The 116,315-nt window shown below is 40.7% G+C and overlaps 5 protein-coding genes across 11 annotated transcripts in view; all 5 read right to left on the bottom strand.

Moving 5' to 3' along the window:
• Nucleotides 1–20,916: 20,916 nt before the first annotated feature.
• ubash3bb (ubiquitin associated and SH3 domain containing Bb) lies at nucleotides 20,917–60,004 on the bottom strand. The gene is made up of 14 exons (XM_062385999.1): nucleotides 59,804–60,004; nucleotides 35,013–35,066; nucleotides 33,904–34,090; nucleotides 30,763–30,961; nucleotides 29,370–29,539; nucleotides 29,051–29,259; nucleotides 27,881–28,025; nucleotides 27,660–27,783; nucleotides 27,341–27,460; nucleotides 27,153–27,245; nucleotides 26,860–27,004; nucleotides 25,756–25,862; nucleotides 25,499–25,608; nucleotides 20,917–23,570 (listed from the first exon to the last, which is right to left on the bottom strand). Exons 1-14 carry the CDS (start codon nucleotides 59,929–59,931, stop codon nucleotides 23,433–23,435), a joined length of 1,929 nt encoding a protein of 642 aa, XP_062241983.1. The 5' UTR covers nucleotides 59,932–60,004; the 3' UTR covers nucleotides 20,917–23,432.
• Nucleotides 60,005–60,993: 989 nt separating this feature from the next.
• On the bottom strand, nucleotides 60,994–71,907 carry gkup (glucuronokinase with putative uridyl pyrophosphorylase). Its single transcript, XM_062386148.1, has 23 exons — nucleotides 71,764–71,907; nucleotides 70,403–70,509; nucleotides 70,264–70,308; nucleotides 70,000–70,153; nucleotides 69,842–69,913; nucleotides 69,441–69,529; nucleotides 69,189–69,345; nucleotides 68,698–68,775; nucleotides 67,334–67,425; nucleotides 67,087–67,192; nucleotides 66,909–66,988; nucleotides 66,762–66,830; nucleotides 65,357–65,417; nucleotides 65,227–65,243; nucleotides 64,678–64,735; nucleotides 63,908–64,000; nucleotides 63,766–63,826; nucleotides 63,564–63,677; nucleotides 62,786–62,843; nucleotides 62,287–62,355; nucleotides 62,150–62,213; nucleotides 61,968–62,039; nucleotides 60,994–61,556 (listed from the first exon to the last, which is right to left on the bottom strand). Exons 1-23 carry the CDS (start codon nucleotides 71,818–71,820, stop codon nucleotides 61,461–61,463), a joined length of 1,869 nt encoding a protein of 622 aa, XP_062242132.1. The 5' UTR covers nucleotides 71,821–71,907; the 3' UTR covers nucleotides 60,994–61,460.
• A 987-nt stretch (nucleotides 71,908–72,894) lies between these two features.
• usf1 (upstream transcription factor 1) lies at nucleotides 72,895–82,251 on the bottom strand. Of its 2 annotated transcripts, XM_062386257.1 has the most exons (11): nucleotides 82,205–82,251; nucleotides 80,945–81,006; nucleotides 80,780–80,829; nucleotides 78,964–79,076; nucleotides 77,932–78,045; nucleotides 76,845–76,998; nucleotides 76,109–76,196; nucleotides 75,912–75,970; nucleotides 75,726–75,820; nucleotides 74,494–74,622; nucleotides 72,895–73,902 (listed from the first exon to the last, which is right to left on the bottom strand). In XM_062386257.1, the coding sequence occupies exons 2-11, from the start codon at nucleotides 80,950–80,952 to the stop codon at nucleotides 73,813–73,815; spliced, it is 900 nt and encodes a 299-aa protein (XP_062242241.1). In that variant the 5' UTR covers nucleotides 80,953–81,006; nucleotides 82,205–82,251; the 3' UTR covers nucleotides 72,895–73,812. The 2 variants fall into 2 exon arrangements, with proteins under 2 accessions (XP_062242241.1, XP_062242240.1); XM_062386256.1 differs by lacking the exons at nucleotides 80,945–81,006; nucleotides 82,205–82,251 and having other exon boundaries at nucleotides 80,780–80,849.
• Nucleotides 82,252–94,078: 11,827 nt separating this feature from the next.
• Nucleotides 94,079–98,563, bottom strand: LOC133952208 (leukocyte elastase inhibitor-like). 2 transcript variants are annotated; one of them, XM_062386549.1, is made up of 8 exons: nucleotides 98,481–98,563; nucleotides 98,244–98,369; nucleotides 96,624–96,863; nucleotides 95,938–96,075; nucleotides 95,719–95,836; nucleotides 95,497–95,633; nucleotides 95,157–95,318; nucleotides 94,079–94,610 (listed from the first exon to the last, which is right to left on the bottom strand). In XM_062386549.1, the coding sequence occupies exons 2-8, from the start codon at nucleotides 98,286–98,288 to the stop codon at nucleotides 94,197–94,199; spliced, it is 1,254 nt and encodes a 417-aa protein (XP_062242533.1). In that variant the 5' UTR covers nucleotides 98,289–98,369; nucleotides 98,481–98,563; the 3' UTR covers nucleotides 94,079–94,196. The 2 variants fall into 2 exon arrangements, with proteins under 2 accessions (XP_062242533.1, XP_062242532.1); XM_062386548.1 differs by lacking the exons at nucleotides 98,244–98,369; nucleotides 98,481–98,563 and adding an exon at nucleotides 97,122–98,194.
• A 12,579-nt stretch (nucleotides 98,564–111,142) lies between these two features.
• The window catches only part of LOC133952137 (leukocyte elastase inhibitor-like), a 5,841-nt gene continuing 668 nt past the window's right edge, over nucleotides 111,143–116,315 (bottom strand). The window contains exons 1-8 of one of the 5 annotated variants that reach the window (XM_062386443.1): nucleotides 115,482–115,990; nucleotides 114,624–114,872; nucleotides 113,638–113,877; nucleotides 112,951–113,088; nucleotides 112,732–112,849; nucleotides 112,509–112,645; nucleotides 112,219–112,380; nucleotides 111,143–111,672 (exon numbers count right to left, since the gene is read on the bottom strand). In XM_062386443.1, coding sequence (XP_062242427.1) covers nucleotides 111,259–111,672; nucleotides 112,219–112,380; nucleotides 112,509–112,645; nucleotides 112,732–112,849; nucleotides 112,951–113,088; nucleotides 113,638–113,877; nucleotides 114,624–114,704 — 1,290 coding nt within the window. In that variant the 5' untranslated portion in view covers nucleotides 114,705–114,872; nucleotides 115,482–115,990 and the 3' untranslated portion in view covers nucleotides 111,143–111,258. Of the gene's footprint in view, nucleotides 111,673–112,218; nucleotides 112,381–112,508; nucleotides 112,646–112,731; nucleotides 112,850–112,950; nucleotides 113,089–113,637; nucleotides 113,878–114,135; nucleotides 114,873–115,481; nucleotides 115,991–116,315 lie in introns of those variants that run through there. The other 4 variants (XM_062386447.1, XM_062386448.1, XM_062386444.1 and 1 more) reach the window with 4 other exon arrangements.

The following is a 116,315-nucleotide window of genomic DNA, read 5'->3' as shown; positions in this document are numbered from 1 at the left end:
GACTGTTGCTGATCATCTAATTAGATGAGCTGTGATGACATGTCCAATCATCCTTGTTCACTTAAAAATCTCTTTCAAACTTTCACAAATATCTGAAACCACATTAAAAGATCAGCTTTGTCGACTGCTCATTTTCCTCCAGAGTTCTGCTGGCTGAGCAGGAGGCTCATCAGCACGCGCGGCCCTTTCTCTTTCCAGTCAACCTCAAAGCCGCACCCTGGTACAAGAGGATCATTAAGAAGCCAATGGACTTTTCCACTAGCCTGACGTTGTCAGACTCACAATTCTAGTCAGAATGTGAGTCTGAGACCGCTCCATTGGGCTGTGATTATGGGGCATGTTTCAACTGACCAGGAAATAAAATTCCTCTTCGCTCAATTGGATAGACCTACAACCAATCAGAGCAACGTAGTATGTGACGTATGTTAAGCAACGCATTGTGAGTTATTTACTAACGCCGTGTTCACACCGGACGCTGAAGCAATGCCAAAGCGACGCTTCAGCACAGCGCCAAGCCTTAAATAACAGCTGGCTCCCATCCACTCCCTTGTTAAAACTTTGTGCCGGTCTCACCGGAGGTTGAAACGGCGCGCTGCGCCAAGGCTGCCTCGCTCCGTGCAGCGATCGTTTCGGCGTCGAGTCTATTTTTTGCGCTTGAAGAGAGCGTATCGCACCAGGAAACACACTGAAAATGATCTTAAACTATATTGATGACATATTTTATATGATATAAATGATCAAATATGCATCCCATACTTTGAAGTCCCCTTCTGTTATCCTGGAGTTTTAATTTCACCAATGACATTAAATGTGCCCCTCTGCCCATCCACTACAGCCACACAAGCAGTGATACAGATAAAAAGAGAGAGAGAGCTGGGACTACGTGTTCTCCATGCATCTACACATCTCAGCTCTCCAGCGGCAGGCATGTTTGTTGAAAACGAATTCAACCCAAAGGCACTTTGATGACGTGGTTGATTACGCTAACGTTGATCATCTGTCCATCATCGTATAAAGCCCGTCCTGACAATCTGATTGGTCCGGATGATTTCGAACCGGGCATAATTTCTCCCCAACGGAGCGACTGCAGACCTATCTTCCCGACCTCAAATGTTTTTGGCGGGGCTAAGTTCGTCTGGCATCCAGGCTACTTTTCCACCATTGGAAAAAAACTCAGCAACAACCAGTACGTTTGTGTTATACATACGTTCACACATTCATTCATACAATGCTGCCTCTGAATTACAATTAATCCATTTCACTTCATGCGCAGAGGTGGACTGCGCAGGATCATTGAATTTTATTTTATTCAATTTTATTTATTTATATTTAATCAATCGATTTTATTACATTTGTTTAATTTCCTTTTTATTTTTATGTACATAATTTAAGATATTGTGCAATGAATAGGTGTTTGAGGTTCTGCCAAATTTGGGGTCAGGATCGTGTCAAGGACACTTGAAGATTGGGATTGAACCCTTATGTTAGAGAATGACCACTCTACCCCCCTAGGCCAAACGACCACGTTACTCCCTGGGCCATCTCGCCTTTATGTTCACATTAAGGATAGGATTACCTGCTCATTCCCATGAGAAACTAAGCACAGGAAGAAGATGGACACATTATTATGTGTGTGTGTGTGTGTCTGTCATTCTATGCTTTTTTTTATTCACATTTCAGAGAAAACCAGAGAATTTTCTACTTTACTACATATAACTCCCCTAGGAGTTATGATAAATCCTGCTCACACTTACTGAGGGGCTTCCTTAGATGGCTCTGTTGAGCCATTTTGCCGCGCCCATTTCAAATTACTCCAGAATACAATAACTTTTTTATTAAATTGTGTTTCCTGAAAGTGATAATCCTTTTCTGTCCATTATTTTCCCCTTTGTCTTTTTCCGGCCTTAGGGTCCAGAGAGAAAAGTTAATGGTTTACACTTTAGCGTTGAGGATATATTGTTCAAGAAACTAAAATTTCTTCAAAAATAAAGCAAAACTACAAAGTGCTATAAGTAAGTGCCATTTAAGTGCTACTATATTGTTAGTTTCAAAAAATTTTACATATATTTTTTAGTTTGCTGTGAATGGTGCATCAGAAATAAATCATTATTAGAGTCATATCTTTTCACAATTGTCAAAACATCTTCTTTGATTTAATGACGTTGTGTAGATAATTTCTTGCATCAATTTCCACTTTCCAAGTTGTGGTTGTTTTATAACTGTCTCTGAGGGGTTCCAGGAAATGAAACCATTATCAAACCAATATACATTAGTCCTAATGCACTAATGACTTACAAATTGGATTCCATTTCCAGTGTTGGAAAAAAACAAGTGCACGAGCAAAGGATGACAAGACGATTGCTGCGTAAACGTTGTTAAAACAGAACAAAGGCTCACTTGTCAAATTGAACCGGATAAGATTGTTGAATCTAGGAAACTAGTTACTAGACAGTCCCACAATCAACAGAGGGAATCTTATTGAGTAGCTCATAAGCAAATTCCAAACAATACATATATACGACTTTCACATATAAAAGGCTTATCAGCCTTATCATCTGTTTGTCTGATCAACAGAGGCTGTCAGGGTGTGCAAAATGGCAAACGTGAACCCAGAAGCACGACACTTGAGCAGTTTTGGGAGTAGCAGAGGTCAAAAACCAGGCAGTCAGTCAGAGATAGCAAACAAATCCGATAGGGAGCAGGCAAAAAGGGATCCAGGGTCCAAAAGGCACGTCAGAGCGGAGGATCAGGCAGAACATTGAAATAGGGAAAACACTGGAAAGCTAGAAAAAACACACTTGACGATCTGGTACAGAGCAGAGAAAAGGGGCTGGTATATATACTGGATGACTGATGACTGGCGGAAAGCAGGTGAGTCTGGGGGTGGGGCAGGTAATGACATCCGTGGGAAGAGGTGATGCAGAGCAGGGGGGAGTGGCTGAATTCTGAAACGACATGAGAATTAGTACATGAAAAACAAGATAACAGAAAATGAAAATGCTATAAGCTGACCGAAGTTGTGACAGAGGCCCAAACAGTGAATAAACATCACTCTGTCTCAAGTCTTTTCCTGAGTACTTAGAGTAACAGCTGGTAAGAGGAACTGAGAACACCAGAAGGGGTGTAAGAGGGGAGAATATCTGCTAAATACATTGGTGCAAGACCATTCAGTGATTTGACAAACAAATCATAACATTTCATTGGGGAAACCAGTGCAATAACGGGGGGGATTGGGTGTGGTGCGATCCTATTTTCAACTTCTTGTGAGAACCCCAGCTGCTATTTTTTGCACAAGTTAGGCAGTTGATAGATATGTGAGGGAACCATCAAGGCGTTCCTATGATATCGCGTTCATAAGTGTGGAGCGCATGGACAGGCAACCCAAAAACCTAGGCATTACTTTGAGCAGCACGGTTGCAAAAAAATATCGCAATGATAGTGCAATCAAAAAAACATGGAGCAAAAAATGTATAGTCACTGGAAAATATGAAAAATAATGACACTGACAGCTCTCATACATAACACATATTTAAATATTCAATACTCTCTATCACAGAAATACACTGAACTCCAGTTAACCACTGAAATTGGCCGGAGGAGCGGTTTCCAGACATAACAATTGGGTCCGGAGTTTTTCCAGAGTTTGTTTTTCAGACACCAACAAAACACTCAGAAAATTTCTCAACAACACAGAGCCCTCTGGAGGATTCAGATGAGGGGTGGTGCAGCAGGCAGAGACAGGAGGACATAACATATTAATTCCACTGTGGAGATTTGTTCACACCACATAAAGACCGGCATCGGCCTCTATACCAAAAGCTCTCCTGATATCCTCATCGACGTCTCGTGTTTGTCACATCAACATATTTGTTTCCTTGAGTTTTGCTTCTGTCGTGTGTACGAAACATCATCAACACACCCACTAGCTTGCGGTGAATCGTCTGAAGGATCTCCTGCTCTGCCCTCACATCCGTTCATCAACGTGTTGCAGCTGAATACCCCTCACCTCCCCCTCCCCTTTCAAACATGCAAGAAAACCTGTGGTAACCTTCAATTGTCATAAAAACTCAAAGGGTGTTTAGTTTGTCCAGTCTGGGCTACTACAAGAAACAAGGCGGCCTCCATAGAGAAGACCCCCTCTGATCTAAATATAAAGTATTTCAATATAAAAGGCTCATTCTAGGGTAAATAAAACAACAACTTGTATGATTTAGATGAAACACACTTGTGAAAACATTACTAGGATTATTTTATATTCTGTCAATCGATCGCTTTCACCTAAATCTTACACACTGGAACTTTAATGCATGCCACACACACACCACTGCAACTGAACAATGTTTGAGTGTTATTTGTTATCTAAAATCAAGTAAAAAGAAAGTTGTGCGCCAAATAAGCACCAGTACAGTACAGTGGCACTTTAAGGCTGCCTGCCACCCGACCCTCCCACCCAGCTGCCTCCCTCATAATGCCCTGCCCAAGCCCCATCACACTGATTCGATGATTCTGTCCTTAGGAGAAAACAGAAAAAGCAGATCTACGGTAAGGCACTGAAATCAATTAATTTTCACTTTCATTTGAACAAACACCACGTTAAGTTAAAGCAATAGAGGAGACGTTCCTTGACACAACAAGTGTAAGTTCCACTTTAAATTTAGCATGATGGTTAGAGAATGAGTTACTTGGCACATAAAAGTGAAATAAAGAGTGTTTTTTAGTGTGTAAATCTAAAACTGTTATTTTTGCTGTTAGACAGAGAAGGCTGAACTGTCTGGATGGTGGATTTATTGTTAAAGATTGACCACTGACCTTGTGCATTTTATTCTTTATAGACTTTCCCTTCCACAGCGTCCAGAGTGGATATGTGCATAAATGGTCGCCTCTGTCATGATGACAAATCTTTTGGATCAGCGGGCATTTGAAATTGTAACATTTCTTCTCTGAATAGATGACATCATCATGATGTTTTTCTCTGTGAATGTACCTTGTTCTGTTTTCGGTCAATTGTCTCAGAAGGATCCAGACAATGTACATCTCACTGACGCTGTTCGTCTTCTCCTTTATGGGTAAGCACGCTTCAAATAATATGATATCACAATTGTGAATTTCTATGATTTATTTTAACATATCATCATGCATAACGTGTGATGTAACAGTGGATATGAGCAGCAGAGGGCGGTTGAGTTTCTAGCTTTCTGATTTAGGAGGATACTACCAGCGTTTTATTGGTCCATGCTGCTTCTGTAACGATCTTATAAATCAGCAGAACCTGCCTTAATCAGATTCCAGAGATTGGATTATATCACAGCAGGTCCATGGCCTTCTCTGACTCTCCTGTTGTTGCTTTGTGAATGACTGAAGCGAGCATGGTCGTCATTGTGATTTGATTTTCCCGAAACGTGACACCGTCCTCTGAAGTTACACAGATGAATTGATAAAGAATGGTAAAAATGGATAAATGACCAAAAGAGTCAAAACGATCCCCTCATAAAAATAACAATGATTTAAGTGTCTTTTAAATGTAATTGAGTTGAAATATACAGTGATCTGTCATTTGAACTAGATTAACATTCTATTCCCAACAGTGGAGCTCTGATATGAACATCACACTGAGAGCCAAAACTGGATCAGTGAGTGTGGGCGGGGTTTTTGATTGGCGACAAATATCAGTTGTGTGTTGTGAGTGGTGTGGTTTCACACACAGTTCATTAACAGAGCTACACCACTTTCCTCAGATGATGAGTGTAAGACATAGCCTGACATTGTCAGACTCACAATTCTAGTCAGAATGTGAGTCTGAGACCCCTCCATTGGGCTGTGATTATGGGGCGTGTTTCAACTGACCAGGAAATAAAATTCCTCTTCGCTTAATTGGATAGACCTACAACCTATCAGAGCAACGTAGTATGTGACGTATGTTAAGCAACGCATTGTGAGCTCTGCTCTTTGTTTCAGGCAGCTTAATTGGCTGCACCTGGTACTAACTACTCTTGTTCACAGCTTTGGGTAAGTGTTGTTTATCTCGTGCTGTTTGTGTCCATACAGAGTTTGCTCTCTTACAGGACTTAGTAGAAAAGTTGGGAAGCTTAATCAATAAATAATCCATCCCTAAAAACAGATTTAGATCGGGGGGTGCCCCCCCCCCCTCCTCACCCCGTAACTCGCTGTCCGCAGTGAGTGGGGTTTCTCCAACTCCCCCTCGTGCGTTCGCGCTGAGTGAGTGGAGGTGAGTTTTAAACCAACCTGTTCACGTTTATTTGCCTTTTAAAAATGAATAAATAAACCGTGTTTGAGGCCAGGTAGTTTCCCCTTTTCACCTCTGTGCGCAGCAGGTGAGATTGTTTACCTGTGTTCCCTGTATAAAATACAGTTGGTTCTTAGTTATCACCCTTTGTAGGTGCTATTTTTTGTTTCCCTTAAAGCCCTGTTCGCAGTGGCTGGGATTTTGTTCTCTCTCCACCCCCCCACCCCCCTTGTTTTCTGGTGGCAGCAGTGGAACTGCCTGTGGAGGAGCGTGTTAAAAGAGCCAGATGGGTGGAGCAGTCTGTTCGTGCTGGGGCCGTGCAGCCTCTACCAGCCAAACTAAATGAAAGGGGACACACCTCAAGGAAAGCCCCCTGAAAACGTACGCATGAACACACCCCTGTTCGCAGGCGGGACTCAGGAAAGACACAGGCTCCAAAACCTTCACAGAACCCAGCTGGTCAGCATGATGACACTCAGCTGCAAATCCTAGCGGCCATACGTGGTCTGTCAGAGAGGTTGGGTAGAGTTGAGGCCCAGTACCCGGCCACAACAGCTAGGGCATCGAGGCATGGGCAGTCCTCCCCGGACAGGTTGTCCTCCTATCAGGAGGAGAATGTGGTTCACCCTGACATTCTCTCTCTCTATGCTCAAAGTTCCCTTTTTGAAAGTGATGGGCAGTCTGAGGGTGCTGCTGGGCTAAAACAGCCTAAATCCACACAATGTGAGGGGGCGTCCAACCTCAGCAACATGGGTGACAGTGAGCCTTCACCCATGGACGTCATCTCAAAGGTATCAAGTGCGTCAAAAATTGTGGGGCTCAATGTCCCAACTGAGGCCCCTGCTCCAGTGGATGGGATTTGGGCCGGCATCACTCAGACCCAGCAATCAGTTACTGTACCTGTGGCTGGTGACTATTTGCACATGCTCAGGAAAGCATGGAACATTCCAAGTGGGGCACCTCAGTTCAATGTAGGTTGCCGGAGACTGACTAAGAATCAGTATGCTCCTGAAACAGGTATGGGGGATATGCCTCCAGTTGAGCGGGAGATGGCAGCCTTAACATCTTTGGGTCCAGAGCGGGTAACCACCAATCCACGCTGTCCCCTGAAAGAGTGTGATAAGTCAGACCGACTGGTGTCTCGGACTTATAATGCAGCCACACAAGCAGCCTGCTCGGGCAATGCACTCGCCATTTTAACAGCCAACCCAGAGGACCAGGACACCATGAACCTGATAGACTCTGCCCTTGTCACTCATTCCCGGCTAACAAGGGACATTGGTGCAGCTATGTCATCTGCCATGATATCTCGGAGGCAGATCTGGTTGGCACAGACAACTCTTCCCGAGAATATCAGGAAAGAACTGACCAATATTCCAGTCGTGCCAGCACATGTTTTTCATCCTGACTCCCAGGGTGTGTTAGATAAGGCTGAACAGTCTCGGCGTACCAGAGAGTCAGTACAGCGCACGTTCAGAGGGGCTGCGACTACTAGGTATAAACTTAGGGGCTCCCAGCCTCCCCGCCAATCATCATCCTGGGCCCGTAAGGAGCCATGGGTGAATGACAGGCGACAGGCTACAGGATTCACAGCCTCTGGTGACTCCAAACAGCCTTCACAAAGTCGACGTGGGTCCAATCCCCGTTTTTCGACTAGAGATGCTCCCCAGAGGAGGCGCCCCCCCAGAGGTTCAGGACCTCGGGGCGGTACAGCCTAGGGGTGGGGGGACACCCGCCGAATTTCATTCTCATCTATGCCTGGACAGCTGGGAAGAAACTGTGTCAGACCCATGGGTGCTTGCTACAGTATCAAAGGGGTACAGAATTCAGTTTCGGCGGCGGCCCCCCCCCTTACTCCAGGATCCGCATGACGATTGTCACGGGCCCAGTCTAGGCTCAAATCCTGACAAAGGAAATTTTAACCCTTCTGCAGAAGGATGCAATTATGAAAGTAGATCCAGACGAACAGCTCACTGGCTTCTACTCCACGTAATTCCTCGTGCCGAAAAAAAGATGGCGGAATATGTCCCATCTTGGACCTAAGGCGATTAAACGCCTTCATAAAGGTACTTCCTTTCAAGATGCTGACCACGGGTCAGATCTTAGAATCTATCGAAAGAGGAGAGTGGTTCACCTCGATAGACCTGGAAGACGCGTACTTCCATGTGCCCATCTGTCCAAACCACAGACCTTTTCTTCGGTTTGCATTCCAGGGGCAAGCCTATCAGTTCAAGGTCCTGCCATTTGGCCTTTCCCTCTCACCAAGGGTGTTCACCAGAGTGGTTGGGGCTGCCTTGTCTCCTCTCCAGTTGTCAGGAATAAAAATCCTTCCCTACCTGGACGACTGGCTGATTTGTGCTCCATCTCTTGGCCAAGTTGTAGAGGATACCCAGAGGGTGTTGTCGCATGTACGGTCCTTGGGTTTCAAGGTAAATGTGACGAAAAGCCACCTCGAGCCAAGGCAGCAGGTGATTTTTCTGGGACTTTGCTTGAATTCCCTTACAATGTCTGCATCCCTCACATCTCAGAGGGTGAGGAAGATTCTAGCCTTCCGGGAACTATTCTGTCTTGGCAGGCAGCTACAATTTATCAACTTTCAGAGGATGCTGGGGATGATTTCAGCCGCAGCAGCTGTTGTTCCTCTGGGCCTCCTCAGGGCCAGGCCAATTCAGAGGTGGCTGAATGCCTTCAAGCTCGACCCGAAGCTGGACAGACACGTGAAACTTCGTGTGACACGCACATGTCTCCAAGCCTTACGCCCATGGGCAGACCGGGTGCTCCTGCTCCAAGGAGTCCCCCTCGGGAACATTCCATCGAGGAGGACAGTGGTGACGACAGATGCTTCCCTCACAGGTTGGGGAGCAGTCTGGGAAGGCAGAATGGTGCGTGGCCCGTGGATACCCCCTTGGGGTGGCGAACACATCAATGTTCTGGAGTTGAGAGCGGTTCACCTTACTCTGAAGGCTCTCCTTTCCTCCATCCATGGCAGGCATGTCTTGATAAGAACAGACAGCACTTCAACTGTGTATCATATAAATCAACAAGGAGGCACAAGGTCCCTGCGTTGCCTCCAGGTGGCACGGAAACTCCTGTTTTGGGCCTTTCACCATCTGGCTTCACTCAAAGCAATCTTTATCCCAGGGATTGTAAATCGAGCAGCAGACCTCCTGCCCAGGACTGGTCCTCTCCCAGGAGAATGGAGGCTTCATCCAGAGGTTGTATCCCTCCTATGGAGTCGGTTTGGCACGGCTCAGGCCGATCTATTCGCATCAGCAGAGACAACCCACTGCAGGATGTGGTTCTCTCTGAAAAGCCAGGGAGGTCCCCTAGGCCTACAGTTGCAATCAGAAATATTCAACCCCCCAAAGATTTTAAGGATTTATCAATTAAAGTAGACAGAATCTTGTTCTTTGATCAAGATTCTGCTTCGGATGCCTTCTTTATGAGTTGAGTGATAAAGAAAATCAACACGGAAAATGCATGATGTAGTATTTGTGTGTAGCAGTACATTTTGTTAAGATAGCCATGTCACAATTATTCAACCCCTATATGGTATTGTTGTTTTTAAAGCTGTCTGAGAGTTTTTTTTGTCCTAAAGTTGAGTTGAAACATTATTAAGCCTATACTGATCCTTCATTTGCTTCAGCTGTGATGCATATATAAACCCCACCCATGAAGGTATTCAAGGTGAGTTGCAATCATGGGAAAGACAAAGGAGCTTACACAAAAGCTGAGAGAGGAGATTATTTCATCACACCTGAAAGGCCTTGGGTAGAAGAAGAATTCCCCAAAAAATGATATTCCAATAGACACAATTGGTAACATTATAAGGAAGTTTACAACTGATGGAGCAGCTTCAAACCTGCCTGGCTGTGAAAGACAGCCCAGCATTTCATCAAGGACCCTCAGCAACTTAGTCAGAACAACTCAGATAAATCCCTGTGTGACTACAAGACACCTACAGGATGACCTGATGAAGGCTGGTACAAGTGCTGCAGTGGCAACTATAAGACATGCACTGAATAATAAAGGACTTGATGGACGGCTTCAAGACGCACTCAGCTCTTGAGCACAAGCAACATCAAAAGTCAACTAGAATATGCCAGGAGGAATTTGGATAACCCTACAGAGTTTTGGGTGACTGTTCTATGGACTGATGAAACCAAACTGGAAATGTTTGGACGTATGGACCAGCGGTATGTCTGGCATGTGAAAGGACAGGCTTATGACCAGAAGAATACCATCCCCATAGTCCAGCATGGAGGTTGGTCAAAGATGATGTTGGGCTGTTTTTCTGCGGTAGGAACTAGCAATCTTTATTGTGTACATGGCATCATGGATTCACAGAAATACCAGGCCATTTGAAAGAGGAATGTGATTCCTTCTGTTGACAAATTGAACCTTGGTGATCATTGGACTTTCCAGCAAGACAATGATCCAAAGCAAAATCTCCAAGTCCACCAAAGCTTGGTTGAGAAAAAGATCCTGGAACGTCCTGAGTTGCATTCACAGTCACCAGATTCAAATTTGATTGAAAATCTTTGGTGGGATTTAAAGAAGGCAGTTGCAGCATGGAAGCCATCAAACATCACTGATCTAGAGGCTTTTGCACTTGAAAAATGGGCAAAGATTCCAATCGAGAGGTGTAAGAAGCTTGTCCGCACTTACCGAAAACATTTTTTAGAAGTTATAAAAGCTAGAGGATGCGCCACAAAGTACTGAAGCTGGGGGGTTAAATAATACTGCACATGCACATGTGTTGAAAGAGTTACATTTTTCATTTGAACTTCAAAGTTAAGTCAACTTCTGTTGTCAAAATAACTAAAATACGCATCAATAAATATCTTTTGTTGTTTGATGAGTTTTTTTTGTCATTTATTGTCATTATCTGTCATACACATCACTATAATGTCTATTGAGGTGAGGGGGTTGAATATTTCTGATTGCAACCGTAGATGCACTATCTCAAGAATGGCCGTAAGGGTTGTTGTACGCTTTTCCTCCATTCCCTCTGATTCCCCAGGTACTCAACCGGGTTGCCTCGGGCCACTACGAGGTGCTGTTAATAGCCCCCAGGTGGCCAGGGAAGCATTGGTTCCCAACGCTCCTTCGCCTGGTTCACGGTCAACCATGGGCCCTGCCAGTCAGGGCAGACCTCCTCTCACAAGCAGAAGGTCAGATGTGGCACCCCAGAGCAGACATCCTGCAGCTTTGGGCTTGGCCCCTTCTCAGCACCTCTCTCAAAGGTTTGATGAGGCTGTCCTGAGGACCATAAACAATGCCCGGGCTCCCTCCACTCGGGCTAACTATGGCCATAAATGGAGTGTGTTTTTTACATGGTGTCGCAACAGACCGGAAAATCCAGCCACTTGTCCTATTGAGCTGAATCTCCGTTTCCTTCAGTCACTTTTGGACTCTAACAGGGCGCCTAGCACCATTAAGGTATACACTGCAGCAATCTCTTTCTTCCACGAGACAGTGGGAGATGTTACAGTTGGTAGACATCCTCTAGTGTCTCAGTTCATTAGAGGAGCACACCGCCTGCGACCAAGCAGGGCTCCCAGGGCTCCATCATGGCAACTCCCCTTGGTATTACGGTCCCTGATGCAGTCTCCCTTTTAACCCATAGGGCAATCCAGCCTTAAGTCTCTATCTTACAAAACAGCTTTCCTCCTGGCTATATGCTCTGCCAAAAGGGTGGGTGAATTGCATGCTCTGTCTATAAGTGACGATTGTCTAAGATGGAGGGCAGGTGAATCAGGTGTTTCCCTCTGGCCAAACCCCTCGTTTTTGCCTAAGGTCATATGCATTATATTGCACGCACGAAGTCTCTGAGGGGCTCATACTCTCAGTTATTTGTCTGTTTTTGGGGTAAAAAAGTCGGCCACCCTGGGTCTAAACAGTGTTTGTCCCATTGGATCGTTAATACTATCGCTGAGGCCTATTCTGGAGAGAACATACCAGTCCCAGATTCCTTGGTAGCTCATTCCACCAGGAGTATGGCCACTTCCTGGGCTGCTTAAAGGGGGTCCCTCTTTCAGGAATATGTGCAGCAGCAACATGGAGTGCTCACTGCACATTCTCTAGATGTGCAGGCAGCGCAGCACCAAGCCTTAAATAACAGCTGGCTCCCATCCACTCCCATGTTAAAACTTTGTGCCGGTCTCACCTGAGGCTGAAACGCCGCCCTGCGCCAAGGCTGCCCCGCGCCGTGCAGCGATCGTTTCGGTGTTGAGTCTATTTTTTGAGCTTGACCCGAGTGTATCGCACCAGGAAACGCACTGAAAAACGATTTTCAACTATATTGATGACATATTTTATATGATATAAATGACCAAATATGCATCCCATACTTTGAAGTCCCCTTCTGTTGTCCTGGAGTTTTAATTTGACCAATGACATTATTAAATGTGCCCCTCTGCCCATCCACTACAGCCACACAAGCAGTGATACGGATAAAAAGAGAGAGAGAGGTGGGACTACGTGTTCCCCACATAGGCTTGAGTGGAGAATACGTAATTTACCCTTGACACCCGACATGTAACGGAGCAAACAGCGAAGTTCTTCAACATGGATGACATTAAATTAATATTTGAAGTGGAGAAGTGCAGTGAGTTGTATGATCCTCGGAACATGTTGTATAAAGACAACACCAAGAAAGACAAATGTTGGGACGCTGTTGCTTAATGTTCGAGCAACAAGTATGCTTTTAATCTACTGGATCAACGGGTGATATTATTAGCGCTGCCCGGCGGTTCAGCGTCGCTTCAGTGTCCGGTGGCCGTCGAGATAGGGATTAGCGCGGTGCGGTGCTTTGGCGTCGCCTCCACGTTCTCTGTTTCTCTTTCAAAATGAATGAGCTGTCGATGTCTTCTAAAACAGACTCAATGGCAGCATCTACACATCTCAGCTCTCCAGCGGCAGGCATGTTTGTTGAAAACGAATTCAACCCAAGGGCACTTTGATGACGTGGTTGATTACGTTACCGTTGATCATCTGTGCATCATCGTATAAAGCCCGCCCTGACAATCTGATTGGCCCGGTCTGGCATAATTTCTCCTCAACGGAGCGACTCCAGACCGAACTTTCCGACCTAAAATGTTGTGGGCGGGGCTAAATTCGTCTGGCATCCAGGCTATGTAAGACAGGGAATACGATGAAACACGTCTGTTTTCAACACGTCACAGCTGTGTTTATTTTATTGTCTTTAATCTCATCAAATCACATGATCACACTGCTCCATCTTTCAAGCAGGATTGCCCAAGAAAGTATGGGACCGATTTCCATCAAACTGAGTATAGAGTGAAATTTTGTGCGAATCCTTGAATGTTTTGTTTTTCACTTTCTTTAATATTGTGAGTGAATTTTGCAACATTTTCATTTATATCTCAGGGAATAATTCACGGATCTTGATGACAAAAAAAAAGCAGGTTATGAGAAAGGATAAAACTCCACATAAAACTCTGGTTACAGTGAATTTATTTCATAAGGGGGCTGTTGGGCCTTGGTGGAGTTACGCAAATAAAACTGTTTTATGAATTAGACTTTCAACAGAGCAAAGTGGTTGTTATTGAAGGAAGAGAAATTAAAAACGCATGTTGTTGAACTTTGAACAGTGTCAGTTAATTTGTTATGAGTAATTGTTAGTGTGATTTTTAGGAGAAAGGAACCTGATTCTAATTGACAGATTACTGAAGCACTTAAATTATATGAATAACAATTACATCGATTTTTTAGGGCAATCGGTTTTCAAGTGAATCAATTTAGAAGTTAGCTAAGAAATTCCAAGTTCCAAGCAATGTTGCATTAGCCCATTTCAGATAAATGATATGTTGTTTGTCAAGAGTACAGCTAAAGTCAATTCACTTTCTGCCAATAGATCCCTTTCACCTAAATCTTACACACTGAACCTTTAAGTAAAGTCGGTTTAACATTCCTTTTGTGCTTCGGGTTGAGGGCAATCTTCAATCTTCTGGATACATTAGGTTGTGGTTTATAGAAACAGTGTGCCATCTGATTTTAGGTTCATCTGCCTTAAAAGACGGGAATTTCGGGAATTTCGGCCGTTTCACCGCTTGCATCACCGTGAATGGAACACTAAGGTCCATACAGATGCCTCAACATCATCACATTTCAAATGTATTTACTCTACATTTAAATGAAGTGAACCTTCCAAATTAAATAACCATACGTTTTTGATCCATTGAAGGTTGAACTGCTATTATCCAAACTGTGAAGGCTCTCCATCCTTCGACTGTCAGTACAAGACATCGAGCGGTCATGTGATAGCCACGGGTCAATCTACCAACAAATGCGCGTTCTATCCCCCCAACCAGGGTCCGCTGTACACAAACAAAACCACGACCTACAGCTGCACCCTGACAAGAAATACCAGGGATGAAGAGAAGAAGATCGTCATAAACTACAGCATTACTAAAGGGAAAAGTCAGTATTTTCTTTTATTAAAGTTCATAGAGTAAATGTCTTACTGAGCGTTCACACTGTATTTATGTCCAGCAGCTTAATTTTAACCCTGGGTTCCCTAGCAGGTTAATACAGACCTGTTTATCAGTAATCTATGATTTGTGAATCAATACACCAGAGAAGAAGAGTGAGCATGGGCTAAGTTTACCAACAGAAGCTTATTTGAGTTCCACATTGAGTTTTATAAATCTGTGAGTTGGGATTAAAGATAAAAATCTATCTGTATCATCAGATGGGATGTTTATACTGAGATTCCTCATTTGCATGTGTCGTGTCTCTTCTCATTTGTGCCACAGTGCACCGTAGAAAGGGATCCACTAAACAGCTGCTGCGTTGAAACCTCAATCCCATCAGCTTCTTTCCCTCCCTTTAAAAAAAACAGCAAGCAACTTTCTAATGGGCTTCAGAATATATTTGTACTTTAAAAGCAGAAATGTACAGTAAAGTCACTTTGATATTCAGGATACGATGCAGCTTCTTTACTAATGTAATTATGCACGCAAGGTTATTTTAACAAAAAGCGTTAAGAGCACAACACTACAACATGATGACGTTACATTTTGTGGTGGTTTGCCAATGTTTTTATTCATGAAATAAATGTAATGTTTATATTTAATTATACAAACTGTGCCTTGTCATGGTAACATGCTCACAATAATGACACATTTAAAAGGATAGTTCAAAAAATTAGGGTTATGGTTAGCGTTAGGGTTAGGGTAATAGTTGTGAGTATTTATAATAGTTGTGAGTAGTTTTAATTTCTTTGAATAACTTCTTCCTCACCGGTCCTCGAGTGGAGCTCTGGGTTTATGTATGAATTTAAAAGACTCACACATGAACTACTCACCACTATGCCGATGGAGGGTTGTGTGAAGATTTTGAGTTCACCAAACACTTTTAGAGTCTCATAGTGTGAGAGTGACAGTGTTGCAGCCAAATCCAATACAATTGAAGCACATGGCGACCACCAAATTGCCTCCATACTTCTCCATTTCGAAAACAGCGTAATTTACCCCGTATTTTATGCATAAATATACTGATGTCCCAAAGCATCGAGTGAATTTGAATTTTTGAATTTTTCTGTCGAATATACTTTTAAGAAGCAACAGTCTGGTGTTTCAAATTCATACACAAACACAGAGCTCCACTAGGTGAATTGGTGAAGAAGAAGTTATTAAGAAGAAGAAATCACGACTAATCAACTAAAACTTCAAGTGTTTTTCTTTTGGAGTGGATCAAAGAAAGCAACATGTTGGTAAGAGTCAAACTAATCATTTATCAGTGTTTCAGAACTCGAAGAGACTGAACTTTTTCACTTTAATGTCCATTTCTCTTATGACACAAATTTGGTTCAACTTAAAACTCTAAAGCCTGAAACATGCTTCTGCGTTTTCACGGGCCCATACGTGCTTATGTATCCCTCCTTACGTGCTGACGGGTGTCGACCCCCTTTTCTAAAATTTACGGCAAAGCTCCGCAAGCTCACTCAGCCCGCAAGGCTGTGATTGGTCTGCTCTACATCCCTTCTGGAGCTGCATTTCCGGTTTCATGCCCCATAATACCGGCAGAAATCACGGAAGATTTAGAAGAACGAATATGGACCAAATATAAGAGCACTTGGCAGAAGATATCCGATAGTATGATCACTTGTATAACCTGTCACTGACTGGCGGATTTGTCCGCCAGAAAAAGGCTACGAGGAGCCGCAGTGGCTATGTAAATAAACAATCGACGAAGAAGAAAGAAGGCGTCTCTAAGGTCGTCTCGACAAAAAGCATTACTCCGCCTAGTGTTCTGGCGCGGAATTGCTTTGTAAGACGCGCAACGGTTGGGGAAGCATGAATGAAAACGAGTCTTGCGCCACAGCGGCGTGAAAAGACGCAGACGCAGTCGCAGAAGCATGTTTCAGGCTTGAGTCTCCCTCCAAGTCACATTAAAGATATGACTAAAATTAAATAAAATTAAATCTATTGATCTCGAAAGTTTTAAATAGCCTAAGAGTATTTAGTTGAATCATCAACTGCTAAGTAAAAGAGTTCTTTCCTTTTACATTTTCCTCATCTGACTTGAAGAACTGAGCTGTGGCTGTTGGACAGATGTCCTTTTATCAGCTGTAATTTAATCCATTCATTCATTCATTCCTTCATCCATCCATCCATCCTTCCATACTGCTTATTGTTTGCGGGTTGCAAGGGGCCAGTCTCAGCAGACCTTGGATGAGAAGGGGGGGCACCCTGGACAGGTGGCAGTTTATCACAGGGCCACCATACAGAGACAAACAACCTTTCACTCTCCCATTCACACCTATAGTCAATTTAGCGTCTCAATTCAACCTAGCCCCAATCAGCATGTCTTTGCCCTGTGGGAGGAACAGAGTACACAGAGAAAACCCACACAGAGCATGATAAAAAGGTGAGGTGTTTTTCAGTGCAGGCATCTGGGACTGGTTTTGTGTTGGAGTCGTAACTGTATGGCTTCATGTGTTGTATAAAGTGATGCAGCAGTGGATTGATACTGAACTAATGTCCCTCTGTCTCTCTCCTCAGAAGCCATTAAGCCATGTCCTAGCACCACAGGCTTAATACTGCATCAAGCTCCGGCCGTGCTGTGGCCTGTGCTCACTGTGTCCCTGTGGCGGCTCCTGGTTCCAGACAGACAAACAACATGAAAAGTTATATTTTAACTTTTTAGTTTTTTTTTCTCTTGTAAGGACCTACAACGCAGCATGTGATTTACAATTTTACTTTTGAGTACATTCAGAATCAGAATCAGGTTTATTGGCCGAGTAAGTTTGCACAAACAGGGAATTTCAGTGTGCTTACACAGAATACACATCACAAAACAAAACAAAACAATACAACAGTCCGAACAGTGCAACGGTCTAAGAAGAGAAGTGCAGGTGTGCGTATTACAATTATACAGTGAGGGTGAAATAATTAAACATAATTAGATATAATTATAATATATATTATATATAATATAATATAATTTCGAATATTGACAATACAATTGTCACTGGTCCCTGCTGATTCTCAAATGTAGGAACAGTGGGCCACATAAAACACCATCGTCATCACAATCTAAACTCACAGAAACACAAAGAACCACATCACGTACAGGACCATCACTGTACCAGGGCAGGGTGATCAAACTGTTAACTGGAGACCAGCAGAGGGAGACAAACGAGAGAAATAAACTGGGGTCGTAAAAAATCTAAGAAGTGACAGTAAGATGATCACTTGTCTACACTGGAGAGATATGTTTTCAGCTGCTAGAGACATGTGATTGTTATTAAACATGTAAAATTCTAAACACAGGACAAAAAACATTTACCTACATCTAACTGACCTTACATTAAATACATTAAATTTGAAATAATTATTTCTACAATTAAAATATAGTATTTAATTCACATTTTTCTGCTTAACTGCTGAACTGTTAAAATAGAAAACAGCATGGACAATTAAATAATTTACGAAAAAAATTAATGTTGCTGATTAAATGAGTTATATATAAACTATTCTATGTATTTCTATATTTCAGCTTTTAATAATGTCCATGTTGTGTAAGACAGGTCCCAGACTGCACTGCAGAACATATAGTCAGAATAACTGGAAATGTATCTAAAGTCCTGTATAAAAGCAGTTTTCTGGTGTGATCAGTGCTTTTCTTCGACCAATAATTCATCGCAGGATTCACTGATCTCCTTGCTCCTCCGGACCGAAGCGCGTATTTAACTTCTCCTGAGAAAACAAAGTACCTGTACTTTAGGTATATAATGATTTAAACCTTCTATAGTTTTCGCACTGGTTTAGCTCAGTGGTTACTTCTTCAGATTGCTTGGTTTGCCGAACAGCAACACTCCCCTCGGGGGTTCGCAGCCACGGTCGCTGTCCAGTGTTTTCCTTTTTTTCTCTCTCTTCTCTTCTCTCCTCGGTCAACACGTTGTTCTCTCACTTTTCGCTCTTCTTTCGTCTTTTCGCTTTTTAACCAGTAAATCACATTTAGTCCAGCGTTTTATATCTGTCTTTCACTTCAATCCTCTCATCAACTCCACACTGTGTTCATACACTTATATCAGCAGTGAAACCAGTCAAACTAGCGTCTATATATATATATATATATATATTTATATGAACATACCCACTGCTATATGTATTCATACGTTAAAAATCTGCTGTATATATATTTATTCATATGCTACAATATTTAATCATCTGATGCTACCGACCATTTGAATATTTATTTTTCACTTTAACTCTATATAGTCTTTGTCTGTGTTACTTACGTCAACGCACTCCAATGCAAGGCTTTCACAGCCATCATCCAGTGCTGCGTCCTTTTACAGTCATATACACTTCTCTTATTACATAATGTTAGTATACTGCACAGATCTTAACTGTCCTTGGACTTTGAACTGATGTCATTGTTGTTTTCTTTCTTGTTTTTACTTGTTGTCTTGACATGCTCTATCGTCCTTACAAAATTTTTTGTTTTTTTCTGGAGTTCTCTGACATCTCTATCAAACTATAATGTAGTGTGTTGACAGGTTTCGCTATTATTTTAATTTAATAAGTGCTTACAGTTTATATCTATTTAATTTGAATGCACATACTTCGCATTAACCTTATCTTGAATAAGTCCTCCGTAAGATCAATGTCTTTGCATTAATTTCTGTCTCATTCCACAGCACATCTGTCTTTAAGATGTCCATTTAAGATGATAGCATTATTTTGGAACACAGTCACACAGCAAATCAAGGATGTAGGATTTTATTGAGTTTCTTTTTCTTTATTGTATTGGCGGCATTGATGGATAAATAGTGACTTTGCACACCTGTTGTTTGACCATGTTATTGCCATGGAGAGACATTTATGCTTTTATTTCCATCTCCATCAGAACAAAACAAAACTGCACATCAACTCTTTCACCAGAAATCACAGAATGATGTGTTGCTCTCTTTCTGTCAGAAGAGTAGTGAACATGTGAAAATATTACAGCTGTTTAAAAAGCACAGCCTCTTTCTTCATTACTCTGCGCTTCACAAACACACAGAAGAACAATTTAAATCAAACTTTACTTGAAGCCTCTGGATGCTCCTCATTTAAAACTAACAACAAATGTATTTTGGATTTCAAAAGAAAGTAACTTTAAATGAATTCCTGTACATGTTTGGTGATATGTCTTGACAATAAATAAAGAATACAGGAACCACCGTTCTTCCTCACGGCTTTGTTCACTCTCCACTCTGTGTTCCTCTTTAATACAACATTTTTCTCAGGCTTCTGAAAAGCTATCATTTCAATTTTCAAAGCCAAGCTCCTGAGGGGGAATGGTTTCATAAACGGCTCAAGGTGACAGATCGGATGCTTGGAGTTTTCAGGACAAAATTATTCGACTGTAGCTGTGTTCGATCTCCGAAGATAAACTTCCTTCAGAGGATTGGGCCCACAAAGAAAGTTGACTTTCTCGAAGACTATGCATAAAACCAATACTTCACTTGACTTGTAAAGAGCATTTTCGGATAGAAACACCTGAATACAGCTTTGTAGGATTCATTGCAGTGTCACCGAGTTTTTACCCTTTGCCTTACAACCGGTAAATCCCACGCCCTCCAATTCGTGCTCTGGTCAAAGCTACGCCACCAAAACACATGTGCACTGACAACTTCTAGAAGCATTGTGTGTCTCCCCTGCTGAAGACTCCGGTCATGTGCAGTGGCAGCAGGCTGCAAGCAGGCAGGCAGGTCACTCAGTGGCAGACATGTACGCCATCTTGTTTATTACTGTCCTGGTAGGGCCCACCGACAAACGGCTTTATATATTGATGGCTGGGACGTGAAGATGAGATTTCCCCAAATAAGATAGTGTTTCAGAAACCAGTTACCAACCATACCTTCGAGGTCATGACATTTCGTGAATTCCAAAGAGGAGCGGTTCGGAGCTTAAATATCTTTGATTTGTTGTTGCTGCCGATTTAAACTATGGAGTTAATTTTTTTGTGGAAGAACAGAGATGATACAACCACGGGTGAATATCTTGCTGACCAGGAATTCTACCAAACCACCTGGTGTCAGAGAGTGAACACATTACTCAAATATTTAAGAAAGAAAAACTGAATTTAATCTCTAAATCTTTCCAAAAAGGTGACCCATAATAGAGAGAGATTAATAAAGAACTATCTTGTAATAAATTCAAAACAGCCAACTTTAATGATCTGTTGATAAGCTACATGTATCACGCGGGGTCAAAAATCATCAAAGGCAACACTTTCTGTTTGCCGCAGACTGAGATCACAAATTCCTCAGTAGCTATGTGTGGGCAGTCCGTACATCAGGAGACATCACTTTAATTTAAAGAGTTTACTCACAACAACACAGTCACTCCATTTATGCAACAGTTTTCAGAGCTGCATATATACACTTTGTCTTAAATGCAGTCAACACCTGAGATAATATCTTGCATGCTGTTAAAAGCGATGACCCCCCCCCCCCCAACAAAATTTAGTTTCACATTTATTCCTCTAACATCTGGAAAAAATGTTTATAAATAAATAGAAATAAAATCTGAAGACTTCTTTTCTTTTCCCAAAAAATATTATTTACAGCTACTCTGAACCCCTGAACTACAGACAAACAAACACAGACTCGAAATGTTGCTGGACCAGAATCAATAAGCTACTGTATGATTGTCAATAGTGCAGGCTGTGCTGATATATTTGAGTTTTAAATACACTACATGACTGGTAGAGGACACAGAACTGTATGTGCTACATGTGGCACCATCATAGAGACAACATGAGGGGCCACATTAAGCCAGAGCTATTATGTTATTATCTACTTTCATTCTGGTCAGGAGCCCTGTGGTTCAACCCATGTGCACGTGTTCTCATGTACATTGTGTTGAAACTGCGATCCGTGCAGGGAAGCAGAACTTTTATAATTTTTTTTAAATATTTAAAACTCAATAGTCTGATTAAATTTGCACGGATGTCCACAATAATGTCACAATATGACATTTTGAATGTTGTTTTTTATTATCATGAACAATATCCAGTTATATTATATAGTGTAACGATTGGCTATATTAAAGTTATTCATGTAAGCTATTTCATTTAGTTGCCTTATTGTGAAAGGCTGGTCAGTGAACTTGTGTTGCCGGTTATCATTAGCAGTTTATCTGTGTGGGACTTATATTGTGAAGGGTCACCGACGAAAGTTGTTTTAGCTAGTTGTGAAAAAGCAAACAGGCATATTGTCCTGGTTCAAGTCACATTCTTCATGTTCTTACATTTATAATGGTGAATAGAGAGAGAGAGAGAGAGGGCGCCAGAAAGAGAGGGTGTGTCGGCCCCTCCTTCCGAGTTGTTCAGTAACCGTAAGTAAACAAGGATTTCTCCTCCTCACTGTGATCTCCTCCGATTGAGTTTTTGTCCAGCGTTGTTGGAAATAAGGCTGTTAAGTCAGTTCCTTCTTCTAAACTAACGTTTCAGTGGCTCGCGCATGTCGCGAGAGGCAGGACACAATACTTAGATATCGTAGTTTTTACAATTCTAACTGATGAAACCGTGGATATCGCAAAAACGTGTAATCGCGACATCCCTACAACCTTCAACTGCCTAAAGCTCTGTGGCCACTCTAGCACCCCCTGAGGATGTAGTGCTTATAACTAACTAGTCAAACAAGGTTGTTTTTAAATGGTTGACATAAGTGGAGCTATGCTGTTAAGCTGTGAAAAAAAGTTTAAGTTGCTCTCAGGTAAAAGCTGAGCTGTGCTAATATTAACAAGTTAACAAGCAACATTTTCATGTTCACATTATGACATGAGACTGGGGCTTTCAGTTTTTCCAAAATGAAGTTCGAACGAATTTGGCATTCCAATATGCTAGCTTCAACAAGATTAAATGTTAATAAGCTAAAGTGACCCCTAATGTACAACTGGACACTATTGTACTAACAAGCACTGCTTGTTGCTTATACCTCTAAAATGCAAAATTGCAGTTGTGTAACACATGCACCTGTCTACGTCCCACTTAAGTGAATGAGTAAACCAGAGAGACGACAGACACAGCAAATGTTAAACAAATGGTTTTTCGAAAAGTAAACCAAGCCAGAGTAAACTGATTTCAGAGCTTCTTATCTTCAAGGTTGTTTACATTTAGGGAACTAAACTAATTTGGCTCAGTGGAATATGAAAACATTTCTGCAAAAATAAACTTAACAAAATAGAAATCCTGAGTCTTCAGAGAGCTAAGAAAAAATACCCAAACTGTCATATTGAGCACTGGCTTTGAATGGGATTACATCAATTGTTCTTATCATGTTAATTCCATTTCTTTTTGTGGAGCTAATCATGCACAGAGGCAGAGTTTATCCTAATTTCACAACATTTCCTGAGACTGATGATTTAACTGAATTGCCATGAGTGCTCTTCCACACAATGCATATAACTTCCTGCACTGGCATTTTTTTGTATAATTTGGGGGCATTTACATGTGTTAAATCCCTGTGGAACCAGTCAGTTCACCATGGGCTCATCTTCAGGCAGGAAGCTCCTTCAGCTGTCACAGCTACGACACCAGCAGCTGCATGACCGAGGCAAAAAAGAGAAATGTTCCAATGGTTCGAACTTGTTACCGCATCCTGTGGGAGTACAGTATGAGCGGGTTGGGTGGGGTATGTTGGGGGGAACTTGTCAGGAAGACATCAATCTTGCAGAAGTGTCTCCCTCCAGTCAAAAGTATGGTTTGGTCCATGTGTGAGCGGCAGGATGGGAGGGTCCACTAACTGCCACACCCCTGTGTCCCCCTGCTCCTCACTGGAGCAGAAGCCCAGGTAGGGGATCTGAAGACCAAGCAGAGGAATCAATGGTTAGCTTTTGGTCGGACAGATGCTTTTTGGATGAGTGAGTAGTTAAACCTCCTACGAGGAAAACTATGTGGCCCATGACGTTTTATGCTTATCTAACCCTTTCCATCTCTATGCAGCCCATCTATTGGCATCACCGATAAAATAATTAAACTAGCCAGAACTGATTGTTTTAATTTGGTGCACATGTTAAACTTACAAAAAACTGAATTTTCCAAATCATTATTACAAAGTTTTAGTGTCTCCTCTTCTGGTTCAAGATCAAAATTGTTTGATAAGACACTTCTGTTATTCTAGAAAACTCTTTCATTCTTTGCAACATGTCTGATTATCTAGGTAAACCCCAATCTCATCTTCCCACCTATGTTTAATATTCATTCTTTCATAACTCAACTCATTTATGGAAGTTTTATGGCAGCTGCTGAAAGGAGAACTCAGGCAGCAGCTGAGGCTGATGTCTTAGATTTGAATGTAGACTTGATGGATCAAGGTGACCAGAAGGTGCAACAAGGTACAAACGCTAACAGAGTAACATGAGAAATTGTCCCCCCCCAAGTCTGAAGATGTCTCCAACAGAATCCCATTATATCTCCTCTACTTATGTCACCAATTCCAGCAGCACATCCATGAATGGCTAGAATTGCTGTCACTCTCTATGTTACATGTCGCATCCTATTGGATAGTTGAGTCTAAATATACATTGCTAAATCCCATTGTGTCCTTACTTCTTGCCACTGGTGAAATACACAAAAGAGTTGAAGTTTGGTACCTCTTTGTTTGAGGCATCTGAATGAGATCTTAAAGTCCATGAGAGTAGACACTACAATGTACTGCTAGTTGGCCCTCTATCTATAACCAGACCTTGGGTACTGCTGGGAGAGACGAGAGGATGTGTGGAATTAGACAGGCCCTATTCTCATAATGCAGTACAGATGTAATGTGTGAGGATGGTCAAAAATTCCTCAACAGCCTCTAAATCATCTCTCCTAATAAATTGCAAGGAAAATAAGTGGAGTTTCTGATAGAATAGTGTATCAAGTTAATAGTATCTAGTCCTGTTTTGTGTGTGCACCATTCCACATTTGGGTTCTTTGTTTGGTTCATTATTTTTGCGTATTTCACATCATCACATGTTCTGTCTAGTTCTGACATGTTCTGTCTTGCATTCTGTTTTTTGTTGAACAGCATGCAGACAAACACTTAAGCCTTATGATCTGAGTTATGAAAGTTTGCAACCCCATTATCTCAATAATGAGCAGCTCAACAAAGAACCACTATCCAAAGAGGAAGTTTAGTCTGGTAAGAATCCACAAGCATAATAAACATTACATCACTAATTGTGAGCATTTGAGCACGTCCCCAGCCACCTCGGTGTTCACTGAGCCCCATTCAGACCTGATATTAACAACCGTCCTGAGACTAACACTAAGAAGTGGACAGCATTAAGTACGTCTGTTCACATCTGACATTAAAATGTGTCCTGTATGTCTCTCCTATGAACACTTGTTATCAGGTGTGATAACTTCAATTGCTCTATATGTAAATAATCATGTCCGTCACTCTAGTTGACAAAGTCCAAATTGTATTTTTTTTGCCCAGTTTGCGTTAACAGGGTCGTTCGTGTCGACACAAGCGAGCGAGATAGAGAGGACTGAGGAGGGATTAAATAAAACTCGAAAAATATCACTTTTTTTTTTTTTCTCTTCTTTGTTTTATAAACGTGGATACTTTACATCTCAGGAATTTTAAGTGTCCACACCCATGTTTTTGTACAACCAGCCATAGTGAGAATTGGGGGAAATAATTGAGACAACCATACAGAAGGAATGATGGTGGATATAGAAGTGAGATGTACAAAAGGAAAAAAAGTTGACTGCATTGAAAAAGATATGCGTTGAACAGACCTTTCGAACGACTTGGATGAAGTCCTTGGCGCTCTGTGGGCTGCGGCCCTGCAGCTGGCGGGTGCAGGCCTCTAAGGAAGATGCGTGGGCTACAATCAGCACGTTGTTTCCTACATAGAGTGGAAACCCAGGCAGGATACAACATCAACAGAGGACAAACACATGAGAGTTTAAAACAATAAAGTAAAAGAAGTTCACCTACACAGACTCATCAACCTCCTCCAAAAGCTCAAGTGGCTCTGCTGTGTTTCTCTTACCAGTGTTTTTACAATCCGACAGGATATCTTTGGTCACTTGGTAGCTTCGACTCATGTAGTTCTCATACGACTCAGACACAGTTAGCTTGCTGACTGGGATCAAGGGTCTGTATGGAGACAAACATTTTAACTAGGGCACCTGTAAAATTGGTTGTTGGTTGACTGATTTAAGGCAATTGCCAGAGGTGCCTCGTGGTTTGACATTGATCTTTTCAGAGAAAATAAGAAAAATGTTCATCCATTACACAAGTAAAAGTAGCAGCAGATGCTTATGTACTACAGAGCAATAAAGGAGGACATTCCTGCAGGCAGAGTAGATAAACAACACAGATACAGCTGCAGGTAGTGTGTGTATAACTGTATATTGTATATACAGCACATATACAAATAGGGTCCTGTGTCCTTACGCAAGAAACGGAACTAAAACGACTCATCATTGCGGTGTCACTGTGAGAATGTGTGTGATTGTGTAACTGAGACATACATATTACGACCGACTATAAAACGGCAATACAGCTATAGTTCATTTACTATTTCAAATATTTTTAAATGCTGCGAATGAAGCACACACAACACAAAAGAGGAAGAATGGATAATAATATTCAATACTGCATAATAGGACTAACTAGATACCCACAGTCAAAGATCAGGGGCTCTTATCATGGGGCAGCATTGCTGAGTAATCCATGACTTTGATAAACATACTTGATTTTACAGTAAAATTTAATAGAGAGCAGACAAGATATTTTTTAACTGGTTGCTAGAATCATTTTGTTTTCTACAATAATTATGTCAGGAATAGGGGAAAAGCATTTTGGAAACTTTGCTCCATATAAACAGAGCACACTATACTTTAATTATTTTCTTTGGCAGCTACTGTGTTTTTAGACTGTAATAATGTGATGTTGGTTCAACTTCTGTTATTACACACCATTTTCAAAACTGACACATTTTACTCACAATGTAAGAAATTGGTAATTTTCTTGACAAAAATATGTAAAAGTGATTAGAAGTTATCCAAATGACACGTTTACATGACTAATTATACACATACAGTATAATTACTTAAACAATGTGTGTTTTACCCTGAGCTGTTTGTTTCACCTGTACAATGTGTCCACACTGAAGTTGGCAGCAGCCAGGTCAGCCGGGGGTACCCATGCAGGCAGGGAGTTCCCAGAAACCCACTTGGTCCATTCAAAAAGCCCTGGTTCCACTCTCACCTTCACTTTACCGTCCTGCTGCAGACCTGTTCACACAAACACAAAGCATCAGAGACAACCAAATATTTATGATGAGCTTTCTTAATGTCCCTGATAACCAATCCTGTTGGTGTGACTGCTCAGGGAATACTGAGTGAATGTCTTATCATACTTGCTCAGGAAGACTCTTCTTACCTTTCAGGATGTTCTGTGCAGTCTGAACACATCGCAGAGAGGGAGAACAGTACACAAAGTCTATCACTGTGTTGCTCTCTAGTAGGGCCTCACCTGGAAAAGCAAATATTCAGCGCACACACATTTCATAAAGAAATTGGCAGAGTTCCTGGTGGTGTACATCATTGAGATCCATATAGATTACATACCCACTAGTTGAGCCTGTGTGGATCCAAACACAGTGAGAGGAGTGTCCATGTCATAGTCTCTCTGCCCCCCCCACAGAGGCAAACTGGGAGGCATGTTCAGATTGGAACGTACATATCTACCTGCCAGACATAAAAAAAACATGCGAGTAAATGTAAGGATTCTATTTTTTTACTTATTCCTAAAATCGAATTTTTGTCCAATGGAAGGATTGAGGAGGTTAAATACAACAACACTTGAGAAAATTATTTTCTGTCTTCTGAGCCAAGATTTAACTTACTGGATCACATGAGCGGTGGGGTTCAGAGTTGTTGTGCTCACCTTTACTGTCTGAGCAGAGGGAGAGCCAGTGTTTGCCAAAGACCACATCCATCCTCTCACCGTGCCGGCAGACAAAAAGTGTGCGCTTGGACTGCCGAGAATGACCACTGCTGATCCGCAGGACCTGTAAGGAATGAAAGACTCCAGTTTGATTTCAATGTACAAAACAACCTGATTAGTATTAATATAATATAATTCAAATTTTTTAAACCACTAACTACCTGCATTGGATGGCAAATGAGACTAAGGGTGGGCGTGTCTCCAGGACTCGTGTTATCAGGGCGTCGGCTGTCCAGCAGTCCATCAAACATCCCTCTCTCCTTACTGCTCTTGTCACTGGGCCCACAACTGAAGAAGGAATGGGAGCTGTGGTGGACAAGGAGAACTGATTGTCAAATCTTACCTAATAATTATATTAATTAATAGGTAAGAATGTCTTTCTGCCTCTCTGTTTGTGTGTGGAAAGCATTTCTCACAAACCGATCATCTTATTGCTGTCAGACTCTGCGATTTGGATACACAATAGGTTCAATATTAATATATATATATTGAATCTTCTCCTACGTCTTCCGATAAACTACAGCAGTGGTTGGAAACTGGGTCAAACCATGGGTCAAAATCATGCCACATCATTTTGATAATTAGATAATTTTTATCTCGCCATGTCAGACTGACATTCAGGGGTGTGGCGGGTGCTGTTCTTTGTCAAGGCAACAACATTCATATAATTACTTCCCCATTCCAAGTTGTCTGAAAAGTAAAAGCACAATGTTAATCTAATGCTTTAAATCAGGCAAAATGAATGTCAATACATTATAATGTAGGTTCAGTAAATCATTCAAACCTATATATAAACCACACAGTTGAACAATAATAATAAGTATTGTATTGCAATAATAAGTCAATTTTACATTGACTGTAAAATTTTAATTGCAGATAAACCAGGTAGGATGACCACAAAGTTTTCTCAGCACCACAGACCGTTTATGAAAAGTTCTTCATAAACCCTCCAGCACACACAAACAAGCTGTTAATTTGAAAACAAGAACTTTATGTTTGATGTTAAACAAATGTGATATATGTCATAGTCAAGAGGGGGCAACTTCGAGGGTTAGGGTTAGGGTTAGACAATCTGGTTACATTAGTGGTTACACTTTAAAAGATAAGGTGTCAAAAATATTATTAGGAATCACTCTCTGAAGAATATTCACACAAAACTTCATGGTAGTTTGGCCAACATGAGTCCAACTAAAGACCCTTAGCTGGGGAAATATAGGCAATTTAATTTTAAGTATTGGTAATGAGCTAATCATTCTTTATAGTCTTTCAGTATGAAATCTATTGTATGGATCTTTTGGTTCATTTATACAAGTATAAGATGCTCTGCTCACCCATGAAAGACCCAAGTGTCGGATTCATCAGCCAAGCTGATGTAGTTTTCTGGCAGCAGGCCAGAAAGCCCGGTGGCAAGTGAGGTCCCGTACACCCAGCCCTCACTGGTGCTAATCTGGTCCACTGGAGACATGAAGACAAAATCCCCGGGAACCAGCTCCAGCTCATCCTCATTCTGAGGCATGTAGGGGTACATAACCCGCAGCGTCTGCATATGTGACATGTAGGTTGTCTCAATGGCGAGCATTTATTTACTTTAATGCAGTAGGTTGATAGATATCTGAGTTCCAAAACAATTGTCGTCAGTATAAATAATACCTCATGGTTAGCAAAACGAATGTCCCGGGAGAACAAGACAGCCAGCCAATCACAGCCAAGCTTGACTTCGATGCCTTTAGCCAGTTTCTCCAGTGAGGCGAGGTGGTCAGTGGGGAAGTTGTAGGCCAGAGTCACATGGAGCTGCTTCTTGTGAGGCTCCACATGAACTTCTGGATATGGAAGGAGAAAACCCATTTTCCATCAGTGATAAACCAACATATTATTGATGGGAAGAGACAGCTGAAAATTGCCCATACTTGTGAAAAATTGGTTCTCTCATTTTATATTCTTAAAATAATAAAAATAAAATCTAAAAACTTCCCCGGTACCACTGATAATGGTCTGCATTGTAAAAACCTATGACCCTTCTGTATGTTCTCTTTGCTGATTATGAATGTTGTCTCTTATAAATATGCTGTCTCCCTAGTTTCTATTTCAGAAAGTTAAGTCCCATTAATTCTTCCCATTTACAATGACTACGTTTACATGGATGCCAATATTCTGATACAGTCTGAATAAGACACTCCCATGTAAATAGCATTTTCTGATGACCATAAACCAAATGAGGTCATACTCTCAATAATCAAACAATCACATTAATATTCTATAGGCAACTCATGTAAACAGCGAAACGAAAATAATATAATATTCTGAATAAGGTAATAAATATAAACTTTCTCTCTTAAATCATCAATGAAATACGCGTATAACTGCTAAATCTCTTGTTCAATTTCAGAATTCAGCATCTATGGCATTATCATGATCTCAACTGTAATGAGAAGTGGAAAAAACAGCCACTCGCACTTTACACTTTTGTCCACAGATTCAAAATCTAGTCAAAAGACTCATGGATATCATCCAACATGGTACAAATGACATTACAACTCAATATCTGATTTGTTTGTTTTGGATGGTACAGAACCACACCAACAATAGATTGTGATAAACCATAGACTTTTGCACTTTATACATTCATTGCACAACCTTTTATTATTAATGAAATCACTTGAGTAAAACCAACAAACAATCAACATTTCCATATCTGATTTTGTTGACACATTCTAATCTCTCTCTTTACCATGAGGTAGAAATAGGACATGCAACGCCGCTGTCTCTAATCTGATTTGGCATCTACCAGAGTGGAATACCAAATGGCGGTCAGACTTATTTAATAACCCATCACGACAACCATCCACAATAGGAAAGCTGCTCACCACTCGTAGCAAATAGGATAAACTGAATCTAAACAGTCAACATAAAGCAACGAAGAAAGATGGCAGAGATAAGACAGAAAAAAGAAATACACAAAGCAAAGATTTTAAATGTGTTTCAAACCCAGGGCATTGTGGGTGCAGATTGTGTGCCCTTTATGCCTGTTGCGTCTGGTTCCTACCTGTTTTCCTTGTAGCCTCTGTGGCAAAGTCAGCCGCAAACTGCTTGAGGATGTCGGCCACCTGCTCCTCCACAAAGAGACCAATGAAGTTGGAGGATGTGTACAGTTCTAGAGGAAGCGGGCTCGGAAAACGACCTCGCCACTGCTGTACGGTGGCCTGGAGGGCCTCACATAGAGCTTCTGCTTTGTGGTCTGCACACTGTGTAGGAATAAAAAAAGACCCTAAGACGTGGAATATGCAACATGTGTCTTCATCTATGTGTTCAAAAGAACAACAACAGTTAATAGTAAGGATGAGATATAAATGAAGAAGAGTGCCATAAGTCTCTTAAAGAGGCTACATCAGAGTTTCATTAAAAAAAGTTCTTTGGCAATGAAAACTTTAGCTTATGAGCAATGTAAGGATGGTCATTGTTCGCCGGCTTCTTCAATGAATCCCCTAAAACCATGTCTCTTCATATCGTAAAGGTTCATCCGTAGTAGCTACTACTCTATGACATCAGTAAGACTGAACAACCAACTCTGCTCCCATATGCACATACTATGGACTGCACTTTAACTCTGGTTTAACACTCTTAACTGTGCAATATTCACAGTCTTTGCAATTCAATGGCTTATCAGCAATCCATTCCACTGTATATATTCTGCTTTTACACTGTGTATATTAGTTTTCATTCCAATTGTATTTTTGTGTTATTTAAATTTCTGAATTTTAACACAACTTTGTTTGCAGGACACTGAACTGTTTTCCCAGGGAGTAGTTATTCCATGAAACTGGTGAGAATGAAACTTTATAATATAAGGAAGAATAATAATATATATAATATAATAATAATAATAGTACTTCTTTAGTAGTTTATAGTAGTTAATAGTTTTTCTTTTTTGATGAGATATATGATGAGATATATTTTCTTTGCATAAGTGAGGGAGTGGTCTTTATGTTATTAAGATCTTATTTCAATATTGAGCCACAGTTACAGAGCTGTTGCCACCTAAGCTACATCACTACATTCTCGTTTGAAAACGCATGACCTCTGCTATAAGCCTGGTGTTCACACTACTGAAAAGTTTAGAGCCACTAAAAGAATTTTGGAAACGCCGCTTGACCCATTTTAGTTTGAAAACCCTAGTAACTGAAACAGAGATGTTTGTAAAAGATGATGTCACAAATCTGACAACAGCTTTCTCATTGGGTCCTTTCAGACATGACGTAGCCTTCGTTGATTGTCAGGCTCCCATAACATGACCCTCGTACACAAGAAAACAACCGGCATTGGCCTCAGCTACCAGTGAGAACACAAACGATTGTTTTTGATTGAAAACGCCATTTCACAAGAAATATGTATGTGTTTATATACACTACTGTTCAAAAGTTTGGGCTCACTTAGAAATTTCCGTATTTTTCAAAGAAAAGCACCTCTTTTTTTTCAATGAAAATAACATTAAATTAATCAGAAATACACTTTTACAATGTTAATGTGGTAAATTACTATTTTAGGTGGAAAAGTCAAAGGAAAATTGTTTTTTAATTTAATATCTACATAGGTGTATAGAGGCCCATTTCCAGCAACTATCACTCCAGCGTTCTAATGGTAAATTATGTTTCCTAATCGCTTTAGAAGACTAATGGATGATTAAAAAACCCTTGAAAACCCTTGTGCAGTTATGTTAGCTCAAATGAAAACTGTTTAGCTCGAGAGAGGAGCTATAAAACTGGGCTATCTTTGAGCTAGTTGAGTAACTGGAGCATCATATTTGTGGGTTCGATTTTACTCTCAAAATGGCCAGAAAAAGAGAACTTTCATGTGAAATTCGCCAGTCTATTCTTGTTCTTAGAAATAAAGGCTATTCCATGCGAGAAATTGCGAAGAAACTAAACATTTTCTCCAACGGTGTGAACTACTCCCTTCAGAGAACAGCACAAACGGGCTCTAACCAGAGTAGAAAGAGAAGTGGGAGGCCCCGGTGCAAAACTCAGCAAGAACAGAAGTATATTAGAGTCTCTAGCTTGAGAAATAGACGCCTCACAGGTCCTCAACTGGCAGCTTCTTTAAATGGTACCTGCAAAACGCCAGTGTCAACGTCTACAGTGAAGAGGCGACTCCAGGATGCTGGCCTTCTAGGCAGAGTGGCAAAGAAAAAGCCATATCTGAGACTGGCCAATAAAAACAAAGATTGATATGGGCAAAAGAACACAGACATTGGACAGAGGAAGATTGGAAAAAGTGTTATGGACAGACGAATCAAAGTTTGAGGTGTTTGGATCACATAGAAGAACATTTGTGAGACGCAGAACAGGTGAAAAGATTCTGGAAGAGTCCTGACACCATCTGTCCAGCATGGTGGAGGTAACGTGATGGTCTGTGGCTGCTTTGGTACTGGTAAAGAAGGAGATTTGTACAAGGTAAAGTTGATTTTAAATAAGGAAGTATATCACTCCATTTTGCAACACCATGCCATACCCTGTGGACAGCGCTTGATTGGAGCCAATTTCCTCCAACAAAAGGACAATGACCCAAAGCACACCTCCAAATTATGTAAGAACAATTTAGGGAAGAAGCAGGCAGCTGGTAAGCTGTCTGTAATGGAGTGGCCCGTGCACTCAACCCAATTGAGCTGTTGTGGGAGCAGCTTGACCGTTTGGTACGCAAGAAGTGCCCATCAAGCCAATCCAACTTGTGGGAGGTGCTTCAGGAAGCATGGGGTGACATTTCTACAGATTACCTCACCAAATTAACAGCTAGAATGCAAAAGGTTTGCAATGCTGTAATTGCTGCAACTTATCCTTTGACGAGAGCAAAGTTTGAAGAACAAAATTCATATTTCAAATAAAAATCCTTATTTCTAACCTTGTTAATGTCTTGACTATATTTTCTATTAATTTTGCAACTCATTTGAAAAATAAAAGTGTGTTTTCATGGAAAACCCAAAATTGTCTTGGTGACCCCAAACTTTTGAACGGTAGTGTATATGTATGGATGTAAAAGTGATAATGTAAAAAGGACTGACAAGGAAAAGATGATAAATTTGCAAACAGAATCTGACTCACATTTACTCCATCTGATGTCTGACCTCAGAAGCATTCATGACCTTGAACCATCAGCCTTCATGAAAGTTCACTGAATGTTTCTTTCAACTCACCATGAAGAACTGGCAGAGAGTGATATGAGGGAAAATGTTGTGGGCTTTGTTTTTGCCACAAGTGACTCGACTCTGCTGCCAGAAGTGGGAGAGCTGGTTCTGTAGTGGTCCACTGGGCCGCAGGTAGAGGACGAACTCCCTGGGCAGTGGGTCATCCAGGAACGGGTCGTCCACATGGGAAAACAGCCTATGGAATAGACGTAGGTAAATTAAATATAGGAGAAGTGTCAGGTCTGTGTATTGTGTTGCGAGGACAGGGCAGGACATGATGCCTGTATTTTTGTGTAATCTGCAACCACAAGTAAAAGTGATCTTAACTTGAGCTGGCACAAACAACCCCTGAAACGACAAACTAGGCAAGCACAAAGTTCCAAGTGCAAATCTGTAACACAATTAACACACTAACCTAACCCTAACCCTAACCCTAAGCTGGCACATTTGAGGAATCAAACTCTTTTATAATCAAAACATTGGTATTGCACCTTGCTTTCTTGGTTACTGGTTACGTTTTTCTTCCCTGTAGCAATGACAGCAGGGACTCTGGATAAATTAACTCCTTGGCTGCTATTAAAGATTTCAGCTCTTATTTGCTCTACTGCATTTTGGGGTACTTAGTGTTCTCAAATAACACCACAGATAAGCTTTAATGCGCAAAGGAAGTTAATACGTTTTTGTTTTCGCCAGTGCTATGATGGATATTCTGTGCTAATACTTGCACCTACTTTCTCATTTGGTCAAATGTAGTGCAGTCTTGCTTACTATTCTTAGAGTCCCTCAAGGTTGTGTTTTTGACCATTGTTATTTTGTCGTTACATTAAATAATTTTGGTGTTAATGACCACTCTCACCTTAGTAAAATCAAACTTGTGGTGAATGTAGACAAACCTAAATTGATAATTTTTTTAATAGTAACAACAATTATTACTGAAGCATAATTATTATTAAAGGTTTTGCTTTTAAGTTTGAGTTTGCAGCTACACAAGCTGCAAGTTGTATGGACATACTTGACACCCTTCTACAGCAGAGGGCAGTATAAAACATTTTTCCTTGGTTTTTGTTTTGTAAAGTATATGTGGATATACTGTGCACACATTTTTTGTTTAAACTTACCAGTCACATGCTGCTTGCACACTCCGGCCTCCTGTTGATACCAGAGCTTTCAGTCTGTAAAAGAACATAACAGAGAGGGAAAAAATGAATCAAAGTGAAGACATAAACAACACAGAGAATATTCACCTACAAATTACTAATCTGAAATGTGTAGAGTAAGCGACTGTCTGGTCACTGTTGAGGGCAATGTGGCAATAAGAAACCAAGGGAGGTTACTTATTTGCATTTTTCTGTCTAAATTAGTCAAACCGCAGAGGAACACGTTGATCTCGTCCTCAATGCACTAGTTTGTTTCCTTCGACTTTTGTGGCAGCAAATGGCAAATAAAAGGGGAACTGTTCTGGTTCCACACCTATGTGGAAACTCTGACTGTATAAACAGAAATGCAAGAGAGGAGAGTAAATATGGAAAATGTTTGACTGGATAGAGAAAAACATCTGAATAGAAATTCAGCAACTGTCGACTCAGAAAAACGTTCTACAGTAAGATGGAATTGCAATTTTTTAGTCCTCCAATATCATTACAACTACAAAAAACATTTATGTACACTTGAATATTTAAACATTAGTTGCAATCAGTAATGCTTTATTTTCAAGTTGAGACAGATCTAAATTTTTACTTCATTGTAAATTATTCATAGGTGGCATAGCAGGCAGAGGCAGAACAGAGCACATTAATTCCACTGCAGGCATTTCATATTTGTGTTTACAGCACACTGACACCACTGTCAGCTCTTATCACCAAAACTCACTTGACATCTTCGCTGGTGTTTCCTATGTGTGTGATTCAGGAGATTCTCTAGAGTAGGGGAGAGTGGGGTAATTTTACATTTGCTACCCTCTAGGCGAGCCAAAATGATATATCAGTAAAATGTACACATTTCCCATTAATTCAGGATGTTTTCTAGCGATGGAAATGATCAGAACGTCTTCAGGACAAAGGGCAGTGAAAATATGATTGTTTAAAAAAAAGTGGTCTTGTGTCAACTAACTTTTTCCACTTTAAAACTACCATAACTACACATGTTCTAATAGTTAAAATCCTAAAGGCTAGATTGACAACCACACATTCCAAAACTAATATCGGACTAGTAACAGATCATGGGGATTGGTCAATTAAGCACATTTATGATTATTATGATTCATGTGATCTCTTGCACACCCTAGCTTACATGCACATTGTTTCTCTGTCCAATTGGCAGGGACAGGAATATTGTTTTTCTCTGCGTATTCAAATGCCAGTTCAAGGCACTGAACTGGAGCAAGGCCATGGAACTGGTCAGCTAGTTGTTTCAAGTGTTTGGCTCCTCCTCCATCTCATCTGTGAATATTCTCTTTACCTCAGCTCCTGCACCCCAGGCTACTGATTTTACTTTCCCTTTCTCTTTTTTCTTTATGAATCTTTTTAGGGTTGTCTTATCAATATTTCTATCCCTTCCAGCTTTTCTTAAGGACTTCTTTCCTTGCATGACCTCAGCGGCTGCACTCTCGATCTCTGCGAGGGGTGTTTGGCCCCAGGTTGTCTTCCTGTTGTATAGTTTCTTGGCATGATGGCTTTTCTACAATGTTTAGGACATTAAAAATAAAACAAATATATATAATGTAATATAACACATGTTCATTCATGCCACCATTTTAGAAAACCAATGTCTCTTAGCATTCAGGTAATCTTCAGCTAGCATCAATCACATGGTTTTATATGTTGGAAGTTCACCAACATGTATGATATAAGTTTTTCTACCTGAAGCAATTTGTCTTGACACAAAAGTTGATTAAGTTCAAAGCAAGAAAATTTACTTTTACATGCAAAATTTACTTTTCCGTTGCCTAGATACAGGGGGTGTCTCACATGACCTGATGTCCCACATTACCCCCCTCTCCCCTACAGTGCATGTCTGAAAGCAACTGTAGATTCCTCTGCAATTCAAGTCTCTACTAACTTGAAATAATACTATAGGATATTGGAATTGGACAATTTAAATACTATTACACAAAAAATAATGGATGTCAGAGTCAGCATTCTCTCATGGCTATGGTCATACATCTGGGCATATACTATACTAACAGATACACTCAGAGTGAAACTAATCAACTCACTTGAATGTCTGTAACATTTGGTACATGTTTACAATGTGGGAGCTCAAACAAATAAATCTTTGATTCATGCTACAGCCTTTCCCCTGGACAATTATTTTTGTCCCACTGAGGAAAAAATATTTTATTTTCCAGTAAATCTTACATATTTTAAGATAACAGTCTTTTTACAATTTGTACCACTCCCACCTTTTGAAATTTGTAATTGATATCACAGCCGGAACAGAGAGGAGAAAATGTGAGTAAAACAGAGATAACTAGTCAACAAAGAACAATACATGGACCACAAGTCAGAGGAGGTCCCACTCTCCTGCACAGCATGTGTGGGAAGACATTTAAATCATTACATTGGAAAAGTTATTACACTAATCGTGAACAAACCACAGAGGGTGACAGCTCTTAACCATAACTGGCACTCTCAGTTACTTGTGAAACTGTGACTCGTCTGTATAAAGTGGTGGGTTGTCAGGGAAGAAACCTCAGCTACTTCAATAAGCTTCCTGACTTTAATCAGAATACTTAAGTCTTGTTTTCAAGACTATTAAGACGGTTATCAGTTTTCATTTTTGCTATGGCAATTACGCAAGTTGTCATTCGCAAGGTCGTCCAAAGCATTATAACGGATATAGACCGATTTAAAAGAAAGAAGCACTTAGAGCAGATATTTATCCATTCACATCTTCTTCCTAACCACAGCAAAACCTGGAGGCTCAGCTGATAAAGGAGACGGACCAGCACATCAGATTAAAGCCATAGAATCAAATTAGCCGCCACTCAGAAGATAAGGAGTTATGCATGCTAATGTGGTTTCCTCTCCAGGGAGCTAGTAACTTCCTCAGCCTGGCATCAGAAATTCTTCCTGTAGGACTGGATGAGTAGAAATGCACCAAAGAAGTGGGTGTATGTGTTTGCAGGCATCCATACTGACTGTGTGTATTTGGCCGGATCATTACATTGCATGTCTTGGAGAGCTCCTGCTAATGTGCTTGGATTGAAAACATATTACTTTCTTATGTTGTGAATGTATTGTGGGAAAAAGACCCCAGCATGCAGTCCCTATCGTTTTGTCCAATGACTCTGCAGTATTGGGTATTCTTGGCATAAGCTACGATTGGCAATGATGTAAACATGACCAGCCCCTTTCCGCACGTCACGTCTTTTATAGCATTCAAACACTGTGAAAAACACCTGCCATCTACCCACTCAGTGTTGTTGAACCAGAAATGGGCTACACACATCACAACATGTCCATGCTATCAATGCTAGTCAGCTGCTAGGTAGAGAAATTCCTCCTATCACAATAAACTTGCCTGCTGTACTGTTTCACGCGGTTGTAATTAAAACACATGCCTAACGGAATAAGGGTAAAGTAAATGGTACGTCCTTGAAATACAGTTTTGCCATTCACCTATTCACAAACACATCCATACCAGGATATATGCGCAGGACTTTCTCTATGACACATCAAATACAAACTCCCAGTACAGCTGGGAATTTGAGGTCCAGCTTCTTGCAGAAAAAAAAATTCGGCACACAAAATGAGGTAGACGGGGATCAAACTGCCGACCTTCAGGTTGGCCCATTCTATCTCCTGAACCCCAGCAACCCATAGAGGAGAAAGATAAATGCGCTAAAAGCTAAAAAAAACTGCGCTAAAAATAAAAGATGATAACACACATGAAAAAATATCTTTAAAATAGTATGTTCAGAATCCTTAGGCTAGAGATTCGCTGGCAGGAAATCTCATAATACACCCTGACTGAAAAAGGCCCGGCCCTTCTATGTTAGTTCAATCAAGACATTCGATAACCATATCTATCAAGTGAAAAAAAAACGACCCATACTTTTTTCTTGCAACCAAACCACGAGTATGCTCAGTGAGCAGCAGTTCTGGCCACAGCAGCAGCATCATACTGGTGTGCAAGCGGCTGCTTGGGTTTCTGAGGAAGCTGCTGTGTCCCACAGGTGTAGACCTACTTACCACTAAATATGTGTGAGAGAATTAGAGAGAAGGGAGAGAGCGAGATGAAGGAGGCTCTATTAGGACGGGCCTCACACCACTTCCACACACATCAGGCACACAACCACACAAACCACACAACCACACATTAAGTCCAGACTTGCTTAAAGGTTGCAGATTACGTATAATTTATGCTTGGTTGCTACATATCACAAGATTTATATAGAGATTTTTCAGTATTATCAAACACTTAAAGGGATAGTTCACCATGACTTTTTTTATTCACTCCTTATCTACTAACCACTGTTCTGATGGAGAGGTGGGTAAAGTGTTTCGGTCCACAAAAAACTTTTGGAGTTTCAGAGGTCAACAGCGTTGCAGCTGTCTGTAAACCAAGACATTTAAAATTAGACTCAATCTATTTCATTTACACCATGTTTTTAGCTTAAATGTCTGCTGGGATCCACATGCGAATGCATCTCGAGAGGAGGATAACAGGATAACAACTCCATTTCAAGTTGGCAGCAAAGCTGTTTACCCCTGGAATTCCAAAAGTGTTTTGTGGACTCAAACACTTCACCCAGCCCTCCATTGGCACAGTGGTGGGTAGATAATGAGTGCATTTTTATTTTTCAGGGTCACTTTTTCAGGGTCACTTTCATCTTTAAGGACAATAATTGACTGTACATCAGTGTGATAAGAGCTACCTAAAATGACAGAAATCTTTGGACAGAAAAATGCATTATGTCCCCTTTAAATTATTCTCAGGACTTTTGCACCAACACTCAATGAATTGTTGGTGAAGAGCAAACACTGTATTCCACTGTGAGACCCTTGTAGGTGGTGGCAGCACTGTCTAATTTTGCAGTGACTCTCTCATAACACTGTATGAGAGAATCCTGATGAGTCATATCTGGTCTTCGGTTTACTGGCTGAAGCTGAAGCAACACAGCGGTCATGAGACATGACAATCAATCCCAAACAAACCAGAAACACTGCATCAGTGTGGCTGAAGAACAGGAAATGTAGAGTTTCTTTTAAACCTTTCATTGCAAATGGGGTGTGTGGTTATAACTTGCCTCAGTAAAGAAATCATCAAAGAGTCTTTACTTCAGTTGATCTTGTTGCAGTTTTGGTACAAAGAATGTTAAAATACAGAATCAGATTAAAGTCTTGGATTTCATTTCTTTCAGATTTCAGATGTGATATTTTACAAGCTGATATGGTGAATAAATGATTTACCTTTTGTTAGGATTTTACTGTTTTTGCATTAACACAATTTAATTTCACACACGGTTCTTTGTGCTGTAACTTGCAACTTTACCCATCTCAGATATATTTTCCATTTAAGTTGCCCTAATACTCATGGTGGATAGCTTATACCTAAATCAAACTTGAAAGACACAGATGTGACCATTCTTGATTCATTACTTTGAAAAAAAACTGAAACGTATGTATTTAGATTCCTTACTGTCCTTTAGTTTCCAAAGCTTTGAATTATTGTTTCAAACCCTCAACTGAGTCAAACATGTCGATTAAAGGCTACTGGGGATTCAAAGAGAATCCTGTATAAACACTAAAAGGAGCTTTTTTGGGAGCAGGCAAATTTCAGTTGGAATCATGTTAGAAATCAAACCTAACGTGTTCAGACAGACGATGAAAGACCAGCCAGCCTGAGGTCTGTTGCTCAAAGTGGGAGTGATCAGAGGAATTAGAGAGATCCTCGCTAAAGCCCCACAGGCCAGCTGCTAAACACTCCCTCAGTGTTCATCATGACAGACCATTTTTTGCTCAGTTTCATACTGATGAACAGAAGTCAGTGGCTTCAAGAAGTCACTGCATAATCTCAAGCTGTCAACTGAATCATCCTCAGAAGCACAATTTCTTATCAGATTTAACCTGGTGTGCTGCACAGAAACAGAGACCCAGACGATTTTAATACTAGCATTTAGAAAAGCCACAAGTAGGAAAAGTATTGAGCATCTTCTTCTGCTAGTTTTCATTCCTACATTTAAAGTTGTTATGACTCCCAAATATAACACTAGTTATATGGCCACAAATTATTGGCTACAAAATGACAGACCGACTTTGACGAACATGAAGCATCAAAGCAGATGAAGTTAGCTTTGATGCTAACAGCAACTGCTCACTGGAAGAAAAGGAGAGTAGAGTCTTCTTGTGAATTAGAAAATATCAACAGGCTTACAACAAGCTGGAGTAATTCTGAAAGAGGTTTGAAACTGTTAGTAACCAATAATGAGGCTCACAGATGCTAAATGTTTTATTTACAGTTGATCCCAGGTATGTTTATAGTTGTATCTAAAGGTTTTTTGAGAATTACAATTTAATCAAATGGGATTTTACATTTATATATTCACTAAACTAGTGAATCTAACTTCGATGTTAACATGAAAAATGTCATAGTAGGGTTGATGCCAATGTGCCATCAGTAGGATAAGAGGACAGATATCAGTTCTCAGAATAGTGTAGACATGTTGAACCTAGCTTAGCTGACAAAATGCAAGCAACAATGAACAAGCCACACTTTCAATTTAAATGTCCAAAGAACACAATTCTAAAAGAGAAATAATTTCTTATTGTTTTCCGATCTAAAATGGAATGCTGGAATAAAATATTTACTTTAAAAAAACTTCCACAATTGTACAAGAAATTGTAAACTTGTTTGACTTGCAAACAAGCAATACCCCCTAAAAATGCACTATAACAAAGGTGAATCACATGAATTCTCTTAGATTAGACTGATATACTAATATCAGCACAGCCGAATCAATTAACGAGAACAGATAGTTATTGATAGTGAGCAATAGCAACCATTTGGGTGATTGATGAATCATTCAGAATATTTTCACTGTGATGGGATGACATTTTAGGATTAATCAATTAACCAACAAAATAATTAGTATATGAATCAACTACAACAGTAATGGTTTCATCCAGCCTTAAACATCAGAGTTGTATTAGAAGGTCAACATCAGCCTCTTGTTCCATTGTATGTTACACTGTTGGTTACCACTCCCTGAGTCCCTACGATAAACACAGCTGTTTCACAGCCTGACAGTCTCAACCTCTCCACCTGTGAGTATGCAGAACAGTGTGGGCTGAGAGAAGAACGGAATAAAAGGCCTTTGTTGGAAAATGCTAAATGCTGATTTTCCCCATCACTAATGAAAGAAAGATGAGAAAAAAATCTAAATACAAGCTGTGAGGGCTGGTTTGTTTCACATTTAAAATAATGACTAGTCCGGAAGTTGTTTGCCTAACAGCTGCTTTAGCCACTCCCTCATCAAACCCTAACTTTACATTACATGCAGTCATGCTCACATTTTAATCATTTTCAGGCTATATACACACTTCAGCTCAAGCACCAAGTTGTACAGATGTGTACTGTGACATGCAGTAGCTCTAAATATGTTTACAACTCAAATAACATACAGGGTCAATTTGTCATCTTTAAGACATTTATGAAAAAATTGTGAGAAACCCACACTCATTCTCGCCCACAGAGATGTGAAAGCAAGTTAACCGAGAGATAATCGACAGGCAGAGAGACAGGAAGAGAAAGAGACAAGGCAGTGAGCAACACGCCCACGCAAAACAGCACTGCGCATACTTATACATCATGAAGCACATAATGTTTAACAATTAAACTTTAACTAAATGATTACATGATGGCCTAGAGCACAACAGGTAATCATGATAAACATGTTATACAAGAGAGATTATTGTGAAGAATGGCTTGAACTTCATAGTCTAAGGAAGTGTTGACAGACTCTTCTCTGAATCAGAATATAATCTATTCTGATGGCAAAAACAGACTCCCAACGGTTTGCCGCAGCATATCATTTTATATGGTTCGGATTTGCTATGTTAAATTATGCATCTAAATTTCTTCTTTTCTAAAATGGAAAAAGCGTCTTCAAACTTATTATTAATTTATTTCTCTGTCCACACTGTAGGTTTGTACGTGTTTTTCAATATGTTTTTTGTAGCATTTTTATATTCAAATCCCTCTTTAACCTCTAACTTCAACCATCATATAAAACGTAGGTGAGGTCAATGTATTCCTTTCAGCCTCCTCATCCTCCTGCTGTCGCTCCATATCTCCCTACAGCTGGGATGGTAAGATTCACTGATTTGCACTGGTGCACTGACATAAACGTTCACAATGTAACTGCCCCAATTACAGAAGAATGGGTAAAACTAGAGATGCATTACTTTTTTATTTATTCATGTATGCTTTATATAGACTTTATTTAATCTTTTGTGAATGAGTTGAGTTTTTTATCTTTTTGTCTCTTTAGGAAAAATATGTCACAAATAAAAGCAGTAATTTAAAAAATGTTGGTGTGTTTGCACATGTTCTATAAAATGTTTCTATAGTTATAATAATACGATTATTTCATCATAAAAGATAATAAATGGTGGACAGATACTGATTTGATTTAGAATTGATGGGATAATTAATTAATCATTTCAATGTGGGATAATAACTCTGTGCTCAGGGCACCAACATTCTATATCTTAACATAGAAATTGTTTGGCTGCTATATTAAGGGTTGAAGTCTTGCATATCACCTTTAACATTTTAATATTTTGTCATGCCTAGACATCCTGTATCTATAATGCAGTGGGGCTTCATTGTTATCATGGAAGAGTATGACTTACTATTAAGAATGAGAATATAAACCCACTCCGACCCACATGAGAAAATATTTAGTCATTTATTTTTCACATTATGCCACCTACATATTATTCCATTATAACCTTAAGAAAAAACTGTGACTAAAATGTCCTTGAGTGAAACAAAGATGTGTCATAAAGGCATTAGGAATAAAATACAAAAATATAAATCATTGATTTTGCTATACTTTGCTCTTTCCTATTTCCTATTTAGAGCTGCTGGTAGTCTGACTAGCATCAGCTTCATACAGGCATCCATTAACAATATGTTACGGAGTATATGAAAGGGTTATCTACAAAATGACAACACAGACAAAGGTCATGGGGAATACCATTGTATAAGTTAGAAAAGTAGTAACACTTGTTGTGCAGAGGGAGCTGTGTGAAATCTGATAAACATCATTTAGTGATGTCACTTGAGTTAATGTCGGCTGTGTCTAAAGACTAAGTCTGAAAATGAAAAAAATCTGGGGGCGTGGAGTTCCATAGAAACGAACTTGTTAGATGTTAGTTGTTTATAGCCTGCTCCTCACCTACACTCGAGGCTAGCCAAACAAAGGGACATAGCCGCAAAAATAGCATAAGACACCTGATTTAATTTGCATTGAATAAGAGCTTGAATGCACAGGAATAAGAACTTGACGAGCATAACAAAAAAAACATAAAAACAAACTGTAGATCACTGTGACAAATCGACCGATTTGAGTGAGTGATTTATTCCCGGAGCAAAGCAGAGACTTCTGAAATCAGTAAGTTGTTAGTCATCCATCTACTGGTATAGCATTGAGAATACAATTTTGTGTTTGTTTTTTGTTGCAAGAGGTCAAAGGTTAACATCCATGTATAAGATACAAGATACAAAATACATTTATTTATCCCAAACACATGCAAAGACACACTCATGCAATTGAGGCAAATTTGTCCTCTGCTTTTAACCCATCTGGTGCAGGACACACAGAGCAGTATCTTGCTATACGCACATTTTCTAGCAACAGTACCAATACAGCACACATCGCCACTACTGCACTGTACAGGGAAAACTGTCAGGCAGTTGTGTCACCAGACAATACAGCAGGTGGATGGGGGGTGGGGGTTGGGGTCTTTGTGTAGCATGATCCAGCAACACTTGTGTGTCTGCGGCTGCTGCTGCACACAGCAAGTGTTACAGTTCACATGAACATATCAGGACTGTGACTAGCATTGTAAAGGCTGCACACATGTAGTGTGGCTTGAAGTTCAGACTGATTCTGTGAGTACGAGTTTTTAGAAGATGAGGAGGCGGACAAACAGGTAACTGCCACACACAACAAACCTGTAAGCAGCTGTCTCAATCAGTTCACTTGACAGTGATGATGGTAGCTAATATGGGTTGCTATGATCCCCTCCCTGCTTTGTCTGACACCTGCTCAACATGATTTGTTCTGCCTGCTCCCACAGATTAATGTGACATATGTGAAAACAGGTCCTGATGCCATGACACCAACTTTGCAGACACCAGCTGACTCTCTCATCTCTCACATTTGCCTTTTATTACAGTCGAGACTGGGACTGTAGAGACACTTTGATTCATTGGTGGAGATGAAGCATCTATAAGACCCTTTTAACCCAAATTTATGTTCTTAAAATCTGATCAAATTAAACACATGCATGTATTTAACTTTGATAATTAAACTCTTCTGGTCTCATGCTGTTTATCAGCTATCCAGGAACCATAAACTGGCCCACCCATGTTAAAGGAAAAAAAAAACACACACACACACACAAACACCACCCACTCACTTGAAGCCTCTTTCAGCTGAGAAGTTCTGTCACTGTAGGAAATCCCATGGCTCTTTGTCCTCTGACTGCATGCATCCTCAAACTTCCTGTTTACAAATCTGGCAACACACACATTTGCAAGACAGCACACAAGCCAATGACCACACACGCACACACACACAAACACATCGATATATAAACAGGCGTATATATATGTGAACCGAAAAGGATTTGTGAGGCAGATCACCACAGTAACCACAGAGGTAAAACAACAGGACTCTGTTCCTCTCTGGCTCATTGTTTCACTGCTTTAACACTGTCACAGTACAGGAAGACAGAAAATAGAGTGGTTCCTAAACTTTTAGCAAGACTGCGCAGGCTGACTGACACACATGGAGAGTACACACTCACATGACACAGAGAGCCTGGACACTCACAGAGCGCGACAAAGCCGGAGAGCTGATTTGAGCTGCTACCAGAAAAGGTTATGTCCGGGGTAATTGATATTATCATATGGAATTTATGTTTATTGTTTGATTTAGCTGTTAAAGAAGTTTAGTGTTTAGTGTCATCTGGCTGTGTTGGGAGACCCAGGGTGGCAAAACATTTGATAACACCAATATATTGGGTGATATGAACTGGCAATAATTATCATAATGATATCATTATCAAACTCTTATGACAAATAAAAGGAAAACACAAATACAAGCAATATAGTTGAATCTAAAGACATTTTAAAGCGTAAAATGTAAACATAAATAAACATAAAAAAAAAACTACAAACTACAAATTGTTCTAGACACTCTATTTCATGACACCATTTTGAACAGCAAGCGATTTTCTGCATTATCCTGTAAAGGAAATTTATATCGGCACATAATGGAAAACATATACATAGGAACCGATGTGAAATGCTCATATTGGTTGACTTTTTTGAGCCAAGTGATGAATCAGTGAGACTAATGTGCATCTGTATTTGAGTTATAAGTTACTGTGACCTAAATAATTTTGTCTAATTTCAACCCACAAATTGATCTTAACATGAAATAGAAAAATAACGTGGATGTTTTGAAAATAAAAATGGCCTACACTCTCTATACTACATATGCATCGGCAGATCCACTGCGTGTTTCTTCTCACACACTTTGCTTCTATAGTAAGCAAGCATTGTGCTATGTGCGACGGATGGGGATACAAACTTCCGTCCTCACAATAGTAGAACTGATAATCTTTTTCCTGTTTTACTGTACATTGTTCCAGGGAGTCTCCACTAGCTAGACATCCATACACTACACTTTAACCCCAACTGAGACGTTTTGGATTCAAGCTGCTGATATTGTGAGAATTTTAAATATGCAAGTCTTCTCTAGAACATCGCTCGTTGCCTCCTTGACAGCAATTCTTAGAGTTACATGGAAACACACTCTGAATGTTAGCAGGCACACCAGAACCATGAAGCATTATGAATAGATGAAATCATGGATGCATTCAGACTTCTGCATGGATGCTTGAGTTTAGCGTGCAGGGATGTAGATGCTCCACACTTTACATAATGGAACATTTTCTACATGATATATACAATCACTGCCACAGTTTAACTTCTACATTTTTTTTATCAATTAGCTTATACATATCTAAATTAAAGTGTCCCTAATACATCACTGTAAAGGAAATAGATAGTAATGGATATGAAATAATTATGCAATCAGCTTTCAGATCGGTTCCCTATAAGCCTGGGTTTCACTACGTAATTCTCTCTGAACCGAAAACAGACAATTTAAGACTCAACTTAAAGAACTATAAGGAACTCGTGGGCCACATTCCAACCAATGCATTCAGAGGATTGCGCTTCTGTTTTCGCTATCGGGAGCTTTTCCCTAGTAGTGGCAATGGCAGATGTAAATGTGAAAACACTACTTGTCCGAACTTGAAGAGCTGGAGTTGGAGTTGGAGGAGGCCAAGAAGGCGAAGATTGAATTCCACCCTTGACTTTGGCCTTCTCTGATTGGTTTGAGGGGCAAGGTTTGCTCAGACACTTTAGAGGTGAAATTCTCTGGATTACCGCAAGGAAGTTCAAATAAGTCTTGATGGCACTCAATATACAGTATTTCTAGCATATTTGCTGGTAAAAATCTTGCCCATGCAGTCTGGGTAAAGGGTTGGTGTTGATAGCAGCAGCTAGCTGGTCCTTGTCCACTCAGTTATCTTGGCAACTCAGACACAAGTCTGTGGTCAATCAAGCCAACAGGAAGCCAACAGACTCTGGCTCTTCAATTTGTCAAGTCAATTCACATTTATTAATTTATACATTATTCTTAACCCCTTTGTTTGTGTCTGTACAAATAACTGAACAACACATGGACAGATTTTCACCAAACTTGGTGGGAATATTAGTTTACACCAGTTGATTAACTTTCAAGGAGATTGGTCAAATGTCAAAGGTCATACATTTATTCCCAAGATGTCTGCAAATGAGACAAACCAAAGCTTATATATAAATCTTAAAATGATTCCCCATCATATGACGTCATGTGATTATATGATTATTATGAACCAACACTTCGTCATCCTTGGTAATAAATGAATTAATTACATAATTAAGAAATGGCAGTATAAAAAACTTCACCATTGCCTGATTTGGGTATATACAGGGCATGTGCAGGATCCCTCTCCGATACTTTTCATTCATCATACTGACCATTTTGGCTCCAAACAAACTGGTAAATGGAACAAGGAGACTGACACAGTCTGAACAAGAACACAACATGACAAGAGCATTTTAAGCTCTTGAACGAGTCACATAGGAGTTAAGCTTTGGCTCTACAGTGAAATGACTTGTGCTTCTCGGCCAGCTCTGCCTCAAGGAAATGTTTGTCGAGCTAAAACTCTTATCTCCTCAGTAATAAGAAGAGATTCAGCAGTTTGTTAAATGAACTTTGTGTTGGTGTCTATGAGGGAACAGTAAGCGCCTTTCTCCACAGCTCATTTCTGTGTTGTTTGTCCTCACAGCTCATTAAACCTAATTTGTCCTTGTTGGAGAAAGACTACAGACGCTCGAGCCACCCAGGCCCACCCCCTGTTCACTGTTCAGACAACGTGTTCACTCTCTGATTCAACTCCAACTCCAAATATTCACACACACACAAACACACACATACACACACACACATACTAATGGATAGCATGAGAATATCATTCATATTCCACTGTTAAAAGCTTGATATTGACATTTTCCTCCCTGGCCCTTATCAACAACCAGAACCACAGCTCCACTTGTATCATCACTGGGTGGTCTGCTGCTATACTGCAACTAAGATCCGAATACTCCATATGCCTTCATGAGGTTATTGCTTATTTGGATTATGATCATATTCTGGTCAAGGTAATCAGAAAATTTAGTTTAAAAACAGTCTCATTCAGATTGTTGTGTGAATCAGAATATTGGTGTTCATGTAAATGCAGTCACTGAGTCAATTAAGTTCTTTCACTGCAGCAAATGGCGTCAGTTTTGTTGCCATACAACCAAAAACAATAAGCTAAAATGATCTGAAAAGCTGTGTGACGTTTCAAAGCAGCGTGACTGTTCATCATTGTTGGTGAACCCCTTTCACATTAAAATGCAGCTCTATGCTACTATCTCAGTTGAAAAGCAGCAGTAGATTCACACACTGACGTTTAAAAAACTCAGTGAGCAGAAGCCAATCAGACAGGTTGAGGTTGTGTGAGAGAAACAAGACACAGTTTAATAATGCTGCTCCAGCACTCAACAGATCACGTACAGCTCTTAGAGAAAATGGAGAGAGATAAGGCTGGGGATGCGTCATGTAATTTATGAGAAGTGTGCACACGCCAAGACAAGCTCAAGATAATCACAGACAACAGTGGAGACCAAAGATTATTGTTCTCACAAATTAAACAAAATTAAAAGCTGGTCCTTCATCACACCTGACTACAGCATTCATACTAGGATGGCAGCCATATCCCGGTCTCTCACTAAATACCATGCCATGAAAATCCATGATTACCATACTATGTACATTTGTTTATCACTGATATTAACCTGGCTGGCCTCATAGCCCTTGTACCATCTCTAAACCCCTTCCTGAGCCATACATGCTCTTCCTCAACTGCTCTTCTGGGTGTTAAGAAAAGTGCAATAGAATAAAGTGTATTATTATCATTATTGGAAAAAAATGCAGTTAATCTTAATTACGCAACACATGCACATCTCTTCTTCTTGACTGCACACACACACACACACACACACACACAGACATGTACACAAAATGGCTCCATGCTATAGTTGAAAGAAAACTTTGGATCCCACTCAAACATGATCCTTCTACTTGAATAGCTTCCCTCTGTGCAGTTCACAACATAAGGTTTTTAATGTTAAAGCCCCGACAAAAACCTGTCAACATTGAAAAGTTGAATATAAAATGCGCTGTCAAATTTAAAGCGATAGATAGAAAAACAGACAGAGAGACGGACAGATGGATGGATGGGTTGTGGATGCAGAGTACATGCGCTAAACACACTTCTTCCCACGCAGCGTATGGAAGCATAAAAATTAACCAGAGGATCTAACATATGCTGGATGAGGGGCAGCAGTAGTGGAGCATACAAGTACATGTTTTTGTAGATTATTTATACATAGATTTCTAAAACATACAATGGAAATCATTACCACCTAACACCTCCCTTGAAGGATTACTGAGACACACGAACAACAACAGCAAACAACAACAGCAAAATACAGTATACTGATCTCACCAGTGTACTGACGACACACCAACTCAGTCAATCACACACTTTAAGCCTTCAGTTAATACATACATTTAGTTCTACTATTATATGCTTTTATCTGTCTTTATAAATTGAAATTGAAATTAACCTAACTCATATCTTTCCCAGATCCTCTAATCTTTCTCTACCCCGCAATGTCTTCTGGTATCAACATGCAGTTGCAATATGCTACAATCTGCACACTTACATAAAGAAGAAAACATGAGTACCTCTTCATGAAAGGCTAAACATTTTTTCCTGTCAAGATGTAGCACTTGCTTGTTCATGCAGCTAGAGATTAAATATCATGTAACAATAAAATTGAAGTGCAGTCGTGTAGGAGCTGCGTTTTATCTCCATATCAGTCTCAGGAAACAGAAGATACATGTTATATTTGAATGAATTTTAAACTAAACTAAAATGAATTGCAATATTCTGTCTGACTTAGGAAATATTCAATAACAGAAGCAGTAGCCACATCCAATCCGGCCTATAATTAATTGTGTCTCCAGATCCATTTTCCACCACAATCTTTTCAATCCAGTCATGCAGCAGGATTAGTGGAGCCCAGTGGGAGAGAGAATGGGGCAGGAAGCCGGTCCAAGATGAAGGCGTTTCCTGTCGTGTCTCAGCGAAGTGAGTGTGAGTGTGAAGGCAGACGGCAGGAGCTTGAGGAAGCTGGCTGCTGGAGCTGCTCCAGTCGCTGTATTGGCAAAGGTTCTACAGGCACAGATGGCTCAGTCATCACTGAATACACACACACAGACAGACACACACACACACACACACACACACACACACACACACACACACACACACACACACACTAACACACACACACACACACACATATGCAAACAGCAGCAAACATGTACCAAAAGTGAAATAGTGCCTATGAATAAACACACACACTCAACCATTAAATTAGGCATGAGATTAAATGAGATCAAATCTACATTAGTTCCTGATCCCTACAACACTGTAGTGGCCTGCTTACAAAAATAAATGCCAACTGTGTTCACAGAATAGTTGGGGGTGTACTTGCTTTTAGGATCTCTGTGGGACCTAATCCAGTATAAACACTGACCTTGTCTGGACCAGTAGAAACCTCATGGGGACCAAGGCTAAGTCCTGATGGGGCAAAACAAACTTTTTCTGAGGGCCTGGCTAGCTAAGTGGTAAGATGTGAATTGTGGTTAGGTTAACATCAATGCAAGGTCTATTTGTGTGTGTGTGTGTGTGTGTGTCTGTGTCTGTGTGTCTGTGTGTTTGTGTGTGCTTTAACAGAGCAGAAGCACAATCTGCTCTCTTTCCACCAGACAGTTGCAAGGTTTAAAAGTTTCAGCTTTGCACAGTAGAAATGTTTTTTTAAAAGAAGGACACGAAAGACAAAATTAATATTTAAAATGTGCAGGAGAGCATGGATATGTGTTCATGAGCAGGTGCAGCAACAGTTTGATGCTGATGTTTGTAGTGAACTCGACTGCAGCTGCAGAGAGCTGATGTTTTATACAGTGAGTTTCAGCAGGGACAACCTATTGAAAATCTGCCAGTAGATGACCAGTGTATTACATTTTTACAATGAATATTTAATTAACTGGCCCACAAGGATACACATAACTTTAAAGGTTGCCCCGGCAACAACGGAGAGGCTGACTCACGTTTTGGAACAGCGCTGCCAATTGAAATTGAAATGGGCCAATTGGACATGTCATCACTGGATAATTTGCTTTCTTTTAGGAGAAACAAGGCCGCTCATTTTCTTTATCTTTGGAATGTTCATGCAGGTGCCTCGTTAGATAAGCAGCTCTCTGTCAGAGGTAGGAGCATTTGTAATGCTTCATTTTGGGCTGCGGTACATCGGGCGGATTTGTAGGATCGTGGAGTGTTGCTAATGTTAGTGTCTGCTTATATTGTCTATATTGCGTATACTATCAAAGTCCAGAGCTGAGAAGACAGTAGCAGTTGGGTGCTATACAGAGGGAAGCAGAGGACAGCTGTCAATCCCAGCAGCCCCCAGGCCAAATATGAAGTCTGCTCCAGACACAGCAGCTGTGGGCAGGCAGCTGTCCTAAGAGCGGCTAACTGAGGTTTGACAGACACATGGGACTGATATCAGACATTTATTAAACAGCCCGCCAGCATCAGTCAACTCCATTTACCACACATTGCTGTATGTCATTTCCTTATATGTGTGTTGACATCAGCCTCTTTAAACATTTTTTTTTTTAAACAGTACAAAAAAAATCGGAGGTCTTGAAATATTGCAAAAAGGTCAAGAAAAAGTGACAAAGTTCAGTGAAAACAGATTTACCAGCGGATTATTGATGACATTCAATAAGCCCATGACTCTAGCGCAGGGGTGTCCAAACTACGTCCCGCGGGCCATCTGCGCCATCGATTTTAAATTGGCCCGCATCAAAAAAAAAAACCTTTGTATGTTTTTCTATATATGGCCCTCGGGATAAAAAGTTTGGAAACCCCCGCTGTAGCGTCAAGTGAAGCCTCCACCTCGATGGAAAAATAATCTAAAACGTCACATTTCCTGATTTTTCCTCCACATTGAGTTGATTCAGGTTTGACTGAACAAGGCCCTCTGGTTCTAAGAGTCAAACACATTAGAAATGAAGAAGAGCCAGATGAACACTGTGGGTCACTACTAACCTCTACGCACAAGATCTTGCAAGGCATGAAAGACAATTTTAAACAAACGTTTATAAGTTTTCCTTTTTGGGAATGGGATTTAATTGCAGGTACTTAGTAATGCAAACCCTGCAATGCCACTAACTTGAATTTCAAAGTCTCTTTTGGGGATATTTGAGTAGTGGCTCCATAATCTGATAGCACTGTCTCTTTCCTTGCTTCCGGACAAAGCTTCAAATGAACCATGATATGATCACCAAGCTGCAGTGGAAGTGCACTAGTGACCGAAGGAAGCTAAATCCAGACAGTGATGCACCTATCATGTTTCAGGAAGGAGACTAATGACATTTATATGACCTTGTTAGGAGCTCCCTGCTGAGCCAGACATATAATGATGACTCAGAAAATGAAATAATAGGTATATTGTTATGACTTTACAACCTTTCTCAAACAGTCCCAAAGAGCTGAAACCAATTTGTGAAGGCAGAATAGAAATCTTCTGGGGGGGGGAATCGTATTCATCTGCATTTCAAAGATACAGGGATTTAAAAAAAGAGAGTGATTAAATAATTCATGAGAGTTGCTAACTCTGCAGCACTTCTGTGTTCCCAAAGCTGGGATATTCTATATGCGACTCTCAGATGTACCAGAGGAGAACCCACATACTGTATGTGGACATTTTCTTTTCCTCTTTCAAATCAGCAAATTTGCAACGCTTGAGCTGAGCTATACAGAAAACACATTTCCTCTGTGGACAGCTGTTGTGAAATGGTAGAAAATATATCAAATCAACACAGGGTAGGCGAAGTGCAAAGATGGCGCACACAGTCAGTGTATACAGGTTGAGTGTTCATCTGGTACAATGTTTTTAGATGCACCTCAAGGCTGCAAAGGACACACAAGTTGTGCATTACAGCTCTGTTTGACACTGCACAGTCTTTTACGACCAGTCTGGCAGTTTATCTACACAGGAAGTGAGTGGGTGACCATGTGACAGAGCTTAGGAACTTAAATGGTGCTTCATGAACTAAAAAACCCACTACATATTGAGCTTAAATAAAGCTGCATAAACAGTATCACGAAGGTTACACATTTTCTTCTGCAGCTCTAAAACCTTAGGTGAATAAATACTGCATTGGTACATTTACGCAATGCGCTGCAATGCCAATTCAGTCAAGTGTTCACTGCTTTAAAGAGCTACGAGGCACTCTTTGTGTTACTTAGGGTTACAAAGCCTATTTTGGATATCCTCCATTCTGATGGGCGTACAAGAGAAGATGGCACAGTTTCAGAGACGTAACTTGAATAATTAAGCTAAAACTTTGTATCAAAACACTGATCCCATCATACTAACGAGACAGAGTGGCGACAGTGTGGAGAGAAAAAATAATCCGTCATTGCTTACCTGTTTTATTTAAATTTGTATCTGTCTGTCTAATTATACCTTGTGGAAATAAAAAAAACTGAAATACTGACACAATTGGATCCTGATGATTTGTCTAAAAGTGATCTGCAGATGACATATCCCCCGGCACAAACAATACTCAAAGATCAGATTTCTTGGTGGTTTTACACCTGAAGTCGTAATATTTCCCCCATGAAACCCCAAACAACAAATGACACCACTTCAATACCCGTTTTATATAATAATGAACCTACATTTCATTGTAATGCTACAGTGGTCTGTGCATCTGATGTTTAACATCCATATACTTTACTGCACACTACTATTGGACCAATGTATACATTATTTTCACACTAATGAAACTAAGGGTTTGGGCAACAAGCATTATTTGGGGGGCTCTGGTTCAGTGGATATCCAGGCAGACACTCTGTCTTAAAACAGAATACAAACAGTGATACTATCAGTAGTTGTTTTAGGTCCAAACAACATTTTGACTATTATATATTAACAGCAATCGGCATATGAATGCAGATCAATTAAAGAGCTGATAGCCGATGCTTTTCGGTCAATGAGTTCCGTCTCTTTTTCTCTCCATTCCGACTATTTACCTGCGGGCAACCAAAGCCTGCTCATTCATTATCGGTTAAACTAGAAATGAAAATCAGCCCTGTAATCTTGTCCCTTGCCTCTCAATCCTGTTTTTTTTATCAGTCCACTTGTCTAAACAGACAACGAAACAGGCTCCTTGTCAATTTTGCTGCATTTTTACGCCATAACTACAGAGACTGTGCAGTGGCCTCTGAGCACTTCCAAGGTTACGTTCAACTCAATACAGTCCCTGTAACTGCTCTTGTGTAATGCACACAGAGCACTGGAGCTGCTGCGCTAATTGCTGCATTGTGAGACACAGTGTGAGAAGTTCACAGACATGATTATATCTCCATAACATTATCTTCACCCACAAGTAAGTTTCTCTTCTCTTCAACAAGGACCACAGTGGAAATACTGGGCATCTTCTCATGTGCAATAACAAAATATAACCTAATTCTAAAACCTAAAACTCAGATCTGATTGAACTGAAATTGTCTTATAAATTGTCAATGATGCATCCTCTCTCATCAATCTGCGCCACCGGGCAGCAACATTTAAGCAGCCTGCAGGCTATTTTTGTAAAGACAAGCATGACTCTGTTTGTTTCATGTATAATTGATCATTACGTTATAGGAGTTATTCGACTTGCACAAGACTATCATTTACAGAGTCAGAGAGAAGCACCTTGTGACTCGCTGGAAGCCTTTTTTCTGCAGAGAGATGAATAATGTGTGCATCGATTTTGTCTTCAGAGGGGTTTAACCTGCAGTTGACGTGCAGCAGACCTGAAGTAATTTCCTGGCTCGTTGATGATGGCAATGCCAACTGTTAATAACGGAAAGATTTATTTTTTATCAGAATTATGTAACAATTATGTAACAATAACTGAGAGCTTTTGTGAATTTTTCAGCCAACTAATTAAGTGACATTTCAACTGAAATCAAATGTTAAAGTAGGATAATTAAGTTTATTATTCAGTTTTTCCTTCAGTTTATTTATTCTTGTCTTGGTGGACGGTCTTCTTAAATGGCACAATATAACTGTTAACAAGAATCATCACTATCAGTGTCTCAACACTGACACATTGGGAGCACCAAACACAATGTTAAGCATTTCTATTTGGTCTTTGATGAACATGCCTTATGAAGAATTAGTAAGAACTCGATGTTCAGAGGTTAAAGAGGTTTGCCTTGATAAAATAAACAGTAGTTTCAAAAGTTCCTTTAGAGTTGTGACGGGAATTTCGTCTCTTTGAAGGGAGCTTTGTTTCTTTCCAAGGCTGAATTTGTTTCCCAGTACAACCCTATGTAAAGGGGAATTAATTTAGGGCTGGCACTGAGCACAACAATAAATAATTTGAAACTGACTTTGTTTCCATAATTTGTCCCAAATAACACTATAGACTACTGAATAGCAACTTTCAGTAGTCTATACTTTTTCATACTCTCTGCTATGTACACATTTTGGTCAATTCTCAAAACGTAATGTGCTTCAACACCCAGTCCTGGTTGTATATAATGTCAATATCAATTGTCAAAGTTAAAACAGCTGTTTGTATTCCTACCAAAATTGCATTGTTAATTACCCATGTGTACTGATATCACTTAATACCATTATATAAAAGTTATCTAATGTGAACACTGGCAGCCATACAAGGGGGTGCCCCAAAGAAACATCAGAGACATTATCCTTCTACACAACAGAACCAGGACACCTGAAGTTGGTCAGGAAATTAAGTGGGTCAACCTCGAAAAAAAAAGAGAGACAGAGAAAGGGGATTAATAAGTGTCCGTGTCCATGCCAAGTAGTCGTGGGCTGATATAAAAGAGGTTGTGGCTTCCCTGCGGGAGTGTGTTCTAGGCCAGACTGCTAGATGGCCTGCCTGGGGGCCTGTCGTCGTCTGCTGTGTCCATTCAGCAAACCACAGCACACTTTCAAACAATTATGGACTCTTGACAAGTGACATCTGTCTGGGTGAAGGGGTGCAGAGGCCTACAATGCTGAGTGTATGAAGTACAGAAAAAGAGAAGTCCTGTAATACTTCCTCACCAACTTCAAATAATACGGAAAAAAATTGCTTTGCATAATTTCGCTAATTAATGTGACACAACCCTGGTTCCACCATAGCAGATGAACGCTTTTCCATCTGCTGTTCCGACCAACATGAGTCAGAGAGGTTATTCCTTGGAAAATCCTCTAATACACACAGGAAGTGATGTTTTTTACATGAATGGATACTGATGAATTTACTTGCCAATAGCTGGTAACTGTATATATAGCAACATTTGTGTAAATGCCAGGCAATCAATGATAAGGAATTCCAGGGAAGAAATGCCAAAGATATTGCAACCTAAACACAGCATTGTAATTACATAGTGAGTGAATCGGAGAGGATTTACATTATATCATTTCTAAATTGTAAAATGTATTACACAGTTTACAATTGAAAAATGTATCACAATGTTAGCATTTAAGGTTCTTATTTTTCAGGCAGAATGACATCATTGCAGTTGCTGCAGATTTGGTTTGTGAGGAAATATAACAGCATTTCACAATTTTCTGGCATTCTATTTTCTGGCATTATTGAGAAACAATAATTCAATGAATTAAGGAAAAAAAACAGTGCTAAAAGTAAAAGTGTACACTATATTACATACATGGGTAAACACGGTCTCCCATCATTATTGGATACATTAGGCAGCTGTTTATAGCAGAAACCTCTGATAAATCCATTGCAAACCATCTGTTGTGTATCAAACAGTAAATGTGGAACTTCATCCTTTGGTCTGAATAAAATTAACCCTAACCCTGTATCTGCTGGATGTGTGATTGTTTCTGAACAACTTTGCAAAATAACCCTATAACAATAAAATATGTACGTAATGTAATATGTTGTGTTTTCAACTTATTCGGCTGAAAAACTAGTTTCAGCTTTAAAAAAAGCCTCTCAGCAGGTGCAAAGTATTTACATCTAAAGTTACTAACTTTATTATGTTGGTTCTACCGAGTACTGACTTGTGCTAAATTAAACTGGGGCCATATTATGGAATGCATTCTATTTACAGGGAAAGATTAGAATACTAAAAGTACAGTATTGCTGATGACATAAGAGGAAATGCAACACCTACAGAGAGGATAAGCTACCATTAAGAGATATCGTTTCCAGTTCTGAATTCCAGGTATAAAAAGGATCCATTCAGATGTGAACGGTACCTAACTCTTAAGTGAGGTAGTTAACATTAGCAATTGAACCTGACAACAGAACACAAAATAGCACTGCATGTTCATGTTACAGACACAATCCCCTATTGCTGCTGTTACATTACAGTCCATACAATCAGTCAGTAACCTATAATCATTGCCAGGAATCCATTCAAGGATTAACCAGCAACAGAGCTGACACTATCGCCCTCTACTTCATGAACAGATGTGATTTAAGCAAATCCTCATTTCTTCCTCTGACAGACAACCGACCACAGAACATTTGTGAATACATCACCCGCGGATATCCCACCAAAAGATCCGGCCAGTTGTACTCTGGTGCTGCGTGTAAGCTTGTAGTGTGACCTGCTGCTTTCCTGGTTGGTGGTATACAGTAGACAGTAGTGTTGTGTTTACAGTGAGAGGCTGTAGCCGACAGGACAGATATGAACTCACTGATCTGGAGAGGCGAAAAGACAGTCCCTCCATTCAGCAGCAGCAGAGGACACTGGGTGATTCCCCGCCACATACACACAAACAAACACACACACACTTACACAAATGTTTGTACAACTATCTAAGTGAGGACACTTACTGGCATAATGCATTCTCCAGACCCTTATCAGAACCCTAACCATCCAAACTAAATACCTAACCCTAACCCTTAACCTAACCTAAACCTAATCGTAAACCTAACCCTCAAACAAAGTCTTAACCCCCAAACAAAGTGAGGACCGGTCGAAATGTCCTCACTTTGCCAAAAAGTCCTCACTCCCACTCGATCTGGTCCTCACAATGACAGCTGTACAAGAGCACGCACACACACACACGGAGTGTAATAGAGGACTTTTGGGGACTTTATATAGACTTACATTAGTTTCCAGGAGACTTGCCCTAACCCTAATTCTGACCCCACTAAAAATCTGCTGTTTTCCAATTGGGTAAAATTCTTTCTGTCCCCATATAACTGGACCCCAAAGGTAACCTGTGACACACACACACACACACACACACACACACACACACACACACACACACACAGAGAGTCATGACTTCATGACTCCTGACTCCAGTTTTCGGGAACAGCTCACATATGACAGCTCGTCATGAACATGGCTGAAACGTTGACACAGGTTCCACCTCATTTGACTGAACTGAGTTAGCAAACATAAAACAATCATCCAAACAAACCTGTATTTTTCAACAAAGTTAATTTTGAGAACCGCAACTTCAACTGAGCCACAGAAAGTCACACACATAACAAATGTGGGTGTGTTTTCCTGGAGTTTGATGCTAACTCCACTTCTGTTAACTTTGCCTACTCCGTTCCTGACCGCTCCACGGCTCTTCTCTATTCTTGAATTAAATCTAAATCTTCTCCAACACACTGAACTGTATATTTACTGTGTATGAATATACAGCTGTGTTGTAGGACGGCAGCGGCTAGCGTTTCGGGGAAATAGCGAGTGTAGACGAGGGATGCTGCGTTTGACCCGTCCGCTAACTGCCACTGCAACAGACCCGCTCCCCTGCGCTCAGCCGCCCGCCATGTACAAGTCAGGTCTCCGTACCCGCTGTGTCGTGCATGTCATTTTCCACACACACAAACACATGTGTATGTAACGTGTCCGTGCGTTTCGGTCAGGCTACTCACGCCCTTGGTCTGGGGAAGCCCATGGACAACAGCACGTCAAGGTTGGAATTGCATTTCACTGAGCCCGGTCGGTTCTGCCGGAGCCTCCGCGGGAGGATCTTACTGTACAGGTCGTCTTTGGCAGCCATGGTCCAGCGGGTCGCCCGAGCCCCAACACCGACACTCCAAGCACCAGAGCGACCTCCGGCTAGTCCATCACATTCAGCGGGTCCGCATGAGTGGAGGAGAGAGCGGCTGCGAGCGACTGTGAGCGGCCGAGGCAGAGCCCCTCTACTCCGCCCACTGGAGGAACAGCGAATGAGATCCACTGGTTCACTGAGCCTCAGCACGGTTACACATGTAGAGCAGGTCTGAGGGGAAGCTGCTGATATGTTCTATTCTCTAGAGTGGCCAGGTGGGTTCATCCTCAACAATCCGAAACATGAATTAATTCAGAGGCAGGGGCGGCTCCTGGTACAGGCGACATAGGCGGTTGCCTAAGGGCAAAATGACGAGAGGGCGGCACATAATCTCCTAAATGAAAACTCCATGGAATTTTAAAATGAGTTTTGACAGGCCTGGAAAAGTCATGGAAAAAATAAAATCCCAAAAGTTTTGGATAAGTCATGGAAATTTGTTATATTCATAATTTCATGTCGTTCGTTTACACTGAGTTTTAAATTATTCATATGCTTTTAAAGAAATAGGCTCAAAATATAAGCAGGCATACTATGGTTTGTGTCATTTAAGGTATACTGTATGCCTTGGAATTCTCATTGTTAGTTTAAATACTACATTTTGTCGATTTTTAGCATGTACACCGAGATTTCACAAAATGTTCGGTCATGGAAATTTGGTTTAAAGTTATTGAAAAGTCATGGAACAGTCATGGAAATCCATTGGTCAAAATGTGTATGAACCCTGATTATAAGTGACAACAGAAAATTAAGTGCATATGAAGTAAATCGTGGCCCGAAACCTAGTAGAAATAACAATAGACATGGAAAAAAAGTTAATAAGTGACTTACTTGAGACAGTAATCTAATACTTAAGTGGCAGTAAGTAGTAATGATAATAGGAGTAAGTAATATGTGTATTACACATGGTAGGCAACATAATATGATGAACAATCTGTTATATTATCCACGTTGCACATTGATAGTAATGTTACGCATGATGATTTCATGATTATTCATGACAACACTACACTATCGGCTATCAAATGTGCTTTTAATTTGTGTACACAGATTACATCATTATACAATAATGATATATTAACGGTTTTGAGGCTTTACAATTGTTTTCACGCATAGAATTTTTTCACATGACTAAATAATTACAATATTGTTACACTGTTATTGACAATACATTTGACACAAGTGGACATGGCTTTATAATATCTGATGTTTGAATAAACCCACCAATCTCTTTAATCTGATCAGTTATTCATTTTACCACAAAATGTTCCCAAGATTGGTAATACTGAGTGTCAGTCTAATTGTTTTGATTAATTGTATTCCAGATAAATTCATGCAACCAATCATGATCTTTACCACAATTCTTATGAAATGGCATTGGGACTCTGTCGGGCACACTGAGGACCACATTGTGCCCATAACCATCCGATGGCCATGAGTTGGCTTCGTGAAGCCTGGCAGAGGCCAGCATGGATCCATGGTTAGCACTGATCACCAGCTGCGCTGGCAGATGGGTTGTATGGTGCGATGACACAGAAGACACAGCCGGCCTCCTGGAAAGCCTGCCTCATCTCCACCTAGTGGGCCAAACACAGACGTGCTTCAGCTTCAGACAGCACTGTGGGCCACCGATGTCACAAATAGATTACATACAGATATAATACACACCACTACCACATCATTTAAAGAGAGATTCAGTTAAACGTATTCAAGTTTAAAAAACAAAGATCGTTCTGAAATTTTTAATGAAAGGAGAACAAATATTTGAAGGTGAGGATTTGGGGATGAAAAAAAAAAGAACCATAACCAAAGTGTCAGGTACATTATCTAAACGACAAAGAAATATTTCTATTTCTATTTTCTATTGATTATAAACTAGACTCAGGGTTTTAGAAGAGTGGATAGTTTCTGCTCTGACTTCACCTAGCACACATATCTGCAGTTAACTGCTGGGTCGCAACTTCCACACAATGGAAATGTAGTCTTACCAGTCTGGCCTGGTCCAGACAGAGACCCACCACAGCTCCCCCACTGCCTGGTAACTTCACTGCTGAGCCAAACTGCAAGGAACAGCAAAATCCATATGAATACACGAACAGAAAGAAAAAAAACTCCTGCAGGCACCCGCAGGCATAAGATGTGCTCTGCTCTTAGCCGGCAGGGGACCTACCTGCCTCGCCAGCTGAACCATCTTGAGATTCCCAGGACCCAGACAGTCTTCGGTGTAGACAGACCTGTGGTATATGGTGTTACTTTAGCTGTGAGTCTGACCTTTACAAAATGCCTCCATTCTGAAACGCAGTTTACCTCCTGAGCTCAAAGTTCTGGTCCATCAGTTGGGCCAGACGGCTCCAGTCTCTGTGCTGCAGGGCCGTCCTTGATGGAAAACATTTTCAATGAGATAACACACAGTTTCACAGCTAATGAACATCTGAAGAACTGCAGTTCTGTCTGTAGAGCAGCAGTTTGTATCTGGAGCTCACCGTGCAGAAACAGATTACACAACAATTCAGAAAAACCCAAAGCCACTTGCAAAATAAGGCTTACACAAATTTGCTGCATTAATTGTATTTTGCACATTGCATATATTCTTTACAGCATATTGTGAACTTGCACAATTAATTCCTTTAAATAACATATTTTACATAGTTTCTTTGCCTTTGTACATTTCATATATTTGTATTACTCCAAGGCCTCATTTATTTTATGCACCAAAACACAAGAGCACTTCCCCCCTCTGTGAAAACCTCTAAAATCCATTCAGATTAGGAATTCTTAATCAACCGTCCACATCTTACAAACCAACCTCGCTTGATCAGTCAGCTCTGCAAAATTTGTCATGGCTTCAACGACCAGAGGCTCGCCTGTGGAAAGACAGAGAAACACAAAAGACTGAATCAATGTGACAGAAAACTGAATTTTGTTGTTCTCCACAACGGCAGCTCCTCTGCTCGGTGAAAAAATACTCTGTGACCTTAATTAAAAAAGGCACTGAACTGAAACTGAACGATAAATAACCACCGGATGTGGCTCTGTGTGGCTGAACTTAGCTACAACTGTGTGTGTTGAGCTAAATGCCAATATTAACATACTAGCATACTCAAAATGTTAACAGCAGGTATTTCCTTTGAACACAAAGGACAACCACTGCTCAGTCAGAAAATTCCCTTTCCATCATTTACTACAACAGTAGAACAGGTTATAATACTTGTGAGCCTGAACTAGCTCACAAGTATTGCTCCATTTATTACAGTTCATCCTGTGGAGGCCCTTATATATGGAACCTGGTAAAAGCCATATTGAAACTGGGCAGATAATCCTTGTGAAATTTAGTATTTTATGACAATTGGTCAAATTGTTGTGAAGATATTTCAGATGAACCCAGAAATGGAGCCATCATCTGGGTACCATGAATGTCTAAACCAAATTTCATTGCAATCCATCATCAGTTTTCAATATGTTTATATAAATAACTCTGAATCTAAATAGCGACTCAACAGGCCAACTTGTCCATCAAAGATATGACCTAACTTCATCAGCTCCTTTCAAAGATAGCCATTGTAATGTTTAATAAGAAGTGGTACCACTGAGCCAGCGCTGTCGGATGTTGCTGTGGATGCGTCCGGAGTCACTGGGGTCACTCAGGTACGCCAGCCAGAACAGTGGAAGGCTACTCATGTTCATAGCAACATAATTCCCTGGGAATGAAAAACATTCATGCCTTAAAAAAAACTGAAATTGTATTTGTGTCAATGACTTTGTATTTAACATCAGTGACATTCTTACCATAGCCCTGCTCCTCCATGAGCTTTTTGCTGAAATCCATATAGACTAAACCTTCATAGACCTGCAAAGACAGAGGGACATCACCTCCTGTTACTGAAGGTGTAAAAAGACAATGTTAATGTACATGACTCATATGACTGACCTGAACAACTCTATCCTGCAAACCAGCAGTAATGAAAAGTTCATCCGTCTCCACGTTGAGGATGAAGTTGGCTCGGACTGGTTTGGGGAGATCCTGGAGTGTAGAACATAAATGTAAAGTAACAGTTAGGGCATGGGCGGATCCAGGGGCAGGGCTAGGGGGGCATTGGTCCCAGTTGAAATCTGTTTGGTTGATGAATTGCCCCTGTGCATTAGTCACCTACTAACTAAAGAATGTGGCTAACTGATAGAAATCCAAGAAAGCATCAGAAAGCATCATAAAAAGTTCAGAACAGAGCTTCCACAGCTTTTAATAATTCCCTCTCATACTTGGAAATATCAACAAGTACCATTTTGGTTTCATATAGTTTTATGTAATTTAGCTGCAGTGAACTTGACTGTGCTGTAAAGTGTACAGAGCACTCTCTCTCTCTCTCTCTCCCACACCCTCACACACACACACACACCCTCTCTGCCGTCTCCAGTCACCTCACCCAGTCAAACTTTACCACTGAATACGTGGACTATGTACATACAGTTTCTCTCTGTCAGAATAATTCCTTTGGTCAGTTTGCCTCTCAGCTGTCAACATGACTCAGCATAAAGAACAACTGATCAGCAGGCTCATTTCAATGCATCGCACTGCAGTTTTGGAAAACACAGTTTTCAGCTTTTGCGTGCACTTTCAAGAGATTTTGATCTCAGCAGCATTTAAACAAGGAGTAAAGGAGAGAAACAACATCGTATGTGGTGAATAAGTTACATCCTTACATTGTCCGTGATGTTGTAGAATTTCATTAGACACTTCAGGGTCGCTGAGACAATGGCACTGCACCAAAGAAAAGATTATACACAAGACAATTATTAACTGAAAGGTTTTCCATAATACATTAAAATCACTATGTTGGAATAGTTTTTCTGTTTCATGATTTACTGTTTTCTCTTTTTCTTATGTATCATTACATCGGGTGGTTGCAATGCTTTACTATGAAGCCTATGATTACCTGTGTGAGTGAACATCTATAAATATCACTCTCATCAACCAGTCTGACAGACCTTGTATATGATGGTTCACAACCGATCATGGTCTCTCGGCGCTATACAAATAAAATTGGATGAATTGAAACCAGCACCAACCAACTCTAGGAGGCTCATCACAGACACACATGTATCTTAATCCATGTATGTTCTGTGAAAAAGGAATCTATGTTTGTTGAATTTTTTTTCGATACATTGGAAAGATTGAAAGTCGATCACTTTCAATTCACAAGCAATGAATACAAACATTGGGGCACAGAGGTAAGAAACAGAACCATTTACCTGCTTCCAGCAAGGCCCTTAAAACAGACACAAACATTCTCATCAGTGGAGGGTTTAAACATGTCTACACATTTTACACTGTATGAATGTGACCTGTGGTGCTTTCTTAAGCATGTGAGTGAATTCTTACCACCTGCCGAGGGATGTTGGTGTCGTACTTCAGGGTGAAGTTCTGCTTTGTCAGAGCAATACTGCAGTAAATAATAAACAGCAGGTGTTAAATGATTATCAGCAGTGACAGAGACAGTGCTTGAGTGTTATAGTGAGACTTGTAATAGTATCGCATTACGGGAAACAATGAGAAACTCCCTGAGGTTTGGATGAGAAGATTGATTCCACACTCATGCCTTTAGATTAAATAAGACACAACAGCCTGCAACCGGGTAGCATAGCTTAGCAGAAATACTGGAAACAAACAGTTTTTTTTTAAGGTATACTGTTTATTTAGTTTCCGTCCTTTTTTTATTCACTTTAATTTTAACTGTTTTACTCGCTGTTGGATCAGGTCCCATGTTCTATGTTTTATTTCTGTTGTTGTTATCTTGACTGTCTGTATTACACTATCTTGTTATTTAAAGAACTTTGTAGCTTTTATGAAACATGCTATATATTACTTTAACTTCTATTACTTTAACTTAAATAAAGGGTCTGAATTTTCCTTTCACAACTGCTTGTTTATTAATTCCCTTCAACTGGAAAAGATGCCCTGGCGGTACAACTGAAACATATTCACTTTATCTTTGAGTCCAAGTGATCAAATGTTGAAGATATTCCCTCAGGAAGTGTTGACATCACATTCAAGAGGCCCAAAACTTGTTTTTTTAAGCCACTGTGACCTTGACATTGACCTCTGAAATCTTATCAATTTATCAGTGAGTACAGGGGAATTGTGTCAGATACAATGAAATTCCCTATGAGCAGTCCTAATATATCACATTTACACTAACATGAGGTCACTGTGACCTTGACCTTTGACATCCAGGCACCAAAATGTAATCAGTTCACGCACTCAACAGATTGTGAGTCAGTTACAGTTGACATTTATGGCGTTTCATGCCAATTTTATAGCATCAAATAACAACCAATTTTTTTCTAAAAATGCACTTTAATAATCATCTGTAGGATCAGAACTATCTTAAATGAGACAAACATTATTGACATGTACTTTCTTTGACTTTGTAGTTCGCCTCATGTCCCATCCACTACTAACATGGCAGGGTTTATTACCTATACTACAGCCAGCCAGCAGGTGGCAATAAAGACACTTCACTTTGGGGAGCTGTCATGACGTCAATCTATGGTTTCAGCACTGTCCCATTGGAGGTGGAGCGGAAACGCTAACACCCAGGTTCAATCAGACTCAACATAATCTTTCCAAAATGCCATTTGATTCTGCAGAGCGCTGAAGAAAGGTCGTTCCCTTTTATTAAACACATTTATCATCTCTTCTCATTTTTTGTGAGTGATTAAATAAATGGATTTATTAACAAATAAATAAATATCTAAGTTTTGTTTATCTCAGTCACTGATCTCACCCTTGTTTGGAGCAGAACTGGTAGAACTTCTTACAGGTGGCCTGCAGCAGCCGCAGACCTCCCAGGTATCTACAGTTGAAAGACAAACATTTAGGAGCCTGAACGCGAGCGACCCACTTCAGCTCATCACAGATGCCTTGTTCTCACCCTTCCTTCCTGCTGATACAGAACAGATCTTGCAGGCTTCCAAACTCTGTAGGATCGTTGAGAGGATGAGGAACCAAAACCTTTAAAGAAATCACAGAAAGGCACATGACATTTAAACAATATATCCCAGACGAAGCTCTTTTATACACGTATGTTCATAGACGTGCACATGTATTACCAAAGTCTGGCTCTCCACCAGAGTGACCTCGGCCCAGAAGTTAGAGATGGACATGGCGATGGTTTTCCCATTGAAACCGTCGGAGGGATTCCCCATCAATCCAACCCTGGGAGAGATCATTAACATTTGGATCCGTCAGGTGACATTTCAACATTTAAATGCTTCTGTTGTGAATTGGAAAGAAGAAAGAGACTAAAAACGTACTTCAAAGCAACAGTGTGAGTTATTTATGCCTGTGGTTTCTTACCTGGCATATGACCTGCATGTGATCGGTTTAGGAGCATTGTCCTGCTGCTTGGATGAGTAGTGAGTGAGCCACTTGGTGTAGTCTGACAGGCCCTGAGAGGTCAGGAGCAACATGTTGTTAGAACAAATGTATTTAGAAAATGAAAAAAGAATAACTAAAGTCTGCTGTGCATTAGGTTTTTATACTGTACACGCTTATTTATCGGCTGTAATAGAGACCAGCGTCCCATCCCCTGTAAAGAGGCTTTGGATCAGCCCATGGGCCTCACAGATGAACTGTTTGAGAACATGCTCATTATACCCACCAACCAGACAGGAACGTCAAATTTACTGAAGCTGCTTCACAAGATTTCAGTGAGATTAGGGAATAAATCTATTAAAAAAAACTATGTTCGTTGGTTTAACTGGAAAAAAAGACTCTCCATGTCAATGCTTAAGCTCTGACATGAAACATTTTGAAGACATTAAGGACTAAGTGTCACTTTGTTGCTTGTGTCACCTTACAGGATTTCTGGGTAATGGAACCTTTCACACTCTAAAATGCAGTGTGTCAGCTACTTGAGTGAAGCCTCAGCAGACTGCAAGATGATTTGCTCTGCAAGTTTAGTGAAAATTTGTTTTGGGGATTTTCTCAAGGCCTAACTGAAATGTCACGCTGACGAGAATGGGACGGACAGATAATCCGAGAACACAAGCCATCTGGTACTGAGGTCATGCAAATAAAAAAAAAAAAAATGACTCAGCAGTTCAAACGGTTGTGCATTTGTTAAGCAACCCCATGTAAAACATCCCAAAAGTTTCATAAAGCAGGGAGCATGCAAACAGAGGAATAATGTCTGTCATCCACAAACCAGTCCTGCTGCAGTTTACAACCATGTTTGACTTCAAAGGACTATTAAGACAGCGTAGTGGGGTAATGTGTAAGAAAAGAAAACGTGAATAAAGTCATTATATTACGTTTAAGCAGCTTGGAAAACCTGTGCTTGCCAGAGTTTAACTCCTGGATCTAAAATCTTGAAACATCTCATTGTGAAACTATGAAACCCGCTTTGAAAATCACAAGTATGTTACCAACAACATTCAGTCGACCACTACCAAACATTTACTTCTCCCCAAAAGAGGAAAGCTTCCAGGTCCAAGTTTGAGTGATTCTTTCATCAGAATAAACTTTCTATTTTACAACCTGATACTTATGATAATGTGGTGCTGATCAGCCAAAATATTACGTATTACATTATTTGTGCTACCTATATATGATTTGTGCAACATATTCTTCCTTCTAACTTAACAAGATGCCCCACTTTACTAATCTATGAATTTACATACTGTGATAATATGAATAAAACTAGAAGAAAGAATACAGACCACTTGTCCGATAAGCTGGAAGCCAGTAGGCAGCTTCATCCCATACACATCCAGCCCCTTCTCATTGATGAGCCACTCCTGAAGACAGACGAGCCATGAAAGCATCTGGTTATTAATTCATCAGTTCAGGATAACACTCTGATGTCATCCAGGTTCTGTAAAGCAGGACTGAGGATAATTTGATCTTTAGAGTTTATCATAAAAGAAGATTACAATAAACCTTAATCAATTACCACAAACGTATTTATCAAACAAAAAGATTCAAAAGAAATCATATAAGGGCAGCGATTAAAATCAACGCAGGAGGTCGTCTCATAAATATCTGAAGAAGTTATAAGAAAATGTTGTCTCAGTAGTTTAGTTATGTAAGAGAGTTTGGGAATTCTGTGGGGAAATGTGACACGTTGGAGAATCTTTTGAATTGTATGAATTTAATGCAATCATCAATCTCCCTAGAAACATGGGATTGTGCTTGACTGCCACTTACGAACCCAGAATCGGCCGAAGCTCCTGTCTGTGGCTTGAGGCTGCAGGCTGAGGAAGTCAGACAGGTAGGACAGCGTGTCTCTCTGGATGCAGTAAAACACCACGCTGGCCAGTCGCGATGATGTCAGACCATCCTGGGGCTTCTCCGAAAAGCGAGTTATTCTGATTCATAAAACTACAATAGATTAAAAATCGAATCTACAACATGGCGGCAAAGTATCAATAACCGCAGAGAGCTGTTGCACAACGTTTCTCACCTGTGGGTGTCAGGGCAAACCTCCACGATGCCCCTGGAGCTGCTCTTCTCACTTTCCTCCAACTCGTAGTAAATGATTAGCTCTCCAGGCTGCAGCACACACACACACACACAAATCTGGGCTACTGCAAGTCACTGAGGAATTTAGCCTCAGCTATGATTTATTTGAAATTATAGACGCTAGTTGTCCTTCATATGGAATAGTTTCCGATTATGTTTGTCCAGGACTGGACTAAATTGTTCTTTATTCTTACATGAGGCCCGGTGCTTAGACCTCCCTTTATCTCACCTGTTTCTAGTTGTTTATTGACACATGTCCTGTATGCACATTAGACCGCATGGTTTCATGTCCACGACAATAACTGTGTGTATGTGATTAACTTGTGTTGAAGCATATCTCACCTTTGACCTGAAGAAGCGGATAACCTGAGCAATGTCAAAGTTCTGGTCCGCACACAGCATGTCTCCAGCAATCTGCTTACACAGGAAGGGGATCCTCATTATAGGATATGCACCCGAGCAGAGTATTCTCCAATATTAAACACAGATTTGTATCGTACCACCATGATGTCGTCCTGCAGCTTGCGACTGCGTATGGCCAGCTCCAGGTCGGCCACGGCCCCCAGGCGGTCTTCCAGCGTCGTGCTCCCATCGTTTACCACATTCTCCACTGGGAAGTCGTTAGCTGTGGCCCAGCGCTCATAGTACTTGTACCTGGTCCGTGCAGCACGACAGAGCAGAACACAATTTCCCGCAGCTTTAACAACAAAAGTAATGGTCAAATGATTATAAGTGGGGTTTCGCCGAAAGGTTTATGTGCTCACTTGTCTGCGTTAGTGACCAGGTACACCTCTGTGAACAGCTGCCGCCTGCAGAGAAATCACAGATGTTATCGCCTGTGTGGTGCAGGGACAACGGAGACTTGGGACAGAGGAGGTCCTCAGAGGTTTCACCGTTACGCACATGTTGACGTTTTCCCACCAAAAGTCGAGAATCTTCTTCCCTCCGGTGCCAGGAAGCAGGGCCTTCGGTACCCCGGCCAGGTGGCTGTACAGGCCTGTGTCATCGTTCTGGGTGGAGACGGGAAGAGTGAGGCCGGCTTGAGGAACACAGCTTGTTACCATAACAACCACATGACGTCAGTACATGCAACATATGCGGCTGTAAGACTGTATAATCAGCTGTGATCACAATACGCCACAGACCTCACTCAGGCTTTTAACTAATTTAACTGTGCAATAAGCATTTTCTATCCATGCAATTTCAATTAATTTATGTGTAACACTGTTACACTGTTTTCTGTTTATTTTGTATATAATATTTCCTATTTCTTATATTCCTTTGTTTATATTGTATATTTACTTATTAGTAACCTTTGTAGTGTTTTTTCACTGGATTCTTTGTAGCTGTGACATGCAAATTTCTTCAAAGTTGGACTAATACAAAACCATTTTATCTTATGTTATCATTTCTTATCTGAACTTCAGTGACAGAAACTAGCTGCTTTAAGATGTCTTTCTTCTTAGAAAAGTCAAGCAGTTACTAAAATGCGTAGGGGTCATTTATTCACTCAGTGGATCATATCTCTCCAGTTCTGAGATCTTTACACTGGCTCTGTAAAATAATTTACTTCCAAATCCTGCTGTTGGATAATTAACACTGTCCAGAGCCCTCAGGTCACCTGGAGCAGGTTTGCTCTCTGTCCCCAGAGTCAATACTAAACATGGAGAAGCAGTGTTCAGTTTCTATGCTCCACATATGGAACAACTCTTTGTTCTCTTAAATCAATACTGAAGACTTTTCCTTAATACTTTAAACCATCACTCATTTCTTACACTCTTTTATTTCTTATTCCATCCTTTAGTCATTAAATGCTTCTTCTGTTGTACTGTTATAAGTAGCTTACAGTGCTTTTTGTATATCCCATGTAAAGCAATTTGAATTGGCTTGTTTTTTAAATGTATTGTACCAGTAAACTTGACTTACCTTCAATAACTCTGTATGGACTATAACCTCGTTCATCTTCTCTGATATAATCTCTCCTTCGAATCCCTACATTTTTGCTGTGTCGCTAGGGGGCAGTGAAGAGCACCAGGTCCAATGATATAAGTAACAGTACTTTTAAGAAAATTATCCTCACAGGGCCGGTGCATCTTCACGACTCCACGGATGCTCCAGGTAAACAAGAGTCAGCCCGACCAGCGGCTCAGTGCTAAAGTGTCAGATTCTTAAAGGAAGTTCGGCGAACACTGAGCACAACTACTGCGGACTTTGCACCCCCCCCCCCCCCCCCCCCCCTCTGCTACAACCTACATGCTACTCACCTTGATCTGTGTCTCCAGGACGGTGCCGTGACCGGCCACCAGCAGAATGCAGATCATCACTTCGCCCTCACTGTGTATGTGAGACTGTAAACACTGAGCTGGGAGGTGGCGGAATGTCTGAGAGCTGGTTTCTCCCAGCGTCAGTGAAGAGACGCACTTCCGGGAAAACAACCTTCACAATAAAACAGAAGTTTTTTTATATTCAAACTCCAGACATAATTCAGATGCGATTAAAAAGAGACAATACTACAACATCCTTTAACTTAACAACGTTAAAAACAGAGCTGGACGTGGTTCATAACATAGTAGCCAATATTATTGTTACAGGACCTGTGGCCAATGTGTATTTCGATATTCAGTACATTAGAGAAAATAATAATATATCAATTATTTATATCGTATAGGCAAATTACATCTTTCTGTTGGGATTCAATCATCTTGTAAATAGCGTAGTGTGGTTGTGGTCCTGTATTGTTAATAAAGATGGATTGGTGCTTCTGGTCTATTTACACTCAAGTTTGAACCTGCATATTGAGAACAGCTCCTGTAGTCATTCTCACAAGGATTTTGAAGATTTGTCCAGTTGACTGAACATATTAAAAAACTATAAAACTTCATGTGAAATTAAACTTTTATTTCTATTGCTTCTAAAGTTGGCCTGGGCAATAAAACAATACCAATAATTATCGCAATATTTATTTCCTCAATAGCAATATGACAAACGTTAATTCTATACATGATGTGTTGCTTATACATTGTGGAAGCACAGTGAGGAGGTATAACACATCATTGATCTACTGCAGATCTGTAAAATGTTTGCTGTACATAATGTTTGTATTCTCTGCTCAAAGAGTTAAAAACCAAAACCTTCACTCAAACAAAATTCAGTCTTTACCTAAATAGAAACAATAATGTGAAATGTTTTGTGATAATTATCAAACTGACAGATATGATTTCTGTCTTCATATATGTTTTGCCCATATCACCCCAGTCCTACTCCGAAGGGATAGAAGGTCAATGTCAGACCATCTGACAGCTTCGACCTTTGGGTTTTATTGTGAATCAAATTCGACCTACACACTAGACATGACTGGAAACAACAGGCACATTAAAAAGGCATTTTCAGCTCAGTTCAATTTTTTATTCTTTATTGAATTTTTTGTAATAAATGCTGAGGAAGAATGGGGCAAAGACATCTCTCTTGAGTAGGCGTACATATACGTGCACTTCGGCGAGCTGTAGCAAATGCCACATCAACATACTACAACATACAGTTTGATAGATGTCTTGCTGTAAGTATGCGATGTAAAAGTGGAGTACATATTCATATTTGGTGCACTGCAGCAAACGCCTACACCCTTAATCCAGGGACCATCCTCCCTGGCAAAAATTAACAAATCGCTCACTGCTTACAACCCCTGTTTATTTACTTAGTTACATTGTTGCAATGTAATTTTTGTCCCCAGTGAGGTTTCATGAAACAACATACAAAAATACAAAGCTAAAAAAAAAGCTCAACTATGAATGAATGAAAAACTTGGTATCAACTGGTCAGTGAAATTGATAAAATGTGAAAACAAGTCAAAGCATGAATACAATGTTTTCAGCAACATTAAGATGAGTGCATTTGATACAGAGAAGCACATGCTGCAGGGACTAGGTTAAAGAAATTGGCATGAGAAGTCGGTCGTGTTGTGGAGCTTACTGAACTGCAGGTTAATGAACAATCATAATGTTCGTAGAGGAAGGCATTCAATGAGGACCTTGCTAAACTGATTTGACTCCTCAGACTGAAGTTAATGTAGACCCACCCCCCCCTCCCGGCCGCCCTTTTCAGACACATCTTGTCAATTTTGTAAAAAGCTTCAAAAAGATCATATTTAAGTTTGTCGTTTAGCAAAGATGCTGGGTTTGAATATTAATGACAATATTCTGCTTCATTCCCCCATTACATGCACGTACAATCACAAATGAAGTATCTCAAAGTGTTTCAAGTACTCTTTTGGCCCATATCTGGTTCTCCTCAAATACCCATTGGCATCAGGCTTCTCACTGGGGGTCTGTGCTGGACGATCCCACAACCCCGTGCTGTCGCAGCAGGTTCCTCAGGATCTGATTCTTGGACTTCCAGTCGTCCACCTGAGCAACAGACACACATATTACATTAACCCTGTAGTCATACAGAGGCATCAGCTGACTTGTGACTTTCCTCTCTATCAGGACTACGTCACATTTAACTGTAAGAACAGGTTTACATTAAGATATTGGACTGATAATTATTCTTTTGTTAAGATGAAGTCATCATCTACTTGCCTTCATACGTCATTAAACAAAGCTCTCCTCCAAGAAATCAATGCAATTACAGCTGCAACATTTATACAATTAATCAATTAAGATTAAGATTCCTTTATTGGTGAATGATGAAAATCAACAACTGCAACTGTCATATTAATAATCTGACTGACATGTCCGCCTCTGTCGTCTGGAAGTGTCACTGATCTCTTGATAACTCGGCTGGAGACTCTGTTTGTGTTTCCTGGGTGAACATCCATAACCATGCACATATTTTGTATTTATACTCTTACCTATATATTGTATTTTAACTGTTTGCTACTCTCTGTATATTTTTATATTCTTGGCTGGAGAAATTGTAGCAAAATCTAATTTCACCCTGTGGGTCAGGGAAGTATTTCTAACTCTGAATAAACCACAGAACACATGCTTATGTACCTCCTGTCTGAGGAGCTGGTTGTCAATCCTGAGACGATCAAGAGTGCCGATGTCTTCCCCCATCTTATGGTTGCTCTGTCGGAGTTCCTTGATGTAATCACAGGCTTTAGATAAGATTCCTCCTTTACTCTGAAACCAAACAAAACACAACACAACTAAATAATGAATGGCTCTTAGTTTCTTTGCAAAACTCTCTAGCGTAACAATATTTCTACATCTTCACCTGGAGGAAGACGTTTTTACCTCCGTGCACTGACTGCTCATGAACAGGATGACTCAGCATTCTCACTGGGTTCGTCCTCATGCATACTAAAGCCAGGATTTGACCAAAAGTACAAGGATCCTTAGATCCCAGGAACATCTTTCAATAAACTAAAATGTTTCTGAAGAGCGTTATCCACAGTCGCTGAATGACGAGAGGATACTCCAAGTTAACCAGCTCAAGTATGAACAAATTACAACTACAAGCTGATCCCCTCCAATCCACAGTATGATCGGCTGAAATAAAACACGGTATTAGACTAAGTAGGCATCTTCAGTGATACAAGTCCCACCTAAAAGGTTCCTGTACTTCCATTATGATACTTCAAGTGTTTTATTAATATAAAGAATCTGGCAATATAACACACGTGTTGCTCCATGAGAATTGGCACTCTCAAGTCAACTTTGAGGGTTGTTGCAATCAGAGGTTGAGATGTGAGTGAGAGAAAAAGAGAGAGGGATAGGTTTTACTAAACCTTTATGACTGAATCCTTTTTCTGATGAGAACAATGTCCATGAAGCATTTGACTTCTTGTTGCAAAGAGCTCCTTCAAATCGAGGAGTGAACTAGGAGAGAGGGACAACGAGCTGCTAAACGATTGAGAGTGAGACTTCTCAGTTGGCGAGACGTGTGTAACGATTTGAGCCTTTTCATGATGACAAAAAACACCATTTAATTAAGTCTAAGACTGTCGCAGTTGCCCGTTAAGATCACATCGGTGCTATTGTCGTTGTGTCCCGGCAGTCAGCGTTGGAAATCCACTGGACCAATTCCACAAGTGACAGTTCCATTCATTAACACCTTCACATTTAAATACAGGGCCCTTGTTGAAAAATACTGAATCCTCATTTAGGTACTTCCCCTTAGCAGGGACTTTTTGGGGGGTTAAAGATTTAACGAGAAATTAAGTTAGTTCCTGGTTCCTGTTTGAGAGTCTGATGCATTGGCCCGCTGACAGAGCTGATCTCACCTGTCCTGTCTTGGTATAGTCCACATTACAGTCTGGTATTGTCTTCGACAGCTGAACAATCCAGTTGTTGATTTTGTCTCGCCGCCGGCGCTCAACTGTTGGTAAAACATTTGAATTTGGGACTCATATTATATTATATAAAATAATATCTTGTCCTTTAGAGAGCATCAGATTGTAAGCTCTAACCTTCGTTATGCTGTGCTCGCCGTTTGTCATCTCTGGAAGCCCGAGGGGCCTCTTGTTTCCTAGAAAACAAATTAGAACAAAGACATTCATTGGCCTAAATTGTTAGATGGAAGCTTTTATACATTAATCTAAAACTGACTAACTAATTTCAGTGAACTGTGATAGGCTGTACTTCTGTTAAATTATTAGGTAATTACGCTATGTATGGCTGAGTACGGGGCGCGATTGTCCTTTGATTGGATCCAGTCAAAACTTCCTGGGGTGACATCATCACATACACCTGCCCTGTAGAGCGAAGAACATTGATGTCAGCTGCAGAGAATAAGTATAATTTTAAAATCTTTACAGATTCATGCAACATAAAGCCTGAAAGGGATAGGTCACCGAAAAGTGAAAACTTGCTCATAACTCACTCCGCCCTATGATGATGAAGGGGTGGGTGAAGTGTTTAGGAGTTATGAGTCTCAGGGGTAAACAGTGTTGCAGCCAAATCAAATGAATCAAATGATGTAAATGGGAAACCTTCTAAAAAAAAAACAACCTGACATTCATTTTAATTTACACCTTGTTTTAAGCCTAAATATCTCCGATATCCTCCTGAGAGGCGCGTTCACGTAGAAGAGGAAGATATGGCTGCAACACTGTTTACAACTGAGACTCCTAAGTGTTAAGTGGAATAGATAATGAGAGTTGATTTCAATTTAACGGTGAACTTTCCCTCTAAAATAAAGTTTTTTAAAGTTACTTCGGGTTGGTTTTGACTTACTTTACTGGATTGTTAGTCATTTTATTTGAAGTTAATGATTATTGTTGCTTTTTTAGATTTTACATATCCAGTGTAAAGTGAAAATAGTGTTGAAATGTAAATGTATTAGCTTCAGTGTAAACACGCCATAAGTGCCTGGATGTACACTGTGTATGTGGAGGGATTACCTGTGGGTGTGGTCTGGCCCAGCAGTGTGTCCGAGGCCTGTACCGTGGTCACCATTGTGCCAGTTGAGGCGTCTGCGATGGTGGCAGGGTAGTACGTGTACTGAGTCTCAGCACTGCCGTCTCCCTCCAACGCCTCCGACTGGGAGAACACAGCCTGGAGTCAAAGAGACGTTAACGCTTAAAGAACATCAGGCATACCACTGGAGAAACTGAACCAAAATGTATCATTGGTCTGTAAATGTTGGATGACTCCCAGCAAGTATGGAGAAATGGAGATGGAGTGATGGAGATGGAGTTATGGAGTTCAAGTGCAATGATTCCTCCCGGGATTATTTTAAACTGTAGGGGCATAATCTGTAGGGAAAAGTTACTGATGCTTCTGCCCGGATCCTGAAGCAGTGGCTGTAAAAACTTTGAACTGAAATGAATGTGGTTGAAACCCTGGAGTGATGGAGCGCTAAAACGTAACCTTTCCAACTAGCCTCATCTGCCGTAAAGTTGTTTTTCCATTGCAAAGAAGACTGGTGTCACTATAACAAAACTAAATGCTGATTGTAAAGCAATGGCTCCTGAAAAGGGCGGTCAGTGGCTCTGCATGAAGAAGTGAAACATGGAGGAAGGAGGGCCCCCACTTGATAACCCAGAAAGGCCCCATCACTCACTTGACCATTTGCAGTCATATCCAAACAAGGGACATTAACATCTACTCCTACATGACAGAACTATGAGATGGAATACTTTGAAATTCTGGCCAACGTCGATTCTCACTAATACGACTCTGAGGGGCTGTGAATATCAGCAATTGGTTGGGCTCTATTATTTGGTGATCACTGCTGATATCTTGGCATCAGCTGTAAACAATACATTAATACATGGGCACTGAGAAGCATAAAAAATATGATTTATTGTTAACTGTAGTGGGTCTGAGGAGGCGGGCCTTCATATGTGGCCCGGGAGGCATTTGTGTTCACACGTAAAAATGATGTAGCTAGATGTGTCCCAGAGCGACCCAGGATAGATCTTTTGACCAGGTCTGAACGGGGTCTGTATTTAGGTCAAGAGAAAAAAAAGGTTGCGACTTCCTCACCTGTGTGACAGCCTGACTGGTTGCAGGGAAACCAGTGACAAGGCTGACCGCTGCAGCTCCGTCTGTCTGGGCCTCCAACTGGCCATCTGACACCTGGATCACTCTGTAGGTCACCTGCAACACAATACGTTATACTGAGTTGTAAATATCTTATTCCAATGGAGGTAACACACACACACCACTGTAGAGCGTACACATACAGAATATATCTATTTTTGGTGGTCCGTTAGGAAACATGGGTCACGAGAGCTGATACCAGGATTATCAAGAAATGTGAAGACAAGAAATCTGTGGATCTGCAGTGATATGCATGTAGAAAACCTGTAATTAACATATCTTTCAAGTACAAACTCAAGTCAGTCTGAGCCACTTCCAAAACAATCTCAAGTGTCACTTCCTGCTCCCAAATGAAAACTGAACTTTGGAGAATCTCTGGACATTCTCAGAAGGAGCTGTATGTGACAACGCGAATGAGCGAGAGGCTACAGAGTTTCTCAGGAGTTTCTCCAGCCAGCACCTTTGTAAAAGCTCCAGAGAATGTCTGACTGAGCAAATGTGAGAAGAAAGCAGGGAGGATCGCCTGGAGGATTCATCAAGAGCGAGTGGCTGTATTAATTGGACAACTTCTAACATGCAACAGATGGAAAAATATAAGAAGAAAAAAGAAAGGGAATATCTCAGGATGAAAAAGCGGTGCCATACATGTAGAAGATGTCATGAGAGCTTTTGGGGATACGACGCTAGTGTCACTGTGAGTTAAACTAAAACATAAGATCTCTGCAGCAGAATGAATATGTTACACCCTGCCCCTGCCTGCTGCTCCACCCCTCACATGAACACTCGGAAAACAGCTTGTGGAACCTGAAGTGCACCCGATTTCCCCGGACATTTTACAGAGATCATGTGTTAAATGGTGTCTCGTGAATGTGTCAGTGCGAAGGCCTCTGGGCGGATATAAAATACTCAACAGGTTGGAAATAGAACCTCACACAGGTTGATTAAAATGGGCACTTTTTTTAACAGTCATCCCACCTGCCCGCCTGCTCCTTCTGTCTTGAAGAGATACTTGATGGGCTGGTCAGAGAACGTGGCGGCAGACTGAATGGTGGCAATAGCAGCTGGATCCTCTGCAGTGGCCACGGACCCTGCAGGAGCACAAAGCCACACAAACTGAAGTCAGCTTTTCAACTGTCAAAAACAGCTCTTGGGAAAGAGGGTTCCGGTCCCACTAACAACAGTGTGGCAGTAATCCTCACACAACCATGTGCGTGTGCGTGCTTTAACAAGGTCTTATAATGAGGTAGCACACAGTGAGCTCAGACAAAGCATGTTGTCACGGTGTCAATGTTTTCATCCAGGCATTCATGAGCCGTTTGCAGACATGACCTGCGGGTAAGATCCAGAGAGTGAGCTTCACACATGCCCCACGCAGCAGGAGGTTCTCTGCACACACAGGTAGAGCAGCCGACAGAGATCGGAAGTGACATATCGACTCAGCTGGTTGTCTTAGAAACACAAAGAGACTGGCGTCGACTCATATCACCACAAACTCTCTTGACAGATCCGTCAACCGCCTGCTGCACGTGTGACACCACTTTTTCTTTTATTTGTCTGTGGCGTCTTAATGGCGTCGTCAACCAAACCACTCGACTCGTGGTGGATCCAGCGGGGGGATCCCCCCCCCCCCCCTGCTGTGTTCACATATCGACTTCCCTTCCATTTCTACAGACATCATACGAAGAGGCCAGACGGAGAAAGTCTGCAGAAACTGAAGGGGCGTCTCGCTAGGACACCTCCATTCACACATGCACCTCCTCCGCAGAAAATAGCGAGGAACTGCGGAGGAGGTGCACGCCTGAGAGCAGCCACAGTGAGTAAGAGGGGTTTCACTGTGTGGAGCTGAGACACGTCTGAGGCCCTGTTCAGACCTAGTACTCCTGTTCTGAGAGATCCAATCACCAGCGGTCAGCGTTAAGTTCCTCAGTTCACATCTGGCATGTTGGTGTGTGTGTGTGTGTGTGTGTGTATGTGTGTGTGTGTCGCTTCAAGCATGAGAGAGAGATTGAGAGAGCGAGTAACACACCCACTCGCTCGTGGTGAATCCTGCAGAGGATCTCCTGCTGTGTCCTCACAACGGCTCATGCGAACAGTTGTCTTCTGAAGTTTTTACAAGGGGGCTGGCTGGAGAAAGTCCAGAGCCCTTTAGCTCAAACACTTCCATTCTAGCTTTCAGCCCCTCGAGAGAATGTCAGGAGATTCTCCGGATTTAAGTGCACGTCTGAAAGCAGCTGAGGGACAGTATCCGTGATCATGTGGAAATCAGCGCAGATATTGTGGTGGTGGTATTGGTCCCAGACCAGCTCAGAAGTGGTCTGACTGATCTAACGTAACGACACACTGAGGACGTGTTTGGTTGCGTTCAGATGTGAACTGAGTGCTGACCACTTGTGACTGATGGTAAAACCAGGTCTGAACGAGGTCTGTGGCTTTCTAAAAACCTAAGGGCCTCTTACGACATACTATAATTTAACATAAAAATAACTCCTGTCCAATCAACATGCGTGACACAGGAATATTTCCAAAGTAAAACCAGGGTTAAAATCAGGTTAAGAAGCAAAGACACCCTACAGTTCATATGTGACTGAGAGTAAAAAACCAGAGATGAAGACGTGATTAGTGAGGGATGAGTTGTGATGCCAATACCAGTCAAACGACTTGTCTGAACACAGGTCCTGACCCTGGGGGGTTTGTCTTGTGAAAGCACACACAGATGTCACATTTACTATGAACTTTTAACACATGTTAAACACAGTAACACTGGCAGACATCTATCTGACTTTTGTCTCACCTTCTTCGCTGATGGTCACACTCCCATCAGGCTCGGGGCTCTTCTGTTGGCTGCACACAAACACACACATACACACACATCCAGCGGAAACGTTAACAACGTTAACGTTTCGTGGCGACATGTTTGTGTTTGGTTTTGGTTCCCAATGGCGCTGTGTTCACTCACCTCTTCATTTCTGCCCAGTGTTGAACGAGGAGAGCGCCTTCACCCGCTCCCACAGCCGCACACTGCAAAACAAGTTCATGCGTTTCACAGGGGGAAACGGGCTCTGAGCGGCACAGTGGAACAGTGGAGCAGTGTTTAGCGGCAAATGTTTGAACCTCAGGCGCTAGCAGCAGCTAGCTGAGGCTGAGCCACAATAAAAGAAGCAGTGAGGAAGCAGGTTGCTGAGGCTTAGAGCGGAAACTGCGCGTCTGTGCTTTCAAAATAAAAGCCTCGATTAAGCCGACTGTACCGTGCGTGGGGATGGTCATTGTTTACTTGAAATTCTTCTGTTCCACTTAAGTCTTTATTGCTTTCATGCATATATTCAAAACAAACTAAACATACTAAAAAGGTAAGAGGAAACAACTGTAGAGAGGATTTATATTTAAGCTTTTACAGTTTTGAGTGTTATACACCCTAATCAATCATTTGTATTAAATGTTATATATTACATTACATGTCATTTAGCTGACGCTTTTATCCAAAGCGACTTACATTTTTTTTTAGAACACTCATCATTTTATGAGGGGCCATCTAGGGGTTCAGTATCTTGCCAAGAACACTTAGGCATGCAGATGGGATAGAGTGGGATTCGAACCGGCAACCTTCTTGTTGCAGAGCACCCGCTCTATTGATAATAGTGGATCTCTAAACATTGTATATGTTTCCATTTTTTTCTGATTTATACAACTTCTATCACTTTTACACAATAGGTATTCTTTTCCTCAAATATATTTCCTGTACTGGAAATATATGGGATATCCACGGTATTGGATGAAATAAAAGATCCTGATTGAGGTGAATCTGTAAAATGTTAACACTGTTTTAGAATTTTATTGTGAAGCACTTTGAGCTGCTTTTTTGTATGAAAGGTGCTGTATAAATAAATACTGTCATAATTTAAAGCAATTAAGACTTAAGGACAGTTTTACGCGGTTGGTATTTCTACTTTTATACTGTGACGTTGAAGTGTATTTTGGTGCGTTCACCGGAAACGCAGTGCTTCAATGTGGCTAGCTCGACACAGATCCTGCCTTTCTGCTACAGTACCACTCGGCCCCAGCGGTTTTTACAGATGTTTCCTAAAATCACCTCCTCCTCCTGTTAGCTCGGTGGAGCCAGCGGCTACACACGCTGTGAAACTATAATGACTGAGCCACAGTTTCCACACAAAGCTCATTTCGGTTCAGTTTATTGCAGAGTGAACAAAGATCTACTTACGCCGCAGTGGTCCCTCCCCCGATATTTGTCAACAGACCTGACAAAGAGCTGTGGGCTCTGCGCATGCGCCACAGGAAGTCAAGTCATGTATATCCAGTTTTCAAATTGAAACATGCACGAAATACATACAAAACCCTCACACATGCATTTGGTGATAATATAATGAGGTCGGCAGTGCTGTAAACTTTGAACAGAGATGTAGGTTAAACATCCGGTATTCACTTAAAATAAAATAAAATAAGTTCGCTATTTTATTTATGGTTTTATTTTGACATATCCGTGTTTATTACATAGTTAACTTGACGCAAGTACGTTTACAGAGTGAGGCAGGAGGGATCAGTGTTGAGCATGGTGTTGAGGTGTGCGATGAGGCGCGAGACAACATAAATTTAACAAATTCACCGCAATATTCTCCAAAACATTTGCGATAAACTATAAGGTTTAATCATCGCTCGGGGCGAATAGAATAAGAACAACATCAAAGTCTCCACGACACTTTGATCTGTCAGAGCTCCGTTTGACATGTTCCACTGCGGAAATAAGTGTTCAACGTTTTAATGGCGAAAAGGCGACATATAAGTTCAGTGTAAGAACAAAGTCTGGAGTTGAAGGAGGAGTGAAGTCAAGGAGCGAGAGCAGGTGAGAGCAGAGAGAAAGAAAACACTGGACAGCGCCCGTGGTTTCGATCCCGTGAGGGATTGGTAGTCGTTAAGGTTGAAGTAACCACTGAGCTAAACCAGCGCGAAGGTATATTCTGGAACGAGACTATATATTGAAAAGTATATGAGTGACGTAGACGTGTCTGTAGACACTGTTGTCTCCATGATAATACAGACATTTAATCATCCCCCGTTTTATTTTCTCTTTGCCAGGTCACAAAACATGTAATGACTTTATTTCCTCAGCGAAGAAGATTATTGTTTGAAATGTTTTTTTGTTATATGATTAGTTTGTAGAATTAAGTGACATCTAGTGGTGAAGTTTTATGTTGCAGCTGAATACCCCTCACCTCACCATCCCCATTCAAACATGAAAGAGAACCTGTGGTACCCTTCAGTTTTCATAAATCCTGAAAAGATGTTTAATTTAGCCAGTTTGGCCCACTGTCAAAAACAACAATTCGAACAGTTTAGATGATTACACATGAGTGAAAATATCGCCAGGATTGTTTTATATACAGTTTCAGCCAATAGCTCCCTTCCACCTTAATCTTGGACACAGAACATTACAAATGACGACTAAAATCGTTTCCATGAATGAACATGGACAAATACTGTCCTACCAACGTGTTAGATAAAACTCTCCTTTCCTTTTCAATAATACAACTCTTCTATTCCTACAGGACTGACCCATATTAAGAGAAACTACCTCTGAATTGCATTTTGATGTTATCAACATATGATAAAGAACGTCATATTAAAGATATCCAGCAAACTTGTTACATAATGTTAGATCACCTGTCTTTGAAAAACAGAAGCATCCTTGTGCCCAGATCCTCTGAGCATGCGCCACAGGAAGTCAAGCCACGCATATCCAGTTTTCTTTTAATTTTCAAACTGAAACATTCACAAAATACACACAAAACACTCGCACATACGTTTGGAGAACATATAAAGCTGTCAGCAGGGCTGTAAATATAAAGCAGAGATTATCCTGACATTGTCTTGTGTATATTAAACATCCTGTACTCACTGATCAGCAAGAAATAGAGTTTTAGTTATGGTTTTATTTTGACACAGCAGTGGTTACAACATACTTAACTTGATGCAGGGACGTTTACAGACTCAGCCAGGAGGGATCACTGTTCAGCTTGGTGTTGAGGTGTGTGATGAGGCGCGAGACAACATAAATTTAACCAATTCACCGTAATATTGTCCAAAAGATTAATAAGGTTTAATCATCGCTCGGGGCGAATAGAGTAAAAACAACAACATCAAAGTCTCCACAAAACTTTGATCTGTCAGAGCTCCGTTTGATAGGTTCCACTGCGGAAATAAGTGTTCAACGTTTTTAATGGCGAAAAGGAGACATATTAGTTCAGTGTAAGAACAAAGTCTGGAGTTGAAGGAGGAGTGAAGTGAAGGAGAGAGAAAGAAAACAATGAACAGCGCCCGTGGTTCCGATCCCGTGAGGAACTGGTAATCATTATTCTTATATCAAGCATAGATGAAGTAACCACTGAGCTAAACCAGTGCAAACAGTATCAGTATCAGTATATTTTATATGCAGTTTCTGTCTATAGCTCCCTTCCACATAAATCGTACACACAGAACCTTACAAATTATGATGTCAAAACCACTAATCTCGTTTACATGACATTTTATGTCGGGTTGGAACATGGCCCAATTTACATTTTGTGTAGATGAAAGTTTCGCAATACAAGTTCTGGTTAGAGAGAACTGCATTGTATTCCACTTGAAGGTACTCTTATAACTAACTGTGAGGTCGGGTCTGACCTACATATCTGTAGGGACGATAAAAACTTTATGAACAATAGACTGAGTGACTATGTTGCAAATAGTGCTGCAAAGAGCAATGTGCACAACTACAAGTCAGCAATGGATGATGACACAGCTAGAGGTGCAGGCGTTTGTTATTATAAGAAGTTTCAAAATAATGGTTTCATAATGAAACTGTTGCAGTATTTTTCTATCTATTTTTGATGAACATGGACAAATCCTGTCCTATGAACCTTTTAGATACAAGTCTCCTTTCCTTTTAAATAACAAAAACTCTAAACACTTTTAACACTTTTCATGCCATTTGAACACCTGAAGAGGAAATATAACTTGTCCAATCAAACCCTTTTCTGTTATCTCCAATTAAGATCCTTTCTGAGGGCTAATTTGGGTCCTGAAATGACTCTGCCTGCTATGAATGATGTTGAAAGATTTCTTTGTGATGGGAACACACATACATTTATTTCTAAAATGTATCGCCTATTGTTGAATGAAGGCCCAAAACCAGGTGTGCATAAGTCTTGAATGAAGTGGGAGTCAGATCTCAATGTTACAATTGACGAACAATTTTGGACAGAACTATTTCAAAACAGCTTGTCAACTATTATCAATTCCCGCTACAGATTGATTAACTATAATATTCTACATCAATTATATCTTACCCCAGAAAAATGACACTCGTTCAAATCTAACCTGTCAGAAATGTGCTTTAGATGTGATACTGAAATTGGTCCCTTTTTGCATTGTACCTGGCTGTGTATGAAAGTTAGGCCTTTTTGTCATGGAAATCTGACTCTCCTCTTATGACAGTTGGTCTGTTGAGATGAATAGTTGCATCCTCCTGGAAAAAAATCACTTATTGTCTCAGAAAACGATATAACACCTTTTTGAAAATTTGGCAGCCATATTAAGACCATATTGGTACATCTCTTACACCAAAAACTCAATGACTTGATGTAGTTGTTTGTATTGACCTTGAACACTGACCTTTTTTTTTTCTTTTTTTTTTAAGAGGGGCGGGGAGCACTTTGTCCTTTGTTATGTCTCTATACTGTTGGCATACTGATATGTTTGTACACATTACATATGAAACTGAAAATAAAATATTTCAAAAAACTCTGCTATTCCTTCAGGATTGACCGATATTAAGAGAAACTCCATCTGAATTGCATTTAGATGTCATCAACATATACGACGAGAAATGTAATATTAAAGATATCCAGCAAATATTTCCAAATATAAACTAAATCATTCTGATAGGTATGTATCATATTTAGAAGTAAATAAAAAAGATATATGTTTACCTAGTACATTTTGAATCCCTTGCAAAATCAAAAACCTCAGTCTCAAAATGTTGCATAAAATCCATCCAGTGAATTCTATCATTTGCATATGACTGCAAAATTGATAATTCTTGTTAATTTTGTGTACATGGAGATTACATTTCATCATCTATTCTTTCATTGTAAAATAACATCAGCTTTTTGATGTGATTTAAATCTTCAGACTTTTAATAACACGAATGTAACTCGCTTTTTTACTCTAAAATAAGTAATCCTCTGCGCATGAGCCATATCAGTGGTTACAACATAGTTAACTTGAAGCAGGGACGTTTACAGACTCAGCCAGGAGGGATCAGTGTTGAGCATGGTGTTGAGGTGTGTGATGATGCGCTTGACAACAGGATTTTAACAAATTCACCGTAATAAACTCTTGAACATTTACAGGAAACAATAAGAATTAATCTACGCTCGGGGCGAATAGAGTCAAAACAACTACATCAAAGTCTCCAAGACACTTTGATCTGTCATAGCTCCGTTTGACTGGTTTCACTTCGGTAATAAGTGTTCAACGTTTTAATGGCGAGAAGGCGACATATAAGTTCAGTGTAAGAACAAAGTCTGGAGTTGAAGGAGTGAAGTGAAGGAGAGAGAAAGAAAACACTGGACAGCGCCCGTGGTTTCGATCCCGTGAGGGACTGGTAATCATTATTCTGAAAGAAAGTAGATGAAGTAACCACTGAGCTAAACCAGCGCAAATCTATCAGTTGGAAGGAGGGTATATATGCATGAGCATATGAGTGACGTAGATGTGTCGCTATACACTGTTGTATCCATGATAATACAGATATTTTATCCTCCACCCGTTTTATTTTCTCTTTACCCAGTCACAAAACATTTAATGACTTTATGTCCTCCGCCAAGAAGATATTGTTTGAAAAGTTTGTTTGTCGTTTGATTAGTTTGTGGAATTAAGTGACATCTAGTGGTGAAGTTTTATGTCGCAGCTGAATACCCCCCACCTCACCTTCCCCATTCAAACATGAAAGAGAACCTGTGGTACCCTTCAGTTTTCATAAACCCTGCAAAGGTGTTTAGTTTGGCCAGTTTGGCCCACTGTCAGAAACATGGCTCGACATTAATATAAAGGGTCCATTCTAGGGTAGAGAAAACACGGATCGAACAATTTAGATGATTACACATTAGTGAAGAATCCATCAGGATTATTTTATATGCAGTTTCTGTCTATAGCTCCCTTCCACATAAATCGTACACACAGAACCTTACAAATTATGATGTCAAAACCACTAATCTCGTTTACATGACATTTTATGTCGGGTTGGAACATGGCCCAATTTAAATTTTGTGTAGATGAAAGTTTCGCAATACAAGTTCTGGTTAGAGAGAACTGCATTGTATTCCACTTGAAGGTACTCTTATAACTTACTGTGAGGTCGGGTCTGACCTACATATCTGACTGTCTGTAGGGACGATAAAAACCTTATGAACAATAGACTGAGTGACTATGTTGCAAATAGTGCTGCAAAGAGCAATGTGCACAACTAAAAGTCAGCAATGGATGATGACACAGCTAGAGGTGCAGGCGTTTGTTATTATAAGAAGTTTCAAAATAATGGTTTCATAATGAAACTGTTGCAGTATTATTCTATCTATTTTTGATGAACATGGACAAATCCTGTCCTATGAACCTTTTAGATACAAGTCTCCTTTCCTTTTAAATAACAAAAACTCTAAACACTTTTAAAGCAAAATGAAGTTATACCCATGACTCTTGATAGTACGATTCTGGACAGATGGCACCATAAGGGACTCCAATACTTGGAAGATTGCTTCGACAAAAGACTTTTCATGCCATTTGAACACCTGAAGAGGAAATATAACTTGTCCAATCAAACCCTTTTCTGTTATCTCCAATTAAGATCCTTTCTGAGGGCTAATTTGGGTCCTGAAATTACTCTGCCTGCTATAAATGATGTTGAAAGATTTGTTTGTGATGGGAACACACATACATTTATTTCTAAAATGTATCGCCTATTGTTGAATGAAGGCCCAAAACCAGGTGTGCATAAGTCTAGAATGAAGTGGGAGTCAGATCTCAATGTTACAATTGACGAACAATTTTGGACAGAACTATTTCAAAACAGCTTGTCAACTATTATCAATTCCCGCTACAGATTGATTAACTATAATATTCTACATCAATTATATCTTACCCCAGAAAAATGACACTCATTCAAATCTAACCTGTCAGAAATGTGCTTTAGATGTGATACTGAAATTGGTCCCTTTTTGCATTGTACCTGGCTGTGTATGAAAGTTAGGCCTTTCTGGCATGAGATCTGCTCCAGGATCACGGGAGTAAATGTTCCAGTGGACCCTGAACTTTGTTTATCGGGGAACTTAACAAGTATTCGCCGTTCTCTAAACAATGCACGACTCAAATTTATTGAAGTTGCTCTATGTGTGGCTAAGAAGTGCATTGCAGTGTCATGGAAATCTGACTCTCCTCTTATTATTGACAGGTGGTCTGTTGAGATGAATAGTTGCATCCTCCTGGAAAAAAATCACTTATTGTCTCAGAAAACGATATAACACCTTTTTGAAAATTTGGCAGCCATATTAAGACCATATTGGTACATCTCTTACACCAAAAAACTCAATGACTTGATGTAGTTGTTTGTATTGACCTTGAACACTGACCTTTTTTTTTTCTTTTTTTTTTAAGAGGGGCGGGGAGCACTTTGTCCTTTGTTATGTCTCTATACTGTTGGCATACTGATATGTTTGTACACATTACATATGAAACTGAAAATAAAATATTTCAAAAAACTCTGCTATTCCTTCAGGATTGACCGATATTAAGAGAAACTCCATCTGAATTGCATTTAGATGTCATCAACATATACGACGAGAAATGTAATATTAAAGATATCCAGCAAATATTTCCAAATATAAACTAAATCGTTCTGATAGGTATGTAGCAGATTTAGAAGTAAATAAAAAATATCTATGTTTACCTAGTACATTTTGAATCCGTTGCAAAATCAAAAACCTCAGTCTCAAAATTTTGCATAAAATCCATCCAGTGAATTCTATCATTTGCATATGAGGGCAAAATTTATAATTCTTTTAATTTTGTGTACATGGAGATTACATTTCTATCATTTATAGTTTCATTGTAAAATAACATCAGCTTTTTGATGTGATTTAAATCTTCAGACTTTTAATAACACGAATGTAACTCACTTTTTTACTCTAATATAGGTAATCCTCTGCGCATGAGCCATATCAGTGGTTACAACATAGTTAACTTGAAGCAGGGACGTTTACAGACTTAGCCAGGAGGGATCAGTGTTGAGCATAGTGTTGAGGTGTGTGATGATGCGCTTGACAACAGGATTTTAACAAATTCACCGTAATAAACTCTTGAACATTTACAGGAAACAATACGAATTAATCTACGCTCGGGGCGAATAGAGTAAAAACAACAACATCAAAGTCTCCACGACACTTTGATCTGTCAGAGCTCCGTTTGACAGGTTTCAATGCGGAAATAAGTGTTCAACGTTTCAATGGCGAGAAGGCGACATATAAGTTCAGTGTAAGAACAATGTCTGGAGTTGATGTAAGAGTGAAGTGAAGGAGAGATAGCAGGTGAGAGCAGAGAGAAAGAAAACACTGGACAGCGCCCGTGGTTTCGATCCCGTAAGGGACTGGTAATCATTATTCTGAAAGAAAGTAGATGAAGTAACCACTGAGCTAAACCAGTGCAAATCTATCAGTCGGAAGGAGGGTATATATACATGAGCATATGAGTGACGTAGACGTGTCGCTATACACTGTTGTCTCCATGATAATACAGATATTTTATCCTCCACCCGTTTTATTTTCTCTTTACCCAGTCACAAAACATTTAAAGACTTTATTTCCTCCGCCAAGAAGATATTGTTTGAAAAGTTTGTTTGTCGTTTGATTAGTTTGTGGAATTAAGTGACATCTAGTGGTGAAGTTTTGTGTCGCAGCTGAATACCCCCCACCTCACCTTCCCCATTCAAACATGAAAGAGAACCTGTGGTACCCTTCAGTTTTCATGAATCCTGAAAAGGTGTTTTATTTGGCCAGTTTGGCCCACTGTCAAAAAACATGGCCCGACATTAATATAAAGGGTCCATTCTAGTGTAGAGAAAACACGGATCGAACAATTTAGATGATTACACATTAGTGAAGAATCCACCAGGATTATTTTATATGCAGTTTCTGTCTATAGCTCCCTTCCACATAAATCGTACACACAGAACCTTACAAATTATGATGTCAAAACCACTAATCTCGTTTACATGACATTTTATGTCGGGTTGGAACATGGCCCAATTTACATTTTGTGTAGATGAAAGTTTCGCAATGCAAGTTCTGGTTAGAGAGAACTGCATTGTATTCCACTTGAAGGTACTCTTATAACTAACTGTGAGGTCGGGTCTGACCTACATATCTGACTGTCTGTAGGGACGATAAAAACCTTATGAACAATAGACTGAGTGACTATGTTGCAAATAGTGCTGCAAAGAGCAATGTGCACAACTACAAGTCAGCAATGGATGATGACACAGCTAGAGGTGCAGGCGTTTGTTATTATAAGAAGTTTCAAAATAATGGTTTCATAATGAAACTGTTGCAGTATTATTCTATCTATTTTTGATGAACATGGACAAATCCTGTCCTATGAACCTTTTAGATACAAGTCTCCTTTCCTTTTAAATAACAAAAACTCTAAACACTTTTAAAGCAAAATGAAGTTATACCCATGACTCTTGATAGTACGATTCTGGACAGATGGCACCATAAGGGACTCCAATACTTGGAAGATTGCTTCGACAAAAGACTTTTCATGCCATTTGAACACCTGAAGAGGAAATATAACTTGTCCAATCAAACCCTTTTCTGTTATCTCCAATTAAGATCCTTTCTGAGGGCTAATTTGGGTCCTGAAATGACTCTGCCTGCTATGAATGATGTTGAAAGATTTCTTTGTGATGGGAACACACATACATTTATTTCTAAAATGTATCGCCTATTGTTGAATGAAGGCCCAAAACCAGGTGTGCATAAGTCTTGAATGAAGTGGGAGTCAGATCTCAATGTTACAATTGACGAACAATTTTGGACAGAACTATTTCAAAACAGCTTGTCAACTATTATCAATTCCCGCTACAGATTGATTAACTATAATATTCTACATCAATTATATCTTACCCCAGAAAAATTACACTCATTCAAATCTAACCTGTCAGAAATGTGCTTTAGATGTGATACTGAAATTGGTCCCTTTTTGCATTGTACCTGGCTGTGTATGAAAGTTAGGCCTTTCTGGCATGAGATCTGCTCTAGGATCACGGGAGTAAATGTTCCAGTGGACCCTGAACTTTGTTTATCGGGGAACTTAACAAGTATTCGCCGTTCTCTAAACAATGCACGACTCGAATTCATTGAAGTTGCTCTATGTGTGGCTAAGAAGTGCATTGCAGTGTCATGGGAATCTGACTCTCCTCTTCTTATTGACAGGTGGTCTGTTGAGATGAATAGTTGCATCCTCCTGGAAAAAAATCACTTATTGTCTCAGAAAACGATATAACACCTTTTTGAAAATTTGGCAGCCATATTAAGACCATATTGGTACATCTCTTACACCAAAAACTCAATGACTTGATGTAGTTTGTATTGACCTTGAACACTGACCTTTTTTTTTTCTTTTTTTTTTAAGAGGGGCGGGGAGCACTTTGTCCTTTGTTTTCCTTTGTTATGTCTCTATACTGTTGGCATACTGATATGTTTGATTGTACACATTACATATGAAACTGAAAATAAAATATATTAAAAAAAAACTCTGCTATTCCTACAGGATTGACCGATATTAAGAGAAACTCCATCTGAATTGCATTTGGATGTCGTCAACATATATGACGAGAAATGTAAGATTAAAGATATCCAGCAAATTTTTCCAAATACAAACTAAATCATTCTGATAGGTATGTATCATATTTAGAAGTAAATAAAAAATATATATGTTTACCTAGTACATTTTGCATCCCTTGCAAAATCAAAAACCTCAGTCTCAAAATTTTGCATAAAATCCATCCAGTGAATTCTATCATTTGCAATATGAGTGCAAAATTAATAATTCTTGTTAATTTTGTGTACATGGAGATTACATTTCATCATGTATTCTTTCATTGTAAAATAACATTAGCTTTTTGATGTGATTTAAATCTTCAGACTTCTAATAACACGAATGTAACTCACTTTTTTACTCTAAAATAGGTAATCCTCTGCGCATGAGCCATATCAGTGGTTACAACATAGTTAACTTGAAGCAGGGACGTTTACAGACTCAGCCAGGAGGGATCAGTGTTGAGCATAGTGTTGAGGTGTGTGATGATGCGCTTGACAACACGATTATAACAAATTCACCGCAAAATATAATCTTGAACATTTACAGGAAACAATAAGATTTAATCTACGCTCAGGGCGAATAGAATGAAAACGACAACATCAAAGTCTCCACGACGCTTTGATCTGTCAGAGCTCCGTTTGACTGGTTTCACTGCGGTAATAAGTGTTCAACGTTTTAATGGCGAAAAGGCGATATATAAGTTCAGTGTAAGAACAAAGTCTGGAGTTGATGTAAGAGTGTAGTGAAGGAGAGATAGCAGGTGAGAGCAGAGAGAAAGAAAACGCTGGACAGCGCCCGTGGTTTCGATCCCGTGAGGGACTAGAAGTCATTTTTCTGAAAGAAACTTGATGAAGTAACCACTGAGCTAAACCAGCGCAGTGCTGCAAGCGGGAAGGAGAGTATATATACAGAATCATACGAGTTACATAGACGTGTCTGTTAACACCGTTGTCTTCATGATAAAACAGACATCTTGTTATTTGCTTAGTTTTGTGGTATTAAGTGACATCTAGTGGTGAAGTTTTATGTTGCAGCTGAATACCCCCCACCTCACTTTCCCCATTCAAACATGAGAGAGAACCTGTGGTAGCCTTCAGTTTTCATAAATCCTTTCTCTCTGGGTGTCTCTCTCTCTCTGGGCCTCTCACTCTCGCTCTACCTCTCTCTCAAATTGACACAGTCTGTCTCTCTTCCCAATACAAACAAGTTTAGTCTGTGGATCTGGCAGCAAGCAAGGCACCCATTTGAAATTTCTTGGCAGGAGAAATTTTCTAGTTATAAGTAATATTACAATTTATATAGTGTTCCTTTCAAATGTATACGCAGCAGGAGATTCCTGAATGGAGCTGGATTCTTGCCACAACAAAAGCAGAGAAGGCTGTGAATGTTGTATGGGTGTAACTCATGACAAACAAGGGCTTACAACATCAAATCTTCTCTTGATAGTTAATGTATGGTAGTTACATTTACATTGACATCTTAGACGTCTGTGAACTTGTTACAGAGCAGCAATGAGGTTTGTCTTGTCAAACACTGAAAGGTGTGTCTGTGGGATTTGCTGAGATAATGTCTCGTCCTCACCCATCAAGGAGGGTCACAGTGTAACCACTGGCAACCATCATAAACCTATGGGCCGTCTGTTATAACTGCCACTAGACTTCCCCACTATAGAAGCCCTCCCTCCCTTTTCCCTTCTCCCTCACGCCTGAGAGGGATCCGCCTGTTGGAGCCGTCATTGCTCGGGATGGTAGGAACCATTTAGAAACTGGACGGTGTTATCGCCTCACTTTGACGCAAACTATCTTCAAATGCATTACATTTATTTTTATATTTTTTGCCTTTTTCGGAAGTGGGCATTGGTGCATTTTTTACTATTGCTCTTCAGTTTTTAATTCTGCTATAAACTGCAGGAATACTTTCTGATGCAAACTCTACTGGCTCACCTCTTCATCATCATTATTCTTTCTTTGGTTTATATGTTACGTGATTCTGTCACAGCAGGAAATATACTGCACATTTATATCTCACTTATTTGAAACCATGTGAAACATATTCAATATTGGACAGCTTCTGTTGTTTTGTACGAGTCTGACCCGGACGATGCTGCTTCTTGACATGTGGAACACAAACTCATGAAATTGTCTATCCAAAATCAACACACAAATCATTGTTGGAGCAAAACTAGTCTTTATTAATTAAAAAAAAACCAAGCCAATTAGCATAAACCCCAGAATTTAAAGCCCATATTAAAGGATTTAGCCTTTATTTGGCTCTTCTGGTTCTGTCTACTGAGGAGACGAGAACTTGCCGAGGAAGAGCAAGGACTTGGTTTTATTGTGCCTGATGAAGAAGAGGAAGGGGTGGTCTGCTGTGAAGTGTTCCTCCTTCAAGTTAGGGCCACCCTGAGGGACCACGGCTGGTGTTGCCGCAGCCGCCTCCTTGCCCTCCTCATTCACCTCCACGAAGGCCTTGTGTACCACTGTAGACAGGAAGAGATCTCTTCCGTCGTTCATGCCAGACAGGTCGGCCTTTGACGGGCAGAACACGTCAGTCATGCCCATCTCGGACAGAGGCTCGTTCAGCTTGTATTCCACCTCCATTTTGAACTTTGGCAGGTGAACGTGGATGTCCGAGTGGACTAACATATTTTCCCTGTCGGTCAATCCATTCAGCATCTCCAGCGTCAGCTCCTCCTCCAGCTGGAACAGAGCAAATACATGTTCTCACGTCTCTAAAGACTAAGAAGAGGGTGTCTTGTGATTAAAAGGCTGAAACATGTGATGAACTAAGGTACACAACAGATGTTATGTACCTAACCTCTGCTGGTGGTCGCTATCATCCGATAACACCAACTGGTGGTAGGCATTAATAAGTTCATTACAAGGGCTATTCTCCATCTTGTTGTATATTCTACCCACTAAAAAAACATTCATCGATTCAGTTGCTGTTGCCTCCTTTTAACTAAACTTCAGTTGTTTAGTAAACACAGTTTCTGTTTAAGACAAATAAGATTGCACAGGTTGTAAGTTGTAAGCATAATATACACATGTAGTAGTTTCACCATGTTGGTGTCTACCAACTCCTCAGGAAAATATCTGGCTGTTTAGTGCACAGATGTGAAACTTACTTCACCAGCTTGTCTCCATCTTTGTCTGTCTGCTGTTAGGTGCTCGACAGGGAGTGAGCAGCCGGTTTTATCTGAGCTTCTCAATATGAAAAAAAACGATTGATTGAACTCTGCGTACCTTCAGCAGAGGGTCGGATCCGTCTTTGGACTGGGCAGGCAACAGGATCAACATGCTGAGCTCCTCCTTCTCATATGGCAGCTCCAGGATCTGCAGGCCATCGATGGAGTTGTAGTGCAGATTCTTCTTCTGGAACATCATCTGGACTGGTTTGCTCACAGTCTGACACACAGAAACAACTGAGCCGTTGGGATCAAGTTTCTAACAAATCCCATTGTAAGTTTAAATGAAATTAGTATCTACTCTAGTTTGAGGAGCTAAGGGACATAGAATGTAATAACCATCAATGAAAGTACACATGATACACAACATGCTAAATTGTGATAAGCAACTTTTTTACCTGGCTGACTTTAAAGGGCATCTCTTTGGTGTTTGCTTCATCAAAGCGATACATCCAGTTTCCCTTAAAGTAGATGGCATTGACCAGAGCCAGCCTCGTACCATCAGAGACTGCCTTCAGGAGATCTTTTATTTTATCTGAAATGTAAAAAAAACCTGACAGTTCAGAACAATGTAGAAAGATTTATCCCCTTTTTCATTCAATTCAGATGTAAAGTCGTACTTTCTGTCTGCTTCTCGACCCAGGTGTTGATCTCTCCTCTGCTCGCCTCCGCGGCCCCGATGAAATCCACAGTCTTCAGGTTGTCCTTGTAGTACTTACCTATGGCTTCCAGGAATGGCTGCAGAGAGCAGATTTCATCTTATACTTTCAAGCAAGTAAAAGAAAAAAAACTGTTTAAGTATCAATTTCTGCTGTGATAAGTGGAAAATGAAAACTCACAGGGAGGAACTTTGTGGTTTTCTCCCCATATAAACGATTGGCTGTTTTCAGAATGTATGATGCCGATGGTGAGTTGATTTCTGCGATTAGCTTCTTGAAGGCAGCATGGACGTCTTCACCAGGTTCGAATGCCAGGACCTGTGTTGAAGTTTGATTGACACATGACATTTAAATACTTTCAGATGTGCACCTAAGAGTCCAGGGTCTGTAGGTGAGGAAGCTAATCTCCGAGTCAGTTGCTCAGAACATTTTCTGGAAGTTTTCCTGCCAGCCCACTTGTAAAATGTCTGTATAATGTATAAATCAGAAGGCGATCAAATCTCCTCTCTCACCTTTAAATTCTACACATTCTTACGCAGAATATGTTTAGAGAGATTTCTTGTCTGGAAACCCGATTGAGACAATGAAGCCCTTAATAGATGAGACGAAAATAAGATACAAATAAGTAACTGTAAGATTTGTTCTTCGGTTCCGAAAGCAAACTGGTTTAATGAGCTGAACTCAACTGTCAGTTCAATGTCCTGCTGCCAGAGAACAGCGCATACTGGAGCTTGTGTCAGGGGATTTATCTTGAGTCAGAAGTACAGGTGGTTTAGAAACCCTGTTCAGTCCGCTCCATCATAACCAACTGCTCCGACAGCTCTAACTCGCTGAATGACAGCTAACAGAGACATAGTGTGATGTACCTTTTCCATTTGAAAAGCTGTTTCTCCTCTGGCTCCCAGGTAGACCATAGCCAGAGCTGAATTGATGCTCAGCGGAGACAAGAACATATTCCCTGATGGGTTTGCATGGCTCAGAGTCCGGTACAGCGGCACATCGTCTGGGATGTCGACAGGGCTTGAGAAGTGTACTACGCCTGGGTTGTTGCCATGGAAGTTATGGTGGACGCTGTGGTTGCCCATGGCTGAGGATGTACAGTTGTCCTGTAATGAACAAAATCTGCTTTTTAGACATATATTTTTAAATCTGAACAGAAATGCAACTGACTGCTGCTTGATTGTATTACAATTTTTTGCGGAACAAAATATGCAGAGAACCCCGAGACTCACCAGATGAGTTGGGATTGAACCAAACTCATTTGGATTTGTATATGGCGCAAAATAATAACAAACATTCTCTGACAGAGCAAGAAAAATCCCCAACAAGTCAAATCAGATACGAAAATAATAAACGCAAAATACCTGAGAGATGAGAAGATGTGGAAGCGGAGAATGTGAACCTGGAGGTTGAGCCGTCAGGAGAGGAACACGTACACCAGTATATATATACAGTATATGGGTGGGCGTGGCGCCTGACTGGGCAATAAGCCACTGACTGCTAGCCATCTTTCCTCAAAACACAATTATGAGGAAATGTTTGCACAACCTCTTTGTGTGATGACTCTGAAAAAGTGTCTTATTTATCTTTGTCACTTTTATTGAGAATCTGAAAAGTGCTCTATAACTACAGCTTATCATTATTATTCATATTAATCGTGTGCCTTTCAAATATGAACAACGACTCTTTTCAAAATCAACACACAGATCATTTTTGGATCAAAAACACTTTTCATTAATTGATAGCTTCATCTATAACTTCAGTGCAATAACAGACAAAAACACAGAAAGTAAATCCTAAATTTAAAGGATTAAGCTTTTATTTGAATATCTTCCTCTCCTGGTTATAACTACTGAGGAGACGAGAACTTGCCGAGGAAGAGGACGGACTTGGTTTTATTGCGCCTGAGGAGGACCACACAAACACTTATCACAGACGTAAAAGATTATTTTTTTTGGAAAAGAAAGACAAACTACCTGATAGGAACATATGTTAAATATCAATGAGATGTATATGATCATATGCCAACGCACAGACTCACAGTGCTAAGAAAAGAGATTATATTCCTTGTAGACATTCTGTCATCAAGAGTGATATGCTTGACACATATCCTAAGATGAGCGGATGAGTTGTTAGACCTGTGTTAGATTCAGGAAACACCTTGGTTGAAAAATTCACGATTGCCTTATTATGAGGTGATATTACAATATAATACAGTACGAGACTATTAGTACGGTCCTGTGATGGAAATCTTGAAAAAACAAGAGGCTGGAACACCAAATTTATCTATGTTTATTTTAATAGGGGGTTTCTGTGATAACTTTTTATATAATTTTGACATTTATATTAATATAGGAGAATCCACTACTACAGTAAAACATCCCTGTGTCACCCTCGTATTGCATGGGGTCATAAAAGGTTGAAGAAGTAAGAAAGGAGTCATAAGGAGTTAGTCTAAAGGAGTTAGTTATTTTTCCACTACAGACCTCAAATAACTTCTCGGCCAGTGCGGTCATTGCATCCTTCACCATCCCGCCATCAGTGAACGGCGTTTTGTGCCTTTTCAGGATGTGCGCCACTTTGAACGATTTCTCCGTTGCCGCGTTGGCCTTCTTAATCGGTTGGATGAAAGGACCAGTTAAGTTTTTTAAGTGTTGCTTTTAGCTGGTTCACCTTTTCAGTCCGTAGCCAGCTGCCTGCAGGAAAATCATGTGCAAAGTTACCGTGGACTTGAGTGAGGTGGCGCTCCACGTTACTTTTTCATCCAACTGAAACGCTGGTCCCGCAGATAAGGCACACACACTTGTCCTTCACATTTGTAAAAAAAAAAAAACGCTTTCCCACTCCACGTGGAAATAGTACGTTTTCTGCTTTTTCTTGGCCTGGCCACCATCGTTGTCTACCATACTCCTCACTGTATTTCAGCTTGCCTACAAAGTAACCAGTCCAACATGTAGGCGCAAGTCCGCTGCTGAGCTGCTGTAATGGGTTTGGTTCAGACTTTAACAAAACAATCACCTTTTGTATTGACAGCTGATAAGCTTCTCTTATTATTTTGTATTGGAGGGGGTGAGACTTATTGTGCTTGATTGGATGAAATGGGAACAGTTGGGTTTATTGTCGTCATTTTTTTTTAACACAATCTGTGAACCTATTGGCAAACTACTGAAAACCGGCCCGCGGGCGACGTGTTGGAGACCCCTGTTCTAGAACCACAAACAAATCTCATCAGTTCATTTCACATTCCTCTAATAGCTCTGTATGTTTGACAATGTTACCAAATTCTAACATGAAACAACATACTGTATACCATAGATCATAGATCATAGTAGATCATACTGATAGTCAAAATTGAACTTTTTTGAATTAATAAACTATCACTGAATAAATCTGATTTGTTGTGTATCTTTTGATGTGTTGCTTTTCTTTCCATGCTGGTTTATGATTTGTAAAATAGCTGCAGGAACACACGCTTGCTCCAGAAAGTGTTCTCACACCGTCACGTTTGGCACATTTTTCAACCCCTCTATTTTCACCACTGTGGCACGTTTCAGTTTTCTTCAATGGAAGGATTCAGAGAAACACTGCTGCTGACCATCCAGATGGTTTCTGGAGGACCAAACATAATGATTATGATCAATGATTTCTCACGGTTGAACACCTTTTTCCAATGAACTCTAGAAGGGACACTTTGGAGGTTTATATTTCAGTCTCGGTCTTCACACTCACACATTCATACAGATGTTTGCATGTTTGTGTGGCATCGACTTTGCCTAAGAAGGAAACTGTGGGCACGGTGGGGTTCGGTCCGTGGACGATGTGGTCATCCATGGTGCACATCACCTTCAGCACCTCCTGAGAAACCCACAGTGGGAAACATAAACAGCCAGCAGCTTCAGGGCAACTCCAAACCATCCAAAACAAAAATATATTCTAATTCAAAATATGATTGTGGTGTGGCTCTGTTCTGGTCCACACATGCAGAGCCGGAGGCAGGGAGAGTATACCTCCTACCCCCATCCTTGCTTGCCAGAACATCTGAGGAAAGTTGGAGAATTTTCAAATAGTTGAACACGGTTTTTTCCATGAACTTGTGTGGTCGGGTCAGAGGTGTTGCTTCATATTGATTTCCATTTTTAGCAGTATTTCAGAGATCAGCTTTAAAGTAACTTTATACAAAGGGCCATTACTATTTGCATGTAGGCTAATCACTCCATTTGCTGGTTTTCTGGGTTTTTTTCTTGTTAAGTGAGCGAAATCTAGTCTGTTCAGGCATGACCAAGTGCACTGAAGTCAGGTGGAATATCTGAGGTGGATATGCGAAGGACAGCTGACAGGTGATCATCAGTGAGAGAGGATCTGTATCTGGATTTGTTAAACTTCAACACAGAAAATGTTTGTTCACATAAGTAAGTAGATCCAAAGACAACCAACATCTTCTGAGCATGCCCCCTCATGTTTGGAATTCTCCCCTTTGAGAGAAGAATACAACTCCAGCAGTGATACTGACTTAAAGTGCTCTGCCAGTAGTGTATCAGATTGCAGGTCAACAGTTGTGCATTTCACTTTCAACTGTTTTGAAGTCTTCAAATCTTCTTGAAAACTCACCATGCAGTGCCCCTAACATGGATGAGTACCTGCGGAGGTGATCAACTGATGGTGTGGCTTCTTTCAGTGTTGGCATGTGGTTGAGAATGTTACCCTCCAACTGACTTGAAAGAAACTGCAACTTACTCATGGAAGTCTTCATCAGGCTGTACATTTCATGTGCAAATAGGCCCTTGCCTTGCAGCTTGGTATTTAGCTCATTCATTAGTGCAGTGACATCAACAGCAAATGCTTAATCTGCCACCCAGTCTGCATCTGAGAGCTCTGGGATGTCCTTGCCTTTCTTTTCACAAAACTCTCATATCTCTTTTCTCAGGTCCCATACTCTTTTAAGCACTTTGCCTAGACTGAGCCATCTGACATCTGTGTGGGAGCCTATGTCACCATGTTCAGTCTAATACCTGCCAGTTTGTCCCATTTGAGTCCCAGCTTGTCCAAGCATGCAGTTACCTCCGTGAACAACTCACTCCCAGTCGTCGTCCCTTTTATTGACCGCATTGCTGCCAGCTCCTCGGTAATCTCAAAGTCCTTCATCATCCCAGGTACATAAAAAAAATGCATCACTGTGACTACTTTACACGACTCCCAAGTTTTTGCTCACCTCAATGGTGAAGTTTGGAAATGCCCTGGCCCCCGTTTTAGTTTGAAAACTGTTGTAGTGTGGACGACAAAAACGCAGACATTTGAAGCCAATGACCCAGTCATCAACATTCACTTCCTGATTGGTTCTTATCAGTCCTGACTCAACAACCGGCAGCGAAGGCAAAACGCTGTAAACACTTAATGTCAGAAATATAGTTCCACCTCGTCGTTGTTCTGAAAAAACACATCTTACAGCTTTGAGGTGTTTTTTTTTATATTAAAGACAGGTGGGGCTCAGGTTGTGGACGATGCGGTCATCCATGGTGCACATCACCTTCAGCACCTCCTGAGAAACCCACAGTGGGAAACATAGACAGCTAGCAGCTTCAGGGCAACTCCAAACCGTCCAAAACAACAATATGTTCATCATTCAAAATATAATTGTGGTGTGGCTCTGTTCTGGTCCACACATGCAGAGCCGGAGGTCCCAGCTTGTCCAAGCATGCAGTTACCTCTGTGAACAACTCGCTCCCAGTCGTCGTCCCTTTTATTGACCGCATTGCTGCCAGCTCCTCGGTAATCTCAAAGTCCTTCGTCATCCCACGTACAAAGATGAGTAACTGGGCTGTGTCGCGAACATCACAGCTCTCATGCAGAGCCAAGGAGAAAAAGTCAAAATCTACTACTTTCTTTTGCAGCTGAAGCTCGAGATTTCCCGCGATGTCCTCGATCCTTCTCGTTACGGTTCGTCTGGAGAGGGACACGTTCTCAAATGCCTCTTTCTTCTCAGGGCATATTAGTGCAGCGGAGTCCACCAAGCACTCCTTGATAAGCTCCCCATCAGAGAATGACTTACTGTTTTGGGCGATTTTGGGGGATAGCACAAAGCTGGTCTTTACAGCTCCATCCCTGGGTGTGAGAAGCTTGTTAAAAAAACGTTATCACTGTTTTTGTTGCAACAACTTTAAACCACTAATACTAAACCAGTGGTTATCAACCTTTTTTCAGTGACGTACCCCCTTCGAAGAAAAAATGCTGAAGAGTACCCCCTAACCAGCGCAAAGCCTTTTTGGTTGAAAGAAAGATGTAATGTGATTTATTAAGCCTTGTAACTAGACACATTCAAATTTAAAACTCCATCAATGTCCATAACATTGCTCATTTGTAGTGGTCTCTCTTGAACTATTTCGAAATAAAAAGATATAAAAATAACTAAAGACTTTTATTATTATCTCATTATAAATAAAGATTTGTGCACCTCAATATAATTATCAACTTAAAGTGACCTCTTTTGGAAACATAATAAAGATATGTTCTCAAACTGAACTCATGAACTTAAATATACATTTAAATAAAAGGTTAGCTCAAAACATATTTTTTTAATATTTATCATCTTAAAATATCTTCTTTAAGGATCGAAAAGAATACTGACAGGTAGCTTGTTTCCGTTTGCTTCGGGGAGGCTTTTTGCATTGTGTCTTGAGATGACCTGAATTCAGAAAGTTTCCTCTTAAAAAACTCATATTGGCTTACCAACATGACTTTCATGCTTTGTCTGGAGATACCGCTGAAGATGTGGTGGCTTAATGCCACTGTTGGCTAATCCCTCCCCACAGAAAAAACAAAAAGTGTAAATAACCCAATCTATGTTATTGTTAATATTGTTGAAGCGTCTTTCTGTTATTTAATTGTGAAATATTTGCTCGCTTTAAAGTCATACAATTTCATTTCCGCTTTGTATTACTTTTATTTTATTTTGAAAGGGTACCGGTAGAGACGCGGACTTCTTGTTATGAATCATTAACTTCACAACGGAAAAGGTTTACGTTTTAGCGCCCCTCCGAAGAGGCACAAGCTCTCACGGTGTTGTTTATTGAAGGCTCTCTGCTCTGGTTTCACCTTCTTTGGTACTTGTCCCTCTGTGTTTCAGCAGCATTGCTGCTGCACTTCAACTCGACTGTTGAAGTTTTCAAGGCAGGTGATGACAGGTGATGACAGGTGGCGTGTGCCAGGTTGGGTCAAACCATCGGTATGGGGGAGACTCAGATTTTTTAGGATAATTAAATTTGAAAGCCTACTGAATATAAAATTTAGTTCATGAACTTACACTTATATTTTATTGAATATTTGTTAAAAAACTATTTTTCAAGGATTTTTGAATGGATGCTAATTTTAAATATATTAAAAAAAAATCTCAAGTACCCCTTGGAGTACCTTCAAGTACCCCCAGGGGTACGCGTACCCCCATTTGAGAATCACTGTACTAAACAATGTCACAAGGTGGACATCTCAGGCTACATTCACACGACAGTTATAAAAAATGCATCACTGTGACTACTTTACACGACTCCCAAGTTTTTGCTCACCTCAATGGTGAAGTTTGGAAATGCCCTGGCCCCCGTTTTAGTTTGAAAACTGTTGTAGTGTGGACGACAAAAACGCAGACATTTGAAGCCAATGACCCAGTCATCAACATTCACTTCCTGATTGGTTCTTATCAGTCCTGACTCAACAACCGGCAGCGAAGGCAAAACGCTGTAAACACTTAATGTCAGAAATATAGTTCCACCTCGTCGTTGTTCTGAAAAAACACATCTTACAGCTTTGAGGTGTTTTTTTTTATATTAAAGACAGGTGGGGCTCAGGTTGTGGACGATGCGGTCATCCACAGCGGGAAACATAGACAGCCAGCAGCTTCAGGGCAACTCCAAACCGTCCAAAACAACAATATGTTCATCATTCAAAATATAATTGTGGTGTGGCTCTGTTCTGGTCCACACATGCAGAGCCGGAGGTCCCAGCTTGTCCAAGGATGCAGTTACCTCTGTGAACAACTCGCTCCCAGTCGTCGTCCCTTTTATTGACCGCATTGCTGCCAGCTCCTCGGTAATCTCAAAGTCCTTCGTCATCCCACATACAAAGATGAGTAACTGGGCTGTGTCGCGAACATCACAGCTCTCATGCAGAGCCAAGGAGAAAAAGTCAAAATCTACTACTTTCTTTTGCAGCTGAAGCTCGAGATTTCCCGCGATGTCCTCGATCCTTCTCGTTACGGTTCGTCTGGAGAGGGACACGTTCTCAAATGCCTCTTTCTTCTCAGGGCATATTAGTGCAGCGGAGTCCACCAAGCACTCCTTGATAAGCTCCCCATCAGAGAATGACTTACTGTTTTGGGCGATTTTGGGGGATAGCACAAAGCTGGTCTTTACAGCTCCATCCCTGCGTGTGGGAAGCTTGGTAAAGAAACCTTGTTGCTTCCCCAGCTTGGCTAGCAAAGCTTCCGATGCACGTTCTCCATCGGTCACGTTTCTGTAATTCTCTCTGTGCTTTGACTCATGATGGCGATTCAAATTGTAATTCTTAAAAACAGCGATCTTTTCTCAGCAAACTAAGCACATGGCTTTCCCATTGACTTCAGTAAATAAATTCTTAGCAGTCCATGTCTCGTTTAAAGCTCTACATTCTGTATCGAACCCCTCTTTTCTTAACGTGGGTTGACATTTTTGCGGACTAAAGGCCTAATTATAGTCCTGCGACTGAAACCGTGGAAGGCCACGCAGCTGCTTCGACGGACTCGTTTTGGTTTATACTTCTCTAACGTGCTGCGCGTGCAATTCACCGCCAGAACACTAGGCGGAGTAACGTTTTTTTTTCAAAGACAAAACACACAAAGAAGAGAAGTCTTCTTCTTCGTCGACTGTTTATTTACATCGCCACTCTGGCTCCTCATAGCCTATTTCTGGCGGACGAATCGGCCAGTCAGTGACGGGTTATACAAGTGGTCATACTTTCGGATCTCTTCTGCCAAGTGCTCTTCTATTTGGTCCATATTCGTTCTTCTAAAATCTTCCGTGATTTCCGCGTATTGTGGGGCATGAAACCGGAAACTAGACTCCGGACAGGATGTAGTAAGCAGACCAATCACAAGCCTGGCGGGCTGCGTGAGGTTCGCGTCGCTTTGTCGTGTAGTTAGAAAAATTGTCGGACGCACGCAAGCCGCCAGAGGGCACGAAAGGGGCTTGTTGCGTGTCTTGCGTGCATGCGTGCAACCCGACTATAATTTGGCCTTAACAGCTAACTCACATCTCTCCTAAACTCCGTTCTCCAACACATGATCCGCTCGCGGGCATTCAGGATGTATGTCAGGTAAAAAAGTTGAAAAAAGGCACCTTCAAAATAAAAGAAATGTAGTTGTAATCTGGGCATGATGTTGACTTATTTACGTGTGATTCCTAATATTCCGTTGACATCACGCAGGCCGGTCACGGAGAGCAAAAGGGCTGCATGCAGGCCGGGGGCCGTACAATGCCCAGGCCTGCATTAGACTCTACTTTTCATCACTTAGTTTAAAAGTCCATACCTTCAGGTTGTAAAACAGACTTTATCACTGTTTCTGTTGCAACAACTTTAAACCACTGCTACTAAACAATGTCACAAGGTGGACGTCTCAGGCTACATCCACACGACAGTTATAAAAAATGCATCACTGTGACTACTTTACACGACTCCCAAGTTTTTGCTCACCTCAATGGTGAAGTTTGGAAATGCCCTGGCCCCCATTTTAGTTTGAAAACTGTTGTAGTGTGGACGACGAAAACGCAGACATTTGAAGCCAATGACCCAGTCATCAACATTCACTTCCTGATTGGTTCTTATCAGTCCTGACTCAACAACCGGCAGCGAAGGCAAAACGCTGTAAACACTTAATGTCAGAAATATAGTCCCACCTCGTCGTCGTTCTGAAAAAACACATCTTACAGCTTTGATGTTGATTAAAGACAGGACGGACTTTGGTCTGCTCCTTCCTGAGTTGTTTGATGACTGCCAAGTCCTCACAGTCTTTTGCTCTTACCTCACCTAGCTGTGCCATCACCGCAGATGTTTTGGCTATACAGGCCTTGATAGCTTGGTCTCTGCTCAGATGGGCCTCCATCATCTGTGTGATGCACGGAGGACAAAAGATGCCTTGTTGAGAAATCTCTAGAAGGGACACTTTGGAGGTTTATATTTCAGTCACGGTCGTCACGCTCACACATTCATACAGATGTTTGCATGTTTGTGTGGCGTCAACTTTGCCTGAGACGGAAACTGTGGGCACGGTGGGGCTCAGGTTGTAGACGATGCGGTCATCCATGGTGCACATCACCTTCAGCACCTCCTGAGAAACCCACAGTGGGAAACATAGACAGCCAGCAGCTTCAGGGCAACTCCAAACCATCCAAAACAAAAATATGTTTATCATTCAAAATATAATTGTGGTGTGGCTCTGTTCTGGTCCACACATGCAGAGCCGGAGGCAGGGAGAGTATACCTCCACCTTCCCATCCTTGCTTGCCAGAACATCTGAGGAAAGTTGGAGGATTTTCAAATAGTTGAACACGTTTTTTTCCATGAAGTCGTGTGGTCGGGTCAGAGATGTTGCTTCATATTGATTTCCATTTTTAGCAGTATTTCAAAGATCAGCTTTAAAGTAACTTTATACAAAGGGCCATTACTATTTGCATGTAGTCTAATCACTCCATTTGCTAGTTTTCTGTTTTTTTTTCTTGTTAAGTGAGCGAAATCTAGTCTGTTCGGGCATGACCAAGTGCACTGAAGTCAGGTGGAATATCTGAGGTGGATATGCGAAGGACAGCTGACAGGTGATCATCAGTGAGAGAGGATCTGTATCTGGATTTGTTAAACTTCAACACAGAAAATGTTTGTTCACATAAGTAAGTAGATCCAAAGATAACCAACATCTTCTGAGCATGCCCCCTCATGTTTGGAATTCTCCCCTTTGAGAGAAGAATACAACTCCAGCAGTGATACTGACTTAAAGTGCTCTGCCAGTAGTGTATCAGATTGCAGGTCAACAGTTGTGCATTTCACTTTCAACTGTTCTGAAGTCTTCAAATCTTCTTGAAAACTCACCATGCAGTGCCCCTAACATGGATGAGTACCTGCGGAGGTGATCAACTGATGGTTTGGCTTCTTTCAGTGTTGGCATGTGGTTGAGAATGTTACCCTCCAACTGACTTGAAAGAAACTGCAACTTACTCATGGAAGTCTTCATCAGGCTGTACATTTCATGTGCAAATAGGCCCTTGCCTTGCAGCTTGGTATTTAGCTCATTCATTAGTGCAGTGACATCAACAGCAAATGCTAAATCTGCCACCCAGTCTGCATCTGAGAGCTCTGGGATGTCCTTTCCTTTCTTTTCACAAAACTCTCATATCTCTTCTCACAGGTCCCATACTCTTTTAAGCACTTTGCCTAGACTGAGCCATCTGACATCTGTGTGGGAGCCTATGTCACCATGTTCAGTCTAATACCTGCCAGTTTGTCCCATTTGAGTCCCAGCTTGTCCGAGCATGCAGTTACCTCCGTGAACAACTCACTCCCAGTCGTCGTCCCTTTTATTGACCGCATTGCTGCCAGCTCCTCGGTAATCTCAAAGTCCTTCGTCATCCCACGTACAAAGATGAGTAACTCGGCTGTGTCGCGGACATCACAGCTCTCATGCAGAGCCAAGGAGAAAAAGTCAAAATCAACTACTTTCTTTTGCAGCTGAAGCTCGAGATTTCCCGCGATGTCCTCGATCCTTCTCGTTACGGTTCGTCTCAAATGCCTCTTTATTCTCAGGGCATATTAGTGCAGCGGAGTCCACCAAGCACTCCTTGATAAGCTCCCCATCAGAGAATGGCTTACTGTTTTTGGCGATTTTGGGGGATAGCACAAAGCTGGTCTTTACAGCTCCATCCCTGGGTGTGGGAAGCTTGTTAAAAAAACGTTATCACTGTTTTTGTTGCAACAACTTTAAACCACTGCTACTAAACAGTGTCACAAGGTGGACATCTCAGGCTACATTCACACGACAGTTATAAAAAATGCATCACTGTGACTACTTTACACGACTCCCAAGTTTTTGCACACCTCAATGGTGAAGTTTGGAAATGCCCTGGCCCCCGTTTTAGTTTGAAAACTGTTGTAGTGTGGACGACAAAAACGCAGACATTTGAAGACAATGACCCAGTCGTCAACATTCACTTCCTGATTGGTTCTTATCAGTCCTGACTCAACAACCGGCAGCGAAGGCAAAACGCTGTAAACACTTAATGTCAGAAATATAGTTCCACCTCGTCGTTGTTCTGAAAAAACACATCTTACAGCTTTGAGGTGTTTTTTTTTTATATTAAAGACAGGTGGGGCTCAGGTTGTGGACGATGCGGTCATCCACAGCGGGAAACATAGACAGCCAGCAGCTTCAGGGCAACTCCAAGCCATCCAAAACAAAAATATGTTCACCTTTCAAAACATAATTGTGGTGTGGCTCTGTTCTGGTCCACACATGCAGAGCCGGAGGCAGGGAGAGCATACCTCCTACCCCCATCCTTGCTTGCCAGAACATCTTAGGAAAGTTGGAGGATTTTCAAATAGTTGAACACGTTTTTTTCCATGAACTCGTGTGGTTGGGTCAGAGGTGTTGCTTCATCTTGATTTCCATGGAACTGATAAGATATGTCATTAATATTTTAATAAAAAAGGGTTAATCAAAAAAGAAATAGAAACTATTTTACTGGTCATTTGTGGTATTTGGAAGAGCAGATGCAGCTCAGATAGTTTCTTTACATTTTCCTGAAACATTTTTGTCAGTGTCTTAGATTTCTGTTGCTGATACAGAGGAGAACTTAATCAAAACCAAACAAAACCCACAAAGAGTGAATGTAAAGAAACTGAATAGAAGTCGAAGCAACAGAGGCTGAAATATTGTGACTTTTAGTCTCTAGTATGGGAAAAACTGTTACAACACAAGATCTTACATTTCCCATAATGTTCAATAGTGTGTTCCATTAGACTCCACTTTGTTTAAAAGTCCATACCTTCAGATTGTAAAACGGACTTTATCACTGTTTTTGTTGCAACTGCTTTAAACCACTACTACTAAACAATGTCACAAGGTGGATGTCTACATATGAAACTGAAAATAAATTATTTCAAAAAACTCTGCTACTCCTACAGGACTGACCGATATTAAGAGAAACTCCATCTGAATTGCATTTGGATGTCATCAACATATATGACGAGAAATGTAAGATTAAAGATATCCAGCAAATTTTTCCAAATATAAACTAAATCATTCTGATAGGTATGTATCATATTTAGAAGTAAATAAAAAATATAGATGTTTACCTAGTATATTTTGAATCCCTTGCAAAATAAAAAACCTCAGTCTCAAAATTTTGCATAAAATCCATCCAGTGAATTCTATCATTTTCATATGAGTGCAAAATTGATAATTCTTGTTAATTTTGTGTACATGGAGATTACATTTCTATCATTTATTCTTTCATTGTAAAATAACATCAGCTTTTTGATTTAAATCTTGAGACTTTTAATAACACGAATGTAACTCACTTTTTTACTCTAAAATAAGTAATCCTCTACGCCTGAGCCATATCAGTGGTTACAACATAGTTCATTTGAAGCAGGGACGTTTACAGACTCAGCCAGGAGGGATCAGTGTTGAGCATAGTGTTGAGGTGTGTGATGATGCGCTTGACAACACGATTTTAACAAATTCACCGCAAAATATAATCTTGAACATTTACAGGAAAAAATAAGATTTAATCTACGCTCAGGGCGAATATAATGAAAACAACAACATCAAAGTCTCCACGACGCTTTGATCTGTCAGAGCTCCGTTTGACTGGTTTCACTTCGGTAATAAGTGTTCAACGTTTTAATGGCGAAAAGGCGATATATTAGTTCAGTGTAAGACCAAAGTCTGGAGTTGATGTAAGAGTGAAGTGAAGGAGAGAGAAAGAAAACACTGGACAGCGCCCGTGGTTTCGATCCCGTGAGGGACTGGATATCATTTTTCTGAAAGAAACTAGATGAAGTAACCACTGAGCTAAACCAGCGCAGTGCTGAAAGCGGGAAGGAGAGTATATATACAGGATCATACGAGTTACATAGACGTGTCTGTTAACACCGTTGTCTTCACGATAAAACAGACATCTTGTTATTTGCTCAGTTTTGTGGTATTAAGTGACATCTAGTGGTGAAGTTTTATGTTGCAGCTGAATACCCCCCACCTCACTTTCCCCATTCAAACATGAGAGAGAACCTGTGGTAGCCTTCAGTTTTCATAAATCCTTTCTCTCTGGGTGTCTCTCTCTCTCTGGGCCTCTCACTCTCGCTCTCCCTCTCTCTCAAATTGACACAGTCTGTCTCTCTTCCCAATACAAACAAGTTTAGTCTGTGGATCTGGCAGCAAGCAAGGCACCCATTTGAAATTTCTTGGCAGGAGAAATTTTCTAGTTAAAAGTAATATTACATTTATATAGTGTTCCTTTCAAATGTATACGCAGCAGGAGATTCCTGAATGGAGCTGGATTCTTGCCACAACAAAAGCAGAGAATGCTGTGAATGTTGTATGGGTGTAACTCATGACAAACAAGGGCTTACAACATCAAATCTTCTCTTGATAGTTAATGTATGGTAGTTACATTTACATTGAAATCTTAGACGTCTGTGAACTTGTTACAGAGAAGCAATGAGGTTTGTCTTGTCAAACACTGAAAGGTGTGTCTGTGGGATTTGCTGAGATAATGTCTCGTCCTCACCCATCAAGGAGGGTCACAGTGTAACCACTGGCAACCATCATAAACCTATGGGCCGTCTGTTATAACTGCCACTAGACTTCCCCACTATAGAAGCCCTCCCTCCCTTTTCCCTTCTCCCTCACGCTGAGAGGGATCCGCCTGTTGGAGCCGTCATTGCTCGGGATGGTAGGAACCATTTAGAAACTGGACGGTGTTATCGCCTCACTTTGACGCAAACTATCTTCAAATGCATTACATTTATTTTTATATTTTTTGCCTTTTTCGGAAGTGGGCATTGGTGCATTTTTTACTATTGCTCTTCAGTTTTTAATTCTGCTATAAACTGCAGGAATACTTTCTGATGCAAACTCTGCTGGCTCACCTCTTCATCATCATTATTCTTTCTTTGGTTTATATGTTACGTGATTCTGTCACAGCAGGAAATATACTGCACATTTATATCTCACTTATTTGAAACCATGTGAAACATATTCAATATTGGACAGCTTCTGTTGTTGTGTACGAGTCTGACCCGGACGATGCTGCTCCTTGACATGGGGAACACAAACTCATGAAATTGTCTATCCAAAATCAACACACAAATCATGGTTGGAGCAAAACTAGTCTTTATTAATTAAAAAAAAAACAAGCCAATTAGCATAAACCCCAGAATTTAAAGCCCATATTAAAGGATTTAGCCTTTATTTGGCTCTTCTGGTTCTGTCTACTGAGGAGACGAGAACTTGCCGAGGAAGAGCAAGGACTTGGTTTTATTGTGCCTGATGAAGAAGAGGAAGGGGTGGTCTGCTGTGAAGTGTTCCTCCTTCAAGTTAGGGCCACCCTGAGGGACCACGGCTGGTGTTGCCGCAGCCGCCTCCTTGCCCTCCTCATTCACCTCCACGAAGGCCTTGTGTACCACTGTAGACAGGAAGAGATCTCTTCCGTCGTTCATGCCAGACAGGTCGGCCTTTGACGGGCAGAACACGTCAGTCATGCCCATCTCGGACAGAGGCTCGTTCAGCTTGTATTCCACCTCCATTTTGAACTTTGGCAGGTGAACGTGGATGTCCGAGTGGACTAACATGTTTTCCCTGTCGGTCAATCCATTCAGCATCTCCAGCGTCAGCTCCTCCTCCAGCTGGAACAGAGCAAATACATGTTCTCACGTCTCTAAAGACTAAGAAGAGGGTGTCTTGTGATTAAAAGGCTGAAACATGTGATGAACTAAGGTACACAACAGATGTTATGTACCTAACCTCTGCTGGTGGTCGCTATCATCCGATAACACCAACTGGTGGTAGGCATTAATAAGTTCATTACAAGGGCTATTCTCCATCTTGTTGTATATTCTACCCCCTAAAAAAACATTCATCGATTCAGTTGCTGTTGCCTCCTTTTAACTAAACTTCAGTTGTTTAGTAAACACAGTTTCTGTTTAAGACAAATAAGATTGCACAGGTTGTAAGTTGTAAGCATAATATACACATGTAGTAGTTTCACCATGTTGGTGTCTACCAACTCCTCAGGAAAATATCTGGCTGTTTAGTGCACAGATGTGAAACTTACTTCACCAGCTTGTCTCCATCTTTGTCTGTCTGCTGTTAGGTGCTCGACAGGGAGTGAGCAGCCGGTTTTATCTGAGCTTCTCAATATGAAAAAAAACGATTGATTGAACTCTGCGTACCTTCAGCAGAGGGTCGGATCCGTCTGTGGACTGGGCAGGCAACAGGATCAACATGCTGAGCTCCTCCTTCTCATATGGCAGCTCCAGGATCTGCAGGCCATCGATGGAGTTGTAGTGCAGATTCTTCTTCTGGAACATCATCTGGACTGGTTTGCTCACAGTCTGACACACAGAAACAACTGAGCCGTTGGGATCAAGTTTCTAACAAATCCCATTGTAAGTTTAAATGAAATTAGTATCTACTCTAGTTTTAGCACAACATGCTAAATTGTGATAAGCAACTTTTTTACCTGGCTGACTTTAAAGGGCATCTCTTTGGTGTTTGCTTCATCAAAGCGATACATCCAGTTTCCCTTAAAGTAGATGGCATTGACCAGAGCCAGCCTCGTACCATCAGAGACTGCCTTCAGGAGATCTTTTATTTTATCTGAAATGTAAAAAAAAACCTGACAGTTCAGAACAATGTAGAAAGATTTATCCCCTTTTTCATTCAATTCAGATGCAAAGTCGTACTTTCTGTCTGCTTCTCGACCCAGGTGTTGATCTCTCCTCTGCTCGCCTCCGCAGCCCCGATGAAATCCACAGTCTTCAGGTTGTCCTTGTAGTACTTACCTATGGCTTCCAGGAATGGCTGCAGAGAGCAGATTTCATCTTATACTTTCAAGCAAGTAAAAGAAAAAAAACTGTTTAAGTATCAATTTCTGCTGTGATAAGTGGAAAATGAAAACTCACAGGGATGAACTTTGTGGTTTTCTCCCCATATAAACGATTGGCTGTTTTCAGAATGTATGATGCCGATGGTGAGTTGATTTCTGCGATAAGCTTCTTGAAGGCAGCATGGACCTCTTCACCAGGTTCGAATGCCAGGACCTGTTTTGAAGTTTGGATTGACACATGACATTTAAATGCTTTCAGATGTGCACCTAAGAGTCCAGGGTCTGTAGGTGAGGAAGCTAATCTCCGAGTCAGTTGCTCAGAACATTTTCTGGAAGTTTTCCTGCCAGCCCACTTGTAAAATGTCTGTATAATGTATAAATCAGAAGGCGACAAAATCTCCTCTCTCACCTTTAAATTCTACACATTCTTACGCAGAATATGTTTAGAGAGATTTCTTGTCTGGAAACCCGATTGAGACAATGAAGCCCTTAATAGATGAGACGAAAATAAGATACAAATAAGTAACTGTAAGATTTGTTCTTCGGTTCCGAAAGCAAACTGGTTTAATGAGCTGAACTCAACTGTCAGTTCAATGTCCTGCTGCCAGAGAACAGCGCATACTGGAGCTTGTGTCAGGGGATTTATCTTGAGTCAGAAGTACAGGTGGTTTAGAAACCCTGTTCAGTCCGCTCCATCATAACCAACTGCTCCGACAGCTCTAACTCGCTGAATGACAGCTAACAGAGACATAGTGTGATGTACCTTTTCCATTTGAAAAGCTGTTTCTCCTCTGGCTCCCAGGTAGACCATAGCCAGAGCTGAATTGATGCTCAGCGGAGACAAGAACATATTCCCTGATGGGTTTGCATGGCTCAGAGTCCGGTACAGCGGCACATCGTCTGGAATGTCGACAGGGCTTGAGAAGTGTACTACGCCTGGGTTGTTGCCATGGAAGTTATGGTGGACGCTGTGGTTGCCCATGGCTGAGGATGTACAGTTGTCCTGTAATGAACAAAATCTGCTTTTTAGACATATATTTTTAAATCTGAACAGAAATGCAACTGACTGCTGCTTGATTGTATTACAATTTTTTGCGGAACAAAATATGCAGAGAACCCCGAGACTCACCAGAGGAGTTGGGATTGAACCAAACTCATTTTGATTTGTATATGGCGCAAAATAATAACAAACATTCTCTCACAGAGCGAGAAAAATCCCCAACAAGTCAAATCAGATACGAAAATAATAAACGCAAAATACCTGAGAGATGAGAAGATGTGGAAGCGGAGAATGTGAACCTGGAGGTTGAGCCGTCAGGAGAGGAACACGTACACCAGTATATATATACAGTATATGGGTGGGCGTGGCGCGTGACTGGGCAATAAGCCACTGACTGCTAGCCAACTTTCCTCAAAACACAATTATGAGGAAATGTTTGCACAACCTCTTTGTGTGATGACTCTGATAAAGTGTCTTATTTATCTTTGTCACTTTTATTGAGAATCTGAAAAGTGCTCTATAACTACAGCTTATCATTATTATTCATATTAATCGTGTGCCTTTCAAATATGAACAACGACTCTTTTCAAAATCAACACACAGATCATTTTTGGATCAAAAACACTTTTCATTAATTGATAGCTTCATCTATAACTTCAGTGCAATAACAGACAAAAACTTAAAGGATTAAGCTTTTATTTGAATATCTTCCTCTCCTGGTTATAACCTCTGAGGAGACGAGAACTTGCCGAGGAAGAGGATGGACTTGGTTTTATTGCGCCTGAGGAGGAAGAGGAAGGGGTGGTCTGCTGTAAAGATACAGCAACCATTAGTGACCACGGCTGGTGTTGCCCCAGCCACCTCCGTGCCGTCCTCGTTCACCTCCACGAAGGCCATGTGTACGACCGTAGACAGGAGGAGATCTCTTCTGCCGTTCATGCCAGACAGGGCGGCTCATTGAACCGAGGCGGGGATGGAGGAGAGGGAGGAACCGGCAACTTTGAACAGAGAACAAGACCGTGAGAAACACCTCACACATCAAGAGGGTGAATGCACCACACAAACACTTATCACAGACGTAAAAGATTCTTTTTTTTGGAAAAGAAAGACAAACTACCTGATAGGAACATATGTTAAATATCAATGAGATGTATATGATCATATGCCAACGCACAGACTCACAGTGCTAAGAAAAGAGATTATATTCCTTGTAGACATTCTGTCATCAAGAGTGATATGCTTGACACATAAGATGAGCGGATTAGTTGTTAGACCTGTGTTAGATTCAGGAAACACCTTGTTTGAAAAATTCACGATTGCCTTATTATGAGGTGATATTACAATATAATATAGTACGAGACTATTAGTACGGTCCTGTGATGGAAATCTGGAAAAAACAAGAGAAAGCCCCTATTATTTTAAAAGGGGCTTTCTGTGATAACTTTTTATATAATTTTGACATTTATATCAATATAGGAGAATCCACTACTACAGTAAAACATCCCTGTGTCACCCTCGCATTGCATGGGGTCATAAAAGGTTGAAGAAGGAAGCAAGGAGTCATAAGGAGTTAGTCTAAAGGAGTTAGTTATTTTTCCACTACAGACCTCAAATAACTTCTCGGCCAGTGCGGTCATTGCATCCTTCACCATCCCGCCATCAGTGAACGGCGTTTTGTGCCTTTTCAGGATGTGCGCCACTTTGAACGATTACTCCGTTGCCGCGTTGGCCTTCTTAATTGGTTGGATGAAAGACCAGTTAAGTTTTTTAAGTGTTGCTTTTAGCTGGTTCACCTTTTCAGTCCGTAGCCAGCTGCCTGCAGGAAAATCATGTGCAAAGTTACCGTGGACTTGAGTGAGGTGGCGCTCCACGTTACTTTTTCATCCAACTGAAACGCTGGTCCCCCAGATGAGGCACACACACTTGTCCTTCACATTTGTAAAAAAAAAAAAAACGCTTTCCCACTCCACGTGGAAATAGTACGTTTTCTGCTTTTTCTTGGCCTGGCCACCATCGTTGTCTACCAAACTCCTCACTGTATTTCAGCTTGCCTACAAAGTAACCAGTCCAACATGTAGGCGCAAGTCCGCTGCTGAGCTGCTGTAATGGGTTTGGTTCAGACTTTAACAAAACAATCACCTTTTGTATTGACAGCTGATAAGCCTCTCTTATTATTTTGGATTGGAGGGGGTGAGACTTATTTGTGCTTGATTGGATGAAATGGGAACAGTTGGGTTTATTGTCGTCATTTTTTTTTAACACAATCTGTGAACCTATTGGCAAACTACTGAAAACCGGCCCGCGGGCGACGTGTTGGAGACCCCTGTTCTAGAACCACAAACAAATCTCATCAGTTCATTTCAGATTCCACTAACAGCTCTGTATGTTTGACAATGTTACCAAATTCTAACATGAAACAACATACTGTATACCATAGATCA

Source organism: Platichthys flesus, chromosome 4 (assembly GCF_949316205.1).
Source record: "Platichthys flesus chromosome 4, fPlaFle2.1, whole genome shotgun sequence".
Classification (NCBI taxonomy): Eukaryota; Metazoa; Chordata; class Actinopteri; order Pleuronectiformes; family Pleuronectidae; genus Platichthys; species Platichthys flesus.
This window is presented reverse-complemented; position numbering and strand designations above follow the sequence as displayed.

Excerpts from the sequence above, each read along its gene's own strand:
- ubash3bb (XM_062385999.1), bottom strand. The coding sequence starts at position 59,931 with ATGGCTGCCAAAGACGACCTGTACAGTAAGATCCTCCCGCGGAGGCTC. Across the intron at positions 29,260-29,369 it reads TTCGTTTTGCTAACCATGAG|ACGCTGCGGGTTATGTACCC; the intron begins GTATTATTTATA and ends TCACATATGCAG. Across the intron at positions 27,461-27,659 it reads CCTCTGCTCAGACAGTAAAG|GTAGATATGTACGTTCCAAT; the intron begins GTGAGCACAACA and ends TATGTCTGGCAG.
- gkup (XM_062386148.1), bottom strand. The coding sequence starts at position 71,820 with ATGATCTGCATTCTGCTGGTGGCCGGTCACGGCACCGTCCTGGAGACA. Across the intron at positions 70,154-70,263 it reads CTGGTCACTAACGCAGACAA|GTACAAGTACTATGAGCGCT; the intron begins GTGAGCACATAA and ends TGCACGGACCAG. Across the intron at positions 67,426-68,697 it reads TCCAGCTTATCGGACAAGTG|GGCCTGTCAGACTACACCAA; the intron begins GTCTGTATTCTT and ends CTGACCTCTCAG.
- usf1 (XM_062386256.1), bottom strand. The coding sequence starts at position 80,849 with ATGTGTGTGTTTGTGTGCAGCCAACAGAAGAGCCCCGAGCCTGATGGG. Across the intron at positions 76,999-77,931 it reads CCAGTCAGGCTGTCACACAG|GCTGTGTTCTCCCAGTCGGA; the intron begins GTGAGGAAGTCG and ends CTTTGACTCCAG. Across the intron at positions 75,821-75,911 it reads GCGAGCACAGCATAACGAAG|TTGAGCGCCGGCGGCGAGAC; the intron begins GTTAGAGCTTAC and ends TTTTACCAACAG.
- LOC133952208 (XM_062386548.1), bottom strand. The coding sequence starts at position 97,265 with ATGGCTAGCAGTCAGTGGCTTATTGCCCAGTCAGGCGCCACGCCCACC. Across the intron at positions 96,864-97,121 it reads CACATCTTCTCATCTCTCAG|GACAACTGTACATCCTCAGC; the intron begins GTATTTTGCGTT and ends TGTTCATTACAG. Across the intron at positions 95,319-95,496 it reads TGCCCTTTAAAGTCAGCCAG|ACTGTGAGCAAACCAGTCCA; the intron begins GTAAAAAAGTTG and ends TCTGTGTGTCAG.